General features: G+C 39.5%; 1 protein-coding gene across 1 annotated transcript; it reads right to left on the bottom strand.

Annotated features, from left to right (window-relative positions):
- Positions 1–34,551: 34,551 nt before the first annotated feature.
- brinp1 (bone morphogenetic protein/retinoic acid inducible neural-specific 1) lies at positions 34,552–111,540 on the bottom strand (the record flags this gene model as incomplete). The annotated part of the gene is made up of 7 exons (XM_083983298.1): positions 34,552–35,692; positions 44,337–44,559; positions 48,648–48,884; positions 63,939–64,044; positions 77,778–77,947; positions 87,401–87,591; positions 111,323–111,540. The coding sequence occupies 7 exons, from the start codon at positions 111,538–111,540 to the stop codon at positions 34,552–34,554; spliced, it is 2,286 nt and encodes a 761-aa protein (XP_083839424.1).
- Between the last annotated feature and the right edge of the window lie 1,553 nt (positions 111,541–113,093).

Here is a 113,093-nt window from a genome sequence, read left to right as displayed (position 1 = left end):
AAAAAAAAAAGAAAAGAAAGAAAAAAGTAGGCCATGTTCTGCAAAATGGATTGCACTTAAAGCACTACATGTGTTTGGAGTCAGAGTTTTAAAACTATGCAAGACTTTATGGCTTTTTTTTAAGGCACCAAGGGAATTTCCCTTCTCACTGAAAATGTCACCCCATATTTTACTGAACATGTCATGTTTGATTCCTTATAGGTTCACACTCTGGCTAAACCACTCTCCACCTGTCTTGTAAAAACTACTCAAAAACATTGACTATTTTGTTGTGCCACCCCTAAGTTACAACAAAACATGAATCATCACTTTGCTTTTACTATGTTTTATGCACAAACTTAAGGTGTTTGACTTTCCTCATTTTTCCCTTGATAGCAAAGCTAGATGCAGATTGCTTTGGACATGATATGCACCGCATTATTCTTTTTAATTAGGGGGCTGATGTTTATAAGCCCCAAACAGTAACTCTAGATAAGAGTGGATTCGTGTCCAGTTAATCAAAATCCTGTTGGCAGATAATGGCTGCCAGGGGCTCCACCAGGTTTGCAAAAAATTTAATTAGGAAAGCCATGAATCTCTACAATGCTTGCTCAAGGGTGAAAAGGGACTGAACGCAACACTGCGTTTGTGGTTGTCTGGTTTAAAAGCTAAAAGGTCTTCTTTTGAAGGGAGGGGAGGTCCTTTTTTATTTTATTTCATGCATGTATTTGTTTGTTCTCTCTCTCTCTCTCTCTCTCTCTCTCTTTTTTTTTTTTTTTAGCAATAGTGCGACACCACATTCGGAACATCCAATATGTAGAGCTGCCATGTGTGCACCAGAGCATGAATTAGTTTTCTGTCATCACTGGATAATTATCTCTGGTAGTGCATGTTTGGACTAAGACTCTGACACACAGTAGGTAAAGTTAAAATGAGTTTTACTAAATCTTGGTTTGAAGCAGAGATCAGCAACAGGCAGTGAATCAGGGGAAGGAGGCAAGTAAATCCGAAAAGGGAGCTGGCAAGCAAGGTTATTTAAAAAGAGACAGAAATACACAGGAAACTGGAAGGTGAGTGGACAAGATCAGGGCCTGGAAAGGTATATGGCTACAGGGGCAAAATAAACAACCTGGCAGTGACAAGGTGGAGGGCTGATCTATAAACTAAGAGACTAATGAGGGAACGCGGAGCAGGTGATCATAGATATACTGTATAAGAAGACTAGATGACTCACCCAGCGCTGCTGCCCAATGACACGGCGTCGGTACATGGCTGCCATCTTGGCTCAGTCAACTCACTCTCTCAGAGCATTATTTTGATGGTGCATGTCTGATAATCAGAATTTGCTTAGTTTTTGACCAATGTTCAAACAATTTGGGTTGCAGGTGACCAGGTGGGTGTGGGGTGCTGGTGAAGTGGAGAGGCTGGAAAAATACTGGAGACAACTGATGGACAGGGAGGAAATAACAGGTCTGGAAAGTCCCACAAAAATATAAGGGCCACGAAGAAATGACAGTGTGGGATTTAAGGGCTGTGACGGAGATCCAGAGGGTGTGTCGTCAAGACACAACTTTGAAGAGCAAAGTAAACCTGTGAGGAGTCTATCACAGAAGTAAGCTGAATGTTTGTGTTAACATAAGTCTTATATCTTGTGACGGCAATCACTTTTATAGAGTGTTTGGTCTGAAACGCGGGTCTGTCAGTCACTCTGCTCTGCTGTAAGCCGAGGAGAAAACTTTCCTTATATCCTACAACCTTTATCCAATGAGGAGAGAGAACGGCATAAAGGGGCGGTCCTCAGTATGTGTGCAGCCAAGGGATGCATGTGAATGTGGTGACGTAGGGACGAGGGCGGGGACTGCTAACTCCATAACGTTAGCCAAAACGACTGGATCGCTTACTTCTGCTTTAAGCTACATTTTGAAGTCAAGGTTGTTTGAACTCAGTAGTTTAATGACAAATAGCTGACTGACCACAGGAAAGACAATACTGAAAAAACTAAATAGATAATAATAATAATAGGCTCATAATAGGCATGAGCATTTAAAATATTTAGCTTGAATCTTTTGTCCAAAATGTTACTTAGCAGCTGGATCTTATGGGAATGATAGTCCAGAGTAAAATAACAACTCTGATAATCCAGAGTATTAAATAAATGTATACAAGATGCCATCCAAACCCAAATGAATGCATATTTATTCTAATGAATTATTTGCCACTATTAGAGACACACGCATCACACCTAGGATACGGTCAGCTGAAGCAGGATGGTTTTAATAAACATTTATTTCAACTAAAAGTTTTCTGTTTTTTTCAACAGCCTGAATGCAGTCTGACATTTTCAATCCATTCAGTCTAAATTCTGCATGTGTACCTCTATTTCCCTGAAAACACAATTTAATTAGTGCCTGAGGGGGAAAAAAAGAAGCTTAAAATGTGTTCACATTTTACAAAATGTGATTAATATTTTCCTCATATATTATGTATTATTTCACCCACCCGCAACCCATCTGTTGTTAATCAGAATGACCTGACCCCATCCCGGGTTAGCCACAGCGCTAGTGTTGGTCACCAAAGACAGAAGGCCTCATCCTCTCGGGACAATGAATGTTGTAACAATATGAAAAGACACTAAGAGCCACATTCCCAGTCTGTTCCCCAGACTGCATTTTAATATTGGGATGTACTCGCATAACAGTGTAATTCTAAAAAGGAACTTAAAGAAACTGTGAATGGTCAGTTAAATATACTGCAGAGTACTGACCCATATTGAACCCAAAATTACCATGCTTTTGTTAGACTCTGCAAAGACTGCTCTGAGGGCTGCATGGGTGATTTTTAATCCCCTCTCAAGATTTATATGACACTGTGTATATGTGGCCCCGTGCAACTATTAAATTACAGGATGAAGTTTAGAGCATGAGTCATGGGTCTTCTTATGGATGGAGAAAAGAGGGGGCGGGAGCACAGAATTATTTTAGCTGGACACAGAGCACATATGGAGCCTACAATAAAAAGTAAAGGATGATCACAACATCGAAGATCTCACATGAATTATAATAAAAATGATATTGGAGAACCTCTCAGTGCTGTGTACATCATTTACCCTTTATTGTCTTGTTTCCTGTAACATTCACAAGTCAGATTTCTCACTAACATTATTGTCTCGTAGACGATGTCCTCTTGAAACCTTTATTAAACTTGCAATAATTCATCGCACAGACTGGAGGGGAAATATGGAGATTTTCCAACCGTGTTTTGCTCGACATCAAATGAGTTTTGGATTCAGATCTTTGCTTGCACCCAGCTGCCGTCCCGACAAGCAAATGGAAGCATAGTCCAAGCGAAGCCTAATGCACCATGGAGAGGACATTAGAAACACATATCCTGTTTTATTAATGTGGTCAATACAGTCCATTAGGCCAGGGATTTAAAAGCCACAGAGCTCTCTCACCTCCATTAATATTTTCCTCTGACCCACGCTAATCTTGTTTTTTTCCTTTTTGTTGTTGTTTTTTGTTGTAGTAAGAAGCCCAAGTTACTTTTCATATGCCCAAAAACTAATTACATACTGTTATGTACTGTATGTGAAAATTGTACTGTATAAAATTTGCAGGTTTTGACGGCATCCCTCAGTCTTCTGTAATGAGGTGTTTGGCTGCTTAGGTTTCTAATGTTTTAACAGATTTCATGTGTAGCTAAAGCAGAGGCACACGCAAGAATGATAGGAATAGTTACTGTACACCCAGAATAGTAGCTAAAGTGAAGGTTAAACCTTGACTTTTGTTGTTTAGAGAGGAGCAGAGCTGGATTGCCTGAAAAGGAATAAATGAGTTAGATAGTTGGTGGTGTTGGAGAGGGCAATGTCAACACATCAGTAATCAGCGACCCCAGTGTCTTTAAAGACCTCATTACTCAGAGTGAAAACATATGACAAGATCAATGATGTGACCCTAATGTGGCTCAGTTCAGTGAGAGAATGGAAAGGATGGAAAATCCACCGCACTTAGAAATTTGGTTGAAAAGAAATCCTGAGCGCCTATAGAGATGATAATGGGTAACAGTTCAGTGGATTTAGGTGGGTGGCCTACACATAACAATCCAATGTCATGCAGCATTATAACCACATGCCAGCTCTGTGCAAATTGAAACGTTGGCACTGTGAGACCACTGAGTCATTGTGATCTGCATTTTGATAGTTGCACAAAACGTGCCCCATAATCAGATGCTGTTAATTCCCAATTATAAGATGGTGGTCAAAATGCACATGATTATTATCCAAATAATGAACAACAATTAAATGACAAATTAGCAACAAATAATACAGACAAATCACTGGTAATTGGAAGTAAGTAAGGGGAAGTAAAGTGCTATCTGGCTAGAGGGCTAAATGAAATGCATGTGATGTATTGTTTATATGTGCATTCATGTTTGTTAAACGTGTTCCTATTAAATATATGCATTGTCAATATGTATTATTATTATTGTTATATCCATATTATGGACACCAGTACAAATGGGTTGAGTCATACTTTTGCAAAGATATGAAACATACTATCTACATCTGTGTCCAGTTTTGTGTGAAAAGTAGTTTTCACCCCTTTTTTTTATCTGCTATGAGATTACTGACCAGGCGCACCAGTATTTTCTGGCACCATTAGAGCATATCTGTGTCTGTGCACTATACAGCCAAGGTTGTCAAGTTATTTCCCTCTGTAGTCCCATTCATGGCTTGTGTCAGACCACTCCCTATGACAGTAATGGTTCTTTAAAAGCTTGGCCAAGGTGTATTCCCTTTGCTGTCTGACAAGGTTGAGCAACAATGGTCAGAGCCCAACTTGTCCCACACGTGCTCTCTGCACCTTTCTCGCTCACAAGAGTGCTCTTTCAGGTGTGTGGATGTGGAGTCTATCATGATTCACAGAGACATTATGCTGCACAAAGAGATTCATGGGTGCAGTGTCATGCCCTCATTCCAAGGATCTGTACCAGAGCAGTTAAAAGTGTTCCTTTTTCTTTTCTCCTGTATTGTATCCTGATTCCCAGGGTAGAGAGGGACAAGGCAGATTGCACAAAGAGATAAGACACAAAACCCTTTTATTCACCACTGGGTTTGAAACAGGGAAATTAATTCAGTCCTATTATCTGACTCTTTCTGGAGCCAGAGGACTAAAATTATGGGCTGAAATTTGAGGATCGTCTGCAGAGATTTTCTAAAATTGTGTCCTAATGCAGGTTCTGTATATCACTCAATTTCCATGCAGAACATGAAATTACAACTTCATTTAAAATTGAAGAGTTCATAACTGGTACAATAATGAATATATGTATCAGCCAAAATAATGTATTTATTCAGTCACAGAAAGTGGAAATTGGAATGGGGTTTGGGTTAGAAAGTATCACAAAACAAATGTAAACAAATAGAACTGTGGGGAGAAAAAACAATACCGGCTGCAGAGGTCCCTTCCTCCATGTTATTGTAAAACGGTGCCTTCTGTGTGCCTTCCCCGGCACAGATTCAGAGGTGGGTAAGGTTTGACCCCTAACAGTTTCCCACAAGGTTAGCATGCCCTCCCTACCATGTTCAAGTAGCCCCATACATCAGCGGTGACACTGGGAAAATTAATGTCACTGAGATCCAGAGCTCAGCAATGCCACTGATGGCATTTTGTTCACTGGCCTAACAGGAGGAGAGATCAGCTATAGATTCATCCTCAATAAAGCATAAATGTTCAAGTTAATATTAAAAGGAAACTAAGTATCATGTTTCATGCTGTCCCTTGAAAAGGGTTTTATCCAAAATGCTACATGCTCACACCCAGAGAAAGTTTCCCTAACATGGAATTGAACATATTTTTTATCAATGTTCAGCTGCTTCATTTTTTTTGGGCTTCTTTTCATTGCAGATGGCTTTGTAAAACAGTTAAACTAACAGTAATGGTGATGTAATCTTAAGAATGGACTTTTGCATATAAAGAACATTTTATATGAGGTTAGAATAACTGGAGTAATAAGATGAGCTGTTCTCAGCAAGAGGCCCCCTAGTTTAATTATGCGATCATTAATAACACATTATAGATCAGTCCTAGGGAACTAACAATTTATCATGTTAGTTGAAGGGTCACAAACATGAAGAAGTAATTAAAAACTAATGTTTAGTTAATGATCACTGCAATACTTGGAGTTCAACAGAATCGTGCCTTGCTGAGCCAGTTTCAGTCTGTCCATTTTGGCAAAGTATAACTAAGAACATGGGAAATGTTTAATATTCATCTCATCTCCAGATTGCAAATACCTCTGGGCTTTCATCATGTTTCAGTGGTCTCTTCAGGAGATTACCTTTTCCTACTATTACTGGATATTTACCTTTTCACTTACTTTGACATCCAGTTTTAATAGAAATTCATTGTCATATTTCATCTGCTAAACAATTATATATGTTTTTTTATCTGTAACTTCTGAACATTACATACCATCACAAACAGGCCAAGAGAGGACAGACAAGAATCATACCATTAGGTTAAAGGGGGAAGGGGAGTTGATGTCTACAGAGCAGTCTTGGAGATATACATGCTCACATGCCGATCAATGGTCAAAACTAAAAAAAAAAACAGCTAAAGTTGGCTGAGTTGTAAAAGCCAATAGTGGTAGTAAATGAAGAGCCATTTGGGAGCTGAAAGAGCTGGCTTTTATTGCTGGGCTGAGCCAAATTATCTGGCTCACTCGAAAGAGCCGGGATTCCCATCACTGGTTGGAAACTTCAACATCACAGACTTGATTAAACACTTGCAGAAACATCGTGGAAAGGACTATGCCAAATTTATACAGGCAGTGACTTTCAAGAAGAAAAGCAACAACAAACAATTAACGTTCACAAACTCCTTCCAAACAGCTACATAGCAAAGCTGATAACTGAAAAAAAATTCATTGTGCTGGATGACCAACCACTTTCTGTTGTTGACGAAGTGGATTTCTGATGCTTAACTGAACATTTGGAGCCTCGCTACATGTTGCCAAACCAGCATTTCATCTCCAGAACGGCTATCCCAAATAAGTACAAGCAAGCCTGCACATTCATTTCAAAATGTTTGGAAAACGTTGCCATGGCTAACTTCACAAATGACATCTGGAGCTTAGACTTGAGTCCAATGGCATTACCAAATCTGAGAGCACAGTGAATAGCCGAAAGTTTTACTTTGCAGAAAGCTGTGTTGCAGGCTAAGCAGTTTGATGGCTCAACGCAAAACAAAATCTATCGCTAGAGCAACAGGGGAGATGTTAAAGGCATGGAAAATTGAGAAGAAGACAGTCCATGTCATTGAGACAATGCCAGTAACATACTAAAAGCAATGGATTGCATCGGAGTTGTCTGTGTGGGATGCTTCGTGCACACCCTGCAATTTGCTGTGAACAACAAATGTCAAAGTGTAAAAGATACACTCTCTTTCTACACAAAAAATTGCGGGTCACTTCAAGCCCTCTTGCGTATTCACGCTCAGCATCAAAAAAGTGAAGCTAAATATGTTGGCCAGGCATCTGCGACAAGATGTGCGAACAAGGCAGGAACAGGAATCTTACATGATCAAGAGCCTTGCTGCAAAGAAACGGTCTGTTGTGCTTGTACACCGGAGTACAACCTGCCAGCCACATTGATTGCAAATCAGCAGGGGGGTACTGGAAGAGGCTGTCACAGCCCAAGCCGCTTTTGAGGAGTTGACAAGGGAAGGTAAGCTCTTCATCTGAGTCTACATCTGATGTCATCCCATTGTCAATGTCCTTAAATGCGTTCTCACTTGAGAAAACGGAGGCCGGTGAGGGAATTAGGACCATGAGAGGCATCCTCCTTGATGCTGTGAACAGACATTTCAGAGTTGTGGAGTCTGAGCCAGTATACTCAGTGTAACACCACTGGATCCAAGATGTAAAGAGTGAGAGCAAGTGGGAGAGAGAGAGAGAGAGAGAGAGAGAGAGATAAATGCAAACACAAACCCCACACCTGTCAGTGTGTATGTGTGGTGTGTGCAAGCCTTACTTTTCACATCTAATGATGTTTCATATCAAACATCGACCTTCAGAATGGGATTCATTCGCTTGACGTAAAAGGGTGGGCTAATTTTAAATGTTTCATAGGTGTATTTTTATCACTCTACTGTAGGTATACTTTACAAATGCAGCAATCTGAAGACACGCAAAGGCTGCATTCATGGTGGAGGTAAGGAAGATGGCAGAAGTGTGGAGGAGGACCACATCATTACACACAGAGCCAGCACAGGGGACATCAACTGAATCATCAGCCTTAGAGCCAACAAAGAGGAGTCCATGGGCGGAGGCTGCAAATAAGAGCAGATTTGTTTTTGATGAAATCCAGGAAGAGAGCACAATATATAACCTGGTCATGAGCTTCTTTGTCATCACAACCACCACAAGTACATACACTGCAGGCCTACCTAGACCAACTCTGGTTTCAAAAACTCCTGTTCTGGAAAGTCAATAACCTAGGTTGTAGCCTATGTCGGTCATGGAATATTTCCCTGTCCATCATCATCAAACTTGGAGAGCTGAGACTCTCCAGTGATGCCTGCATTATTATTGATGATGATAATGCTAGAGTGAACAAACTTATGTCACATACTGTAAGAGTTGTAAAAAAATAGGAGTAAGTTGGGTTTTGTGACATTTTGTAAAGGTCAGGCAGGTACTGCTGCATCTTATCATCTCAGTGGAAAACCTGAGCCAAAAAACCTCAGTACATTGCAACTGTACTATATGTTTTTTATAGGGAAATTGATCCAGTCCGAGGTTCATGTCATTTTTATTTCTATGTCAAATTTTAAGTTTTTGGTGCTAACTGCAACTTATACCCAGTACTTTATAATTCCTTTGTTAAACGTTTGCACTTTAAATTTCATTTTGAATGTGCATTTCGTTCCATTTTAATGGTGCTGACCATTCAAAAAAGAAAAGCTGCTAAAAGCTCTGTGTAAAAAGGTTTAAATAAAAAGAGCAGGGTTGTTGCATAACCGAGTTATGTTGTGGGCTGTGTTTTTCTTCCTTTAGGGGAGTGGAATATTAGCTTCACAGTTTGAGCATGATGCTTTTTTTTTTCTCTGATGGCTGGGTTAAGCAAAGTGCACCCAGACAAATGTATCATTAACATTGGCAGAAACTCAAGGTTGCAGTATCAGTATCGGTATTGAACATGAAAAAGTGGTATTGAGCCATACCTAATTACCAACAACTGGCTTCTTACACAGACAGACAATATGTGCTACATGAGAGAGAGAGAGAGAGAGAGAGAGAGAGGAGGAGGATGAGAAAGAGGAGCAGGCAACATTCCAGCCTGCAGTAACCTTGATGACACCCTTCATTACTATGTGCAGGCTGACATCCTGACAGAGCCATGCGGCACCAGATGGAGGGGAGGGACACGGCGCCATTCCCACCCTCCACTCGTCCTTTGTGGAGGGGCATCGAGAAGGAAGTTATGGGTAGGGAAGAAAGGCGAAAGGATAGCGGCTGCGTTGGTGCACAGCTTGACTGACACTGCACTGGCTCAGCTCTGCAAGGCTGCCCTTGTCCTTGTGCTCCGACAGCGGGGTGGCCTCAACTCTGGCCCGACCTTGCCATATCAAAAGCCTTAGCCTACTATTCCGCATGAGCCCGGAAGACCCTTACTCAAACCCCTGTACAGTTTCCCGAAAATCCCCCCATAGAGACGTCAACGCCCGTATACTACAGTACATCACAAATTAAAATAACACAGCAGGGTAAAAAAGTTCTATTACTTGAAAATGATACACAGCAAATTATAAGACTATTAAAAACTTCTTAAATAAAATACTCATTTTATATTAATGATGTTCACAGTTCAGCATGAAAATCCCTTTCTAAGCATTAAGTGGATATTCTTGCCTAGCTCATTTTAATCCAGATTTCCTGCATGGAATTCACAGTTCTAATGAACACACAAACTATAGAGCAATGGTGGGCAGGAAATGCACTGGGCATAATGTGTTCTTTATAACAGGCTACTCAGAACATACAGTGTTAGTGTAAATGCTACTGTATGACACAGAAAGCTATCTAATAGTCCCACTGCTGTGGGAAATACAGTCATGGTGGACTGATCAAAGGTGGCATTGCCAGCAAGTCCCCTTTAAGGACATTGGCAGTTAGCACAGCCTCTTTGTCTTCCTGGCAGCCCTTTGATGAGAGTCCCCTGGGTGATTCACTCTTACTTACAGAAGTGCACACGGCTGTTAAGAATTGGATCAAAACAGACTGAGAGGGGGTTGAATGCACAGCAAGCAAAGATATTAAAAATGGGAGATAGATGGGGAGGATAGAGAAACAGTGTGTAAAAAGTAAGAGACAGAGCGTCGGGCAGACAGAGGGTGACTTGAAGAGGCAGGATTAAATTGGTGAAATATTCTGCACTATTCGTCAGTTAACCGTTGTCACACTGAAAGACAAAAGGTCATTGTATTTAATGGCCTTCTTGTCCTGGAGTGGGCAACGTGGGTTGTGCAATCAACTTGAACCATGCATCAGTCACACTCATCTTTGCATGGTTACAAATCTGATGTAAATTTAGATGAATTCCTGCCCTACTTAACTCATCAGCCTTGACAGTTTTTTGCACGGACTTCGTCAGTCTCCATTATTGTCTGCTGCCTCAGTCGTGGGGTGAATCTAAAAGGTTTTATATCTCAGAACATTTCAGAACTATTCAACCGGCAGTGATAGCATCACGTTATTGGTGATACTTCATGTTACATTATAAGCTATTTTACTCCATGTGCAATTTGACACAGTAGTGTATTCAGTCTTTTCATGTTCATTTCTCCTAACCTTCAGATAGGACTTACACGGATATTAGATTCTCAATACACAATTACCACAGCCCAAGGGATTCACAATTACTACATTTTCACAATAACTACACAAAAAAAGAAAAATTAATAAAAGACGCTACAAGTGACATTGATCTTTAACTGTAAGTATTGAAAGTTTTGCCTCTTTTAAGGAGTTAGAAGTGCAGGGAGATGGAGAGAAAGCCTTAATTGTAACTGTCTAAAACACAATGTAGTGAAAAGTTGACACGATGAACTGATGTCAAAAACTTGTTTTGTGCAATATCAGTCTTTCTTTTTTAATTCTTTAAATATCAAATGTATCAACCATACGGATACAGAAAGTATCAAAACACATTAAAGAAAACAAATTTGAAAATGGCTGATTGATTAATGACAGCACTTACAGTAATAGTATAGTGGCATAAAACCATAGATAGTGAGGCTGAAAAGCCCTGTAGTTGTATGTCTCCTTCACATTACACCGTTATACAAAACATAGAATATTTGACGTAATTATTTGTGCATAAACCATGTGGCATACTCTAGCCTCTGCTATGTCTGTCAACAGTGTAATACTTCACCCTATCATTGATTTGCTGCAGCACCGGGTCCTGGCTGTTCCTGCAGCGGCAAGAGGCACATATTAGATCTGCTAAATTTTGGTGGCAGATGGCAAAACTGTGTGCTCTCCCACGGGGTGGCAGCCAGCTGGCCTTTCCTTTGCCACTGTGACTAAGGTGAAAGGTAGAGTTGCCACTTTATGTACACTGAAATGAGTAAAGGCAATATTTTTGCTGCTCCCTACCGTGCATGTTTTGTACTGTTAGGCATGTTGTGAATTTGCTTCACCAGCTGGGAAGTGATTAGATCTGATTTATTTAGAATGTATTATTGTTGTTTAATGTGCAGTATAGTTCAGCTGTATGACCTGTCAGGGATTCCTGTGCGGGGTTTCATGCTGAAGACAATGTATTACTGTTGATACTGTTGAATCGGCTTGAACAAAGCTGCCTCATATTTCAAAATACATCATCCTTTGCTTTCGTTTTCATAATCTCAGAGTGGCAGCTTGTAGCTCACTCATTTGAAGGAATTCAGCCTCGACCCAACAAGCGCTTGTCTTATTAGCTGTGATTGAAGAGGGTTGTGGTAATTTCAGTTTCTTCTCCCGAGAAATCTTCATAAATAATGCAAAAAACCTAAAGACACAGCACCAAAACAAATGCACATGGCTGAAGTTGCTAGGCAACAAGCTCGTTAACTATGGTGTACAGCATGAAGGTAACAGAGAAAATCCCACAGCCATTTACTGTATGTTTCCACTGGAGCTTTAATAGCTGCAACAGTCTGGAGGAGCTGATGAAAATATTGCAGAGCAGCCTAAGTTTGTTTACTGAAATGCGAGTGAACTCTGACAGAATATGAATGCGGATTAACAAAAGGACAATTACATGCACCAAAAGTGATTCACCACAACAACATGACTGGCTTAACAAGAACAGGAGTTTAGTAGTAAGAGAGGGAGACGGATTAAAGAATTTAATGATGCCAGAAGCTACAGTTAAAACAGTAAAACATGTGGCGAATTATCTCATTAATGTTAACAAATATACTACGCCAGCCAATTTACAATTTACCTGGGAAAGAAAATATCCTAATTTGAGAAACTGCCACAAACCAATAATTTTAAATTTGAATTGAAAGCTGATTGAAGTGTAGCCTACTTCCTTTTTTTAGTGTCATTTTAAATAAGTTTTGTAGATTTTATGAGAAATAAGTCAAACATTCAAATTATAGGCTTCTCAGGTAATATTTCTTTCACACAGATTAGCGCATCACCCCTCCTGCAAATCAAACTCCATAATTAATGACCTGCCTTAAAGGTAATACCCAGAGGAGAGCAATTTTTCACAGCAGGAAACTTTCTAGCCTGATAATCAGACTGGATTGGCTTTTTCTTTTTTCTTTTGCTTCATTATTCAGTCAAACGCTGTAGTCATATTTTCTCAGTCTCAGAACCCTTAGCGCTTGCTTGCTATTGCTAGGAGCACTTAAGATTTATCATCACAGAAATATGTTGACGTAATTGTTGCTAATTCTGTAACAAAGACCCACTGAGAGTTACTTGCATTGTTGTCGACCACATACTACCTGAAATTAAACAATTAGCACCTCATCAAAATTGAGTTAAAGTAGAGAAAGAGCATGAAAGTTCTGTACTTGTTAATGAGAGATGACGGCCACCAACCCAGTCAACAAGTAATCAAATGAAAAGTTTGATGGTGAGTAAGTTATTAAAAGCTGTTTTGTGTTTTCTTTCTCCTTCTGTGTAATTATATCCCAACTGATTGTGACAGGAGGAAAATGATGTATTTCTTAAACGGTGATATCGAAAATAGCACATACTGTATAAAAGACACATAAAAATATATGTCTTATTTAAATGTACCATTTAGCAGAAAAACTGTCTTGTCAAAATGACACATTCTCTCATTGTCTCAGGATGGCTGACTAGCATGGTGTCAGCGTAGACTAATTACTTGTTCTACAAATCATAATTTGTTTTTCCTACGATTCCTCTCAGTAGCATGCAAAATAAGGCCAAAGGTAATCCCATTGATTAGTGTCGCGTGAACTCAGCACCTTTCAACAATGAGGTGAGCATGCCGTCCCATTAAATTAATTAATTACCTTTTGCCATTGGGGAACCATTTAAATTTGTAAAAATGTGCCTGGGCCAGGCAAGGTTAATTGGGCATTTAGCTCTCAGAGCTCCCCTCAACACCCAGGAGGAGCTTGTCCCTAAAACAGAAGCAGGTCCTTAATAAAAGTAGCACAGTGACCCCTCCAACAGACAATAGCTGATTCCTCGTCTTTGACCCCATCCATCCTGATACTGATAAATGGAAACATATGAATGTGTCCACATAATCCTACTCCACTCTGCAACAGTCCCTAGAAAGGAGGAGAGGTGTTCCTGGCTTGTGTTTTGTAACTGTGATCATGGTGCGTGTGCGTGTTTGTGTGTCTGTGTGTGTGTGTGTGTGTGTGTGTGTGTGTGTGTGTGTCTCCCCTCCCTGACAGAGACAGATGGAGTGGGAGCCACCAGATTTACCAGAGGAAGCAGTTTATAGAATATTGTCAGGGGAGAGTAGGTAGTTTCTGAAATACAGCTTTCAAGTCACAGCCATCAATCTCACCAGTGCCTGTCTAGATCAAGCAGGCTGGAGAGTTAGTTTGTTAGTGTTCACAAAAAGATGAGTGTGCTATATGCTACGCTGTTCTTGTGCCTCAGAGGGAAAAGAGCCGCCAGCAGCTTCATGTGAAGGACTAAGTGGTAAAGGTGAAGTTGCCGGTCAACAGTATGTAAATAAATTGCCCCATTCTGTCAATCAGACAGTGAAAGTAGGGCAGTGGAAGTGGAGGTCCTGTGTTAATGAACAGCCTCTTAGGACTATTTGCAGCCACATACTGTATATTTTACATCGGGAAGAGCAACATGCCCATTTTAATCCAACCCAATGACCCTTTTAATTTATTTTTTTTCTAGAAATTTCTACGCCAGTAATGAATAGTGATTTTTAAGTTGTATACTTACCTTGCAATTACAACTTTCAAATAGAAGATGATAATTAACGTACAGTAGGTATAATTAAACTTTGTAGAAATTAGAAATTTAACTGAATCTATTGCACCAAAAAGTGGTGAAATGTCATACCTATTGATATGTAAAAGAAAATTTAACCTTAAAATCTGTTTCATAAGGCAGCTTATAAAACTATGTTTTGTGGCCTTTATCATTCAGTAAGCAAGACTCAGGGCTGCTTACAAAAAGAGAAAGAGAGAGGGAAAAAATGTTACAATTTCCAAGGACGATGTCTGAATTCCTATTACTGACAAGCTGCAAGGCAGTGATACCGAGAATGCCAACCATGTCTCTATTTCTTTACCACCAATGAGCTGTTAATAGATTAAACCACTGAGTCCATCATAAAACAGGGACAGTGTTCTCTTCTAATAAAAAAGAGGGTTTCAAATTCCATTAACACCATTACTGTTTATGTTCCTGCCGGGTAGTGCCCCGCTTATATGTCAGGTCTCTTGGATCAGCCTCCAAATCTAATTAGACCATATGGCTTGTGAGACCATGGCTGTAGAAGTTATACTGGGAATGAATGTTCTGAGTATTATCTGAAATAAATGCAATGGGATCCAGTAACCTTTATAATCCAAATACAGAGCCTATATGTGCCTGGTACTGTGTGAGTCCAAATGTACACAAAGTATTGTTTCAAGCAGCAACTGTGGAACATCCTGAAAATGAAATAAGTAATATATTTTGACACAACGAGCAGGTGAATCCATCAAGTGGGTCACAGGAAGCAAGTCTGGAAAAAACAGAAACAACTTTCAGCTCAGACTGAAAAGTGAGAGGAAATTATTCTTGCAGACAGATAGGACAGGAAATATTCAAGGTCCAGGGCATTATAGAAAATACAGTGTGTGTACGTGTCCAGTTGTCAGCGTAGTTACATCAGCACCTTCACAATCAGCATGAACATCAATCTTAGAATCACTGCCAAACTAGCGTTGGAGTAGGCGCTAACTATCAGCTAGTTGGTGATGATTCATCATGTTTATAGCACAGGATTGTGTCATGCTTTGGATTTGGTGTGTTACTGTAAATCCAAATCTAGGAACAGTGTAAGCCTAATTACCTCTCTGCAGCAATCAAATGGCATTTCTGTCAGGTTAACATCTGTGATTACTAGCTGCTCTTAGCAGGCTGCAGACATAGCAACAGCGAGCATTTAGATTCTGCAGAGATGCAAAACTAGACAAGGGGGCAGTTGTCGGTCTGAGAAGTGAAGCTCACTTCCGCGTTCAAAAAACTGCAATCCTCTCGGCTGCCACCGGGGGCTGGTGCCAGAAAGCAGCAAGTCACCATAGACCCCATGTTAAAATCGCCGATTTTACATCCTCAATAAACATGATCAAAGCCTGGTGCCATCACGTTTTTTGGTCTCAACCGATAGTTTCTACCCCCCGCACACACTCTGATGGGGGTGACTCTACAGTTTTACTATTATTTGGTTTAAAATTCTGGCCAATTAGGGCGCGGAAACGTTGAGTGACAGGTCCGGAGCGGTCCGGAGACAGCTGCTTCGAGGCCAGTGGGCGGGTTCTCGGCCGGTAAATCCAACATGGCGCTGTTCAGGCCCGCCATATTTGAGTGACAAAAACGACTCCCCAAAACCAATGGGTGACGTAACGGATGCTATGTCCATATTTTTTACAGTCTATGGAACTAGAGCATTTTTTAAAAAAGTCAGATGAAGATCAGACACTGGGATGCTGTTGCTAGTTAGCTAACCCTAACCCTAACAACGAGGATCAAAGCTATAGAGGTTCTTTTGTCCTGCTATGCTACATTGCTGTTTCTGTTAAGTCACTAGCTAAACAATATGAAACAACGTAACACTGGTTTGTTAAAGGATTGCAGTGTTTAGCTTCTTTGTACAAATGCATTTGCGTATGAAAACAGATGATCTGCATAGGAAGAACAAGAGATCACAGCAGAGGCCTATGGAGGCTGTGTGGATTTAGGTCATGGAAATGTGTTTTCTGAATTGTTTGATTTTTTTCTTTTAGTTTTTTGTCCTCTCAGCCTTGTCTTTGCATGTTTTCTAACTGTCATGGTGGTCTCTGATTTATCGCACTGCCGCGTTATTTTGTGTTTCTGAAAGGTTGCTTTGAGTCATTATTTCATGTTTTTCTTTGAAGATTTGTGATTTTGGCTCTGCACCTGAGGGCCATCATAAATAACACCAGTGCTGAACTCAAAACATCATAATATCAAGACGGATCGTCAAACCACATTAGTCTTCGCCGCGCGCCCAACTCCATTAAGGTGTTTCAAGTCATTTGAATCTAGCTGTGAGCCATATGACAACATGTTGCACCTAAGATACTTTATGCTGTTATTTTTCTGTGGCTTGTCACAAAAGTCAGTCTGCAAAATGCCCTTAACATCAGCGCTCACACATTTCTGTCATCCACAGCTGTTAACAAGATTCCAGAATAACAACAGCCTTGAGGTGTTTACGGTGTAGTGTCTTCAATTATCAGGAGAGCTACCTGCCAGGTTGTGTCTAATTCCTTGCAAGGCGAGAGTGTACACTAACAAGTGTGTTTATTCCTGTCAGCTGTTTTTTCTGCCCAGAGGAAAGCACAAACTTTACAGTAAGTTCACCTGTTCCTTGTTAATGGGCTTTATTTATTTGACATTTATTTAACCGAGGCTGGATTGCTTTCCCCACTTATCCATTATACAAGGGTATGTGTTTCCATTGTCCCACTTTTTGTCATTCTGTCTGCTTTCCTATTGTCTGGAGGCTCTGGGATTTATGAACTTTAAAAAATATGTCTCTCTTCTTTTTTCCTCCTCTGCTTCAAAACATAATCAGTTCCTGTGAACCAGAGGGAATGAAGGGTGTAAAAAATTGGAATTGGTATCTGATTTTGCACTTCCCACATAAAATTCATTGTGCTGTGTCATATATAAATATATATATTTTCAAAACCCTGTGACATACATTGTTGCTACCTTGTTCTGATTAAATGAGTCGCAGAGCTTTGATTCTCTGCCAAATTCCTATTGGATTCGGTGTCTTTGATAAAAGGCATCTGTCTCCTCTAGCCTTCCTGTTTCTGAGCTGCACTCTGCCAGGTGTTGGCTATGAAGCTTCACACACAGTGCCGCAGAAATATGCACCAGGCAAAGACAACTGTTTAAGTATAAAATTAGGAAGCAACTTTGTCAACTTTGCAAGGTTCATTTAAAAAAAAAAGAAAAAAAAAAGGGGTCCAAGGAGCTCTTAAAGATGATCTTAAAGATGTTTAAGTGCTTTGTGTTTTCATTTTGTAACTTTTTTATTCTACACAGTTGGGTGATGCTATTTGCCATAGAAGGGTATTGACATAAAGTGACATATTTGAATAAAACAAAACATCTTGTGTATAGTGCAATGCCATAAAAAGCATTTTCATGTCACAGGAATAAATAATGACAAAAATGACAACCATGCCAATGGCCAACAATGTAAGATAGCATGATGCAAACCAAACCTGAATAAACCCATTAATATGACAAATAGGAATCTATATAGGATAGAACACTAATGTAAGGTAGCCTGCTGCAGTCTACATAACCCACAGCTGCACATGAGTGCCTGCAGTGTGAATAGCTTTTGGCCAGCTCTGCTGACTGGAAAGTGTTTTATCTTGAGACGTTTCATTACTACGTATCACAACAAAAGCCTGAAGTATTTTAAATGCACTTTACTTGACTTTATATGAATACATTTATGCAGAGAACATCTATAACTTCAGGCTCAATGGTTGAAATGTGGGTGGCTACTTCATGTGGGAAAACAACCTGTCCACACATTATTACTAAACTCGCTCAAGATAGAGAAAGATAATTAAAGGACAGTAGCTAAAAGGGAACTTATTATCTCTTTACCATAGGCTGTATAGCTTTTAAAACATAGGTTTTATAGTAGGAGACTGTGCTGTCAGAATTATTGGTTAGAAATTAAATCATTATTACAGAAGACTTACGTGACAACCTAAAGACCCTCTATTATTGAGGATGTAGCCTATTTAGCTTCCGCCATGAATGTGTGTGTGAATGGGTGAATGTGATGTATGTACTGTAAAGCGCTTTGGGTATCCTTGCAGGTATAGTAAAGCGCTATATAAATACAGACCATTTACCATTTATGAAAAGTAATCAAGTACAATAAAATACACAAGAAACAACTGTAGCTGTTCAAGTAAATAATATACTATGGGCAATATAGATAAAATTCCGAATGTAGCCTACTTAAAGCCCCTGTACGTGGCTTTTAACTGGATACGCAAAAGTCTCTGGTTTCTGCTGATGTGTCTCTGTTACCTACAACAGCAAATGAGCCCATCAGTGTAAAGATACGCTATTTCTAAGCACAGTAGTCTAATTCTATACCTCTGGAAGGCATGGTCAGGTTGGACCACTGACGAAACAATACGAATAGATACATTACGCTGCAAAAAAAAAGAAAAAAAAAAGCAAGTCCCGTCTTCTTTCCGACGTTTCCAAAACAAATCTACACGCGCCGGCCAGACAAACGTCTTCATGACAGTGGGAAATGCAGTCTTCATTCCGCCGCTTTCGTCCACAGGGGCCGCCAAAATCAACACTAAATGAAAAGTCTGTACAGGGGCAATAAAACAAAGACGTGATGCATGGGAGTGCACATACAGTAACAGTAGTGCTGGTTTTTTCATGGACCTTGCAAAGATGTATGGCATTTTATGCACATGGTGCTTCTCTAGAGTGTGCTCTTCTTCTCTTTGTGTCTTTTGTCTGATCAGGTTGTAAAGCTTGGTCCTAGCCCCTGTGTGTCTCTCATCTATCTGGCAGAAGTCGGCATTTGAGGAAAGGGTTGGCATCCCTGAACAAGAGGCATCACCAAGGCTTCCCCCAGCTCCTCCAGGAAAAGCCCCCCCTTGAATGTTCATCCACACTACAAAAAGCACTGTAGGCTTTTGTAGTGTGGATAGAGGTATTTGCCAGTAACCTCCTCAAACAGTAATAGTGATATATCATACTTTAGATAGAAATGTGAAATATTAAATCTATAGGAATTTATTCAGTTCAATCACCTTAAAAAAACATACATATTTGTATGTTGAAAGGAATGAAAAGAATTACCAAAAAATTCCTAATTTAATAAAGAAATAAAAAAGAAAATGCCTGCATACAAAGATCTGGCAATAGAAAAAAGGTTAAGGATAAACCTTATCAAGGTTGTCACCGCCACCGTTATTTCTCCTGTAGTCTCGAGCAGCACTTAGCCTCTCCTCTCCCTCATGCTCACCCTGTCATCTCTGTACATGCTCCTCAAAAAAACATTATTTGTTTTTTGTTTCAGCATAAAGGCTAACTAAGAAGAAAATGGAGCTCTGTGCTTTGTGGTCAGTTGTACAGGAGGAAGTATGGGCCTCTTCTGTCTGACCCCCGCTCTTTCTGTTTCTGTTGCAGCTCTGGGCCAAACGCATCTGAAGTGACGTAATTGTCATATGTGATGTTTTCCCCCCTGAAGACCTGCTGTCATGTAGGACCACACCCTTGGCTTGGTTCTTTTCTGGAGCTCCACCAGACCCGCAGCCTGTGATGTGTGACCTGGATGAGTAAATAACATCCCTTCGCTCTGTCTTTATTCCTTCCCCTATTTTACATCTCTTAAAACCTGTGTCACTGAATATTCATCACTTAAGTAGTTTTAGTAGAATGGGATAAAGTATCAGCAAAGAGCATGTGAAAAGATGTGTGTGTGTGTGTGCTTAATTGTAGCAATCAGACCTGAAAGTAATGTTGTCGCCATCAAATATTGGCGTTAACAGATTCTTACCAGGCTAGAAGAAACATTGCAAGTTCAGTTCCTTTATATGTCAAGAATTGTCATTGTTTAGCTTTCATATTCTTCTACTTACGTTAGCAAGTTAACCAGCTAGCTCCAACTCTAACCCTAACCCACCTTATAACCAAATATGGAGTCACTGCCATGCTGAAGAGAGCATATTGTAACCCCTATTGCAAACACAACAATGACTGAAGTTCTTGTCAAGACAGGTAAGTTAACATCTGTTAATACTAATGTAATGTAGCAATAGCAAATCTTAAAATAGCTCCTTTAATGTAAAAGCATGTCTTTTGTTGTTACCTTCTTTTCAGATCTGTCTGTACTTGGTAGTCATAAGCATCAAAGATCACCAATCAAGCAGCAACGCTGGAAGGAAGGAGTGTTAAAATGAAGGTCACACACACACACAGACAGTCACGTGGACTTTCAGACTTATAACCCTAGAGAATTTTGGATGTTCAAAAGCTTTATCAAAAAGCATAGTATAGTACATGCTGTTTGTACTATACTTTTGTCTAAAGAGAATCCAAAGATTAGATGATTTTTCTTCTTGCCATATTGTCTTCTTCTAAGTGAAGAAGTCTAACTGACTGAAGGTCATATGAAGCTCTTTAGTTAGAACAGTTAGAATTCTCATTTGGGACTGCCCTTCAGTTCTGCAAATAGTTTTAGTTGTTATGTTATGCTCATGGTTCTAGGCAAAATGACGAAGGGCCTCACACTGGTTTTTGCCTGAGGCCTCTACTATAATTCACTAAAAGCACCCCTGCTCACCACAGCAGCGTTGGTGTCATGGTGACGCTCCTGGCTCTGAAAACAGGCAGCCACGACATCACTGGTGCTTTACAGTCACAAAGGAACCCACCATACTTGCAATTCACTTTGGGGTTGAACTTCAAAATGCATTGAGCCTGCTGTGCATCAAATCCACATCCTCAGAACTTTGAAGCAGTCCTCCAAGACACTGAGTCCTAAGTCTTTCATCTGGGTGATGAACTTCAATATTCCTCCAAGGATTGAACTCACAGCCTCAAACTTCAAAACCGATCTTCAAACACCCTGAGCCATCTGGTCAGACACTTATGTATGTCTTGGAGCATTTGCGCATTTGGATGTTTGACTATTAAATTCACACTAAGGACTGAACACACATCCATTAGAAGATGGAGGTTCTGGCCATAAATATGTGCACAACAATACCCTGAAAGGCTGTGACATTCAAACAATGATTCATTGGTATGGAGGGCCCTCAAGTGTACCAATAAAACATTCCTCAAAGCAGCCTGGACTGTTGACATGATGCAGATTGGGTCTGGTGGCATTGGAAGGGTTGGACATGTTTTATGAATGAGCCCATGTTTTTTTCTGTTTTTATTTTCCAGAAATGGGAATAAAAAAAGAATGCCCCAGATGTATTCATCTATCATTATGATCATGATTTAAAAGCCCTCTGAAAATAATGATATTGATCAAAAATGCAAGAATGTTTTAGGTCAAGCAGCAGAATTACTTCACACTTTCTCGCATGTTCAAAAGTTGCAGGGCTTTTCAATGTCAGCATGGTGATGGCTGTTGGTGAAGGCAATGAGATGCAGGCAAGACTAAGATGTTGAGTGGAGATAGTAGCTAGCTAGGCCAGTGCAGTTTCCTGCTCATTCTCAAGCATTCTCACTGTTAAGGGAACATCTTACCATACAGTATGATTGTACTCATCATGTATCGAAAGTCAAGATACCTGATACCTGTTATCCATGTTTGAAATCCACTGGTAGCTAGTCTTAACTCACCTATGTTATGTCAATGCGGAACATGTAATGAGAGAAAGTGTGGGATGACCTTCGTTTGCCTTTACAAAATCCAGTTGAGTTAAGTCCTCAAGCCATAATTCATTTCCCTCAGAGCAAAGTTTTAAAGCACAGCATGCAAGCACAGCATCTCACATCTTATAATCTTATATTCAATTTGCTGTGAATAATCTCAACTTGGTGTAATTATCAGATAAAAATCTAACAGTTTCTGGCCTGGGTTGAGCCTCTAATGTTTCAAGATGCCTCTGATTGGCTCCATGGTTCATATCAGCACCAAATTCTGCATACTTGAGCAGAAATCAGTATTCAGGCTTCATTTCTCTTGTCTTGGTGAGCTTGTTCCAGCTTCAGATTTCTGTTGCTGGCTGACCATGGTACAACACACCGTGGTCTTATGCTGTTGTATAGAACATCCACCTCAAGGCTGGATGTGCTGTGCATTCAGAGAAGCTTCATCACAGTTGTAAAGAGTAGTTCATCTGAGTTGCTGTAGCCTAGCTGTCAGCTCCAACCAATCTGGTCATTCTCCTCTCTGACCTCTCTCTCATCAGCAAGGCATTTCAGTCCACAGAACTGATGCTCACTGGATGTTTTTTGTTTTTCCAGAGTACTCTGAGAACAAACTCTGCAGACTGTTGTCTGGGAAAATCCCAGGAGATCAGCAGTTTCAGAAATGCTCAAATCAGCCTGTGTGGCACCAACAATCATGGGTTTTTAGAAACATTATCTCACTTGTTGATGCTTTATTGATTGTACATTTTCTCTTCTTTCTTTTTTTGATTTTAAAAACACATTTGATTCCCATGTATTTTTGTTAGACATTCATTTTTAGATAGAGTGAACAACGTAGTTGCAAAAACCACCAAAGTTTAGCCTTTATGCTAGAAAATATAATAATAAAAACTAACCCTAAAATACATTTTAAGGAGAAATGTTCCATCAGTTGTAGCCTGTTAAAGAGCCCCCCTGTAGTCTGAGAGCCTGCCTGGAGCTGCAAGCCATTCACACGGAGTATGGAACAAACTTTTTTTTCTTTCTTGGCAATTAAATTCTTGGAAATTAAAATAACTTTCGACATCACAATTTAAAGTATGGCCCTTGAGGGGACCTCCATCATTACCCCTGTTGGATCAGTGGTCCCTGTTGGTGATTCTGTAAGGACATGGAGGTCCACTGTTAGATAGCTACATAAGTGCACTTGCAGCTCTTACATTAGGGTCTGGTAATAGAAGTCTGTCCCCCCGATAGGTGGATATGCCCCTAAACTCTGAAATTTTCTACACTGCTAATTGAAGTCTCACTCGTTCATTTCCTGGTGTATGAAAAATGTCATGAAGCTTTATGTCAAATATGCATCTATTTCTGACAGGATATTTCTAAAATTGGTGTTTTGTCAGTTGCAGAAAACAGGTGAATTTTGCTTGTGCCTGTTTTATTAATTGATTTTTATTTAGTTATGCATCCATATTGCTTATTTTACTTCATCTTATCCAGGATGTTGCACACAAACACTGTCTGACCTGGGATCACATCACCATCGGAGACCCCACCTATCCCCACCACAGACTGTTCTCCCTGCTCCCCTTTGGCAAGAGGTTTCACAGTATTCGGAGCAGATCATACAATATATGTTTGGAGTGAGTAGTGTTATAGCTGTAGATCTAATAATGAAGTCCGGTTCAATGTACAAATCCCCCCCGGTGTACAGAAATCTAATTATCAGAGTCAGAGATTTGAAATATGCTTGTGATGTATGACTTCAAAACGTAAAGTTCAGTTACTTCATATTCAGTAAACACCTGAAAAGACAGTCTGAATGGTGGAGGGAGGTGTTAATTGAATTTGGCAGGAAGCTGGTTTAACAGGTGAAGCTCTTGCTTTAGCAGCATGTTGCAAATGGCACGTTTGTTTGGTGAGCTCGTCTGATACTGAGAGAATGTGCTGGGGGGCACCAAAGCAGTGGGTGTGCACTCTTAGGAAGAGAAGATATTCTGCTAGGTAAACTGATCATTTCATTGCTCGTTAGGTCAATTATCTTTGATTGAAAAACATTAAGAAATCAAATGAGTCATTAGAGAATGTGAAGAAATCATTTTCAGTAAACAGGGAGGTGAAGATGGAAGACCTTTAGAAGGTCTTCAGATAAATACAAAAAAAAAAAAAAACATGACTTCTGTCAAAAAGAAAGTAATGATCAAATTTATTAACAATGATGAGTTCTGAGGTTTAGCAGGGGGAGCTATCATTTCTAACTCTCACTCAATTATCATGACTTAATTTACTCAGATTGCAGTGTTGCCCAGGAATATGAACAAGTGTAAGGGCTGTGAGTGTAAACCATGTGCAGCAGCTCATATTAGAATCCCTGTCGTAGGGATCAGATGCTCTGGCTGGTGAGGCAAAAACATTACATCAGAAACACTGATGTGAGCGAGGCCCAGATCCAGGGTGATACCAGTACAATGGTTCTTTCATGTACAAAGCAAATCATGTCTATTTAGTCACAAATCTTACTCGAGGGCTCGGATGCAGTATGTAAATACCAAACACACAGATAATAAAATGTAGGGGTGACACCAAAGCCACTGATAGCCTTTATGATAATCGGTATCAAAGCCTGTTGTGTGTCCAGTGTTACTGATGCTTTGATCTGGCCCTGTGCCACCCATGACACGTTTTTCTAATAAGGTAACAGGCATATTACATTCTAACATTTCACATTTGCATTTGAAAAGCTTAAGCTTATTATGGACTTTGCAGGCACATTGAGAGTTGAGTAAAGACTGATCTCTATGCTCCTTCCACAAGCACCCAGAATTTATCTGACCACATTTCTTCAATGTAATCAAGCTCTGAACGTTCCAGCTGAGCTTTGAAAAAAAAAAATCTTTGAAAATTCTTGTTAAGGAATTGAAAGGACTGCAAACCTGGGCATGGTTCCCTCTCTTTGCAGAGGGGAAATAATAACCTTTGAGATAGCATTTTCACATGTGCAGCAATATCTTTGAATAAGCTTACTTTCTTTGTGTCTCTCTTTCATCAACAGGAACATGTCAAGGTGCGTGTAAACTGCTCTGTCTTGCCATTGAATTAATTTGGGACTGCAAATACAATGTGGGCATGTGGCTGTGGTTACTCTATAATATTAACATTTCCTTTTTTCATGTGAACTCGTAGATGTGAGAGAGAATATTTCCCCTTGAAAGCACTTGTGTGCTACACCGAGCATCACACTGTAAGGTAAGGTAAACAATCGTAGCCCTAGGGGATGCGACTGAGGATAAGTGACATCTTGGATAGCTTCCTCTGTGACAACAGTCAAATTCAGGTGCAGTGCTCTTGTCAACAGTGGCTTCTCTGCACATCTGGATATTTTTCAGTCAGCTTACACACCAGGGTTCTCAGTCTTGTCGGCCTTGGATACTGTCAATGGGCTGCAGAGGAGGTACTGTATGGCGTGGCAAAGAGCATTAACTGCCCTTTCCAGCTTGAGCACCTCCTTCCATCTTCACTACCCACAAGAGCAGCACCCCTAAGGTGACCAGATTCCCCAGCAATGCCAGGATATTTGAAAGACTGTGTGTGATCCCACCTGCAGTGAGTGGAAAAGGTCAGGCACACTGCTGTGCCACAGCAAGAAGAATGACATAGATAAGGCATCAGACACACGTCAGACCTGTTCATTTACTTGCTCCCACTTTGACATAGAAACCCACCCAGCATGATGATGAGACCGAGAAGACTGGGCAAGTTACCTATGGAATATATGGTATATACAGAATTTACATACATGTATGCATAGTAATGGTGAATGGCAAATGGATTTGCACTTGCACTCAGACCACTCAAAGCACTTTACATTGTTTGTCACATTCATGCAGACATGTAGGTACATAGTAGTTTTTTTTTTTTAAATATTTGTATGAAAGGTAGCCATTTGTTGTAATGCTCTGCTCTCTATTGTGTTTCAATCAAATTATCACGAAAAGCTATTCCTCAGAACCCTTTCAAAAACTTTGAAAAGTTCAAATCACGGCTTGAGATGACAGAATCATTTTCTTTGAAAAGAGTAACTCTGGGGTACTAAGCAGTCAGTCATGCCCATCAAATCAAGTTTTACCGTTTAAAAACATGTTCCTTCCACCTTCATTCTAAAAGTATTGCTTTTAAAATCTTACACTGTCCTAACAAACATTTTGCAGTGCAAATGTACAGAAATAAAAATAGTTTTGCTGTACCCTGCACATATTGTGATGGTGCAGTGTAATAATAATCAGCCAAATGTTGCATTTATATCCTGTTTACAATATTTCATGCAAAAAGCAAAGTTGTTAGGACATACACTCGCACCTTAAGGACACCTTTACACCCACTTATTTATGCAATTATCCAATCATCAAACCATATGAAAGCAGTGCAGATATAGTATCGTGGAAACACGGGTCAGGAATTTCAGTTAGTGTCCACATCCAACATCAGAATGGGGAATGAGATCTCTACTCTGCGACTTCCATTGTGTCATGATTGTTGATGCCAGAAAGGCTAGTTAAAGTATTTCTGAAACTGCTGATCTCCTGAGATTTCCACTGACAACAGGCTCCAGAGTTCACTACGAATGCTGTGAAAAACAAGTCAGCAGCACTGACTTGTTTTTCCAGTGAGCGGCAGTTGTGCGGATGGAAACGTCGCGTTGATGAGAGAGGTCAGAGGAGAATGGCCAAACCGCTTAAAGCTGACAGAAAGGCCACGGTAATTCAGATTACCACCCTTTACAACTGTGGAGAGGAGAGAAGCTTCTCGGAATGCTCAACGTGTTGAACCTTGAGGAAGATGGGCTACAGCAGCAGAAAACTACATCAGGACCACACTTATCAATCAAGAACAAGAAATCTAAGGCTGCAGTGGAAACAGGCACAAATGTACAGGTTAAGACTGGAAACATGTTGCTTGGGCTGATGAATCTGGATTTCTGCTAAGGTACACAGATGGTAAGGTAAGAACTTGGCATCAACAGCATGAATCCATGGACCAAACCTGCCTTGTGTCAACAGTCCAGGCTGTTGGAGGTTAATCCAATAGAAGACCTTTTGGATGGCTTGAATGTGCAGCTGAGAAATCTGCTCAATTTACCCCATATAATGTGATTAATTTTAATTATATAAAATAAAGATATGTCTTAAGCATCTTCTGGATGTTTCATTGATCATGCTTAACTGCTTGTAGGTTGAACATGGGTACATAGTCCAGGTGGCACATGGCTGCAGAAACCTGGGTTCAGTTCCTGGCGGAGGTTCCTCTGGCTACAGCAGGCACTTCAACCAACACAACTGGCAGAGTCGACGCTTGTGAAGCCAGTGAAGGAGCATGTCTGGGGCTTTTTTTTTTTTTTTTCCCAGAAGGAGCTCTGCGAAAGGACTGAGTCCAAAACAGAATTCTGTAGAAATGCAGAAACGCAAAGAAAATCTTGCTGGGCTAACTGTAGCTCATAGGGCTTTACAGGGCAGCTGACATGCACAACTCCATCATCTGCTGCTCTGTGTATCTGACAAAATTCTCAGTGTCTGAGCAGGGAGGGGTAGTTAGCAGCCCGGGTTAACTTGAGATGTTTGTTGTTTGTTTGTTTTTTACCATTTGCTTTGAAGTGCTGTATAGCCTTATAGAAAATATCCCCCATATAGTGAGGCTCGGAGAATTTGTTTAGTTCAGCTTAGGTGCATGAGGAAAATGTAGAATTATTCCTTGTATAATATTTCTGCCTTTTTGCCACTGAATGAACAAAATGCAATGTTAATTTTAGTCCTTGACAGGAAAAGTAGTAAATGTGAAACCATAAAGCATAGGCTGGAAACACTGCTGAAGCTAGCAGTGTTAGCATGCTATTCAAGCTAAAATGCCTGATGTTTTTTCTTTTCTTTTTTTTTTCCATCATCATTATCTAACCACTTTGAATATAAACAAACAATTTCTCATGTAGCTTGTTTAGAGTTTTTGTACTTTTTGAAGTAAAAAAAATAATAATAATCTTATCCATAGCATCTTGTGAATCCTTTGTGAACACTAATGACTACATGGAGAATGCAGAATTGGTATCCTTTTTAAGAATTCATATAATAGCAGTGTGAGGATAATGGCATATTTTGAGTAAACTGTGTCAAACAATTTCTTTCAAAGAGGCATAATATGTTTTTTCTCTGAATATGTTACAATATACACAGTCTAATATGCATGGCTAAATATAACACCTGCTGGTACACATTAAAGCAAATAAAGCTGATACATAGCCAAATTGTTTAACTGACATGTCTACATTTAACAAATGTAGTAAAAAATTGCAAGGCATTACTCTTTGTAAAACTTTGTAATCATTTCATGTCCTTTGCTTTGGCTTTGGTGATTTGTCCAAACCCACATATAAACACTAAAATATTATAATGGTGTGGTTTCAACACTGACACTACAGAAGCATAACTGATTTACAATCAAAGAATACTCATGTCTCCAGGAGGATTGGTTAATTCATTAAGGAAACTTAAATGTTTTTAATAATTGGAAAAACACTTAAAATGTATATAACCACTGTATCTATTTGTACAATGTCACGTTTATATATTTGTCAGAAAATGGCCACCAAAGCCACAATGCAAGAACAGCTCAGTGTTCGAAATTCCACTGACTTGTAATTTTTCTGCAGCCCATGCTGCTGCAGGTGTCAGATAATAGCGTACATATCGCTCACATTTTATCATTGGCCCATACTTTGAATGTACATGTTACATTACTGCTCTGATGCTTGTGGCCAGCGGTGTGCAACAACAAGACAAAAACAGGGAATGATTAAGTGGATGAAAGGATGGACAGAACTATTGGGCCTGTGTGGTTCTGAATCTGGTGGTGATGAATGCCCTCGACTAACTGGATTTGAATCCTTGAGCCCAAGTGTTAGTTTGATCCTGGCAGGCAGCAAACAGTAAAATACTGTATGAAGCCACAAATAGAACAGGTTGGCTAGGTGAGAAATCTTGGTTATCAGTGAACGTCAGAGACAGGCATAATGCTCATGGTGAGAATCTTCTATAGAAACACAGACTCTTTTTAAGACAGGGCATTTTGTCATACTTTGATCGTGCCAGGACACTAAAATTAGTTGGCTCATAGGATTTTGTCTACACAGAGTGTGCACTGCTTTGTTTATATGCCTCATATTCTTGTACTCTCTTTTTTCAAAGGGAAATGGTACAAACAAGCCTTGCTCTTCTTATTAAATATAGCCTTTTAATGAGAAATAGATTATAATATGAAACATTCATTTGAAATAAGCTGATATAATGATCCCAACAGAACAGCAAAAAAGTACATAGGCAAGGTATTAGGTGTAAAAAATCTTCAGACACAGTCATGGATACATGTAAGCAACACTGTGGTAGCATAATGCCATACGAGTAAATGTGCTTGTTTTATGGACCTTGCAAGTGGCTCAAAACTAAATTGTAATGTACAGTATGTTTTGACAATATAAAAACAGTCATCAATTGTCATGAATCTAATTGGATACATAACACATGGGTGCCTCTTACTTTGTGCTAGTGTAGTCAAATGGAGGGCTTCTTTTTTTTTTCTTTTTTTTTTGAAGGAGTTTTTGTATTCCCTTTCAATACTGTTATATATAGTTTTTTTTTTTTATAATATTGTTACTGTAGCAGAGCATTGTTACTGTAACAGAGTTAATATTTACAGATATATTGTACAACAGGGGACAAAAAAATATCCACCATAACTTTAAGTCATTCTTTGTCTCTGTCTGGTGGTCGCATTCCCCACATGCACAAACCTCCTTGAAGCTTAGTCCCCAGGAGGAGATGAAACGTGTGTATTGGATCATGTATGGTCTTCAGGTCTGAAGCTAATTCATTGTCTCTCTTCTGTGTAACATCTTAATGTTTTCTCCAGCTCTAAACATGTTAAAGGGATAGATAACAGGCACTTAATAATAATAATAATAATAATAATAATAATAATAATAATAATAATGAAGATAATAATAATACTAGTAATAAGGTAACATTTCATTTGGACTCTTCAATGTTGACTCTGAACAATCAGTTCTCCTATTTACTGCATCAATGTTGGTTACAGGATTGTGGCCATCAAGGCTTAGCACCAGTGTCAGAATTAGCTCCACATTACCTTAAACACATCTATTTTGTGATACTGTTGGAATGCAAATGCTAGCAGTAGATGCTAACATCTTTGCAGAGGTGCAACCACATCAACATTAGCAGGCTAATGAGCTCAAAACAGAGCTTGACAAACTCCAATAACTACAGAGAATGCTTGAAACGGCACTGTGTCCGCCCTCTGGAAAAATTGGTGTTTGCTACAGCTGCCTTCTACACCCAAGCAATGATAATTCAATCAACCAAACCAGATGCACTCTCTCCTTGCTGCTGTTTACTTCAAGGCCAGCACTGTCATCCTTTGCAGGTTTTTTTTATTTTTTATTTTTTTTAAGTTCACAGCGGCAGTGATGACTGCTCGCTCTTTGAAAATAAACTCTAGAGGTTTTGAACTGTTAACTTGACAACGATAAAGACCGATGAAAACCGCGTGCTGTGAGATTAATTTAACATAAAGCTGAGTCTGACAAGCAGAGCCTTAGTTGTCCTAAATTGGCCACCGTATATACACTAACATAAAGTGAAAATCAGTAAACTATTTTTCGACTTGAATCACCTGAAATCCATAAGATTTTTAAGTGACACATTATAAATTAGTTCCATCCTAAATAAATAAAAATAACTGTTCTTTAAAAAGCACCTCTCAAGTGTTGAAGACCAAGAGTAAAATAAAGAGGACATTCATTGTCACACAAAGCCACTCATTATTCTGTTTGGCTGCACCGTGTCCAGAATGCAAATCTAGAAACTATTATAGTTGTGATTGTGGATGTACTGTACTGATCTCTCTCTCTCTGTCACACACATATGCACACACACACACACACACACACACACAATTATGTTGCAAATTTAACTATAAATGGATGAAATAGCCATGTTTGCCCATTAAACTACACTTAACAACCCATAACTAGTTTGTTTTTCAATACCCATAGATCAGTACTATGTGGAAGCAATTAAAAGCTTCCAGTCTCTACAAGCTTTGCACACCTGGATTTGGGTAGTTTATCCCATGCTTCCTTTCAAGTGCCATCAGAGTGCACGGGACGTGACTGGACTGCCATCCCATGGTTTCCCAGCAGATAGTCTTTGGGGTTTAAGTCTGGGCTTTGGTTTGGCCTCACGCTGACTGCCAGTGACTTGTCCTGAAGCCACTCTGGTGTTGTCTTCGTGGTACGTTTAGGGGTCATTGTTGTGTTGACAGCTGAACTGGCATGTACTGGAGCAAGTTTTCTTCAAGGACCTCTCTGCGTTTGGCCACATTCATCCTTCACATCAGTCTCACCGCCCCTGCTGCTAGGAAGCCCCCCTACAGCGTGATGCTGCCACCGCCATGCTTCACCATAGGGATGATAATCTGAACAGCCAGGTGCTGAGCAGAGCCTGGTATTTGCCAGGTGCTTGGATTTAACATTTTCCTCTCATCAGACAGGCTGTCAGATAGGCCTTTTTACTCGAGTAATCTTCCATGTAACAACCCTACAATAATGACCTCTGGCAGGTTCTACAGAGGGCATCAGATGTTCAGCTAGCATGACCGTTGGGTTCTTAGCAACCCCGCTAACCAAGACCTTTGATTTCCAGTTACTCAGTTCAGCTGGACAAACAACTTTAAGAAGAGTCCTTGTGGTTTCAAACTTCTTTCATTTCACAATCACTGAGGCCACTACGCTCCTTGGAACACTAAAGACTTGCCTCACCTTAATGGCTTTTGTCCTGAGACACAGTGTGACCTTTCTTAACTATGTCCAATCAGCTCCATTTGCCACAGGTGGACTTCTCCTGTCACATGGCTCAAGGATAATTAAGGTTGACAAGATGCACCTGATCACAATTCCCCCCAGCAAAAAGTCTGAACACTTTTCATTCATTCATGTTCTATACCGCTTATCCTGCACTAGGGTCAGGGGTGAGCTGGAGCCTATCTCAGCTGACTGCGGGCAAGAGGCGGGGTACACCCTGGACAGGTCACCAGTCTATCGCAGGTCTCCAGTCTATTTTAAATCAATTTTAAAAATGTTCTGCAATCATATTTTGAGTTTGATGTTATGGTTTATAGAGTGTAGACTGATCAGCAAAATTCTGCGGTTTTATCCATTTAAAATGAGATCTCTGGCTAATTAAAGTGTGCAAAAAGGGTCTGAAATATTTTATCAAGCAACTGTATGTGCCTAAGGTTTTATTCCAGGGCTGCTGCAATGTGTTGTTTAAATCATTCCTTGAACTGTGACCATTGTTTTCAAGAGGTGATGAAGTTGATGATTTGAAAAGTGGTTTCTGTTTTCATTGTTGTTCCTACCCAAATTAACCTCAAAACCCACAGTTGTTCTCCTAAAATATATACAGTAGCAAACCTCTGCTTATAGCCAACCCCACAAGTAGTCTTACAACAATGAAAAAACAAAAAAACAAAATTGACTTAGAAGTACACACAAATTGAAAGATAAATGCCCAAAACAACTGAACTATAGCAACATCAAGAGACTAACAGACTACAACTATGAGGTTTTAGTTCGGAGCTTTTACACTGGGATGTTTTCTCCAGAGTTTGGGTGACAGTGGAAAATATTAAGTCACCTTTGTGAATGTCAGTGATGACTAAGTTACAAGACGGGAAAACAAGATGGGAAACCTTGCCTTTCTTGTTGTTAACAAACATGCAGTAATGGACTGGACCTACAAAAAGCCATTAGTAATATCAATGTTTCAGCATCTTACTACCCAAATAAAGAGTGACCAAAAGTAGATACTACAGGTAGTGCTTAATATTTAAGTTTGATGCTTGAAGAACAAGTTGCAGCTCTGTTGATGTTTCCAGCAACATGCAAAAAAATAAAAATAATTCAATTATCTGGAGCGGAAAAACAGACATTTTTACATGTGGCCATAAAGCTTACAGATAACTCACTGCCAACAAGGTATTTTAAGCTTTAATACAACCATTTCTTCTTCTTATTTTTTTTTTCCTGTGACACAACATTGAAATTCAATGGCTTTCAACACAATTTATATCCAACATAAATATGCCCTCTTCTCATTTGCCTTTTTGCTGCCTTCTTATCTGAAATCAACTGAGATTATAAAACAAAAACATACAAATGGGACTTTTTTTTTCTCCATGTAATGTAATAGGTGAAACAGGTGAACTTTATGTCTTACTTATGTCTACCTCAGGGAAGTGTATGGCTTTAAGTTGTCTTGCAAATGTGCCTGAACGATGAATGTTTACATTTTGCTCTTGGTGCTGAAAAGCTCCACAAATCAGCAGTCACAACATGTACATTTTGCAAAGCTGTACAAAATAGCATTGATTGTTAAATCTTCAGACCACAATATTGCACTCACGCACCAGGAGGTACTGCCTTGTGAAAAACACAGCTTGAATTTCAAACACGGGAAGAAGCGCTCCAAATGCAAGATTCAGCTTAGACTGGAGTCAATCTCAAATGACACATTCAATTAACGAACAGCAATAAGCATCAAGCCAAAAAAAAAGTATGTGCACACTTGCACACTCACATACATACACATTCACCCACATATATATGTATATATAAACAGCTGGCTTTTGTTATTTGTCATGACTATCCATTACTGCCCTGCTGTGTGCCTTATGTGTCAAAACAATGACAGAGTGCCTCATAACTCACAAAGAGCAATGTAGATCCACTGTGGGTTTGAAATGGAATAAAGAGTCTATAAGTAATGTAACTACTTATTCTCTAGGGCTATTTAATCCTTACAATGTATAAACATCTTTAATATTAAACTGTCCATTATGTCTGAAATATTTTGCACATTAGCTGAAATAAAAGGATATCTGGTCTGCCCTTGTGTTATGTCATTATCCTTTAAAAATGTTTTTTTTTTTTTTTCTCAGTAAAGAATGGCAGTTTCAGATATAACCTTTGATCCCTCAGAGTAAAATCAAGGCCTCTTTTTCACCAGTACATAGATTTAATATTTCTTTTTTTTCACTCTCTCTTTTAAGTTCTTTTAGGGAATGACAGACATGCTGGGACAAATATGATACAGTCCTTATAGTGGTTCCATTAATCTTCTTTATCCGCCTGAAATGCTTTTCATCACTGCCTTTTTCCTTTTTCTCTTTAAGAATTCTGCTTACAAAGTTAATATTACATCAAAAGGCAGAAAAGGTCCAAAATTAAAAAGAGAAAACAAAATTAAGATTAATATCCCCTTATAGTTCATTTGTTGGGTTGTTTGTGTTTAGTTTGCTGTCCTTATTTCAGTGTAATGTTCAGCAGAGTTTAGCAGTCAGATGATCTGATTGTTTTAGTATCTCTGTGCTGTACATGTCCAAAGCATGATTTACTCGAATCATCTCGCTGTTGTTGAGCTTGAGCCTATGCTTTAGCATACAAGAGAAGAGGTCCAGCTGGGGTTTGCCGGGGGCAGATGGAGGGGCTAGGCGGTTAATCCGATCCCTAATGTCCAGAAGCAGGAGCATAACGGATGAGGATGAGTAGAACTGAGTTCCCTGTGTGTACGACTGGTTAACCTGCTGCACAGCGCTGCGGAGCAGGTCGGCATTAAAGCGCAGGCTGTAGCCGAACACTTGGATATCAGATATTTTTATGTAGATCTGGCGCTTGTTGGGATCTGCAAGGTCCACTGGGCCCTGTCCTGTGTCGTTGCGTAGACCGGTTGGGATCTTAGCACGGCTACGTAGGTAGATGTGAACCGTCTCAAAGAAGGTCTTCCATCGGTTGCCCAGCAGGAGAGTCCAGTTGAAGCACTGGGAGTTCTGCAGTCGCACTTTTTCCCAGCGAGGGTAACCATGTTCACCGAACGGCATGCTCCAGCCTTCTGAGTGACTGCCACTGAATGGGTTGACGTAAACAAAGAACATGGGGTCAATACTGCTATTTCGCATCTGGCAGATCTTCATCGACAGACCGATTATCATGTGGAGGTAATCCATCCGGTTTTTGTTACTTTTCAGAGTCAGGGACATGCGCTTTCGCCATCGTGGGTCAAAGAATGTCTCCAGGCGGATCTCATTACTGATGAAAGTAGTGTGAATATACAGTCGTGAATCCATTTTCTGTAACAGGTACTTGAGTTCCAGGTCCTGGAAGTCCAGATCAGTTTCAAAGCTGATGAACTGCTCACTACGTTCCGAGTCCACATTCTGGGGCTCACAACGACCACGATACAACTTGTAGCCCTTGTTGCAGGAGCCGCATTGTGAGATGTTGGCGAGGCTGCACATGGCACAGCTGTTGTTGCCTCCTATGACACAAGGGATGGGTCGCTGGCATAGGGTGACACCTGTGTGGCACACGCATGTCCTTTGGCTCTCCAGGAAGGTCCCCCAGAACCCATTCTCATTGCAGTACAGGAAGGACTGAACCCTGTTGAGCCACTGCATCACAGACCTAGACAAGGAGAAGGGAAAAAATGGGATAGAAGCATTAATAGTGGTCAGATAGAAATTACATCTAATTTAATATTCGAGTATAAAACCTGCTGTGAAGTGATTTTGGGAAGATAATTCTGATGTATCAATCTCAAGTAGGATAAAGTGTTAGTAAGCTGACTTATATAAAACAAATAAAAAAAATGTGAACAGCACTTTGTTAAATGGTGGTAGGAATGCCAAACGAAAAACATTTCACAAGGATAGTGGAGAGGATGATTTCCTCCCTTCAAGAAAGAAGAGTTGGGTTATTTAACTCAAATGGAAGACATTACTTGCTATTCTTATCTTGTCTCTTCATTTCCCCTAAGGCATCTTCTCTTGTCATCTTGACAGTCCTGGAACTTCTTCTCTGACAATAGGAGGTTAATTCTGAATCCTGATTTTTTTTTTAGAGAGGAGGGCTAGCCAAGGTTAGCTTGACATGTTAATGAACTTAAACATTAACTATGATGGATGACATCTCAGCAGGCCAGAAAGCCCCAAGCTATACCCAAAATGAGCCCAGAACAGATCACCTATAGAGGACAGTGGAAATGCACTAATAACCCTGGCTTCATACTGATGGGACAAAGTGATGGTGTGCTACAATTTCCAGTATCTTATATCCGGACATCTTCTCCTGAATATTATACTGGCATTTGAGGCCAGCATTTATGGAATTGTAAATATCAACATACAGTAAAGTAGACAGCAGCAGTAATTCTTTGTCTTTTAGTCTTGGACAATGAAAGGCGGAACTCCATCTGTAAATTGTTCTACTGTTGATTTAAATCACTGTGGTAATTTCAATATTGTCTATTGTTATTCAAAAATCCTCAATTGTAATGCTGTTTCTCGGTTCCATTTCTTCTTTCCCTTTCTCTTGAGTGTCCTGTTTGAAATTCTTGGTTGGACCAATGTTACAGATGTAGATGCAGGGACCGCTTGAGAGAAAAAAGAGAGGGAGAGAAAAAAAAACACTATTTCCTTGCACTCAGAATAATAATAGCTTCTTAACTCTGATTGGCCCCTTGTTTTTGGCAGGCGAGAATGGGTTTTGGTTACTATTATAAATCTCCCAGAGTGTTTTTGTTCTTGACAAATAGTTGTGTTTTAATGAATATTACATTTTCTGCACAGAAAGTGACCGAAAGCAGATGTAGTGTTTTACCAACCATTCATAATTCAGCACTGTATAAGTCATGGGAATTTTTGATAATGGTTTATTAATAACGTTAAAGAAAATAAATAAATAAATAAATGATGTGACCAATTTTGCAGCCTTAAAGAGTTTAAGAAGCTCTGAAATGTGTAAGAGTATGTCGTCAGCATAACACTTTTTTTTGGGGGGGGGGGGGGGGGGGGGACTGCACCACCACGAAGGAGAGAATTCTCTCAAAAGAGTCAAGTGATGTTGAAGCTATAATGAGGAATGGTGTTGAAAATAGAGTAATTGCATTAAAACAATATATTTAGGAGCAAATCGACCAGTTATCCTACCTGAATGACCATTGGAATAATCTCTACACATTAATGGCTGGATGTGTTTGTGTGGATGTGTATGTCAGTTCCCATAAAACTGAGACATAATCCAAATAGGTTATTCCGGAGGGGTAAACCAGTATCTTGTTATCAGCATCCATTATGCTGACCTGTCTGTACAAGTCTTGTTCTAAACACAATTAGTGTATCAGAGAGACACTTGCATGATTAATAATTGGTGCAACACCAGAATATCAATAGCCACATTAAATATATCAAGTAGAAGAAAAGAGATTTAATCACTGAAGTCCAGGAGAAAAAAAAGGATACTTGGTGCTGCACATCCTGCATACCATGTGCAGCCCAGCCTGAATAATTTACAGTGATAGGTTTTTTCAGGAACTTCTTTTAATGCTTCAAAGTTCAGAAAAGGAAAAGAAACGATGAAACCTTGATAATATTCCAAAGAACATAACTTCATACAAGAGGATTTAAAGGTGTTATTTATCTGCCAAAGATGAAGTGTAGTGTCTCTAATTAATCTACTTAAAGCCATATCTTTGATTTAGTACGTCTGAATTTTGCCAACTTTCACTGGCAAAGTTTTTGTTTTGCACAGGTCAGTTGGTTATTGTCTCTATGAACAAAGGTGGACTGGAGAGGGAAATTTCTCTTCATATGTAATCTGGTGGAGGAGAAACAGAATAGATAATGCTGATCTCATTTTATATGTCAGAGACTATGAATTTTCTTTTTCTCTGTCCAGTGCCTTGATTTGAGTGTAAGAAATGGTGTCTGTGAACAAATGTTTATGTCTTCAGTGTCCTTTGAGTGGAATTGTTGTTTTAAGATTTGCATTGCAAATGTGTTTTTTTTTCTTTTCTTTTATCTTGCTCTGCAAATATTTTTGTGCGATAGAAAGTGCCTCGTCTTGGTTGTATACTTTGGTTTTTGTTTGCCATGATATTTGTTTGCAACATGACATTACAGACTGTGAGAGAGCCTGAAAGCCTCTGACTCATGCCAAAAACCACGAGAGCTGGCAACTCTTAAATATAAACTACCCTCAGATGTGAATTTTTTCATGTATTTTGTTGTACTCATGTGGAGCTGCTATTTCTTGAGCTTGTTTGCTTATGTGTGCTATCTACTTCTGGCTCTTCCTGAGAGATGAAATGTCTTAATCTCCTGGTGCAGGCAGAGTATTTGTGATTTTATATCACTTTCCACTGCAGTGTTGCAGTTTAGCCCAGAGAGTCTTCAGAGAGATGGATGTATCATGTTATCTCTCTCCAGCTTGTGTTTGCTGTCCACTCCAGCATAAATATAAAAAGGAGCTACCAAGCAGAGATGTACCTACACTAGGTTTACTACAGTACATACCATGGTGAAACATTTGAATAGAAACACCTCCAACAAAAATTTGTTAGCGTTGTTATTACTTTCAGGGGGCAACGTGAGCTCAATGCATCACTCCTACCGTCTTTTGCAGTTTTGTTTTAATTAGCCATGAGGGAGCCAGAGCAGCAACTGTCCTCCATGACAGTCTTGCTCCGAGCTTTATAGCTACATACTTACTTGCTATGCTTACATTAGCTAGTTGGTCTGCTGCTACAGTAGTTTCTGGGCACTGTTGTAATATTTATTGAGCCAGCAAACAAGCATGCATTTTACATAACTGGCCAAGAGAAAAGTCGCTGCCTCGAAGGTACGCACATCATGTTCCTTCTCACAGGTGTGCTTCAAATGCATGTGGTGGTGAAACACAAGCATTTGACTTTTCAATTCTGACACCCAAAAGGATTCAGAAGGTGTATTAAAATGGCTCGTGTCCATTCAGTGTTTGTACTGTATGTGTGTGTGTGATTGTAAAGCCCAGTCTGATCTGGGGCACCTAGGCCCAGTGCTGCACAGGACAGATGAAAAGGCCCAGGATTCAGCAAAAAAGATGTTTCCTTGTGCATTAAAACCTGTCGTGTGTCGGTTTACTGGAAAGCCGAATCGGAGCCAGAGCATTAAGCCTGCTCCACTGCTTGCTGTTACTGCTGTAAGTGAACCACTTGAACATCTCATTGTAGACTGTGTGGCTCTAAATCTGGTTGTAAATATCTTCTTATGGAGGGTACTGGATATCCAGCTGCTTATCCACTGCGGTCAATAACAACTAAAGCTGTTGTAAAGGCCTTGTCTGGATTCATTTCTGTTTGGTGTCCCAAAATCTATCCAGTGCAAATTTCTCTCTGTCACACATTTGGCCAGGTGTTAAAGCTTTTAGACATAAACCACAACCAGACCGCTCACCAGCCTGGCTGCAGAGGTGTGTGTGTTTGTGAATTTGTACGTTTTCTTTCTTTCATTGATGTCAAAGGAGCCTGATTCTGAGGTTCACTTAGATCTAGAACACCTGGGCCCAGTGCTCCCCTAAGGCCCAGCCTTCAGCATGGCTCCTGCCCACAACCCCATTCTGTTTTGTTTGGCCTTTGGTTTGTTTCTACACCTTACAACACCTCTCACCACATTGCACATGTATACACCACTGATGTAACCAACTCTCACACCTTCCAAACTATTTATGTTTATTTTATATTTTGCAATGAATTATTTAATTTGAAGGAATTCATGTGTCCATGAATTCCATTTCACCAAGAATAAATTGTGTGACAAAATCTAAAAATACAGACAATATGGTATATTTAAAATAATTTGTAATAAACCGTCAGTCAGTCTCAATTGGATTGATGGTGTCCACCACAGTTGCCAAGCATAACTTACTTACTTCAATTTGTAAGGTTTTATAAAATTGTCTCAAACATTAAGGATCCCTATTATTTTTTATTGGCTATTCATTATTGAATTAGCCACAGGCCCAGTCAAAATGAATCTTTTTTTTTTTTTTATATCTAATCTATTGGAATCTATTAACTCTTGAAATATCTAGTCTGAAATACTGAACTGATATACTGTATATTCTGTCAAACAGCTGCCTCCCTCAATAAGCTAGTTGAGTACACCATGCAGCCAGTTTTTTTTTCTTTTTTTTTGCCTTATTTGTTTCCATCTGAAGCGCTGGCTTGGCTCAGATTCGACATAGGAAATTAAATGAAAACACGCTGAAATGGACGCTGGTTTCTGTGTTTGCTCTGTGTTTTTAATAGGGCATCAAACAGCCCTGGTACTATGATAACATGCATCATAACTTCTCCCTATTTAGGCACAAGGACTAGAAAAGAGAGAAAGAGAACATCAGAGCAGGAAAGAGGAGTCTGCCACTGGAAAAGTACAGAAAAGAAAAAGCAGATGGGCCATACATTTTTTAAAGGCACAATAACAATGTGAGAGTGTCCCATAATTTGGTGATTCCATTTACAAGACAAAACTAAATAGCTGGTCAGGATGTGTATAAGCAAAAGGTTGAAAAGTAAGACCTGTTAATGTAGTGTCACATCAAAATCCATTTAAATTAGGACAAGCTAATTCATCATATGAAGGGTACCATCATATTTGTAAATATACTTGACTTTGAATATGAATAATTAAAGCCAATGCATAGCCAGAATGCAAATGATTTGGCTGGGAGTGATGCTGCGTCATATCTGTCACTATTAATCATTTACACCAAAGACAAACTGCTATGTTCATTCTACTTGAAGCAAGCCGCTATACTCATTACAGGAAATGCAATAGCAAATCCAATAGAGTTCACGTATAAAGTTTCCACACAGTTGCTGCAGTGAGTGTTCACAGCAAGAATTTACGATGCTCGTAATGAATGGATGGATGGCTTGTGGTGAGGTAAACGCACACACACACACAATGATAACGAGATATGCTATTGTAATTACGGACAGCCAACAAAGGATCTGGTGCTGGCCTTTCATTACCTGATGTAAATATGTTTATTGTCCGGCCTCATTTAATATGCAATGGTGAAGGTACAACGGGATTTAAAACTTAAAGTCTTTTTTGGATTAGTTTGACTTGATAACACAAGTTTACATCTTAATAATTGCACTGAGCAATAAACATCTTCCCCTTTGTTCCATTTTGCATCCATAATTTAATTAAACTAAAACGCAATAAGACCACAATAATATGGATGTCCTGATAGGGTTGGACGTAAGAAATGAAATGACACTAAAGAGGACCTGCCCTATTCAGAATGCATTACCTCTGAATATATATTACAGTACCGCTGGACATTTCCTCTATGTTTAAATCAGTTATGAATATAGTACAGTGCATTATAAACATATTCACAGATATATCTGCACTAACACTGTTTGCATGATAGATGTGGGTAATGGAATAGCTAGTAGGTCACTCAGATGAAATGAAATAAACATTTGCTTGTGAGACCCAACTCACCTCAATGAGTGAATTAGCTGTCTTATCTACAGTAGGTTTCCTTGGCAACAAAGGATAAGCAAAAGCTTCCTTTGGAATAACACATTAATGTAACATCATGAAGATACCGGACTGAATTTAATTGTGGTTCAGAATAAAAATGGAGTTGACTTCAAAACCTAACCGACTTATTGACATTGTGATGTTTTTGACTAGAATATTGATACCGGTGTTGTGTTGACATTAGACATTCTTCTTATTACCTTTCTAGCACATTGAATAAGACAGGCTTAGCAACCTTGCAGCCATGACAAAGACACAGCTCTCTTTGTGTCCCATTGTCGTATTTCATATCAGCACTTCCAAAAACTACAGAGCTTTCTTATTGGATTTAATGAATCTGAAGGTTGACTTTATGAACCATCAATACTCTGGGTGTGTTGGTTACCTTGACTCCCTTTTCAGAGTCAATGTAACTACAGAAAGATGAAGTGCCTTAGTAAGTTGTGCTGCCGTGTGCCAATGGAACAGCTTCAACGCACCTTGGTATTGATCCTACAAACCACTGGTGCTCCACTGGAGGGATGAACACCATTCTTCAAAAGTTATTCCCTTGTACTGTGTTTTGATGATGGTGGTGAAGAGCCCTCTCTGACACATTGATCTAAAATCTCCCATAGCTATTCAATGGGGTCGAGATTTTATGATTCACATCATTTTCACTCATCAAACCTTTCAGTGGTCTCTTGGGCTCTGTGGATGGAGGCTCTGTCATCTTGTTTCTCCTCTCATTTTTCAAGTATTTACTTATTTTGTCACCTCTTTGCATTTCTCCTTCCACCCACTCTAAACTGATACACTGCAACTCAAAGTAGAACATCTGAAGATAGGATGGTTCTGAATGGTCCCTGAAGTCTATGATATTCAGGTTTAAAACAAGCAAGATAGTACAGACCCTTAGGAGCCAATGCATTTACGACTTGTTGATCTAACATGGAGCCGAGTAGTGTTAAAAACAGTGGCATGCCAGTGAGGTAAGCTGTGATCCAAGTGACCACTGGGGCTTTTACATACATAGCTCAGCGGATCTCTCCCAGTAGAGGAGCCTGGATTGTGTTAAAACCGCTGGAGAAGTCAATGAACATGATTTTCCACAGTGACTCTCCAAGTGGGAGTATGCACAGAATAGCAGCTGGATGACAATGTCATCCTTCCCATTGTGGGCCTGATGTATGAACTGGAGAGAATCCAAATGGTCCCTCACAAGGGATCTGGCCTGCTGTCATTCAGAACCCTGGTGTGCCCATTCTTGGCCACTGGGGCCAGGCAAGATGTTTTTCACATCATCATCAGCAGACTCTCTGCCTCTGCAGTCTCATTGACAGGTTGAAGATGTGCTGGAAGGCCTCCCTGAGGTTGTTGGCACACACCTTGAAAACACTTGGGCTGATGCTTTATGGGCCTTCAGCTTTGCTTCAATTCCCTCATCCTTTGATCAGCTGTTATATGCTACCCAGAGGAGAAGCGAGGAGAGTCCCTGCTGGTGTTAGGGATTCATTTGTCTTGAATCAGGCACAGGGAAAACACAGGTAGACAGTAATGCAGCTGACTAATGGGAAGCGGTTGACAAACAGAAATAAGTAATCACACACAAACCTTTAAAGGACAATTCCGGGAAAATTCAACTCAGGTGCTGTATTTTCCTAACATTTTAGGTCTAAAAGAAGGAATCTGAAGATTTTCAGTTTAATTGCTCCTACCCATTACTTTTCATAACACACAAAGAAAAGGGCATGATGGGACTTTGGTTGGAATTACACAAAATAATTCAGGAATAAGAAAACATTACAATAAAATAGAAGAAAGTTCATAACCCCTGTGTAAGGTATAGACCACTCACACATGCGTGTGCCAAGCACACTCTCATGCACACAGTGGTGATGAAAACAAACAAGTCCTCCATCTGATGCAAAGCCGTCTCACACAAGCAAGCAAATAAACATGCTGCTCTTATTTCCAGTGCCATCAGGCACCCTTGATGTGTACTCCATGGAAGAGGAAGCGCATACTGCGGCTCTTTGATAACACTTCAGAATAAACCTTTGCCAACTCTCACACAAATGTGGGTGTGCTCCTTTTCTGTCAGTGACAGTTCACAACTGCTCATTTTCAGACCACTTAAATGAATATTTTACAGATTCAGATTCCATTTACATGGTGACATCCCCTACATGGAACAGTTTTAGGGGTGTTTCATGTGGCAGTCGGAAACTTATATGGCATATTTTGCATAGTGTTTTCAGATATTTGCGAGAGCGAATGGGGAAATTCGTGGCATTTCAGGCGGTGCTGACACCATGGCACATCCACAGCAAGGCTCTTAAGCTGCAACTGCAGTAGGTGGTGACAGATGTGTGCAATGACCTATCAAGAAAACTCCCACAGCTACATTTTCTTTTCAGACTGCACTATGAAATACAAGAGTGAGCAAGAGTGCTTTAGGCATGTGCAAGCCTCAGCACTAAGTTGACTTGATGGACAGAAACAACAGAACCATAAGTTGAAATATATAATGGATGACATAGTTACTGTGCATGCTTCAAGAGCTAACAATCAATATAGACCCCTACACATCATCTCAGAGAAAAAAATTTCCTTGAAAGACATCGCTCCTCTGTGGGATGCATTTTCACATTTGCCTTTCCAGCACTTGGCTAAGCAAAGCTTTGGTTTATATTGCAGAGTAAATCCACATCCAATTTCCGTCATGATGTAGAGGTCGTATTTCTACCCACCTCTCCCTAGGCATCTGGTGGTTGGGGTTGTGGTGACAACGGATGCTGAGGCCAAAAAGCTTGCGGGCGGTGCGCTGGATCTTGAGCCGCTGAATCTCCAGGGAACTCTGGAGGAGCCTGTAGCGGGCTTGCAGGTCCCAGTCGCTGCCCCATAGGAGATGCACACTGCCGATGGGCAGGAAGTGAGTGGAGGGCAGCCTCTTCAGGAAGGACTTGAACTCATCTGTGTAACAGAGAGAGATGGAGTGAGGGCGGATTGCAAAACATACAGGCACCAAGTGGGAGGGGGAAGTGGTGGTGTGACAGAAGAAGTGGCAGATTAAAATGTGGATTTATTTAACTTTAATACATAGAAAGTGCTGAGTTAGGGAAAGGGGATATTGCTGCTCTTAGTAAGACCAAGCAAGACTTGGTCTGAGAGGTAAATTGCAATGAAGTTTTCAGACCAAAATTACCCAAATAAAATATAGGGAAATCAACAATGCATGTACCTATGGATATTAAGAGGGTATGCAAGAAAACAATTGTGAGTGGGCTTATTTTAGAAAAAAACAAACAAACAAACACTCATTTATTTGTTCAACAATAATCTCACAAAGCATCCTGGGTAGAATTATAAACAAGCACCATATTGTGCGCAGGAGTCACACTGGTGTGTGACAAAACTCTTGAATGTGTTAACATCTAGTCTCCAACTAAAATAAAAACATTTATTTAAAACAATCTATTGAAAATGTAATGCTGCAACTACCAATATGACAGTCTATGTGTTTTAAAAGAGCCCATGTTTTAAGTAATATAAAGAAACAGGCAGGCAGGCAGTCAGATAGATTGACTATAATTATAGGAGTCCATTAAAAATAATAGTAAAATAAAGCATTGTACATTGCACTCTTCTCTTGATGTTTCAGAAAGGTTTGTGCAGACAGGGGGTTACAATGTAATAAGAAAATAATTGCAAAGGAAAGTGCTTTCATATGCATTTTCAGTTTATGTGGCAGGAGGACATAAAATTGTTGTTGTGAGCAAAATGTGATAATCAATAAAGTTTTGTCTGTGGTTCACTACAAAATGGTCAGGGACTCAACATCCCTCTCACTTCAAAACAAACGAGAAAAGAAGAAAGTATATTTCTATATTTTCAGACGGGGCCGTGAGGTCAGTGAGTACCCAGAATCCTCCTGACCCACCTTTGTCACAGGTTGCTCACATAACATCCAGCTGAATGTACCTGGTTTACTTGTTCGAGTTGCATCTATTGTGGGGAGAATTAAGACCTTGGGAGCAATAAATGCCCTCTTGTTCCGTACTCCCACACACTTGTTGAGGAGCAGCAAATTTGTTCTTAGTGGTGCAGATCACTATCCTTGTGTTCCACTCGCTGCCTCTGATCATTCGTGCTTGTCTCCTCCCTGGGCAACGCGTGAGCCCAGCTCGCTGACCCTTGTTTTCAACACTAACTCCAATTATTCTTTTTAGCAACAATGGACGTGAAGATGCTTCTGAAACTCCAATAGAAAATGCACAAGGACAAGAAATCTTTTATTCGGAGCGCTAATTAAATGAGTCCTGACTCAGAGTTGCTCATTATTGTCTTAAATTTAAGCACATCATTAGAAATAATAAGTCAACAATTGCAGATGCAGAAAATGTCTCCTAAGCAATGGCAGCGGTCAAGCTCAAAGGTAGCCTCATCAATACAACAGCCTCTACTTTGACTGCAGATTTTGTCTGCTTTGTCCACAGTCAAATATATATATGTCAGTGTATAAAACCCCCAAGGGTAAATAATATTTGTTGTGGAGGAAATGACAACACAAATACTCTCAGAGAGAAAGCGAAGCTTCTTCACACCCAGATCCTCATAGTGAAGACATGTAAAGACCTGTACAGTATGCCAGTACCCGCCTACAGACCTATGCAAGACAGTTTAACAGCATTAACCACAGAGCTCAGAGCTCTTTCTCAGCCGCAGCCGAGAAATGTCAGAATTTCCTCCACTCTCCTTCCAGGCATGTCAAAAGTTCCCTTCCCCTTTTTCTTCAAAAGAAGCCAGATTCTTTCTCCTCCCCTGTTTTCAACTTGCCATATTCCTCCACCCAGTTTTCAGTGATGTCAAGCACCGCCTTCTCCCTTATCCTCGAAAAGCCGGGTGTCTTCTGTGCCCAATATTCTGAATTATCTGATTCCCCTCACTAAAAGAAAAATCCATTATCAAGTCGCTGCCCAATGCCAGGTCAATAGTTGCCAAGTCCTTTCACATAAGCATTAAAGCCTTTAAGGATCCCCTTCCATGACACAGATTCCAAAGAGTCCACACAGTCTCCTTGAATGACTCTTATCACAAGTCACCCAGAACACCTTATCTAAAGATTACAGCTCTCAGTGTAACTCCACTTCGCCCCGTGTGCCATTACATCACAATTTGTTGCCTCTCCATACCCATACTCCACTCAGTCACCATCAACATTTATGTTGTAACTATGCAACACAAAATGTTACATTAAAAAAAAAAAAAAATGAAGAGGGAAAGAAAAGGATGTAGCACTCCACTCACCAAACCAATCAGACTATCTAGCAATCTTGAGGTGTCTAGTACTTTTTCCAAAAAAAAAAGTCAAAAGAACATCCAGCTGACATGTGGTAATTTTCACTACAGTGGGAAATCATGCACATTATCTGTGGGAGTGGAGGATGCTAATATCAGTCATGATAAATCAAACCACCTCTTTTCCTTCCTTTTAAAAGTAACAGACTAGGCCAAAAGTTTCTCCCAAGAGAAAACCAGGAGTCTTTGTAGAGGAGCTTCTGAACATAATTACCATGTGCAGCAGAAAAGTCTCTTGACAGCATGTATCTCATTTTCTTAGCATTTCACTTTGGTAATAATAGTGGTTACCTGCCCAATCATAAGTGTGAGCCCCCCCTCACGACCACCACCACCCCTGTATAAAGACCTCATATCAGTGCTGACTTTGCCAACGTACTGTACTCCACTTAAGACATTAAAGCCCCACTCCAACGTTGGTGTAATCATAGTGAGTCACTGGAATGCTAAGTAGGCTGAGGTGAGAAAAAAAACATCACTATACAGTCACACATGGCACACACAACATAAAAAGCTGTTAATGTCAATTTGGCAAGTCCACAGCACATCCCTCTGGAGTAAGTACGTGTTGAATTTATTATCACCCCCGTTTTTACATGCACCTACAGGCACATAGTGTGAATTATAGAATACAATATTATATTCTAAGGTTTTTAGATCTGCTATAAGTATATAAATCAAGGAAATTGTGCTGTCCGTTCTTTAAATTAAAGACAAAGCTTTAAAACTTTGGTTAAGCACCCCCCACACAGACTCTCTGACACTAAGAGAGCTATCGATTCCTCTATTTCTTCTTTTGGTTAGTGTGTAAATTGCATTTTGGACCTGCAGTTCAGGCCAGTTATATATTTAAATAAATCCCTCTTTGGCCTCTTTACATGCACTTCATTTTCAAGCACCCCTTCACAGATGTGCTGCACTCAGTGACCTCCATGACTCGCATTAACTTTCCTTCTCTATGGGCCATAAATATATTTATCTGTTGCTGGCAGGTTTTATTGGGACACTTGTATATCACATCAATAATACATAGAGCAAGGTGCCTTGCCATGTACCAGCTGGGCACAGTTGTGTGCTTGTCCTCACCCTGCCCAGTATTCTGCTGTCCCCTGTAGTGTCTGCATTTGCATTCAGCGAAAAATTTGCATAGGGGAGACTATTACTTGCCATGACATTCAAGCATTTGACATTATGAAATCTGTCTTTGTTATATATTATGCACAACAAATCTCTATACTGTACATCAATTACATTTCTTTCTTTTTTTTGACAATGCATATTAGACATGAGGAAATCAATGTTTATCTCTGGTCTGAAACAGGAACTGAACCCTTGTATTTAGTGTGGGAACATTCTCTGCAGATTCATGTACCTTGACCTTCACACCTTCTTTCTGCAGAAAAGCTTTGGTTTCTATTAATTATGTAGATTTGTCTGTGAGCAAGAGAGATCTAAGATGCCAGATTATGAAACATGTTTATTTAAAGCACAAAGAAAGCACAAAGAAAACTGCAAGACTATGAGATGACCTTAACTGCCAGAGTTTTATAATAGGAATTGGTCCCTTCTACAAAAACAAATCAAAACAAACAAACAAAAAAAACGCTACACAAGTAAATTAAATGCAGTTGCAATTGTTGTTTCTCGAATACTGTTTACATAATCATCATGGTAAATAAAGATTGTAGAAGTTTATGTCTTACCAGAGTTCTCAAAGTCTTTATAAGAGGCAGCCCATGACTCAGACATCCCCAGCAGGGTGTTCTCCATGATCTGGATGTCAGTGATGGGGCAGTTGCACTGGGGATACTCCTCGGCGCACTGGCAGATGCACTGGTTGTTACGGCACACATACTCTCCCTCTCCATTGCACATAATGTAGCTTAGAGCTGACTGGACAAATTTCTCCTGCAGGTATTCTGGGAAAATGACCTGAAGACCTGCAACAAAGGAAAATAGGAGGTTTTAGTGGAGGATAATGATAGTGCATGTAAAAGAAAACCTTATAGAATATGATATGAAGCATAATTGAAGAAAAAAGTGCTTGTTCAATTTTCTTCACATTGAAAATCGATGAAGCAATTGGACACAGAAGAAATCAGAAAAGCGCGTTTGTCATGCTTTTTTACCCTATATCTGATTTTTATGTCTTTAGAAAAGCTCAAAACAAGATCTAATGAAAAAAAAATCATCAGAAAAATGTGCAGAATACCAAGAAAACAGGCAAATCATATATTTGCGTTCACCACACACAACACAACATAAACAGTATATCTTTAACGGTATAATAAACATCATCGAATGGGGTCAGAAAGTGGGGGGTCCACTGTGTGTGTGAAGAAGTTTCCAGAATGCGAAAGAGTGGCTGTGAAATGGTTGACTGCCCTTCCAAGATTGCTTTGTGTTATAAGCTCTCATTTATTTTTCTAAAAGCTGTGTTCAACTTGAGCTGTCTCTTCTGTGGTGGGTCACTCATGATGTGACAAACTATAACAGTGATTGATGCCTGCTGTTTTGTGCTGTGCTGGTTTATTTTTTATTTTCTTATTTTTTGATGTTTTTTTTGTTTTTTTTACTGTGTTGATGCTTGTATTTGCTTCGTTCTTGCAGGATGCTGCTAATTATACACTAATGACAATCACTGGTTTTGTAATCTGGAGTCCAATTTGAAGCTGACGCTCAGAGTACCTCTTCACTCTCAACACCGACAAGGTATTAATAATTTTTAGACTCTGAGCCAATCCATATCTCACTCTGGGGATCTCATAGAATTGAAGCGTGGAGAGCTAACAGTAAAGGCTTTCTCTTCAGTCCAGGCCTGGGAAAATAAATCCCTAGCTCTACAAGCCACTGGATTGGAAAAGAACTAAATAGATTTTTTCCTTGTTGTATGAAACAGCATCTTGGCGAGGCAATATTTTCTTAATAGGTTTACTCGAGCACAAACAGTGCTTCAGCAGAAAAATATGCAACCAGGAACCAGAACTTCACATGTTATTGAATGATGAATGATTGCATTATTTCCCCCACTCACGTATTGTTTTCACCCAAAGGTGAAAATAGGAATCCATTTATGCAAAATCAACATAATGCTGCTGAAATGAAAGGGAAAGTAAGCGTATAATTCCATACTATACACATGAATCATTTTCAGGGCGTTGTCATGCATTAAAACGGTATCTCTTATTATGCATGTGGCAATTATTGGCTAAACCGATCACATGTGCGCAATTTAAAAGGGAATGCTGGTATTTAATGCAGTATATGCAAAGATTAGGCTCTGGAGACAAACATCCACCGAGCGTCATGGAAACTGCCTTTGAAGGAGATTGAGATATACTGTGATTGCGTTATTGTTAACCCAGCAATGTTTGTCAGTGTTAAATTCAATAGTTGAGTCATGTTTTAATTATTATATAAATTAAACTTAAAATAACACCTCTGCATTTACACTCCCCACTGTGCAAATGTTCTCTATACTAAACAACCATTACTATAACATCATCATACCTTTATTTAGATCTAAGTCAGTTCCCTTCTTTTTCCACACCTCATCAGAACCACTGCCCATCAGTGATGAAGGGAACAGAAGGAGGGAGGGATGGAGGGAGTAAAGGGGATGGATAGATCATGTCTGACCACAAAAGAGTTGGGTTGCACAGGGCTTTTTCTCCATCAGGCCTGTCTGCGGCCCCTGGATCCAATATTCATTTAGCTTGATGTATTCCTGGGCTTGAAACTTTAATGTGATTTGTGGGAGAATCCAGATGGCAAGTTCACGGATCAACGCTGCTCACTGACAGTGCTGGTGCCAGCGGCCGGGTGCACAATAACACAGAGTGCCTCAGCCCTCCCTCTTTCTCTATTCTGTCTAACCATACCTACCTAACCCTATCAACACACATATTCCTTTTTTTTCTTTGCTATATATGAATGCATTTGTGTTGGGATATTGCAGAGGGAACCATTTGATATACTGACACACGGGTCAGTACTATCACTCCTGCGATCTCTTGTTTCCAGTCTCTTCTTCCCACTATGTCTCCCCCTCTTCTCTTTCTATGCCTCCCTCTCTCTTACCTCCTAATGTCTCTGTTTTCTGTACACATCTTGTCTGTCTTACTTTATTACAGTCACTCCTACTCCCGCCACACTCGTGCGCATGCCCCTTGAATCGCCTTACCCCCCTCCCTTCCTCATAATCCTTTGGCTCCCATTGACTCCATCGATCCCCTCTCCTCATTCCTGTTTCTTCACCTCTTCTGCTCTCCTGGACATTCTCCCACTGAGCATGTACGCAACTATTGGAGATTTGATGTCTTGTCCACCCACTCTGGTATAGAAATGATGTCATGCAATAAAAGTAAATCCATCAACATTTGTTAGTGCACTGGGGAATGAGTAAGAGAATTGGAGCCCTCGGGCCAAAAATGAAATGAGAACCTAATCAGAGTAAAAAACATTTATCATTGTGACTTTTCCAGCTTTGCCATGTTTGTGCAGTAACATGTGAAAACACTGAGAATGATTGGACTATAAAGCTAGAGTTTATGTGACTCTGAGGCAGGTATTTGTTGGGGAAAACACTAGATATTGGAGAAGGGAGCTGCACTTACCATCATTAAAGAGCTACTGATGAAATGAAAGGTGCATATTGGAATTCCCGTGCAGCCATTTGATAACCTCCAACTTCATGCTCTGTCAGTGCACATAATTCTCTGCAACCCCTATGCCTGGCTTGCTCTAAATAAATAGCACCTCAAAATGGCAGTTAATCTCATTGCATACATCAGAGGCTGATATATTTTCTTCACGTACGCTGGAGGATATAGGCCCTCAAACATTCCATGAATGCAGAAAACTGAGAGTCTGCGACTGTGACTTTGCCTTTTCATTATGTGTCTTTCTAGAGTGCTCTATTTTTACATGGTGATAGATGGAGAGTGTAGGCCGCAACTGAGGCTTGTAACTGCCTTGGCAAGCAGTTGCCTGCTTATTGCAATGCCACGCTCCGCCTCATAAGTTACAGTTTCATTAAAGATTAATTGACCATTGTGTGGCCGCAATTTCGCAAAATAATCATTACTTAATCCACCGGTGCAATAAAGTGCATTACTTCAATGGGGGCATTAAATTACCATTGGAGGTTATCGTTACAGCCATGATACAGAACCAAAGAACTCTGAACTGGAAGACTGCTTTTTCTCCTCAGTCCAGGCCTGCCCAGTCTGCCCTGCTGATCCCTGGATACTTAATACAGTAGGGGCATATAGTTTTAAGATTTGCTGCGTTGGCCCATTTCACATGAGTGCTCCTCCTTCTCAACTATGAGGTAAAGGTGCAGCTAAAGGAGCTATTTATCCACTTTTCATTTCTTTGCATAAATCGCTTTAGGTCTCTGACAGTGTGTGTGTGTTGGGCCTGACAGAGAATAACATGTTCCACTGGAGCTATTCTCAGGTCTCCGAATATGTTAGCATTTTTTAAAGTTCTGAATGAGGTGTACTTAGCATTCAAATGGATAATGTGCTGCTGTGTCTGTGCTGAGTAGATTATCGTAGATTATCATAAGTGTTCTAAGCACTCTGGAAGACAGCAGCTTGTGTTGTCAGACAGGACTGTCGACTCAAAGTACTGTATCACAGTCTTATTTAAGCATTTGCGTGTAGGACAAGTGTTGCTGGTATTTATTCTGTGTTTCTATCTTAGATATACTCTCATGCCTTTTAGTGCAGTAGTCTTTTTTTCTGTGTAGTTTTGGGGGATTTTTTATGGTACATGAATATTTAGACATGCATGGATTCGGAACAGCAAAACAACAGAGAAATGGAAAATCCAATTTCCTAGAACATATTAAAACACGAGTGCTTGCATATGCATGTGTGATAGAACACACTGTATCTGTGCGCAACAGAAAGACTCGCAAAACACAATGCCTTTCACACAATATCCCTATATAGCTTTGAAGAAACCCTGCTCATTGTTCACACAAAAAAGCTGCAAAGATGCAGGTGCAGTAATCATGGTAAAAGCATAAATTACATATAAAAATTGTATTGGCATTCAAGACTGCCTGCTCCTGCCTCCTGAGGGAAAAAAAGGGAATCGCTGAAATTGCACGTTGAAGCAGTTGCTGGATTGAGGAGGGCAGGCAGTTTGGAGCGGTAGATGAGCTCTCCATGGTGCTGACTTATTGCCAGTTGTGTTGTACAGTGGACACAAAGACACACAAGTGGAGTTAGAGGAAAACTAAGTTCGTGATTACTTTTCCTTTTCCCCTCCCTGTGCACAAGAACACAGCAGGACATCAGCATTTTTTTTTTTTGAGAATGATGCCTTCAAAGTACATGTCTACAGTATGCAATTTCAAGGTACTAATTTTATTTTGAAATTTGGGAGATAGTCAAAATGTGCTGGATATTAGCTGTGTTACAAGATGATAGCTTCAGCATGTAATTAGAGATGTGGTTGCTGTTGGCTGCTCGTGCTCTTCAGTCGCACTGTTCAAGCTGTTTCATCATGTGTTGCCATGTGTCCCAGCACAGCAGTAGCACTAGGGCCTTGGCTTGTGAGATTGTACGACTGTTACGCATTCATGTGCACACACACTCACACACACAAATACGCCAACACACGCAGAAACACATCCGCTCACGCGCACGCACACATACACACCCCTTTTGCAGGCTCTTGCAGAAATCACATGTTTTACAAGAACCCTGGAGAGGGGAGGAGAGACGTATGACAAGCTCTGACATTTCCATTTCAGTGAGAAAAGACACAACTGCCCTCAAAGTGTCAAGATGTGCTGTGTGCACGGCTCAGATCAAAAGCCCAGATTTATCACAGAAATTACATCAAACATCCCTAAATACATAAATAATGTTAATCTATGTGTATTGGAAAGCGCATGTTTGCTTTGCACTTTCCTAAAAAATGGAACAATCTGCTGAATCATAAACAAGCTGTTGTGCAGTAACCACAAACTGAGATCCAAACATTACACAAGCTACAGTAGAGCTTATGCGTTGCCTATTTAGCTATGTACGGTGGCCCTGCGAGCTCAACGCTGCAGCTTGCAAATGAGACACAACACAAGAAAACTCAAAAGACATCTTCATCAATTTGACAGCACATGCGCTGCAAATACACACCACAGAACCAAACACAGAAATGTGTGCATGTATTCAGATAATATTGCACTTGTCACTTCCGTTGTCGTCTTTGCTACTTGCAGTGCATTTATGCATTCGGTTGTGCTGCGTGTATTTGCGGCGCATGTGCTGTCAAATTGATGAAGATGTTTTCTGAACTTGCATGTGTTTTCTTAAGTTGCGATGTGCAGAGCTTTCAAGGCCACTTTAGGCTTGTGTGGCAACATGTCACTCAAATTGTCAAATATAGGAAACTGTGTGTCATTTTACTAGCATCATAAACACATCATTTTCAGCTGCCTCTCAAAACATAAATACATTTTAATGCTTACATATATTATAGGTTTAGTCAACTGCAGAGGACGTATTTACACATTTTTAATACTGGGCTTATGGTATACTAAAGTTTTATAGGCTATTACGACTTATTTAATTGTGCCGTGGCACAACACCAAAATGATGCATGAGATTGATTTATCAATAATTCAGGTCCTGCGTTACATAAAGTTTGTGCAAAAAACAGTTTATGCTGGTGAGATCTCAAAACTGCAAGGATCATTCTAAATACAAAGCACGGAAAAGTAAAGAAACCCCCAATCAATTGATGAAAGAGAGTCTGTCGGACAGAGAAAAAAGAGCAAGTGGAAAACCATGGCACTTGCAGAAATGGCAGCCTGCAGCTGGCAAAAAAGGGGAAGGGAAAAAAGGAGATTTATGGTCATGCTGGTCCAAATGGAAACTCACTCTTGATTGACCACTTCCAATTGAAAGCTGACCTGCAGGTCAACATGGAAAGATTTCATCAGGTACTGGGGTTTCAGCATGTTAGAGAGAAGTGAAAAAATGTGTGCAGCCATCCATCTTGAAAATGATCCAGTGTTATCAGTTCTCTGAGCAACCAGAAAAAGGAAAAAAAAGGGAAAAAAAGCATGTTTTCATAAAGGCCTCCATCTGGCCAAAAGGTGGTTCAATAACTCCAGTCCACCATTATCACAATCCATGGCACACAGCCTGATTTACCCCGTTCTTAACTATGATCACATAAATTTGGATGGTTTGGTTTTATAGTGTCTCCGTCCGTGTTCGTATAAAAAAAAGAGAAACTGTGAAAAAGGCCTGACTTTTTTTTCTTGTGTGACGCAGAGCTTAAAGAGAGCGTCAGAGAGAAAGATGATTAAAAAAGGCCTCTGTGTGTTTATTGTTGCTCTTCCAACATTTGCTCTCCATGTTTTTCATCAAAGACTTCTCTACTGCAAACGATTCTCTGGTAACCAAGGACGCTGTGTTTACTGATATACTTGAGCCTTCAAATCAATTTCTCAACAAGTCCGTCCTCAAAAACAGCTTAATTGATCTGTATGTTTGTTTGTCTTCCCTGTAATGTTTGCAGCTTTTTCACTTGAAAAGAGGGACAGGCATCGAGCGACAGAGCAATGAGTATCTAATTCATCACTCTCCGCACGACTTGCCTACAGGGCCAGTTTAATTTATTTTCACTTCACCACTTTGAAAACTGTTGGCTCAGGCTATTCTAACATATTCATAAATCTTCCAAGATAGGCTCATGGCTCTTCCAAGATAGGCTCTTCAGGAAACTGGAGAGAAGAGAAAAGAGGGAAAGCATGTGGCGGTGGATTGAAAGAGGCAAATTAGTTTGCTTTTGTTTTGGTGCTAATTTATGACAGCCATATTGGAGGTGATTGGGTCCTTGCAAGGTAATGGCTTGTGCAGGCCTTTCATCTTTCTTTGGCCGAGGTAATGCATGTGGCCAATTAGCTATTTTCAATACACAAATTACACACAGAAAAATATTCCAATCCTCATCCTAATACTGTAAAGTCCCTAAAAAGAACCACCAATTCAAATTGGGCAATCAATGAGAAATACTAACAGACGGCAGGAAAAAAGGATATGAAAAGAATATAAAAATAAAATGACTGTCTCCCTACACCTAGGAATGTACTGTACATGTATAACAAGAGTTTCTGTAAACAATGAAAATCCTGACAATTTAACCACCAAATGCTAATTCTCTCTTTCATTCAATTCACACTCCTCAATAAACTATTTTTACTTCCAGGTCCCAGAGGAGGCAGAATCCAGCCAAAACCAATATTGTTGGGTTCCTAAGCTTTAGCCTGGAGAGAGGACAAACAAATAAAGAACAAATTAATGTAGGAGAACAAAAGTGTATATAAATCCAAACTGTAGTAAAGTTTAACAGTGTGGATCTTTCATTCAGATTAAACTTGAGGAATAAACAAACCAGAGTTCTTTAAAAAAAGAAAAATGCCTGTGTTCCAATGATTCACAGGATCCATTAAAAAGAGTGGGGTTCACATTTGCTTTTATGGCATTTTGGCTACGGATGCAGAATTTGCCTTTGGTCCAGTTCAGCTGATCATTTGAGACACAAACCGGGGCAGTTATATCATGTTCAGAGTCATCAGCGTGTGGAAGGTTAAACTGTAATTTATGTTGGGTGACAGGGTCAGGATCAATGAGCTCCTCTTGCATGTCCACAAATAGTCTGGTAATGGCATAATGGCACATTCTGTTACCCACTAGTGCTGCAGTTGGCTGGCAGTAAAAATGGTGCATATACTGTAGAGCAGACTCAGAAGCTAAAGATGCTAAAATGCAAAAGAAAAAAAAACCTTTACAGTCATATTAAGTTCGACCAAAGGAAAGTTTCATGTTTAATAGATCAAAGCTTTGCTAAGTCATGCATGAAATCTAATGTGAAAAAAAAAAAATGTTCCAGTGCCATCTTTAATTCTGATCATTGTTGGGGGGGGGGGGGGGGGGGGGGGGGGGGGTAGTAAAAAAAAGAAAAGAAAAGAAAAAGGCAAAAGGCACAAGGTGTTGGTTAATTTGCCAAACATTTTACAAAGCAAAACTGTGGGAGAGAGGAGCAGGCTGAGTTTGGTCTTTGATAGGTAGCTCCCTTGATGTCAGATTCCACTACAGCATTCTAATCTAAATCTAAGTGAAAGCAGAGGGAATATCCAGGGAGTGTCATATCCGCATTGTGTTATCTGTGGCTCGCAGCCCCGCCAGCTCACAAAGAGCAGACCACAGGGGTGAGAAGAAAAGAATAGGGGGGGAAAGGAAGAAGAAACATTTCCTTTTAAAAATTCAGCCAAAAGTGTCTCCAGGAGAAATCTGACCAGAAAGAAAAATCACTAGTTTGCTTATATTCTCGAATGTTAATTCAAACCAGGAAGCTGTCTCAGACCATTCTCAAGCTAATCACACTAAACCCAATCACTTCAGGAAAAAAAAAAAAAAACAAAAAAAACAGTGAAATGTCTAGTTACAGACTTGTAGTCAATTTTGTGTATACATTTTCCAACCCGGAGTTTTGCAGTAACATGTTTGCCTCAAGGTAGATAAAGTGCTGAGGTCTGGAGCGAAAAAATAAGAGTGAGAAAGAAGAAGGCCCGATTAAAAGTTTAATTAGAAGAATGAAATGGAGTGGGTTTTCTATTACTGCATCCTTGTTGTAACTTACATGGTGCTGCATACTAATATGATCTCCTTATTTAATTCATAAGCAATTAAAATAGCTGGTCTAGATCAAGGTTTTTAGAAGTTTATTCATTTCCAAAAGATGGCGGGGGCGCAGCAGAATTATACATAAAGGGTGTTTTTGTTCAATATTTAACAAGTGGTCAAAGATAACCAGAAATGACATGTTAAAAGTGATGTATGTATCAAACCTAGAGTATAGACAAACCGAAAACATGCCGTAGGCAGAGAACAGGTCAAGTGGCCATATGAGAAACACAATGTTTTGATGGGAAGCAGAGTTAAACACAGAAAAGCTAGACGGACAAAAAAAAATGAAGAAAATAGGTCGAAAAGTGTGAGAAAGGAATAGTTAAAGGAACACACAGTGAAAAGTTGAAAAGTTTCCAAAAGAACAATAATAGAAACGCAAAACTTGGGAGGAAAAAAAACCTAATTGTTAACTGACACTGTGATGAAAAGTTCCTTACGTGGTTCGATCTTGACTTGCCAGAAATGGCTCCAGCAAGGTGGGAGATCACACACACACACACACACACACCAGTCTGACATGCCATCTGGTTCACACAAATGTGATGTGCATGAAACTGTACTGTAAGCGAATATGCAATTGCACTCTCTAAAAGTAGAATCCAGAATTTGTTCGCAATCTTTTCATTCCCTTGCTGGTGGTGATTTAGACAGCCTGTCTGAAAAACACTTTCTCATCCAATCTTTGTGCCGACAGCAGAGGAAAATACATAGAGGCTACATGGAACTGCCATAAAAACCTGAATAATGGAGGTGGGAAAGTAAAAAAAAAAAAAACTTTTTTGTGTACGTTATTTTCAGTCAGATGACAATGCATGCTGCGCTTACTGGGTATCCCATCTCAGCTGGGGTTAGGGTTAGGTATGCTACATGTGTCTAGCTGTCTCACAAATATTTTAGTTAGCTGAAGACGCCTCAGGCTGAAAGCTAAAACCTTTTTGCTGCTTTATTTTCCTATGTTGATAAATGAGAAAAAGAATGAATCTGGAGACTTGAGGGAGAAATTCAATGAGCACAGACCTTCGTTTCTACATTTTGTCAAAACATGTTTGTTTAAATAAACCAGAGCAAAGAGGGCAGAGATGTGCTTTTATGGCAAGGATGCAATCTTTTTTTCAATTTTTTTTATTTTTGTGAATCAACAATTGTTCCTCCTGTGAATCAAAAGCACAATTCACCTGGGTGACATAGTGTCCTGTGAAAACCATGTATCTCCAGAATGTCGGCTTTGTTTTTCTATTTTTTTTCACTGTAAATCCTTCAACTAACACAACTGGGGTTCAAAAGATTTAGAAGATTTATTAAGTTTATTCAGTTAGGAGAATTTCAACCAATCACAAAGGGAGTGCTTACAGGGCAGTGAAGCTGTGCAGCATGCATGTGTGTGTGTGTGTGCGTGTGTGACGCACAGGTGATTCAAATCAGTGAGCTGACAGGGCATTCATAGAAATAGAGTTCAATAGAGAGGTCATTCATTCAGGACAGGCCTTGAAAAACTTCAAATTAAACAGTGATTCTGTGAAAGCTCAGACACAAATACATGAATGAACAGCACAAGTGAGGGCATGTGAAAACTCCAGCAGCTCTTTCTTTATTCATGCCTGAACAAACCAAGTGCTACCGAGGCATGTTCCTGCGTTCATTTGCTGGTTTAATGCAATCAACATCAATTAAATCTATTATGTCAATATAAAAAACAAACAGAATACATTTAATTTAATTTATTGATTTTACTGGTTTTGCATTAGCTGATTCGGACACTTATGAATAACCTCTCTAGTGACTGTGTCTGTGATTCATGCTGATTGTCCTGTGAACTCATTTTAAGCATCTGTGTAAAGCAGCACAGTCACTATGGATGTGTACATGTAGGATTTTTCATCCAAAAAAAGCAACAACAAGAAAGTATGTGTATAGAAATAAAGTGCAGCTCCCCTCAACTGTTTTTGTATCTATCTGTCTGCTGTTACCTCCAAGGGAAAGTGTGCATTTCCTCTCAGTGCTTTATTGATTGAATGCACCAAAATTCAGTTTAATGAGGTGGCTGAGCACCTTGGAGTCGTGCAAAACAAGATCAGTGTGTTTATTTTTTCATGTGCACTTGGACAGAATAAACAGGTGGATATCACCTGAGAGAAAACAAATCTACAGTAGCTTTTTATATAGGTGGGTTGTTAAATCTATCTTCAGACCTCAACATTGGAATGAAGGCTTAACAAAAAGATCTGTAACTATGATAAAAATGTAAATTTATATTTCAAATTAAATTCTGTATGGTGGGCCTATATGTTACATCAGTGCTGCCAGTGATTTGTGATCTTATGCACTAGCCACATGTAACTCCTCCCCACAGTTTAAATACCAAAACCTTGCATTTTAGCTAATTGTCTGGTAAAAGGTCAACAGGCGTTTGAAAATGAGCCACATGGCGGGTGTTCATTAGATGTGCTGAGAGCTGCTAGTGCTTTATTAGAGCAGTCCTGGACTCAGCCAGTGTCGGCCTCCTCCTGGGACGGTTTGTGAAGTCCATTTGTGGTGCGTTGTCAAAGGAGACAGTGATGTCACTGCTGTTATTTTGGTTTTTTTCTTTTTAGGGGGCTAGGATACAGTACGTCAGCCAGAGAGTAGAACTGTGCTTTGTGTGAATAAAAAGATGATCAAGCCGCTTTGAGAGCCATTATGGAGGTTCACAAGTTGTTCCATACACCTCCATCCATTAACATGTAATTATTTTCATATGCAGCCTACATTTTCTAAGTGCCCTCAGATAAAGGGAAAAAAAATTGAAAATGTGAACACACATGGCTGAAATGGTACTTTACACCTCTTTGGAGTGTATAAGCTTTTCTAATCAAACAATGGTCACATTCACTTATCAAACTCCATTTCAATTCCAAACACTTCATCAGTTAAATTGGAAACACAGCAAAATAGAGGAAGCATTTGCAGCTTGGGACCTGGGGGTTCCAGGGATTTAAAGTGCAGTGTGCAGCAGCTCACTTGTGGTGTTTCTTTTTGCAGAATATGGATGGAATACTCAGAAAGTGGTGTGAGATCATAAGAATCCATCATTGTACATACTAGTGTACATAATCATTGGGTTTGGCATCATTCATGGCCAATCACGTCAGCTCTTCTCTCTCCCATCTCTCTAAAAGCAGTGTTCGCCCCACCATGAGGGTCTGACAGTCTAGTTATAGAGTGACTTATCTATCTACACTGGACCTACATGAAAGCACACATGCTGTGGAAAAAAATGTTCTATCCAACTACTTTCAAAAATATTCCTTTGGTCAGTGCATCTTTGATATTTCCCTACAGAGATTGTGTGGTTTTACACAAGAAAGATGAAATCAGAGCCACACTTCCTGTCCATACTTGTTCTAGACACAGATGCTCCGATTAATAGACAAATCATTATAGCATGAAGAATTTTTGATTGCATTTTAAACATACAGTTCATTGTGCTTGTCTGTGTTCCCCTTTCTTGTATTTTCTGTGTGTCCCCACTTTGTCTCTGTGTGTGTTTGTGTGTGTGGATGAGCTGGGCGTGGTTCTCCTATCTGTTCCTGATCATCACCTCGTTAAATCTCGGTATATGTACCCTGGCTCTCTACTCCACTCCTCCGCCAGATTGTCTGTTCACCTTTGAAGTAACCCTGCAAAACCAAGTTCCCTGTGTCACTGCATTGTCTTTGTTTGCTGTCTTTCTGGATCCAGACTAACTCCTGTTTGCCTGTGCCTGAACTTCATCTGTTCTTGCCCTTGTGTGCATCCGCCTCGCCCAGAACTCTGCTATTGTTTACAAGCCTCCACTCCAGTTACCCTTCTCCTCAGCACCTTGTTCATCCCAACTTAGCTCTAGCCCTCTTTATATTTACTATGCTAATAAATCATTCCTGTGCTCTATTCAGACTGTCTCTGCCTTCATTTCTACATTCATGTCCAAAAGGGAGACTTAATTGAACATAATGTATGGCGTATAGCTAAATGCATCATGGGCTGAGTACAGCTTACAGTAAAGTGAGTTTCACAACTTACCCTCTAATGTAGGGTTCTGTCTACAACTTTGAATGTGACGCCATATGGACTGACTGTTTGTAAAAAGGAGGTGAGGAAGCATCAGTCTTGTCGAGGGCTCCATACTCCATTTAAAACATTGTCTGTGATACTGAGATATTCAAACTTTATATTCTGCTGCAATTCTAACTCACCCTTATTTTCTTGTAACCACCTCTGATCTCATTGGCAATCACCTACAGAGAATTATATAACACGCTGGCAACCAAACTAGACTAGAACTAGACTTACTAACTTTAAAATAAGTTCATTTTTTGAAAATGTATATAACCTCTATAGGCGCACACAAACAACAAATACACCCTCCTATGTTGTATGACCGAACTGCATGCCATTTTGAAATTCCAAATGTTGTTAGATGCTGGCAGTACTGATAAACATATCAAAGTAAAGGCCATGTTTGTGTTTCTCTGTCATCTGCTTGTTTGCTTGACACAGAGAGGGGGAGAAATGGCCCATGGACATCGCCTTATGTATCTTAATGTAAGTGCATATTTTTCAAAAGCAGAGACGCCTAATGATCAAGAATAAAAAGCAATGTACTTCTCAGCAGAGTCAGAAAAATAACACTGATTCTAAGGCCGACTGGATTGAACTTAATGGCGATTTTACAGGCACAGCACAAAATTCCTTCTAATGCACACGCCTTGCTTGATTTTTGAAAAGTGCGCAGTTGGCTGAGAGAAAAGAACTAACTGTTTTGTTGTGTTCATAACAGAACGTAAAGTGTAGGGTGGCTTAAATGATTGGATCTCATTAGAAATATATTTGAGCAGCGCAGACCTCAGAAAGCCCTCCATTGACTATAACGCCACTCCATGGGCTGTGTGAAGTGCCATTACTTTGAAGAGCACTGTGACTGAAGTTACACCATCAGCTGCCTGTCTAATTTAAGGCAGAAACCATAATTGCTCACCACACTATAAGGGGAACACTAAAAGGGGGAACTCTCCACACCTCCCCTCACCCTTTGACCACACAAACAGACACACCTATATAATATGGCCTATAATGCACAACTCTAAGCTGGAAACCGATCATAAAAAAAGCAAAAAAAAAAGCTTTTGATTCTTTTTGGAGCTATTATCAGGCCAAAAGAGAGGATCTTTGCCAGGCCTGTCATCTATCAATCTGGTGACAAAACAGTCTTCAAAGCACAAGGCTAATACATTTGGAGCATGACGGTAAAGCTTTTCTCAAAACCTATAGTCCTTTTTTGAGTAAGTGGCAGTGAAGGACTTAAAAGTGTTTCTTTGACAAACCACTTAGTTCTCTGGTTTTTAGAGCTCCAGTAATGATTCCTTCACTGCGGAAAGGAAGAGAGGGAGGGGGGGGAGGGAGGGGGGATGGGGTGGCGTGATAGGGACTGGATTGAAAATATGCCTCTGTGATTCTCAAACCAGTCTTAATAACCTGCATAAACTGGAATAAATCAAAGAACCAATCACTCTATTCAAACACTTGACCACGGTGACGCAGACTTTCATCATCTCTTTTCCCTTGGGTGACTGTCACCACGAGCCATTCCCTCTCTTAGGCTAATTATCACTTGTGTCAATGTTTTAAGAAGGAATTATTTTTGCTTAAAAGAACATAACCACTAATGGATAAACGTTGCTCTTTGAATCCACTGATGTGTGATCCATGAGTGAAATGCTAGTAGATTCATTCTGGAGGAAGAAAAAATGATTCATCTGCTGTATGTGTTGAGATAGAAGCCTGAGTGAGGAAAAAGAAGTCAGACTTTAACTTTAATATTTACCTCTTTTGTATGCTGTTTGTAATTGTCTGATTATACCTTATGCTTGCATGTGGAGTGCGAGTTTCTGCTTTAATGTCTGAGTAGTCTGCATAGTTCACGCGACAGGTTTGAATTTAGGCCCGTCTTTGATCAAAGCCTTAATAGCAACTTAAGAACACGATCACGTTAGAACATGAGCACACATCCACAACCAGAGAATCGTATCACAATCCCCGGAGGGGATAGGGAAGCAGATCCATCCCTGTCCTAGCCCCAATTAAAAAATGCATTGACATTCAATTTCTCAGAAGGCACAAACCATTTCCGTAGTCCACCTATGAGCATTTCACATATGACATAAGATCTCTGTTATTTTACAGGCCTCAATGGAGTTTGACCCTACTGGTATGTTCTATCCAACATTGCTGGGTATATATTGGTAGGCTGGGTGTGTTTACCTTGCAGGTGAAGCTTGCTCTCAGGGCTCTGCAGAAGGATTGAGCTAACTGAGTCCAGATTGTCGTAGCTGCTGCATCCCAGTGGCCCCGTTCGTGTCTCTGTCACCTGCAAGAGAATTAGGGCTCAAATGAAAGATGCATTTGAGAAGTGGGCAAATACACTCATGGTGTGTTTGTGGGTGATGTGTGTCGGTGTTCAAGTCTGTGGATAATGGCGAAGGAGTATGTAGCATTGGTACAGTATCTGTCCTGCTCTGATGTGTTACGCTTAGACATAAGAGGTTCACAGGACCAACCAGCCTTTCACAATGCCACATGTTCACAGCTGTTTTTATTAAATAAAGTAGTACGTTATGAGGCAAATCTCTGATTTTGATTGACTTAGACTTTCGCATGTGCTAACTGCATGAGTTCACACTTGTATTTTCAACACCCTCTGGCCCACAGACATGCTGCAGTGACAGAATGTATTGAGACAGGTTCTCGCACACAAGAAACATGCTCTAGTTTTCCACCAGCCATAATGTGATGACTAATTGATTCAAGATTTAAAAAGAAGGCTTAATTACATTTTAAGCTACACCTTATGTAATATGTTTTTAAAGCAGCAGCTGGTGACATGTCCAACTTGATTTTTTATTTTTTTCCCCCTCCCTTCTTTCAGAGCTTTATGGAAGAAAAAACATTAATGGCCGTTTTTCTCTAACCATGTCCTTGTTCTGCTCCAAACAAAAGAACTGAAACTACAGCGGCAGTTCCTGCTGCCCATCCCAAACCACTGTCAAAAGAAATAATGACGCTATTCAGATGTGAAGAGGCTGCTTTTAAAATATACAGCCTGCACAGCTGAGACCTTGGAGAGGTTGTACTTGAAAACAAAAGGAGAAGAATCTTTCTTCTCCTCTGCTTTGCTCATTAAGTTCTTCTAGTTGCTCCAACAAGTACTTTTTCAAGATTCCAAGAAAACAAACGAGATAGTGTTCAGAAGAGAACACTTTTTCTTCCTTGCAGGTCTTTGAGCACCAAAAACCCATACCAAGTAGCAGACCCATGAGATGGCCAGACCAGATCATTAAGAAGATAACCAAATAGGAGGATGCCTGGATGTTACAAACTGTGTGATCAGACCTGAGCCTTGACACAATCCTGTCTCTGAGCTCTGCAGAGCTCAGACCTGTGAGACCTTTCTGTACATGCCTTTTCCAAATAATGACCAATCAATTGAATATGTCACTGGTATAGAAACATCTCAAATGGAGAGAAGCCCATTAAAGTGTCATAGCAAATGGTCTCAATACTTATGTCAATGTGATTTTAATGAGGTGTGTGTTTTTCTTTTAAAACCTTAACAATTAAAGTCCTATGGGTCATATCAGAGGGAATGATGAAACATGACTTGCATGGTGGTTTAGATTGGGACTCTGTGGGCTTGTGAGTGACCTCCTTCCAAATTTACAACCAAACAATTTTTAAATTAAAAACAATATTTGTTGTGGTACTTTTGAATATAAACCCCACAGTAAATGGAAAGTAAATTATTTTAAATTAATACGATGGAGGGAGATCGTTTTCCAGACTGATCCACAATATTGAAACGAGGTTGAGTGATCCGTTTCACTGTGGTCGTACAGTGCATCAACTGTCCAGTCGGCCCTTTTACAGTACATTCTGTCAAAACAGCTAGCGTCTTTCAGCTGCTTGTACTTCAACTTAACTGAATGTGCTCAAGACTGAATTGATGTCTTGAGGAAGGGCTTCACATCTGTACTCACACCGAGCCTGACAAAACATCATATTGATTGATAAACAAAAAAATACCAATTTGTCTGTAAGCTATCCCCCACCTATGGCCTTAGTAATTTGTGCATTCTACACTAGTGTGAGTGTGTGCATTTTTCTGTGATTGATAGTACGATACCATTTTTTTTTCCTGTCTTTAATGTTGATACTGCAGCAGATGGTGGGCTGACAAGCAAGAAATTAGATAGATGTATATCTTACCCTTGGCATCAGGCTGGTGAGGGGGGGAAATGGAAATAAGGGGGGGAGACTCTGTAGAGACTACACAATCTAAAAATTCAATGAATTGGCTCCTGAATAAATCTTCTTCTTGTTTATTCACAGTGATTTATATCATGTTTGGACACATGACGGTGTGACAGTGCTGTAAATTCATATTTGTGTGGTCTTTAATTGCTTTCACTGTTCAGGAATGTTTGAATAGACTGCTGTCAATATAAGTGGCTTCTAGTCTCAGTGGTAAATTGGCGCCATCAGTATGTTGCTGCGTGGTGGAGTAGAATTCATAATGTGAATGAGTTAAAAAACAAAAAAGTTTAATGACTGGGAATAAATCCCCTATGGAGTGATACTAAAACATCACATGCTATTATCGAAAAGTTTTTGTTCCTGGACGAATGATACAATATAAATCACAAAGTATAGGATATTAAAGCTTCTACGTTACCAATGGTTGGTGAAATTGCTTTTTACTTATATAAAAGTTTATGCAAAATGAAACAGAATTTGATAAAACCTGGAACTGCTTAACAATTTGTAAGAGTGTTCAAAATCATTTCATCTGCATTTTTATACCACAATTCCCAAGCTTGTTCGCGTTTTCATTATTTTCTTCGAGCCAAGCAACGGACTTTGTAATGCACCTCATGGCCTTGCATAGAGTGCATGTGCAGATTGATTACTGAGCTAGACTTCCTTATCACACTCTGCCATCTTGATGACTGCTGACAGTGTTCTTTTGCCTACCCTTTTTGTTGTGCTTATCGCAGGAATGAATTACTTCCTTCAAAAGGTTGTGTTGCATGATCCATGGTGACTGAGCAAAGTGAATATCTGTCCTCTGTCGCCTACAGACAACTCCCCAGGTGGCATAGCAGGCTAATGCACCAGCTACCTCAAGCACATTTACATTAATAGCACGCACACACACACACACACACACACACGCAGATACACAAGTGGTGCTTGCCACAGCCAGTTTACCATACAATAATTTCTCTCTAAGAATATTTCTTTTTCCAAATTGGGCACAGACATTCCCAGCTTTATGGATTAGAGAGTGGCCCTTGTAATCTGAATGACCTTAGTTGAGCAGTATGCAGCACTTGTTAGATTGTCTCTTTTCTTTCTCTCCAGCACACACCATAAGAGTGCTGTGCACCAGATTATGAAAATGGAGGATAACGTAATAAAAATACAAGGAGCAATCAAAGAACTGAAGTGGGCCGAAGGGGATTTAGAGGATTTGGATTATTAAGCAGAACACAACAGTGGAATCCCACTGGACCGAGACTGTATCACAGCCCACAGTCAGAAACCACGGTTCTGGAACATCCTCTCTAACTGTCATCTGTCATCAAGAAAATCATCTAACCAAGTAAATAGGAGATGATGCACATGAGATCATGTTTCTTCTGTCTCTCTATTTTTCTCTCTTTTTTTTTTCCTGTTGGCAACCAAATGTACACGCTCAATTCCCTAAGCCCCAAATGTTGGAAAATCCAGTTTCTCTTGTCTCTGTACAATTCTTTTGCATTTCGATCCCTGTTCAAGTTCATCCTGTTGACGTGCATAAAGCTGCAGCTGTGGACATTAGATGTGTGTGTACTTTGTGTGTTGAGTCAATTATCCCATATTGTCTCTTTCTTTTCATATTAAAATGAATCCTGTGTCTCTATTAGTTACATGCATAATCAGTTGCTAAGTGTGCAAACCAAACACTGTGACCTTGAGCACTGTTTTTACATTTTTAAGTATCCTGCCACACACATTCACAAATACCCCAAAAAATGAGAGTAGGAATAGTTTGTCACTTTATTGGATTGGCCTCGTTGACCTACTCTAATTAGGCAGCTGAAGCAACCAACATACTGCATGTACCAAATACTGTATTCATCTTACAACGGATGCCAGTGCTGTCCATGTGTTTGTAGACTACTCACTTGTATGGTTGACCTTTTCTAACAAACTTGCCTTTAATAAAGCACCAATTAAAAAGATCACATTAGGGATTCTGGAGCTTGACAATTCATAGTTCCCTAAACACAACAAGACAACATGGAAGGCAAACGCCTGGCTCATGACAGAGAAAACGGGAGCTATTCTTGCACTGAGCAATGCAAATATTCTCACAGAGAGTAATTGCAAAACAGACTTAAATTATCATGGAGCACTGTGAAATATCAGGGATAATTGTAGGCTCCTTGGAACATCAATTGTAAAGTAAATGCCATATGACTTCCTCGTGCCTAATTAGACTGAGTGAGAACTGGGTCATTTCCAATCACATAAAAGGTTGTTATCAGCCTTTCCTAAACATGTATAAATTAGAGGTTATAATGTTATAAATGAAGATATTGCATGTGAGTTTTGCACATATCTGAATTCCCTTTTATCAATTGAAAAGTTGCATTCCTATTACTTGCAATAAATTACTTTGAGTATATGAAATAAAAATAGTTTCTCCCTCTATAGACTTCATTGGCATTAGCTTTACATTAGCACAGCGGGCCTGTGAGAACGGAGATAGCATATCTAATGCACATGATTTCTCTATCACCCTTGGATACAGTATGTCTCAACTGTTTCACTTGTGCAATGAAACCACTTTTCACTAAGTTCATTAAAATTATCACAGCATATGGAGCTCTCATTATTTCTATAATTCCTGTAACTTGTCATGGGAACAGTGTGTTCTCATTTCTGTTTTTCAAACCACAATGATAGAGAGTATTATTCTCAGAAACCAAACTTCACATTATATCGTGTCCCCAAGTTGTGTTTCAACTTGAAAGACCGCAGAGAATAATACAAAAAAAAAAGAAGAGACAGAGGTGGTTTGAAGCTGTGTGAGATAAGGAAAACAAGGGATGAATGCAATAAGATGGGTGAGTGGGACAGGGGAGAATACTGTAAGGTTGAACTGTCTTCATTACGTATCGCCTCTGCTGAGCCCTCCTAATCTGCCCATCACCTGCCATTCTCTTAATGACTTGCTATTTCTGGCTATGCAGAAATGAAGAGACGTGCTCCTCAGTAATTCTCAAAGCCTGGTAGTGAAAGATCTCTGAGGACATTTTTTTCCCTTCCATGTTCATATCATATTACATATGGCTACAGTGTTACTGTAAGTCACATTAGATAGACAACCATATTCGTGGAACTCAGATACAGTAGCAGCGCATCTCTCTTGCATGTCTAACATTGTATAAATGTTTACATGAAGATCATTTTGAAAATTCTTAAGTGTCAACTGTAAAATTCTTTTTTTTTTCTTTAAATGTAACACATTTGTTTTAAGTGATCCTGGGAATTATCGACTTTGGGGCATTTCTAATTATAACCGTGGCACCCTCAAGTGCACAACTCAAGCTACACTGAATATAAAATCTGTCATACTCGCTCGTGGCGAATGCAAATGAGGTACACACGGCTCCAAACTTGGCTCCTGCAGATGACAAAAATCTGGGTCATTTTGTTTACATGTTAAATTTTCCTTTACCTCACACGAGGCTCACATGACTGGACTGTGAAATGAGAAAAAGGATAGTGTGGCTGTGGCTGCTACACTCACCACCTCCACCACCACCACCACCACCACCACCCACAGCACTGCAGCATCATCAGGAAATATGCATATTGAACGCTGGTGTAAATCAGCCCAGAGTCACTGTATGGATAGGTGACCTTGTGAGGGATGCAGTAAGCACACACCCGCCCCGCCCCACCCCTACCCAGCAGGAATGCATTCTTGCACACTTCACGCACGGGTGGATATACAGTAGACACGCAATAGTCAGACGCTCAGTCGCAGGCACTCACATACATAATACAAGATAGGATGTGGGCGCGTACACACGCAGCCCAATTCCTAATCGCTATTCTTCCTGCATAATCACACATTTTCACGGGAAGACACTCACTCGTAAAATTGACATTTTCTTTTCATTAAAACACTCCATTGGGTATCTTATTTTCATTCCTAAATGACCCTCCCTCCCTACTGGATTCCTATAGCTTGCAGCAATCTGGTTCAGCTACACCAAGACCAACAACCACATGTCATTTATTTCTATCAGCAAGGTATGATATTGTTCACAGTAGGAAGATGCCTTTTCTTTAGACTGACTATGTCTTTTTGTTTTGTTTTGTTTTGTTTTAGAATCCATCTAATGAATAATATAAGTGGAGGAATATGACGACATCCCTATTACTGTATCTCTATTATCAAAAGATGTATAAGAATTACTACATGAAGATGAAGAGAACTATATTGGTACAGTATCTGGACTGTGCAATTTATGGTTGTGTGTGTAGAAGTGGAGAGTGTGAAGAGGATAATGAATACAGATTTTGGCACAAGAATGACTGACTGACCGAAATCTGATTTATGAACCAGTAAAAATGGATAATACCTCTATGCTAAATGGCTTCTGTGATATTTTTTCTGTTCAATAAAAGAGCAGCGATACATTCATGGAGATAAATGTTACAGCTGGAACCCCACCTTATACTGTACGATCTCATTACACCGTAACCCCAGGCTACATTGTTCAGTACTGTGGGTCTACTGTGAGCTTGTTTGTTTGTCTGAGCGTATACATGTGCTGTATGCTTGCCTGCTGCCATAGCTGCATGTTGGTGTGTATTTCAAACAAGGGAATGACAAGACACAAAAGGACAGAAAAGTTATTTTACCGTTTAATCACTGTGTTATTCGCCACTTTGTTATGTGTACATTTGTTCTGCCTTTTCTTTGTTTTAACTTTTACTTTGTGGTCTTCATTACACCGCTGAGGTTTAGGTGTATTTTTCATTGTGTGAGTGGGTGGCAAAAGCATTTTTCTTTTCTTTTTAGCTGATGTGTTTCTGGGTAGGTGGGTCTCTGGTAAATAACAAGACTAAGGTTCTGCTGAGGGCGCCAGCAGCACAGTGGGGATATGTCTTGGTTTTGATTAACGCTACCATGTAGCCAAGACCTCTAAAGCAGTGCAGAGGCTCAAAGAGACAGAAAGGGGTATCAAGAATGAAAAGGTTAAATAAATTCAGCCAGCCACTATGCACGTAGTCCATCAGGCCTCACATATCCCCACCACCACGTATTGGCAAGCAATTGGATCTAACCAGCCTAGAGCGAGTGCACACACACACATTTACACAGACCAAAAACTGTTCTTGCTCTTGAAAATATACCTCATGATGCTATGGTTATTACTGATATTAATTACCACTGAATCTTATTTAACAATAAAACAAGCGCTCCTCGGGGACTAATTTTTACATGTAACCTTTAATGGTAATGTATTCCTACCATTTCTGCCTGCGCAGCATGTGCGACCTGTAGGAGTCCAATAACAATCAAACAATTGTTTGTATTTCTCACTGATGAGACGACGACTGTGTTTATAATGAGAAGTTTGCGCAGATGTCTGCTGTCATCAAAGACTGATTGCTGTATGTCCTGCTGGCTGCCCTGATGTTCACGTAATGTTCTGCTGCCTCATTAGTAGTCTGATAATGACACACTTAATCAAATAATGTTTGAAAAATTATACACTACACATTATTTGATATACTACAAGTCCAAATTGATTTATATTTTCATTTCAAGTATAAAAGTACATGGCACAATTAATACCTGAGAAATATTAATTAATGCAGTAAAATATCTAATTATAGGACCAGTTAAATTACAGTTTTCTTTTAAATTACAATGCTGCATGAATCTGTGCAGTTGATTGTTTGGAAGAAGTTATTATTAGACTTGGGGCATATTATTGGTTTTTATTCTATGTATTTGTGAATTTTCAACATCTTTAGATACACAACCAGGGTTAAATGTGTACAATGCTAAGTAACACTACTGTGTTTTGGTCCTGGGATAAGTGCTATGCATAGGAAACAGTTGTGTGATATCAGGCGAAGAGCCAAACGAAAGTTGGCGGCAAACCATTTGAGACATTTTGTTGAATGGAGGGGGCATTCAGCAGCTTGTCCCTGACATCTGCACAATACGCCGCCATCTCCAAATTACAGCCTCTTTTCTTTTCAAATTCAGACTGGAGCATTGTTTAACAACTTTTCTTTATTTGCTAATGGATGCTCCCTGGGATAACAAGGGCTTAATCAACCAGGTTTTCTGACCGCATTTGTTTGCTTGATATTGAAGTCTCCTCTGTTTAATCTTGTTGTAGACAAGATACGATGATTGTTACACAGTACAACAGGTGGTAATAGGCTATGAAAAGCCATTCCTTTGCAGATGTCTATTCTAATCAAATAAATTATCTAACCATTGTTGGCTATTGTTTTTATTGAATGGGTTTTAGGTTCTCAAATAAAAGCCTCACTATTGTTCTCCTTGACATAAGAAGTGAGACACATCTAAAACCAAAATTGTTTAATCACTTATTGTATTTGTGTACTTATATATGGTGGGCATTTTGGGAGTGTTTGATAATCCATTTTTCAAAGTTAATGAAAAGAGTATTTAAAATGTAAGAGAACATCTGTTGATATTAAACCCAGTTTTGTGAACATGGCGCCGGGGCTATTTATTATGATGGCTGTAAGTCTATGGTAAGGAAAAATACATACATTCAAGTGTCAGTTATTTTCTTTTTTCTTTTTTTAATCCAAATATTCAACATTTTTTAATAGCACCAGTGGTGTTGCGAGAGGCCATCTGCTACATTTTCTTATTGAATTCTGACCATATAGAAATACTGAACTTCTTTCTTCTCTTTTTGATCCTGTGGGGATCAGAGAAAGGAGCCCCAAATATTGGCAGGGAACCATAAATACAATGCTTCCTTCAGTTGTGACTGAAGAAAAATAATATGATTCAGTAATTTCCTTTTTTAATTATTCAGAATAATTTAAAGCTATCCACAAATTCATTGAAAGTATTTGCGTGCCAAATGCTATAAATGAAGTGGGTGAACTGTTTGGCAGCTATAGCGAATGAGCTAATCGAGAATAAATGAGAGAAGTGTTGAATCCCTGAGGCCAAAGTTACAAGCCTGCCTCACAGAATATTTCAGTGGAACAAAGTGGACCTGACTTTTAACCTGCTTACTTGCAGACAGAAAATGTCTAAAGCATTTCTGCCGTATTGACACGTGGTTTTCATCCTGATTGTAAGTTTGCACTCCAAAGCAGGTCTCACAGCCATACTGAATCAATATTGGAGGAGCAAAGCCCTTGTTCTCTGTGTTTATAGATCCACGCCTTCTGCTGGTCTTTGCTTCCTCTGCACATTCTGATCACTGTCTGTCTGCTGCCGACGTGACTGGTGAAATGCAATTTATGCTGCCTTTAATCTTTAGTCAGAAGATATGCAGAATGCAGCTCTGCCTCAGATGATTTTTGGTCACAATATATCTACCAATTATGCAAATTGTTATTATTGTTACCTCTTTCAACATTAATTTCTTTGTGTGTGTGTGTTTCTTATTATTTCTGTTATATTTGAGACTATTTAAATTCTCATGATGGTGCTGTCTGACAACATAATAATTATGTGTCTCAATATTACACGTTAGGTTTAACGGTGTTATACGAAAAGTGGTAACTTTTTATACTTGCTGTCTAAGTTTAAATCTTCAACACAACCAGCAACAGGCTTCAAGGAAGGTTTGTGTTTATTAAAACAGTTATTCGGATTCATTAATACAACTCTCAAGGTCCATACTATGCAAATTGTTGTTCTAAATATTGACAGTGGGTCCCTCCACATGAAGAGACCTTGAGATTTTATTTAAAAATTCACTTTTAGCTTATCACTGACTTTGTTAATCAAATTACCACAGAGCAATTACACACACGCAGAACCTGGAGCTTTTAGGGCCCCTGGGGCGGAGGATTGTTTTGCCCAGTTGGTAATTAAGCCTAAAACTGTGCGTCATTACACACGGAAAACACAATATGTCCAAAAATGTGGCTTCAGTGCATTGTGAAGTACCATAACAGCAATCAACATTCATACTGTACCAGCATGATTATATGTTCTTGAACTACCCTGTCCAAAGTGCATTAGCAGCACACTGTAACAAAACACTATTTGCAGCCATTCCCCTCTGTATAGCACACTACTTACTTGATGCACCATTTGTTTCACTTGATAGACCAAACCTATTAAACTTCTATTGTATTCTGTTAGAAGGGCAAGGCACATCTATTGGGAGTTTCAGTCAACCCATTGCTAAGGCCTCAAAGGATGCAATATGTGATAGGTGAAAGGCAAGCTATCTTGCATGCCAGCATTGCTCACTCACTCACTCCCTCAATCACCAATCGGTTCACAGCCCTTCTCCAAATTCAGACAAAGCCTCACCTCTTGACATATGCTACAGGTCCATCAGTCTTGATCAGCAGATATGCAGTTCACTCAGCTTTGCAGTTACTTTGTGTGTGTGTGTGTGTGTGTGTGTGTGTGTGTGTGTGTGTGTGTGTGTGTGTGTTTGAGGGAAGGCGGAAGCTGCTGTATGGATACTCCTCTCCTCGCAACACCTCCTGCCTTCCTTTACTGAGAAACTGACTCAGCAGCCTCTGTCAGGTCTGCTTAATTTTGTCATGGTTGACTTCCTGCTACCTGGAGTCTCATCTGCCAGAGCCCCTTAATCCACTTGTCACTCACGGCAACAAAAAGCTAGAAAGGTGCTCCTTGAATGAAGACAGAGAGGTGGAGCACTGGTAGGTGTATGGGAGAGTTGGATTGGAGGCTATTGTGTGAGTGCACAGGTGCTTGGCAGCAGCTGCGGCTGTGCTGGAGTTGCTGTATGGAAGATTTCATTGTTACTTCCGCTCATTAGAATCCGGTCAATTCATCAATAAAGATGAAAATGCTTCAAATTGAGGAAAAAGTATATTAATTGTAAAAGGGAAAGTGTAATATTAATTAGTTTGTTATATAAATAGCAATTAAAAACACATTTAACAATGTTTTTGGCAAACCTTAGAGCAAGAAGGGCATGAAGACATGGAAAGAAGATTGGCAGGAATTGGCTGTCCTGAGGATGCCTAATGATGCAGAATGTTGAAATAAGTTTGAATATGTGCACGGATCACTGTGGTTTCTGTTTGAATGTTCAATATGGCTCCAGGATGCCTACGCTCCTGCTGATCAGCACTGCAAACACTAGTTTTGTTCAGAACACCTAGAATAAAGAAAAATAATTTCTCTTTTTTATGTGCACAGACTTTTGTGCCGTTATTTTACAGCAGTCTGGTTCCAATTGTGCATGATTTTTTTAAAAGATGGCCATGGTAGATAAGAGTTCTGTAGATTTGAACAGAGATATATATTTCTGTTGCATTGAGATGTAATGAAAAAACAACCCTCAAGCAGCCTACAGTACATGCAGTTGCAGACGGAGTTCTGATATAACCCACTAATTATTATTTGGAATAGGCATTTTTCTCTGTTCGGCGATATTTTATGTATAAGGTATTTACTTATTTATGCTTTGTATTTTATTTTATTTTTTACTTGTTGGATGCCTAAAATTTAATTTGATTCACTGGTTTATTTTTTCCCCCATATTATGCTAATGAATCTATACCCTTACACATCTCAGTTATGACATTATGATTGTGATGCTAAGTGTGAAATTAATGCCATTAGACAGTGGTTCACATATTGTGGTCAACAGTAAGACATGGGAGGCTATTCTTGCAATTTTCCTGGCTGAAGTTTAGAGTCCTCGCTGCGAGAGCTGCTGTTGCAGGATCGAAGTCCATATGATCATGAGGCATTCCAATTTCGTCTGTGGCGCAGCCTATTTTCACATCTGCAATCTGCTTTCTGCCAAGAGTTGTGTGATTGCAGACCCATGGAAAACCAGAGAAGTCTAAATAATTATGATCACCAGGGCTTGAAATTAACACCCACTAACCCACTCAGTGTTGCTAAAATTTGACTCTGGCAGGTAGCACCATTTGATACCTGCATCTTTGTTGGCTGAGGTTTTCAGATGTGTCAGAAAAGAGAGGCATCATGCATGTTGTTGTTTCTGCCATGATGCAGTTGTTAATATATCATACGTGTATCTGTTTCTTCCAATTTATTTGCAATTTTTACTTACACTGTATAATTAAAAAAAATACTCAGGTGGAATAATACTAGAAAAACACTGGTGCATTTCATAGTTGAAACTCAATGCTCAGTTGTTCAGGGTTATCCAAGTCCCTACAACTACACTGGAAGCAAGCATGTTAATCAAGTTGATGTCCTCACAAAACAAAACATCCCAGAAGCGGTGCTGCACACTCAGGTTCACTCTAACTTTATTCTTGTTTTTTTAGTAATGGTGTGCGTGAGCAAGGTCATAGCAGACAGGGGATGTTGTCCAAGGCCCCTGGGCCTAGCATTATTATTTTTTTGTTATACAGGTATACACATGGAATCATGATGCTTAACGCTGCTAAACTACTATGGGACTGTTTCAATTTTAGACGCTATGTGGGGTCTGAGTTGTTGTGGCGGAGCTTCATTTTAATACTTTGTTTTTCTTGCACTAAAGCTGCTTAATTTGAGTAAGCATCTGATAAGATGAATGGCACATACACATGACAAAAAAAATGTAGAAAAACTAATTACATTTCTGACACCACATTCACAAAACTGGGTTTAATGAACAGCTGTCAGAGTATTTTGATCTGTGTGTTGGCATGTTATTTAGTCTACAATTACTAAATTATGCAAATGATCCAACAGAAATTCATCTGAAGGAAGTAAAACATCAAGCCCTGTTGTTGTCCTGCTGTTGTATTATTATCATTGTGATTGATACTGAAAATCATAATCATTTGAGTCATTTTGTGTTTAATTGGTGGGTTCTAAATTTGAAAAGGGGAAAATAAGTACAAGTGCAACTTTTCAAAAAGTAAAAGAAAAAGTAGTAGCCTAATGTTACATTATACACATGAAAAATGTGTTTTAATGCAGAACCTAACCTTAAGATGATACTGCCTCCATCGTGCATGAAGCATCTTGGACTAATTACTGAATCGCAGTCGCAAGGGAGGGTTTTTCCAGAAAACTGTGGCTTATTTGGTTTTGCTTGATGTTATTTTTATTCTACAATTGCTTTCCCTAGCCCACTCTCCTGAGTGTCCCTGAGACCTTGGTCCCTGGAAAGAGCATGGTGGATGTCTAGAATTGGCAAGCAGTTGCAGGAAAGATGCTCACACTTAACACCGCACCACCACCCCACCTTTTTGTTGGTTGAGGAGAGGAGACTGTGTCTTCAGCAGGTAAAAGATGTGCAATTTGCTACTAATATTTTCAATCAATCCATGTAGTCTGTTCCAGTTTCTTGTTCACGGGTAACTCATTTTCAGCCCTTCCCAGAAGTAAAAAGTTATGTTTTGACACTCTCATATCACCTTGATACATTATAAATATGGATGCAGGTGCATGTTTAGAATGATGTAGATGCATATATGTAGGTAGATGCATGTTTTGCAGTATGTCCTTGTCTGCATTGGTTAATTTTAACCAGATTAATTTATTTTCTCGGTACAGACCATCTGTCAGTGGACAAAGTGAAAACAAAGCGTTTATTGGATTGTCAAAACACATTGTTTGTGTGGGTGCACTATTTATGTTTTCCTGACAGGCAAGCACATCTAATAAATGTTTCCTTCTCATTACCAAATGTAGGCTAGCACAGCAGAAATTCTTCAGGTGAGGCGCAGTGTTCACGTTAATGTTAACCAAAAGGCCGACCTTTACCTTCTGTTGAAGCTTAAGTTAACAGTGCCAACCCTTTTCTCAGTGCAAATGGGATGGATTTATATGCAATAGGTAGCACCAACCTTGATGGCATTGGTGGAGATCTGGATCTCGTGCAGCTTCCTCATCGTGCCGTCGCGGTCAATGAAGTATGACGAGGCCAATTGATGGAGGGCTTCCACGTTCTGGGTGGCGTTGACAAGCTTCCTGTCCAGCTTGTTTTTGGCCAGGTACATAGTCAGTGCCTCCTCTCCTACAGGTAGCACAAGGAAATGGGAATATGGTTAGTATTATACTCCATTTGCTCAGTTGCTTGGTGATTGTTGGGAGAAAAGAAGAAGTGACAGAAATATCTGAGATATCCACTGAAGAAATGATCTTCAGTTAAGGTGCAGTGCATAAATAATGAGAGTCTACTGGTGATGTCTTCATTTATGAGAGTTGCCCAAATCAGGCTTATATCTCAGGCGCCAATGGAGCTGAGAGACAATTTAGAGGCCTGAAAACCAAGGCAAGCAGTTTTTGCTTGAGAAACCAGATGCCCCAGTTTTCCAGGAACCGTCTCCATATTCGCTGCTTTATCCCCAGCTGGCACGGTCCCCAGAAATGTCCCCAGATTTACCCTTATTGGGATGGCATTATTTCCATGAGAGGTCTGGTGATATAGAATTTTTACCTCGATACCACAGGAATTTTATCCCGTGGAGAACTAATACAGTTGGGTCCAAAAGTCTGAGACCACTTCCTCTCCCCTGTACAGTATCTCACATCCTATCCTATCTTTATTTCCAGCTACCCCAGACCAAGAGGAGATAGATAAAATATAAATTCAAAAATAGAAAATAACATTACCGATTGAAGAGATTTAATTACTGCCAAGAAAATGTGCAAATAGCTAGCTATGATGACAGGAGCTTGTAGCCACATGGAGCCATTTGAGGATTTTACCTTTTGATTTGCACTGTGGCATTGTTTGGCATGTTCCTAGATTTTTTGTCATTTTCATCTGGATGACTGAGCAAAATTACTCATGTGCATGGCTAAATCAAATTACTGACCCTATCTGGTGATACAGACACTGCCTGGGGAGGCGTAAATTACGTCTCTTCTTTCCATGTCTTTCTCGTTTCATACTCTAAATCACAATGTTTCATGAATCAACTCAGTCTGCTCTCAGTAAGCTTTCGGTAATGAGAAGAACTGAGATGTTGACAGATTCTCATTCTGTTTAAAAAATTCATTTTGAAAATACCGACTATTTTCATGACATAGCAATTCAACAGAATCAAGCCAAACAGATAATGGTGGGTTGTTTTCTGAAATGTACGCTTGGGACGACCAAAAATGCTCATTCTTCCAGGTGGACATAGATTTCCCACCTCTGAGTTTAAAATCGCACCGTAACCACTGTAATAAGGTCACAACTGCTGTGAATATAAAACTGATTATGCGCACACACTAAAATCAGCACATCTCTAATCTCTTACCATAAATAGAGTTATATACCCAGCCTTAAGATCTGAGAGGTGAAAACCGAAAAGCCCAAACAGAAGCCTCATCTTGTGTGTGTGAGTGTGTGTTTGTTTGAAGGTCCACAGGAAATAGAGGAAGGATTGTTTTTATGCAGAAACCCTGACCTTTCCGTAAGTGTCTGAAAAGGGGGATGAATGCGAACGCTTAGAGCGGCAACGGTACCAAATATTTACACAGCACCAGACAATCGCTCCGATTTTCATGGCATATGTTTGTTTGTTGACACACAATAACAGACCTGAGCTGCTCATTCTCTTCATATCATATTCCTCTATCTTTCATTCCTACGAGCAGAAACAGATGCATAAAAAGCAAACACCGATTCACTTCCCCAAGCTCATGCAACCTTTCCTCTGAAGATTACTGTTGAAAATGGCTAACCATATGCCTGGAACTGGTTGGAGAGCATGTCACATATGTTCAGGTTTCCACTGCTGTGAATGGTTGGGGTGGCCCCAAGCAATGCATTGGAATTGGTCACTTAACTTGTGGTGACCGTGACTAGGGGTGGGTAGCAGTCAGGGCCAATGTCTCATGCCTGGTTAGAGTACAAGCACTGAGGGGACAAGGCCCCATTCTCTGACGCTGCCATGCTCTCCCTCCCTCGGGGGTTAGCAAAGTTACTTACACACACTTGACTAACACCACTGCGCAAGAATAATGGTGCCGCATTAAGCCCTTGATCTGCCCTTTTTTTTTATCCCTTTTGCAACTAAGTGTGGCCTAATGGAGGTCTTCTGAACATAAATATGTTTTGGCTATTGCTTCTGGTCAGGCAAAATCATTACCTCTGTGGCTTCAGAAAATTTAATTTGTGTGCACCTTTCTGTAAGTAATACAATGTGGTACATTATTACAGGGCACCTCCCTGACACTCTGCCAGAATTAATCAGCTCACTCAGAGCTTATGTGTTTAGCTACTTGAAAACTGTGAACTGTTTCTCCTGAAAATCAGTAGCCTAAGTGTGTGTGTGTGTGTGTGTGTGTGTGTGTGTGTGTGTGTGTGTGTGTGTGTGTGTGTGTGTGTGTGTGTGTGTGTGTGTGTGTGTGTGTGTGTGTGTGTGTGTGTGTGTGTGTGTGTGTGTGTGTGTGTGTGTGTAAAAGCATCTACTATAACTACACAGTACACATATAATATGTATGTATTTGGGTATTACCAATTTTATATTTTGGAACATTTGGTTCTTATAGATTAAAAGACCCATTTGTAAGGTGTTGTCCCCCTTTGGCCAGACAGAGGAAGTGATATTCTGGCTTCTGGTTAAAGTCTTACATTGCCACTAGAACCGCAAGCCTACATACTTTTCAAAAGGCCAACATTTCTATATTTAAAAATGCTTTTTTTAATTGGCATTTATAATATTAATTTTTTTGACTGAATTTTAGGTCTTCATCAAATGTAATCTATATAGCTTTGTGTTGAAGCCTGGACCCGGCTGGACTCACAAGCATTCTCAGGTGACCTGGCCAGCGATAAGTCATGTGACATGTGGCGTGTGAGAGTGTGAACTGATTGAAGTGCGTGTGTCTCACGCTCAATGCGTGACACTTGAGAGCCCTGAGTTACTGAATTTAGCATGCTAACTACCTTGCGCAGCCCTAGTTGGACTGCCTCATCATTTTCCAATACCGAGTCACTGTAGCATCCTGGCTGCCCTGAACAAGTAATTGCTCAGTAATTACAACCTCTTGTGCTGTAAACAGATCAATCACTAAAGCTCTTGCCAAGCAAGTAAAGAGGTGCTAATGCTGTTGGCTACATAGTAACAGCAAAAATTACTAAAATATACAAATGGTTCCTCTATAAAACCAATTATTTTGGAAATTTGTTCAGCTTTTATAATAAATGTGTTCTTATAGACATAGGACAAAGGGAAAAAGAAAATATGCAATTAGTGATGAAAGTGTAGGAAACGTTACTAATTAGCCACAATATGTTTAAATAAGCAGAGGTATAAATGAAATCAGTCCATTTTCCAAACATAGACTCTTCGTTGTTATGCAAGAGATATTCTCATGCAATGTTGTTTTTTTATGCTGGCGGTAGAACAAAAACAGCTACAGAAAGTTTCAAGCATGATGTGGCATAAGCTAGCAGTGTTGACAGACTGTGTAGTCTTCCACTACAACCAAGGGCACAGTCAGAGTTCTGCATGTGAACTCTAGCCTCAGGCTTCAGTGACCACAAGTCATTTTAATAAACTACGTCTTCCTGTTCAGTGCTGAACGCATTAGACTATTGCAGTGAAGAGGTTCCTGATCCAGTCAAAGGGTTTGTATTCATTCGTGACTAGAAAGACTGTAAAGGATGGGCTGATATACAGTACAGTCCCTCTCGTAAGCTATGTGAAGTCTTTATCTCATCAATGTAAAAAAAAAAAAAAAAAACATTTGTGAAGAAACAATAAAATTCAGCCTTCCACAGTTGAATACAGCCTATGACAATAACCTCTGGTGGTATTGTTACAGTGTATAGCATTCACCATTATCTTGCATTTTTCACTTGTAGCCACAATGGTCTCACTTGGAGGTGTGTTTTTATGCCCTCTTTAACCCTGTGGGTTTGCGCTCCTGCTCTCCCATGAATTTCTGCAATTTCTTTTTCAACTCAAACTCTATAGACCTCTCTGTGCAAACACTGACAGATTTCACAGTAAAACAGCGGTGTCCTCACTCAAAGTAGAAAACTGATTTCAAACACATGAGGGAGTGGAAACGACTGAATTGTGCTGATATGTGTCCCTGACAGCTTAAGCAAAATGCAAATCTACCTTCACACTTTTCTTTGTCGCTTAAGATCAATACCAAGAGCAATACCTTTCTCTTGCCTTGGTGATGCCGTGACTCTACTGCTATTTTTTTTAAAGCCTTTGCCGCTTCGAAATATTTGGATTTGTCAATAAAGTTAAATCTCCGGTATAGCCCTCTGTGGCTGCAGGCACATCGAAAATGTTAAGCATCTATGTCAAACTGTGCTGATGTGTCTTTCCGTTTCAGCCTCAGTTTAATTCTGGAGCATCGACTCACAGCGGTGGCGTCTTTTGTTGGGAAATCTGAGACGTATTTGTTCTGTTGAAGCTTCAAGTCTCCCACGCGCCGTCTGCGCCCAGGATGCAGTCGGGTCATGCCGCACTTGAAAATACACATCTCTCAAACCCTTCTCATTTAAAACATCCACATATCCCATAAACTCAGCTTCAGGTGGTACAGTATGAGGCAGTTAAAATAGTCAGAAAGGAGAAATGCAGAAGGTAATTGATAATTACTTTTCATGATGTTTTCAGCAGATGGTGCCAGTATTCAAACAAAGTAACCATGGAGTTCAACCTATCATTACTGCGGTACAGTATGGTCCAATTTCCAAAGACAGTATTGTCATTATTATCAATCTCCTTGTAAATAATCAACTACTGTATGATCACAATCAGCTCATTAAATATCCTTTAAAATCAGATTAATCTCTTAAAATGTAACAAGCACAGAACAGTTAGTGCTTTATTATTTCACTGCACCCTGGACCAGGACCTCATCGCAGGCATAAAAAACAGGATGTATAAACCATAATATTCAGTGAAGATTGTCTCCATAAATACAGACATAAACAAAGGGTATTGTCACAAACAGTTTTTGTTCTCTAAGCACTGTGTATTGGCGCCTAGTGCTTCCAGACACCACAGGCAGCGTTGTTGTTTTTGCCACTAAAAGAAGCCAAAGAACATTTACATACAAACAAATGAATAAAATCAAAAGAAAGAAGGTCACACTTTAGTCACAGCGTCCAAAAGTAATTTCCTTCTAAACTTAGAGTTTTAGTTTTTAAATTGGGATAAGGGACAGTGTTGCATAATGAGTTGAAATCATTCAATGAGAGTGTCCTTGCTGAAAAAAAAAAAAAAAAAAAAACACGGGTCAGTTGTAGTGGCAAGGGCAGAGTTAGTGCAAAGTTTCATTGTCCCACTTAGTCTTCAAGAAGAGGTCAGGGTGAATGACTGGGGACAAAAAAGTGGGTGACATCGACCTAGAGAAGACTGTGGTACTTGTCTGTTATCCCTATTTGTTTCCCAAAACTTAACCATGACCATTTTCTATCCCTTATCCTGATTTAATCAAAAGAGATGATCAGTATTCTCAACACCTAAAAACAGGTTGGGTGCATTTTCTTCCTCAAATCATTATGCAAATCTGTCCATTGTTTACAAGTTTGTATTAATTTCACTGCTTTGGCTGCACTGACTTGTTTGTTTATACCACCCAATGTCAGTAAGGGGAATAATGTGAAAACAATAGAACTGGTGCTGGATTGTGTATCACAACACCCATGATCTTGCACACGTATGTTCATTCTTGTGCAAAGTGCAGCAGCTTGTGATTATTGCTCCATAACAGCACTTATGGTCAAAAATGCTACAGGATACCTTTGGGAACCTGTTATCTCTGTATGGAGAATTCTAAACCCTAACCCTAACTAGACAGTAGGGTAAATGTATGGCTTTTATATTGTTATGAAGCTTTCAAAATATATCTATAAAAGTAACATCTCTATGTTTTTCAATGCTCATCAGTTCAGTCAAAAGTACTTCATTCACTCACAGAGAGATGTAGCACTTGACATGACTAGATCACCCCAATAAGGTGCCTTTGTTAGCCTTACACCACCACTGGGCTCATAACAGGAAAAGTACACGTTATAATAATATCACATTGGAACTATTTCTGCCGAGTTCAGAGGAGGGAACCTCTAATGGGGCTCTTTACACTTGACCACTCAACTTCACGTTGCCTGGGAGAAGAAGAGTTCACTTCTTTTCTCTCAAGTGTATAATGACTCTTGAGATCACAAAGGGGTAGGTGGCTAAAGAGAGAATTGGCTTCTTCTTCTTCATCGTCTTCTTACCTCATCACTAGTCCGGTGTGCACATTTATTGGTTCATATAACTGTGTTCTTTAATGGGCAATCCCACGATTGAGATAGGAGTGTACTGACCCATAACATGAAACAAAATGGCCTCAAGGTTAAAGATAATACGGTGATAACTCACAGGTGAAGAGGAGGAGGTGGAGGTTAAGAAAATGAATGAAAGGCAAAAAAATGCAAAGAGATGGCTGAAAAAATAGTATGCAATATGACTGCCAAGGCTTCTGTGGTTGGAAATTAGATCGATTTTTTTTTTCTCCATGACTCAACCATTCTCCAGTTTTAGCCACCTGGTGCATCTGTGGCAACGTCTTTCCTCATAGCTTAGACACACTTAATTGCATTTTACCTTTATATAACATTTCAACCGAAAATTATTTCCAATTCCAAAAATGTGTCGGCATGAATCACCTTAAAAGTGTTGCGCAGGTTACTGCAGCTCTAATCATTCGTACCTGATTTTCTTCTGCGCTGTTTAGCAACATTAATGTAGCTTGGTATTTTTAAATGAAAGAAGTCCTTTCTTTTTTTTCTGGTAACTGCTCAAGCATCAATAGTCCTAATTAAAGTATCAGCACTGGCATACAAAATTGTTTTAATATGTTCCGCAATTATGAGACAAAAGGGCTGGACAATACAGACATCTACCTCTTTTCAAAATACAAAGACACTCCACTGAATTATAGGTTTAATAGATGTTTTAAAAAGTGAAACAAATATACACCAATTAAACCAGCTTAGCGCGTGTTAAGATCCTGCAGTGTTATGAGAGGGAGAGGACAGGAAAAAAAAAGAAAAGAAAAACATGACATGAAAAGTATCAGGAATATTTCTCAAAGGCATTTGATTGTGAGATTACAAAGCTACAAACCTCATTTTAGAACAAGTGGAGCGACTACTTGGCAACATTTCATGCATACAATTATATAATACTGGGTTTGAGGAAAAGAGTGGATTATCTTACTAATTATATCTTTAAAATGCAATTGGCAAAGTAATCACAGTTAGCTGCCTCCATGCATCCCTCTGAGCTCGAGATAAGATAAGAGATTTGAGGGAGAAGCCATTTATATTTAGACTTGGACAGCAGGGGTGCTTAACTTTTATTTTGGGAGGCACATCCAAAATACCGCAGTCATCCCTTACATAAATGTATTCCTCTTCCCATGCTCACTACCCCAACTGGCAATTTAATGTGCCTTTGCAAAATATATTTGCTTTTAATTATGGAATATTTTTTTGGGTGGGTGGTTATTATTTTTATTATGTTATTATTGACAAAAATAACAGCCTTCATAAAATGCCAGCGATGTTTCGTCAATACACATTTGTGTTAAAGCTGCTTCCTAACACTGCTTGTTCTCTAATACACACTATCTGATAGGTGCTAATTGTTCCTGATATTGTTCTATGATTAGACAGTGCTTGTAGATAAACCAGAGCAATGTATATGATAATCATCCTCCTCCATTTAACTAAAGGGGATGTAGGTTATCTTCAGGTTTAATTACTGTATGGATGACTGTAATGGTCTTGGGATGTTGTGAATGAGATTGGAGCTGTGTCTGTTGGATTGTTGTTAAGTCATGGAGCTGATTCAGAGGCTGGATTTTCTTGCTGAACGAATCTGCATGTTCAATATAAATGTAAAATATTGTGTAGGCACAAAAGTTAATTTAAACACAGCTGTGAGAATATTTTACTTTACTTTTTCTTTCTTTTTTTCATGTCACTTTAGATTTTCCACTGCCAGCTTAAGTGTGGTGAAGAGCTGGAACATGTGTATATTCACAGTGTGCTCACAGTCAGCTACACTCATCGTGAGTTGTTTACAGTATGTAGATCACCATGTAATCTGGATGTTCTGAGTCTGAATCTGGTTTGAGTTTTTTTTTTCTTTTTTCTTAAAGTTGCTCTTCATCAAAAAGTGAACTTTCCTTTCATTTCATTTCACTTGTGGTTGTTTTTATTCAAAGATAATATTTTTACCCGGAGCAAAAATATCTCTCACCCCACATGTATTAGGAGCAATATGTACAAGAAAACTCTTCACTGAAAGTCTGACTTCTCTATATTTAGTGGAAAGCTCCCTGCAGCTACAGCTTGCTTCTGCATTTTTGCCGAGTGTGAGAACTCACATTTTATTTCTATGATTTTACAGGATGTTGTGCGTTTTGACTTGTCAAATGTCCCCATATATGTGCGGCTGGGATGAGGTGTGGCGAATGTGGATATCAGATAGCCCTGTCATAGCTTTGATGCAGGCTCCAGGTCACTGTCCTGCTGGAAAATCCACTTAAGCCACACAAGATTGAAAACCTCTGCAGAATAGAGCGGTACTTCTCTTTAGTTAGTGTGGAGCTGATCCTGTGCAGGCCACCCACCACAGACGGCTGACAAGTCTCCACTTTTGTTGTCTGGCCAACTTGCTGAATGTTTAGACTTGTTGTTGAAGTAATGGTATGGAAACTGCTTCTCCTCCTGGCTTTTTCTTTTTTTTTCCATTTGGCTTGGCTTTACGGATGTAGATGCTGTTGCTGTCTCAAAGATGTCTCATGAAATGGTTCAGTAAATCTGCTGGTTTTTCGTTGTGGTTACTTTAAGATCACCCAAATCTTGCTTTGGCAGAAAGTTATTTGTTTGCGAGATCTTTTCTCCAGCTACTTTGTCCTGCCCTCTTGCGATGTAGCTGCAGTTTTGCTGGAGTTTGAGTTTTTATCACCTTGGAGAACAACTCGGCCCCAAACTGTTTCACCGAAACTGTTTTGACATTGTTGCAAACAGGAAGATGAATAATCCAGGACACCTTGCTGCTGCGGTTTTGCAGCGTAATCATATGGGGTCATGAAATGTGACATTTGTTTGCACTTATGAATTTAGAAATATTTGTTCATTAACTTGCTGAAAGGGATCTGTCATTTCTTTTTATAGTCTGTTCCGTGTATCATCTCAGATTGATAATTATCAATTTAATGACAAACAAATCAGCTTCTAAATTATGTATATTAATTATTATATTCCACATTAAATATGCATGACATAAATAACAAATTTAAAACAACTTTTAGATACAAGAACAATTTGCAACCTACGGTAGTTTTTGTCTGAATATAGCCTGTCCAGTCATTTAATTCACATACAGCAAGTAAGCAAACCATAAATCATGTCTAAAAAACATTGTTTAAAACACTGTACAGTATAAAAACACTGTTAATTAAGCATGGAAGTGAGCAAATGAGCCCAGTGAGTCTCTCTTACCTCCCAGGGTGGCTGAGATGAGAATGTGGGTTCCATATTTCTTAATGATGGTGTCGATGAACTGCTGAGTGGTGGGTCTGCGGCCCAGCAAGCGAACGCTGCGCTGGAACTCAGGCATGAGTGGCACGGGATTTCGGATCAGGTCCCTTCGCTCAATCGCTGTGTTCCTCACCTTCCAACGTGCAAATTCCCTGATGATCACAGGAGAGGAAAAAACAGCTGCTCATACCACAATTACTGCACTTCCAAGTACACGGAACTACATTACCAACAGTTTGCATCAACAGATAGTCACACGGCATTAACTTAAGTGCGGCAACACAATAATTAGGCAGACAGTCTCACCATATGCATTTGTGGGAAAACAATGTGCATGTGGTGGTGTTTGCTGTGGCTTCAACTGATGATGATGATAATGATGATTTAAAAAAGAAAAAAAATCATAGTAATGCACATTCTCTGTTTACAAAGGCGCACCGACACTTCACATAAAGAACAGCAAAACACCACTGTTTTAGGACTAATCTGACCAGTGATGTCTGTAGGATAATTTTCTCTGTATTATGCTCCGACCTGAATCTCAATACAACACAAAGACAATGATATTATCTGATATTACAACTTTGCTCGACTGCGCCTCATTCTACCCTTGCTTTTTTCCACTGCAGTCAAAGATGTTCTTCACAGGGTAGATGTTAAAAAAAGACCTCTGCTAAATGTTTGTGTGTAGGCTATGTTCATGATGTTTGTCTGTGCACCCACTGAGATACACATCAAGAAACAATTTCCACCAACTGACATTACAGGCATCTCTCTCTTACTCTGGGGGTAACAGGGAAAAAAAACAAATAACCCTGTCCTTGAAAATGCTAGTTTTTTCTTGAACTGTGCGAGATGCAAAAGAAGGCGCTGATGTTGAGTCAGAGGGCTAATGCCTACTAGCATATCCAGGAACTGATATTCAGTGATTAGGCATTCATGGAAGTACTGTAGGTTTCTGTTCATGTGGTGAAACTGTCAAGATACAGACTTGCATATAAATGTAGATTCTGTAGTGCAAGAAGAGTGTGAATCCCATTGTAAGTTCATACATGCAATTCAGTATATTTGGTTATTCTGGGATACGCACAGCTAGAGAGAATTTCTGATGTGTTGGTTTGGGAGGCATCATTTCAATGCTAATTTAATCAGAAGCTGTGATTTTCATCATCGTCATCTGTTCTTTCTGTCAAACGTAGACATGTTCTATTTCCATATGGATTGTACAGATTCCTAACACTTCAAACACTTACATCAAACATATATATGTGTGTGGTTGTTTGGTGCATACACCCGGTCTTTGAACTACAAGGTGTGAGTTTGCGTAGATTCAGTTGCACAGATTCAGATTGTATAAAGAAGTGTCCACTTTCCACACAACTGAATTGACATATTTTAGTCTATTGACATGGGGAAATGCAATTTCCTAATTACTGCCTGATAGATTTAAAAGCACTTCCTTGGAATTAGATTTATTTTGAATTGAGGTGTATTTAATGCAGACTTTAGTATGTGAATGATGAATTCAATTACAGTAAGTGTATGACTTAAAGTGCAGCGGACACTCCATCAGATGAAGCACACACAAAAGGTTTCATCGTCTACTTCAACCTAAAAGCTTGCTCTAATTGATATCTGAGCTCTATCCAATAAAGGCAGATACATTCAACATAAAAGATCAACCACTACACAGATGCAGAAAAATGAATAATGCTTTGCCACACATGCACACACGCACATGCATACACACACAAGATTGCCAGCTTTTTGGATATTGCACACTGTAATCCTACTATAACATGTATTTAAATCAGCCTTAAAGAAATAAAATAGAGGTTTGCCTGCTGTCCACTTAGGTTCATGAAAAATAGAACCATATCAATCCAAAAAGAAGATTTAAAAGGAGGTTTGTCCAGTTCTGGTTGTCATCCTAAAAAAAGGCTGCTTTATCAACAACATATCCTGCAAAGCACCACCAAGTTCTGGCAATAATTACAGCTGATTCAGGGCAATAATTGCAATAAGATGAACTCCCTGCATCACTTGGCAAAGTTCCTCTATTATACAGTATCTATGCCTCCATGCCAGCAGGGGCAATGAGGACGCTATAGTGAGTCACTGGAAAAGTGATAAGATAAGGTGGAACAGGCTGGCGCTAGTTGGTTAGCATGCTAACGTCACTGAAAGAAAAGACATTAGGGAAACGACTTTCCATACTTTTGGTAGGTAAATGAACTAAATTGCTATGTTAAATATGACTGGCAAATAAAACGCTTTTGCTAACATTGTCTATGTAGCAACAGCAAAACTTTCAAATAGCTCCTTTAAAACTGATTCGTTTTTTATCTGATCAGTTTTAAAGGAGCTATTTGAACTGAACAGGTCAACCTCAACATGAGCCTATACAGTTCAACACTGTATGGGAAGAATGTGACGGGAGACGTATTTCTGCATATACGGTATACATACAGTATGGCTTCCCACTGGTAACTGTTTTACATTATTTTATAGAATGCTATTACGAAGCAGCTTTCAAAATGTGCAAAGACTCCTGCACACTGTCTCGATTGCAATAAAAAAAGGCAGTAAAAGGCATTGTGCGAGTTGATTCAGGAACATATCACACTCATTGATTATAAAGTTTTCTACAAGACACTGATAGATCCAATAGTGCAATTATCGCCCTATGAATAGATTTTCTTTTTTTTCTTTCCCAGTTCTAAAAAGTAAGCAATTTGGATGAAAGTCACAGCGAACTGCTTTATAATGGCTCCATCCACAGCTTTCCTCCAAGTATTTTTTTTTCTTCCCAACCCTCAAGGGCTCCTGCTAATGATTCAGCCATGAATAGGTGGGTCCCCTCAAATTGATTGGTTACTTAGTTTGAATTCTCTGACACGTAGTCAGCGATGTGTCAGTCTGCCTGAGCACAGTTTGACGCCAGCACTTTTTAATGCTCTATTCAGCACTCTACAGTAGCATTTAAAGTTTCATTCCTTTCTGCCGGTGGACTGTTACGTAATCACACGACTTTATAATGTAGCCCACATTTCAAAGGTAACGTCTTCATAGCTCCCTAAAAAAGAAAGGGGAGTTTACATATTTAGAAATACGAGAAAGCAAGAAGACGTCAACTCTGGAGGGAGTGAATTAATGTTATAATTTGACAGTACAGTCGGTGTAGTGGTGTTTTTTTTTTTTTCAATCAGGTATTTAATAAACGCCTCAGCGGCAGATTTGCAGAAGGCTTCCTTTTGACAGCTTTGCAATTCCTCAACGTTGCAGAGACACAAGTTCTCATCTGGCGGGACAGGGCTCACATCTCATACGAGTACATGCTGATTCAGCCCCACTCCTGTTCCATGACTTAGCTTTGTATTGCTGCTCTGAAATCTGGAGCAAACACTCAAGCCAAGGGAACTGCGAGAGACTTTCAGATTGTACCAGATGTACCAGTTTCTCTCTTTTCCTTCTCTGCCCCGGCTCTCTCTGTATCCTCCTCTGCTGCTGTCTGCCGCTCTCTTAGATATCAATTCATTTTCATTGAATCCTCCTCATGGCTCCGTCACTGCCAATTATTATATAAAACTTTATGTGGCGGCCATATGTACTTGGACCCTTCTGCCCCAGATTAGGCATGCCAGCAGATGGAACCTGCGACATGATTCAGTGCTTTACTCCACAGCTCCAAGACCGGTTTAATGACCTATCAAAGGAAGTTAAGAGGAGATAAATGGCATTGCAGCTGTATAGAAGGAAAATGGGAACATAGGTGATTATTGCTTTATGGCGTTCAAGTAACTTGTGTGGGAGGGTGGGTACATTACATTTGCCTGTGTGGAAATGTCTATGACCTAGAGAAAATACATGGAGAGCCATAAATAAATACTTTAATTTATACACACTTATTGTAAATGACACTGACAACCTTACATTTTTGCTGAAGCATTTAATGGCGGAGCCTTATACGGCTGCGTGGTGGGTCCTTATGCAAGGATAATGCACTGCTTGATCCCACACATTCATGTTCGCTAACAAGCAACATTTTGGCATTTCCAACAAAGAGTTTGTCTGATGATGGAGGATTCTTTTTCTTTTTTCTTTGAAGAATCAGCTCAAGTCGGTTAATCCCTCAGTGCCCTCATTGAGACCACCATTTTATCTGATTCCCTTCCAATGTTTGTCTCAGCACAGTGGAGTTGAGTAAACACGGACAACGGTTGCTAGGAAATGCATTATTGTAATCATAAGGCCAACTCCCTCCTCTCACATGGATCAGAATGAGAATGTTTTTGCCGGAGATCATTTGCTCTAATAAATGTACCAGTGGCCTTATCAAGTCTGCTTCTATTTTAGACCTTAATCAAGGAAAGGCCTGAGGAAATTTAATGTTTTGGGCACATTGATTGTAATGAAATGTACCTTTTCCCCTCCACCTGGAGCTAGCACTCTATAACATACTCTCATTACACAGCAAAATGCAAGATAAATATTAAAGTCTGCAAAGAGCGCACATCAAGGCAAGCAGAGAAAATTCAAGGCAAGTCTGTCAAACCCAACACCTGAGCAATAAAGCCAAAGAAAGAAGCTTTGATTTGCTCTGGCTTTTTCTGCATGAAATATTGATATATATCATGTCTTGTGTCTATGGTACAGTCTGAGAACACCCATATTTGAAAGCTATCTTCTGAGGATTGACTGGATGAAAATGTATAACTGAGATGGCAGAATGAAAAACAAATTAAAAATGTAATGGAATGTATTAACACATTTGTGCCAGTGTCCCACTTTTATTATTTTAGATTAATTGATGCATACAGTAGCCTACAAGGGGTGTAACGATTCATTAATTGCGTCAACGCATCGACTGTAAATTATGCCGATTCAACTGCATCATTCTGCTAGAAGAAATAAACATGATGAACTACTCTGACTTCAGTAATGATCGTACTCGAAAAGCTTTGAACTCAAAATATTTGCAGTTTCAAACAGACGATCGCACCCTCGACCAGGAGATTCAATTTTTTTTCTGGTAAACAATAAAGCCATAAAATTCATTCTTTTTCTGAAATGAAACATTTCTGACACATCCAGTGCATATACAGTACACTGGGTAATTCTACTCTACAGTAGTTCGGATTCAGATTTCCTAATACACTGTATGTGATCAACTGTTACTCATTGTAATTGTATCTCATTGATACCAGCTTCACCTTTTACTGTTCGCCCTCTAAATGCAAATGGGCATCCCAGATTCACATTACAAGTGTTCACTGGGAAACTACTATGTTTATTGTGAAACTGTCTCAGGGAAATGCAATGTATTTGTCATTCAGGTTAGTGCTGACAGCGACATTTATCAGTGTACCTGCTAAGACAAGAGAGAGCTGTCATTTTATTTATTTATTTAAATATACATTTTTGTCAGCAGATCCGTTTGGAATATAGCAGAGAGTAATAAGACAAGACCAAAGAGCCACAGCGAGCTGTTGGATGAGGGGTTGCAGGCGACGGGTTGCACACCTCCAGCTGCTTACTAACATTATCAACTCCATTACTTTGTCCTGCTGTTACATGTGAAGCTATTGGCACTATGCACAGCAGGAAATCAGTTTTGGACAGGTTTGTCTGGTTGTAAACACAAACTCCAGTGGTAGCTGAAATGAAATATGTAGTTTTGTATAATACATAATGTATTTGCTCCCACCAGAATTGTGAGATTTTAGTATTAAACTGGACTTGTTGTTACCCCATGCAGCCAATGATGTCACCAAGTCAAGCAGGACTTTAAATCTAAAACAAGGCTTAAAAAAAGAGAGAGAGAAAAACAGCCAAATCACCAGCTTGTTTCATTAATTGTTGATGACCCACTAGACACAAACAGCAGCAGTATTAATGGATGTTTAGAGGAAACATTGAAATACTAGTGACCTAGTCACTCAGTAAACTATCCACCTTTGCCAGAACGAAATGTCAGATAACTCTTTTGTAATGCATTGTATGTTATTTTCCAAGTGCATAAAGCTTCCATTACTACTGTACATCACTAAAATTACAATGTCCTACATAAGTTTAATAATTTATTTTGAATTTGATTTACTGTATGATTGCTTGGGTAGTATTTACTATAAACATATTATCTGGATTATCAGGTTTAATAATATCATACTCTTTAACCTTAATGGATGGTGAGTGTGACGGTGGCAAGTCATGACACCTTCCAGGCAGCATGCTGTCTGCCTCAATTAGAGTTAGGCTGTATCGACATCCAGTGAATATTCCCTAAAGCTCTGACGAGGGCAGGAAACGACCATCATAAAGTGTGTCACCACAGGCACTTTGTTGATCCTGACGCTGGGGCCCAGATTAAAAAAAACCTTGAGAGAGCATGACAGACATTCAAAGTGGAAGTGCGGCGGCACAGAGCGAGGAGAGGCACAGTTTCGTTGAAAGAAAATCTCTAATTAAGTGAGCGGGAATGTGGCTCGGCAGGATACAGAGACAACATGTTCTTGGGCAAACTTGTCATTCTTGGCTCCTTGTTTACCTCTTGTCCTCCTCTCATACTGTATCAAAGTCCTCACAGTCAAATACAGCACACATTCAGAAGGGTATGTTGTTCACTCACAGCCTGACCTTTGACAGTCTGTGCTTTAAAAATAAATAAATAAACAAGATCAGACACACACACAAAAAAAACCCTGCTCCTGTTTCTTTTCACTTGAAGCAAACAACCATTTATGATGAAACAAGCCAAATAAAAATGTTACATCCCGCTATAAACATGTTAGTGTTATCAAAACACCCTGACTTTATTTGAAGCTGACTAGATGCTGTCATAAAGGGCAACAGCGTGACACTCACTCGCATTTTACAAGCAAGATTTAAAGGACGCACCTGCTGTAAAAAAAAAAATAAATAAAAAATACTACGGGAACAAAAACAAAAAAACAGAACAAAAAACAGGCCAAAATAAATCTTACACTATCTGACTTGACTCACTGAAGTTGGATTTCTTCTTCAGGCACCTCATATGCTTAGCACGGCACTACAGAGGATAAATCAGTTAAGTGTTAATGAAGCTATTTATTTACATCTGCCATAAATATACAATATTTTAATTGGATCTTTCACAGGTGTAAAATGCAACTACAGTATTCACATATACAGTATTCTCTGGTGGCCTTTTGTACAGTTTGTAGTATACAGTACTGTAGTCAATCTCATCTTACGGTCATTTCATGAACTTTACAACCTCACTGTATATTCTGCACATGTGTGAAGCTTGTTGAGATCGTTTTATACACAGACTGTTAGAGAGGTGATGATTCAAGCCTGTTGTAGTTAAGCAATCTGATGATTTATGATTAATTATAGATTACAGTAGGTGTGAAAATTACAAGTTAAAGATACAAAATCATCAAAGATACACAATCTGTGTACAGTCAAAATACCCTACCAGGGGATTTCTTTATTTTTAGCCCCAAAGTTTTAATTTATAGATAAAGATACACTATTCATCATGCTGAAAGTCTCACTATACTCAAGGATGCAATATTCATCCTGCTGTGGTCACACCGAATGTTTAATTTAGAGTTACATTATTTGGTAAACCCTGTTGTTGCATTGCTACTGAAGTACTTCCACATCCATGGAGAAAACCCACAGTCACCCACTCACCTTCCACACAGTACATGTTTCATCTGGTGAGTCAGTCAGCCCATATTCCCATGATACCCATTTGAATTAGAGTTTTTTTTTAAGGACTAAATGAGAGGAAAAACCTCACACTTGCACCCAGGATAGTTGCCTCATGTAACCGTGGTGTATAAACGTGGCTTTGCATGAAGCTGAAACCTAAGACTGTAGGCTAAGAGGAGAGTCAGTGGAATCAGAAGTGCAATCACTAAAGCCAGGATCAGACTACATGAGTTTTAATATCCCAACCAGTTTTGAAATCGGGTTGCAATACGCACATAAGGAGTAACTTAACAGATGTTCGTCTTTATAATACCAAACACACTACACATGGTCACACTGCAGGAATTGAAAATAGGGGCCCATCACATGCTACAGGATATTATTAAGATTACTGCTCCAGAGGAGAAATCATGGAGGAATACACCACCTCACATGAGCCAGATGAAAAGTACATGGACACTGTGATGCAACAACCTGTTGTAATGTGATGTGATACTCATACTAGATGTGAAAATGGTTGAGGAGACGAAGTCAGACAGGTTCCTCAGAGACAAATTGAATTTTAATATACATGTTAGCTAATTTTAGCCTAAAGGGGTGGAATATTTAGAGCTACTTGGCGACGCACAATTTTAACTCTTGAATATGAAACATGTTTGACATTAATCATGTCTGCCCCAATGAGTCTGCGGACAATTGAGGGGATTTAATACTTGATCTGTAAAGTTACCAAATGACCAGATAATCTAGGCTGAATGTCCGATCAAGCTTCAATCAGCCCCAAACTCCTGTAGTCTGGCATAACAAGACACTCTCTATGACATATTATAGTATATATTTTACTGGCACTTAGGATGTAATTATATTCTAATATAATTCTGACGGAGTTTCTACTGAACCAAATAAATGAATCGTCTTTTAAATTTGTCTGAGAAAATTGTTTTTCTGCTGCAAGATTCCAGGTACTTTTCATGGTGCCTGTGAAATGCAAAACTGCGTTTGGTGCCACTGATGTGGTTTTGGAGAAGTGTTCACTCCCCCTGATGTGAGAAGGAACAGACAGCACTGGTTTTCATGCTTTGATGAGGGATGAACCTGTCATTTTTAGTCATTTGTTCCACTGCTTGTTTGTTAGGGATGACTTAACTAATACTTCAATTGTTGGTTGAAAAGGATACAATGCAACAAAATCACTTTGAACTATATACTTTAGTCAAATTCATTGTCACATAACAAAATACTCCATTTCCAGCAGCCAAGGGAGCAGGGGAATCAGTTGCTGTCTATCTAATCCTCGCTCTAAAACTTTAAATCATCTCAAACTGAGCTGAGGTCTGTGTGCGTGCACAGTCAGTTTTGCATGTAAAAAGAAAAATGCTGTCTGTGAGGGAAGATTGTGGATTGTGACACATGCACAGTTACTGCAAGGTCATTTACCAACTCCACAGTTTCTGTATAACACAATATAATGGCCCACAAGCATTGCCTATGCTAATGCGTTACTGCTGATTAGCATAGACATAATGATCCATCAAAACAACCATGAATTAAAAAAGAAAGGAAAAAGCCATGAGCTCTCTATCCAGTCTGAGTGAGAGCCAGATCATGACAGGGGCGGATCTGTTATCACTATTGATATTTATTTGCAAATTCAAATCACAGAGAGTTAAGCCTATCCATCTTATCACCTCCTGTGCTCATTCTACCCTTTCACATATTTAGCTTCTTGTTGTTTTAGTGTGTGAAAAATAGATGAGTAAGTTGGTGAATCTGGCTCAAGGAGGGGTGGGTATAATTCTTGTTTCTGAGCAAATTTGAAAATAAACCAACACAAGCATTGGACCTATTTCATGCAACTTATTTTTATTTTAGAAACACTAAGCATTTTGTGTAGCAGTGTGAGCCAAATGACTGGGAGTTGACAAGGATTATCTTTGCCATTTCATTTGTCTATGGCTATAATAATTAATTAGGAAATTATCCTACACATGGGGATTTTGCATTATAGCATCCTACATTATTTACAAAAGCCCATTACACATCCCTGAGACATCATTGATTGAATCTTTGCCACACTGTTCTTAACAGAGCCATGCTCAGCTGACTGATAGCCACGAGGGTCTCAACAGAAAAACGCTGGCAAGCTGCTAGGACTGGGGGAGACTTTGATCCAATAATGGTAATTCCCCCATGAATGACTTTGTGGAGCTATTTTGTCTTCCCACACAGTATTGACTTATTCCCTTTCATTGTGTACATGGTCTTCCCACACAGAAACAGCGCCGCGTGATCGCATCTACTTGGATGTGTTATCTTTTTTCGGGGATGTAAGAAAAATGGTATTACATCTAGACCACCATGTGGCACAGCAGGGTTTATGGATGTCCATATGTGTCGCATTTTCAGAGGCTGCATCCTTAAGAAGAACAAGTTGTCAAGGCTACCAACAAGAGGTTTCCATGATTTACATCGTACGAGAGCTTTTTCATTTGTCCGGCTCATGTGATTTACCAGTGACCGATGGGCACCAGAGGGCAAACACCTGCTAAATAAAACTTCATTCGGGCTGTCCTCGACTTTACGAGGAAAGACTGCAGCATTACCAAATGGCATGCTATTGATCCTCACCTACTAAGGACTGTAAAGGGTACACTGTGTGTAAATCTGGGCAAAACGTGTCATTTTTCAACTGGATTAGCATCTTTGGAAAGGTTAAGCTTTTAGGCATTAGGTCTAATTAAATCAACACAGACTTTGAAGGGTGTAGCCCATGAAGTGAGACATAACCCCTGGCAGAGCCGCCCGCACATGATTCAATCAACTGTTGTTCAGTCTAGTCACTTGGTGTATGCCCTACCTTGCTGTGAGAGTTAATATGTGAATGACAATATACAGAAGATAGATTTAGCATAATGTGCTAAATAGCCTGTGAAAAGCAAGATACTGTATGCAACCTTGCTTGCTACATCTGCTTTGTGAAGTGATTTTTTTTTCAGATGGTTAGCCTGAATCATTAAAAGTAATCTAACTACCTCTACCTCTCACTTGTTGCCATTTTTTTAAAGGGACAACGAGGAGTTTTGGAAAAGCGAAGCGTTTTCACACTACATTTATGAGCCTCCGCGCGCACCGTAAAATTCTTTTGACCGGCGCAAGACGGACTCATGTTTTCATTCATCAAGAATTAAAGTCAGAGGTTCAAAGAGGTTCACATACCGTCGTAGTTCCGACCATAAACGGCGATTCAGCTGCGTTATTCTCATGATTCGTTGCGAAACCGAAAGTAAAAAACGCTGGTTGGCTCAACCAGCATCTCCGCCACCACTAATAATAACAAAATAACGATAGAGACAAAACGATATATTTATCGAAAATGGGCCTATTAACAAGTGTGGGTAGCGGAGATTCATCCACATTAACGTGAGACTTTTTTATAACCAAATAGAAACTCCTCGTTGTCCCTTTAATATCAATTTTCATGTCACAGTTTTCCTGGATTCATCTTGGTAGCTGGCTAACTATCCTAGGACAATGACATTAAAGGTCTCAATCACATCTCCAGTCTTAATCACAACACCCTAATTGGTTAATTGTCCGTCCAGCTGGTGGAAACAGCTGTTAGCGTGGGCACAATACTATAACTGTATACATTGTTAATCAAGTCAAAGTCGTGGGTGGTGACTCAGGGGTCTGGGACTAATCTAGCATTGTCTGCTTCAATATGGTTGTTAGCTCACAGATCCTAGCTGGTGATTGAAAAGTTTCTTTCTGAAAAACTTCACTAGAGGTTAGACTACTCAAAATGAACAAGAGTAGATGTAACTATCTCAGTGCGGCCAAGCAACTGGATTACTCTCATCTTTTATAGTGCATTACATAGTGCAGTAATGGCATTATTTCTTTGGGAAAGGCCCCCATAATCTGAGTCCTAAGAACCCCTGTTTCCTGTGCTGCTGTAGTAGTATTATGCAGCAGCTTGACAGAATGAAAGGGTAAAAAAAATCCAGGCCTTTCATGGTAATAAGGAGGCAAAGCACAGTAATAAATCAAACAGACAGAGATACAATTGAAATCCTGTAAGAATTTCAGCCACCGAGAACCATTCAAAATATTACAGAATGAATCTTAATCCTATGCTCCAGTGCGCAGTGAAGGGCTAGGCAGAAAGAGGTGGGATGTTATTTTGGTTGGCCCAAGCTGTTTGCTTGTGCTTGTTTTATTTATTTTCACTTCAATTCTGAACAGGGCAGTGTAAATAGTGCAGGAAATCATAAGGGCTATTTTGAAATTCTGTTATAGTGCTGCTAAAAAAAAAAGAGTAGATACCATCAGCACAGAACAGGGGCCATGTAAACATATCCAAGCTAATGGCTTTGGATAAAATTAGATGTGTGTTAACAGTAAATTGCGTTACACTCACTGTCAATGCCCCCACATGTCTGTCAAGTTAATGATGGTATACCATACACACTGTGACAGAGATAGCTGCATATTTTTCCATCAAGTATGTAAACATCCATTGTCCTTGTATGTATTTTTGACAAATGATTTCATACATAATGAGTCCATTATATAGGTACAGTTATAAAGGACTATCTGTTAGAGGTAAATAGAGGAGCTATTAGAGGAATTAGAGTGACTACAGGCTATAAGAAAGGTTATGGGTTCTTTTGACTTTGGCACAGTGCTAATGTCCAAACTGTCCTGGTGTGTAGCAACAAAACTGCCCTCCCCTCTTCTCTTTAACAACATCTTCCTGTGACGTCATTCCTGACGCCTGCAGAGTCCATCTGTGTAAAATGAAGGACCATGGTGTTATCAGAGCAGAGAAGGAATTGTGCAGAGAGGATTATGTCACAGTTACGCCGATGCACAAAAAGACACACCGCCTTTAATCTTAGTGTGAGATTTTAGATTTATCCTTCAAACTTTTTTGGGATGAGCCCAATGTTGCAGTCTTCTTTTGAAAATGTTTAATGCATTTAGGAAAAATAGATGTAAAGTATGTTCAGAGAGAGGCGAAGAGAATTAAGTGATTTTGTGAATGACTTTTTTTTTCCCCATCAGCTGCAGTGTAGTTGGTGTATAGCTTTACTGAAAGTCCTCAGGGCCGGGTCATCATTTTATTTAATTTTGCATCTTCAGAAAATGAACTGACCCCATAAGAAATCCTCAACAGACTCAAGTGCAGCTAAAGGGGAAATAAACAGCATAAATCTAATTTGCTTACTGCCATGATGACATAGTTAATGCAATAAAGTAGTGCTCAGTGGTACTGGTATCAAAGCACACACAGTCAACCACCCTTAAATATCCAAGAACTTTATGTGTGATACCTAAAAAGATCCTAACTTCACATTCACTTGTAAGCATCTTGGTTATTAACCATTAATTGGGGCATATCAGCAAATGGAACGTGATTGCATAAATGGAATATGATTGCTGGCATAATAGCTTTGTTAGTGCACTCTGTAATTGTGATGAGGCAATGAAATGAAAATGGATCTAATCAAAAACAATCTCTTAATTTACTTTAATCTCAAGAATTTGATGGGACATGGTGCCGGAAGCGAATGCATGGGTGAGTGACATGAGCATGTGTTTGAATCTAATTAACTGTGTAATGTGAGAAGTTGTGCTGATGAACTACTCTGACTGTGTGGGCAAGGACTGAATGGAAATTATTATGAGCCTCCACAACAAATAAAGGGATGAGAGGTTCTGTATTGCGTTCAAGTGCACCCCAGAATTAGATGCAATCTCAAAATATCTTGAAAGTCTTCGCTTTCAAAGGAAGGAGAACATATGGATGAGCAATTGCCTCGATAATATTGTTTACATTACATCCACAAGAACCAATTCAAAAGATTATTCCATCTATTCTAATAGTATGCCTCTGTATCGAATGTAAAGCCTTCCTGTATTCGGTATATTGTTTACAGCTGATGAAACACTTCATCACCTTTTGTGTAATGTAATGAAATCACAAACAATGCACTCCCTTTCTACATATAAGGAAAAACCACCAAGGTCAAAGCATTCATGCAGTAAAAAGAAAGCAGCGCTATTGTCAGTGCCTGAGATGCAGCTTATTGTATATAAGCCTTTTGCTGCCGAACTCAATTTGCCCTGTAATAACTGTCAGTCATACCCCAAATAAAACAGCATTATGTTGATTATTTCTATATACTGTATTGGCTGTGACGTGTAATGACTAAAATAAAAACCAGACCTTTCAATCTAATACAGTAATCACCTTTTATCTTTATATCCACTGGAAACAAAGCGTCTTATGATTTACCAAATGGTTTCTAGCAATGATATTAATAACATCTGTTTGCTAAATATTACTTGGCAGTCAGATAGATAAAAGGAATAATGTGTTTTGTCAACTTGTTGAGCATTGCAGTATAAACTGTGAATAGCACTTAAGGCAAATCCAAAGCTAGATTTCAGCACCTTGGACATTGACGGTTTCCTCACATACTGTTACTTCTTACAAGCTGTATTAAAAAGCAACTCACTAATGATGACTACTTCCATTTTGAGATGGAAAATGTCAAAAAAAAAAGAAAGAAAACTATTTAAGGGGTAGTATTTTGGTTGCACAATTGTTTGCAGTGTGCAACCTTTATTTTTCTGTGATCGGAAAAACAACCCCCCCGCCCCCTCATTAAAAAAAAAAAATATCATAATGAGAGTCAAAAGCTCAAGCTATATGGATTTTGTGTGGAGAATTTGATCTGTTGTATATACATAGATTACACTTCGACGTTATGAAAACCTTTTACAGCCCCCCACAGACACTTCTGGACTTCAGTGGGTAAGAGCATTTCCAGAGTCTCTCTGTGTTTTGAGATCTTTAGCTGCTAGATATCATGTCAGAAGTGCTGTAAAGGACGCAAGCATGCACAAGTCAGTAATAATCTATAATATCATTTCTGCTTCGCTGCTCCAAGTCTGAAAATGAGAAACATGTCATTACTTGTTAAACCCACTTATCAGGCCATTGCTGCGTGAGCCTCGAGAGATCAGAACAACCTTCCAGAGGATATCAGGCCGGCTAACTCTGTGCCCTCTTTCTGAAACTCCCTTTATACACACAATGCACTTTCCCCTGAAAGAAAAAGGGATGTAATAAATCTTTTTTTTTCAGCCAATTACCATGGCATGTTCTTGTTATCTGCCAAGAACCCACAAAACAACCCGTTTTCACTGAGCGCTCATGCATCAGCTTCCCTATAAATGCAGGTCTTTAAACTGATTTCCATTGGGTCAGTTTGACCGGACGATCCTTAAATGACACGTTTATTTCTTCATTCTAACGCTCCGTTATCCACTACACAGAGAGTCAAAAGAAAGACAGAGGGGACTTGAAGGCGTTTCTAATTCTCTGCCCTCCATGAATTATAAATGGGGACAGACATTAGAACATTACAAACACCTTTCAGTGTAATGTTCCGATTACAGCCTCAAAAATTACCATAGAATTGAATCAACATTTGCCAGCACACTGTTCATTATAAGGTTGACAAAGATGGGATTTACAGAAGGGCTGCTGCTGCTGTATTGATTTAAGGCTCCACTGTAAACCCATAACAGTGTAAGCATGTTATTCAAGTTATTTTGGGTGGACAAGCTCCGAAATTCTACTTGTTGGTACCATGAGAGATGGGAGAACGTATTGAAAATGGTTACTTTATGTAGGTGTGATAGCCATTGTACAGTGTCAGCTTTTTTACTTTACTTAAGTCAGCTCATAAGGTTGAATACCAGCCACAATAAATTTACCTTCTAATGCCTGCTGACAAAAACATGAGGTCTTATCTTATCTAGTATCTCTATGTTTTCATGAGAATATAGAGAAATAGAAATAGAGGTCAATTGTCAAGGTGGGTTTCACCAAATATCAACCATGTGTTGATATGATATCGTTTGAATATTAGATAAGGGAAGATCGCTCTATTATTAATCTATGGTTTTAAGTATGTACAAGCTACACCTGAGCATAAATGAATAAAAGTAAAACACTGAATTATTATTAAGTATTACGTACGGTAAAGTTTAACGTCATAAATATCAATGGGGAAATTAAGTTCTAAACAATGATTTCTAGCAAATAAATATGTACATCAAATCCTTGTGTGTTCACAGGATCACACACAAAACAAACAGGCAAAATATTGAGTGGGAGAGCACAAAAAAGCCTTGTTCAAATTAATTTTGGACACGTAACCTTTCTGAATTTCCACATCAGAGAACCTGTCTACACTACATTTTTAACACAGTTAAGACAACATGTCCAACAATTTCAGTGTTTTTGCTGGAAGTGAACTGACTCAGATGTTCTACAGGAGGCCAGGGAAAACAAAAAACAAAAAAAAGTTATTTTTTTGTTTGTGTAGGTCACAGACAAAAAACACCAAAGGCGTGCATGGACTGCAGGACTGCAAGACAGGGGAGTGGGAGAGGGATGACGACACCTCCACTGAGGTGTTTAGAAGAGACGCTGTGCACCCAGTCTGGGGCAGGAACATATTCTCATCTTATGTATTTATAGAACTGTGAAGACCGCGCTGGGAATTGTTTGTGTCTTGTATTATTATGTGCCTAATCTGACCATTTAATTATTTGTGTTTGCGTGCGGTGTGTCTGACTGTCTGTGCATGTACTGTATGTCTACAGTATGCATGTGCCTTGAAAAATATAAACAAAAATATTCTAAATGACAAAAGTATGATGGTGTTGATAATGGTTTTGATGACAATAATAATTCTTATTAATTTGATTGGGTTTTTGTTGCCCACATAAACACATTTCTTAAAGAAACACATTTTAAAGACTTGATGGAGCCATTGAAGTCCTTTCTGTTAGTTCGCCTGATTGGACCATTTCCCAGGACTTTTAAATGTAGCTTTGCTGACATCTCCCTGACCCCCTGGATGTTAGTTGTGTTGTAGCTGTTCTGGCAAACACAACTGACAGCTTTGATTCTGTTGAATAGATGGAGTTCGGGGACCTCAGACCTCAGCTGCGGTAAACCTTGACCTAAAACGTGGCCTAATCTGCTGAAATGAAAAGAACTGTGTGGGCTGACAACATCTTTAAGACATAAACTGTGAAATGAAAAGTAGTATAATTGGCAAAGACCATGGGATGAGTCCTTGAGCTTTGCTTTTGTGGATTAAAAGTCAACAGTGGTTCAGTGCAGTCACAATCATGTACCTTTCACACAATGACTCCCTTTAATGGAATATTTAGTAAATATTTTTGTAGTAATACAGGACATGGCTGCTTCAGCATCTTCTCTTCTTGTTGCTCTTGTGGTGACGTTGCACTGCCAGTCTCGAGGGAGAGTGGCACAGGCATCCCACGCAGTGAATTAGTCAGTACTTAACCCTGACAGTTTCTCCTAGCCTCCTGTTTCTCCTCTAATTATCATCCCTTTCTTGCCAGTAATTAAGTCATCCCACAGCGGGGGCTTTTTACCACTAGGTTTGAGAAGGGAAGTGGCATAGAGTCCCTCCCCAGATCAGCCCCCGTTGATTCTCCCAAACTTATACAGCTGAGAAATGCAGATCAACACCCAGAATCAACACTGCTCCAGTGATTGTAATTGCAGTGTAGCCCCAGGATAACATTGTGGTTATTGTGTGTGTCTGTGCCTGCCTCTGTATGTGTTAACCAAAAAAAAAATTGAGTAAAGAGAGTAAATTTCATTTCAATATGGAGTAATTTTCCAATCCTGCACAAAAGCTGTTGTGTCTACATTGGTGATGTCCATGATATTTTTTGTGTCACACAGCCAACACTATTTAACAAAACTACCATATTATCGAAGAGTGAATAATTGTTTTTTTTTGTTTTTTGTTTTTTTGCACAATAGTGATGATGTCAACTCAAGAGATTTAAGTCTGTGATGGAACTTCAGATTTCCTGATTGGCTAAAGCAACTGTATGAAATCCAAGTGTTGGAAGTGATTATTGCTTCAGTCAGCAAATGGGAATTCACATCTGCTGCCAGAAGGTGCGAACTACAGTAACAGCCAAGATCCTATTTCAGTGACAGCATGTTTATGAGTTGCCTGATTTTCTCAATCACCTCATAACAACATTGCCGTGCTGCAAAGTAGAAAAACTCTGCATGGTCTAATCTGTGTTTAAATTATTTACACTCTTAATAACCTTAACCCTTTTATTTTCAAGTCTGAACTTTGGTGTCATGTTGAGGAAAACAATGTCAATCTCATCACTCTAATCTTTTTCAATATTTCAGTGGACATTTTTGCTGACAGAAAATTAGATGCGATGACTTGCAACAAAGTTCCCCCAAGGTGAATTTAAATAAGAGATCTTGTCATTACATGGTCAGCATCTTGAACCCCTGAGCCATCAGGTTGCCCTTTTTATTGAGTTCTACTCAGTGACAGTATACAGTAATACCACCTGGTGCCATATCACAGATTAAAGTTTGTGTGAGATCATGTCATTGTCAAAAGTTATAGCAACAAAGAGAGTTTATATTGTTGATTGGTGGAAGATGAAATCATACAGAGCCACTTTCTCCTCTTGTGAGTGGTTTTGTCATTAATCTCGTTGCACCGCAGCAACTGCCCCTGTTGTTATTCCACATTTATCCTGGCTCCACTATGTACTGTACAATGTTCAACTTTAAGAGGAAGTCTCTGTTATCCTCACACATCTGAAAAAATATATAAAGGAATATGTAATAACCATACTTACGCTGTGTATCCAACACAGCTTTGGTATAGGAGGAATGAAAAAAATTTTATATGGAGTTTTCTAGTTGTCTAAGTCCTGAATAAGCAGATATGAACACATGATTTTCTAAGTGCAGCTATGATTCAATGCAGTGAAGGCTTTAATAATAGATATGGTCTGTTGTTTTTTGTTTGTGAGAGAGAGGTGCATTTGAGTATGTGGTATTCGTGACTCATCTGAGCCACTCCAATGCCTCAGTGAGGCGTCTCCTTCTCACCTTGACTATGACCTCACTGCCAGTGTACCTGTCTGCTTCCCTATCCTTTGTTTTGATGTTGAACTCCCTGCACCTCCCTTCTATGTCAATAGCACTTCTGTATGTTTTCTTCATCACACACTTTTAGCACCTTCCTGTCTCACCGCCTAATGGCATCTCAGACCCCCTCGTTGTCTCTGTCCTCTTTCTTCAGTCTGTTTCATCCCTCCTGACTTCCTGACTGCCGCTCTCCCTCTCTTCCTTTGGCTACAGCCTGCTGAATTAAACATTGCTGCAGCCTCTCTCAGCAAATCTGCCGACTACATCAAATCCGCCTCCCCTCGCTCTATCCAATTACAGATGGCTCATCCAAACTAATTCAAGACCTGAGTCGGACAAATGTTACACCTTGTTACTGTTTAAAACAAATGGGGCCTAGATCAGCACTGACAGACACGTCCACACTGAGCACATGAGGGAAGCCAATGTGTCTTTATCAAGTTGTATGTGGTGTTATGTATATGGCATTACTGCAATATATAATGCTATGCTCATAAGAAATTGAAATAAAGATGAGAATTAAAAAAAAAAAAAAAAGAAAGATTTGAAAGAAAAGCAGAAGTTAGCTGCATGCAGGACTATCTGATGAACGGTTTTAATTAGATTCTGAATAAAAAGAAGTTGTTTGCACATGTAAATTAGAGCTGCAGATTATTCATCCAAGGTTTAATGCTGATCAAGTGGTTGTCTGTGGACTGATTATAGTTATGAATAATTAACTCATGACGGAAACGTTCAGTTTGAGATGTGCATAATGTGCTTGTATAAAAAATAGGATTATTATGCCTGCCATCAAACATGTTGGCGGTAGGTATGGGCTATAGATGGACAATATCAATATTAGACTTCTGCAGTATAAAGAATTATAAAACTATGACATGTTAATAGATTAAATGGAAATACATTTTTTACGATATTGAAGTTTGTAAAAGATCTATCTTATAAGTCTTCACAGTGAAGGCCAACTTGAAGAAAATAAATTGGCTGCCTATGCTAGTTTTTCGCATCACAGCTTCAACTTCTTACCTAGCTAGCCATTAGCTTCAGAAACAATATTTATTATGAGATGGGGAATTGGAGGATGTATCCGTAGTCATATAAGTCATATAAGCCTTTTAGACTCATAGGTGAAGACTCAGAAGAAGCGTTAAAGCAGAAGTAAGCGGAATGTTTGTGTTAATATAAGTCTTAAATAGTGATATCTTCCGACAGCAATCACTTCTATAGAGTGTTTGGTCTGAAACACGGGTCTGTCAGTCACTCTGCTCTGCTGTAAGCCGAGGAGAAAACTTTCCTTGTATCCTACAACCTTTATCCAATGAGGAGAGAGAGCGGCATAAAGGGGCGGTCCTCTCTGTGTGTGCAGCCAAGGGATGCGCGTGAATGTGGTGACGTAGGGACGAGGGCGGGGACTGCTAACTCCATCCACTGACAGGAAGTTAGCCAAAACGACCGGATCGCTTACTTCTGCTTTAACTAATGTGATCTATTTGTCTTTAAGCAGAGATTTTTTTAACTTGTATGCGCAAGTAATCTCCAATGGTTTTAATGAGTCAGTAATTTAGTATAGCATACTGTTTAATTTGAGGATTCAGTACTCTGAAAGCATCAACCTAGTCCAAAAATGTGTCCCCTATTGTTACAAGAAATTGGTTTTTATTTAATTTAGTGGTATTTCTCCACAGGTCATTACAGGCCTTTGTTCAGTACCTTGTACAGATTTTGAGGTTTTGATGAAGCCTGCTCCAAAGACAAGAGGAGCTCTAACCGTGGCCGCCCCCTCTATTCATTCACTTCAGCAAGGCTTTTCAAAGTGTGATCAATCAGAGCTATGCATTTTCATAAATATTTTTTATTCTAAATAACAACCCACCACATCTCACTTCTTTGATTACAGTGCAATTCTGATTTGAGGCCTTTAAAATGCATTAATGGCGACCAGATTTGCATTTATATTGGATTTTCACTCAGGCTCACAAGAACCTGAGATAGAGCTCTGCGAACAAAGGCCAAACAGAGAACACGCATCATCTGAAACACATTCAACCCCCATAATAGAGTACAAGCGACAGAACGAGAGATGCTAGTGTGACCAAAACAGGCCATCGAATTTCACCACTAACCGAAGCGCACATTGATACACATTATTGAGCTGTAGCTCTGATACAAGAGCAGTGCGCAGCCAGCAGTGAAAGCGGCTTTCTTGTGACTGATGAATACCATACAGGAAATGTACACTCATGCATACAATAACAGGAAAGAAAAGAAAAAGGAATTCAGTTTCAAGATTGCAATCAGCGGTGACATGGAAGTGAAGATTGCTTACTTCAATAGAAAATGCACTCCAATCATTTCTTTAAGAGACATGAGTCTAGAGGGAGAGGGTAATTGGTGCCTTGTGGTGTGTCTTTACCCTTCAAGCAATGCTGACCTTTTTTGGAGCACTAGACAAGAGGCTGGCACCTCCTAAGAATCCGTATTTATCCTTCAAATTAGGCGCAGTGCCCATGTTATTAAAGATGGGGCAGATTTGTTTGTTGCTGATCAGGTTGGCATTGTCCACCCAGTGTGCCTCCAGGGTAATCTCTCTTGATAAGAGAACCCGAATGGAATGGATGCTTTGTCTCTCTGCAAATCTGATTCAACCACTTTCCACCGCTAAATCGTCGAGGCAGAGAAAGTCCCCGGGGAAATTTACAAGGCGATTCAGTCCTCATTGCTGGTTAGAGTAGAGCACGAGCTGGGCAATCATGTGCCGAGGAGGACTGAGGGTATGTATGATTTCATTCCAACCGAACACTACACCAGCTGATGTCACTTATTTCCTCACCCTCTCTGGTTGAAGATGTACTAATCGTTGAAATTAACTGCTGGTCCATGTTGGAAGCAGAATCTTTGGAAAACACTTGGACCTGTGGGGGGAACGTTTCACACCCCCCGCTTCAAATAATGTATATGATTACTTACTTGAATAGGTATTCCATGCTCAGAAGCATCTCTCATCCAGTCCACTATATTTACATATAGAGATGCATGTGTGCCACAGTGCTGGATATAGGATGTGCTCAAAGGCGTATGAGTGAAATTACTTTATCTTCACTCTCTCTGACAGGTGTACAGATGTCTGACAGATGCGAATGTGGATTGTTGATTGTTGTCATTTATTTTTTAATGAGAAATGCATCCGATTTTTTTTCACACTCTCGATGCTAGATTTAATTGTCTTGTCATGAGGAAAAGGGGATATCTAGCACTGATGGGTGAACTTGACGCCACTAATGGTTTGTTAAGAGGGAGAAACAACAGGAGCCACCTGGGCCCGGCGACGCTCCCAGCAGCACCCAACATCCAAACACACACACTCTATTTTAATAAATCTCCACAGCATCACAGACAGCACTCGACGGCTGTACAGTGTCTGTGGAAGGCAGCTTCAGAAGTTTTGCCTCTGAGATTCATGTCTCTGTGCAACAACCCGCTCTGTCAAGTTACGCATTATGCAAATGCATTGTTTACTGTTCATGTGACAATATCAAGGCATGAAAGCCAGTGGGGACCGGGGGCTGTGGCAAGTTACCAAGAGAGATGGAGGAGAGGGAGAGAACAAACTCCGTGAAAGAAGTGCCAAAAGGAATGTGGCAAATGACTCTCTTCCTTTTTCCCTGGCTTTCTATAGTTCTGACTTTGCAGACTGCAGAGGGATGCAAGGGAAATCAAGGGAATCAGAAGCACCTCAATCTGAGAGGGGGGGGGGGGGATTCGAGCCATCTCATTTCTGTACCTGCCCCTCTATATGTGAACTATGAGGAGATGTGCGATGCTAAGATGTCTTATTTTATTTATTCATGCTTTATTTAGCCAGGAAGCTGCCATAGAGATACAGGAAAACTTCTTCCAGGAAGTCCTGATCAAGACTGCATCAAAAGTATGAGGTGGAAAATATAATCAATGCTGTAATTATTGAACGTCGGCCTGTATTATACGGTCCCAAGTGTAGAGGAAAAGATGGAAGTTAAGTAAATCAGTGATCAGTGTATTTGTAGTGGTGCTAATACAGTTTAAAGCTGGGGCTAGCGTGAAAAACTAAGAACTAATAGTATACGAAGTTTTGATTATGTATTTTTGATATGTGTGAAATTCAAAAGGAGGAGGCAAATGAATTAAATTACCTTTTAAATATATTTTATCCCTTGTAGCTTAATGCGACTTTATGTATCCGCCTGTTGGTGGTGAATCATTTACACACTTTTAATGTGGTTTATGATGGTGTCCATATTATTTAGCAATTCGACAAGGTTAAATATAACGGTAACCCTAACTAATACATTTCCATGTTAATGTGGTTTACTGCTGCAAAATGTTTTAGCTTTTTTTTGCCCTCCACTGTTTTAGAGGGGCACACAACACTAACATAATGCAACAGTTGCCTGTGAAAACAACTGTATAATGTATTAGGGTAAAAAATATCCCTGGTGGTGTCACTAGGGTTATCTCATTTAGAGCTGAAAGTATGGGCGCGTATATTGTAGTTTGAAGGACATATGCATTCCAGATAGGTAGGATTTAATGAAAAACACAATAAGACTGCATTATGGGAGGTGCAAGATTGGGTATTTGGACACACACAAGTGAATAGAGGTGAGATGATCCCAGGCTCGGCTGCAGTGTTTGTCCTCTTTTTAAAAAAAAAATCTATCTTTCTTATGTCTCCGTACTTTTTGGAAGTACCTCATTATCTGTGCAAATTTGTACAAATATTAATACTGAGATGTGAGGCAGCACTTGAGTACACTGCACCTACCAATGCTCTCTTTCTAACAAGCACAGGGTCTATTACTGACCAGTAGACTACAACAAGTGTTCACATGTTTAGGGAATTAGATCATTAAACACTATTGTTTGATTGCATGTCAGTTTCAGGGGAATCACATCCTTCCCGAAATAAGGAAAGGACTGCAGAAGGACACTTCATTAATATAACAAAAAGAGGGTTGCAGTGTTGAGAGTGTGTATAAAAAATGCACACTTAATAAGTAAAAATTGTACACAGTGCTGCTCTTTGCAACTCAAATCTGAAAATAGAAAAACCATTAAAACAGACAGTCGCTGTGTGGCATCAGTACACAGGCTGAAAGTGAACTCACCTATAAATTTTATATCTGGTCGTAAATCCTTGGCGGAATCTTTCCACAAAGGACAGATAACTCCGTGAGTGGTGGAAAGGTCCACGGTCTGAGATGAGCCAGTCATATTGCTTGGTGACATGTTGCTCAGTGGCCAATGGGTCCTGGCGGGAAGACTGAACTGTTATATGGTCCCATATAAACAGGAAGCAGATGACCTCAATAAACCTCCAGTTCATGCTTTTTTTTAAGCCGCTCTCTGTTCATTCTCGCTCCATTATGTGGAGACCTGGAAAAAAAAAGAAGAGAAGGAGGGAGAGGGAGACAGAAAAAGAGAGCTGTTACGTGACAAAGTCTATTTTAGTAGTACAAGAAAATGTCATAGAGTTAGGTTAATTGTGTTGTACTGAACAAATAAGATAGTGCCCTTGTCACTGTCACTTTACTTTGACATGTTGTGTATTTATTTTCTGCTCTTCCTCAGACTGTTCACCCTTCATGCCTCCCTGGAGTTTTTTTTTTTAAGCCACACAGATTGTGCCTCTCCATACAAGACTCTTACCCTTTTGCAGATGAGCATGTACATCCTGAGCTGCGTGGCTGTCTTTTTTTTTTTTTTTTATCTAATTGGTGTCATGATAAATTCTGACAAGGTTAGAAGGCTGCTTTATGATATGTTATGACATCTAGCCACTAATGTGGAAGAACACCATCTCCCTTTACCCAGTGGTGTCAATTACTGCTGGAGGAAACTTTCAACTATTGACTTGCAACTTCATGAATTGTTAAAAATAATGTGCTACAAAATGTTGCCTTTTCTTATCAAATACAAAACACTAAAGCTACTAAAGCTGCTATGGATGGTTAATAGCTGCAACATTGCCCTTAGTATTAGACACTGCACTGCAAACATAAGACAGATATAGTATGTCATATACAGATGGAGTGTTTTGCTTTGGTACCCAAAGGGTTATATGCAACTATTTGGCTACTGTAGCGCCTGAGTTTCAATTACATCTGGGATCTTTGTAGCATGTTTCACCCCTTTCCTCTCACCCATACTTGTCTGCCTCTTTACTGTTCAGAATTTCAAATAATAGCAGAAAAAAATCAGGATAGAAACATGTTGTCTAAAAACAGATCTGAACAGGGACAGATTCATGTTTTTCATATATAAAGAATATTATAGTAGCAGCAGATAATAAACACCTTACTCTACGTGCATTGGACAACTTAAATGTAACTCAATCTAAGAATACAATAGGATGACTATTATTCTTAGAGATTGAACAGCCTTATTTATTTCAAGTCACGATAACATTGCAGTGAAAATCCCCACAAAGTCACAATTACATTGTAGACAGTGAAAGAAAAACACAATATTTAACATCAAATCTTGGTTAATGGGAAAAGAAATTACCATTTCAAACAAAACACTAAAATGACTGTGAACATTTATTATCAACTCAGCAGTGAAACTGGTCTCTTAGTTACTGATAAGGAAAACGATTTTCATCAGTAATTGCGTTTAAGAACTTTGGCCTCTGGCCGTGGAGGACCCAACAGTGCGCTATCAAGTGCTAGTGTGTGCAAAAAATTCTTCCCCCTTTTTCATGGTTTATTAGACAATAACACATCATCAAGGAGCAGAGCAAATTTAATGGCTCTAATCTTTAGCCGTTAAATAGATGATGAACTACTTGATTGTAAAAGTTAAAGTAATAATTGTGACATTGTTAAGCAGATTTCTCAGGGAGCTTTATTTTTTTAAATTTATTTATTTAATGTGTCA

This window comes from Trachurus trachurus (assembly GCF_905171665.1).
Source record: "Trachurus trachurus genome assembly, chromosome: 12".
NCBI lineage: Eukaryota > Metazoa > Chordata > Actinopteri > Carangiformes > Carangidae > Trachurus > Trachurus trachurus.
This window is presented reverse-complemented; position numbering and strand designations above follow the sequence as displayed.